The sequence below is a fragment of the Scedosporium apiospermum genome (assembly GCF_000732125.1).
Source record: "Scedosporium apiospermum strain IHEM 14462 chromosome Unknown SEQ_SAPIO_0044, whole genome shotgun sequence".
In the NCBI taxonomy this organism is placed as follows: domain Eukaryota; kingdom Fungi; phylum Ascomycota; class Sordariomycetes; order Microascales; family Microascaceae; genus Scedosporium; species Scedosporium apiospermum.
Genome location: NW_015971745.1, coordinates 1,248,620 through 1,376,178, shown reverse-complemented (window position 1 = coordinate 1,376,178; position 127,559 = coordinate 1,248,620). Strand labels below are relative to the sequence as shown.

The 127,559-nt window shown below is 50.6% G+C and overlaps 20 protein-coding genes and 16 pseudogenes across 20 annotated transcripts; 17 read left to right on the top strand and 19 right to left on the bottom strand.

Moving 5' to 3' along the window:
* Positions 1-622: 622 nt before the first annotated feature.
* SAPIO_CDS1214 lies at positions 623-2,647 on the top strand (annotated as a pseudogene; the record flags this gene model as incomplete).
* A 2,517-nt stretch (positions 2,648-5,164) lies between these two features.
* On the top strand, positions 5,165-6,186 carry SAPIO_CDS1213 (Uncharacterized protein; the record flags this gene model as incomplete). The annotated part of the gene is made up of 2 exons (XM_016784536.1): positions 5,165-5,543; positions 5,657-6,186. 2 exons carry the CDS (start codon positions 5,165-5,167, stop codon positions 6,184-6,186), a joined length of 909 nt encoding a protein of 302 aa, XP_016646091.1.
* A 739-nt stretch (positions 6,187-6,925) lies between these two features.
* On the top strand, positions 6,926-9,503 carry SAPIO_CDS1212 (uncharacterized protein; the record flags this gene model as incomplete). Its single annotated transcript, XM_016784535.1, has 6 exons — positions 6,926-7,061; positions 7,112-7,164; positions 7,226-7,351; positions 7,501-7,587; positions 8,051-8,564; positions 9,115-9,503. The coding sequence occupies 6 exons, from the start codon at positions 6,926-6,928 to the stop codon at positions 9,501-9,503; spliced, it is 1,305 nt and encodes a 434-aa protein (XP_016646090.1).
* A 6,069-nt stretch (positions 9,504-15,572) lies between these two features.
* Positions 15,573-17,664, bottom strand: SAPIO_CDS1211 (uncharacterized protein; the record flags this gene model as incomplete). The annotated part of the gene is made up of 8 exons (XM_016784534.1): positions 15,573-15,844; positions 15,911-16,229; positions 16,289-16,375; positions 16,446-16,734; positions 16,788-16,926; positions 17,056-17,213; positions 17,273-17,307; positions 17,383-17,664. The coding sequence occupies 8 exons, from the start codon at positions 17,662-17,664 to the stop codon at positions 15,573-15,575; spliced, it is 1,581 nt and encodes a 526-aa protein (XP_016646089.1).
* Positions 17,665-19,054: 1,390 nt separating this feature from the next.
* On the top strand, positions 19,055-19,948 carry SAPIO_CDS1210 (annotated as a pseudogene; the record flags this gene model as incomplete).
* Positions 19,949-21,111: 1,163 nt separating this feature from the next.
* Positions 21,112-23,370, top strand: SAPIO_CDS1209 (uncharacterized protein; the record flags this gene model as incomplete). Its single annotated transcript, XM_016784533.1, has 2 exons — positions 21,112-23,248; positions 23,306-23,370. 2 exons carry the CDS (start codon positions 21,112-21,114, stop codon positions 23,368-23,370), a joined length of 2,202 nt encoding a protein of 733 aa, XP_016646088.1.
* Positions 23,371-25,722: 2,352 nt separating this feature from the next.
* SAPIO_CDS1208 (Uncharacterized protein) lies at positions 25,723-27,163 on the bottom strand (the record flags this gene model as incomplete). The annotated part of the gene is made up of 4 exons (XM_016784532.1): positions 25,723-26,036; positions 26,106-26,554; positions 26,648-26,777; positions 26,863-27,163. The coding sequence occupies 4 exons, from the start codon at positions 27,161-27,163 to the stop codon at positions 25,723-25,725; spliced, it is 1,194 nt and encodes a 397-aa protein (XP_016646087.1).
* A 1,880-nt stretch (positions 27,164-29,043) lies between these two features.
* Positions 29,044-30,352, top strand: SAPIO_CDS1207 (Uncharacterized protein; the record flags this gene model as incomplete). The annotated part of the gene is made up of 5 exons (XM_016784531.1): positions 29,044-29,199; positions 29,259-29,625; positions 29,682-29,799; positions 29,855-29,919; positions 29,976-30,352. 5 exons carry the CDS (start codon positions 29,044-29,046, stop codon positions 30,350-30,352), a joined length of 1,083 nt encoding a protein of 360 aa, XP_016646086.1.
* A 1,964-nt stretch (positions 30,353-32,316) lies between these two features.
* Positions 32,317-34,026, bottom strand: SAPIO_CDS1206 (annotated as a pseudogene; the record flags this gene model as incomplete).
* Positions 34,027-35,792: 1,766 nt separating this feature from the next.
* SAPIO_CDS1205 lies at positions 35,793-36,539 on the bottom strand (annotated as a pseudogene; the record flags this gene model as incomplete).
* Positions 36,540-40,712: 4,173 nt separating this feature from the next.
* SAPIO_CDS1204 lies at positions 40,713-41,087 on the top strand (annotated as a pseudogene; the record flags this gene model as incomplete).
* Positions 41,088-41,179: 92 nt separating this feature from the next.
* Positions 41,180-42,034, bottom strand: SAPIO_CDS1203 (annotated as a pseudogene; the record flags this gene model as incomplete).
* Positions 42,035-44,363: 2,329 nt separating this feature from the next.
* Positions 44,364-45,863, top strand: SAPIO_CDS1202 (Uncharacterized protein; the record flags this gene model as incomplete). Its single annotated transcript, XM_016784530.1, has 2 exons — positions 44,364-44,586; positions 44,785-45,863. The coding sequence occupies 2 exons, from the start codon at positions 44,364-44,366 to the stop codon at positions 45,861-45,863; spliced, it is 1,302 nt and encodes a 433-aa protein (XP_016646085.1).
* A 734-nt stretch (positions 45,864-46,597) lies between these two features.
* Positions 46,598-48,571, bottom strand: SAPIO_CDS1201 (uncharacterized protein; the record flags this gene model as incomplete). Its single annotated transcript, XM_016784529.1, has 6 exons — positions 46,598-47,079; positions 47,175-47,685; positions 47,748-47,809; positions 47,883-48,212; positions 48,367-48,417; positions 48,478-48,571. The coding sequence occupies 6 exons, from the start codon at positions 48,569-48,571 to the stop codon at positions 46,598-46,600; spliced, it is 1,530 nt and encodes a 509-aa protein (XP_016646084.1).
* Positions 48,572-50,049: 1,478 nt separating this feature from the next.
* On the bottom strand, positions 50,050-51,249 carry SAPIO_CDS1200 (Uncharacterized protein; the record flags this gene model as incomplete). The annotated part of the gene is made up of 4 exons (XM_016784528.1): positions 50,050-50,087; positions 50,149-50,779; positions 50,845-51,036; positions 51,094-51,249. The coding sequence occupies 4 exons, from the start codon at positions 51,247-51,249 to the stop codon at positions 50,050-50,052; spliced, it is 1,017 nt and encodes a 338-aa protein (XP_016646083.1).
* Positions 51,250-56,959: 5,710 nt separating this feature from the next.
* Positions 56,960-61,101, bottom strand: SAPIO_CDS1199 (Carboxypeptidase B; the record flags this gene model as incomplete). Its single annotated transcript, XM_016784527.1, has 8 exons — positions 56,960-57,610; positions 57,680-57,869; positions 58,494-58,517; positions 59,427-59,733; positions 59,906-60,187; positions 60,270-60,381; positions 60,438-60,667; positions 60,774-61,101. The coding sequence occupies 8 exons, from the start codon at positions 61,099-61,101 to the stop codon at positions 56,960-56,962; spliced, it is 2,124 nt and encodes a 707-aa protein (XP_016646082.1).
* A 1,149-nt stretch (positions 61,102-62,250) lies between these two features.
* On the bottom strand, positions 62,251-67,988 carry SAPIO_CDS1198 (uncharacterized protein; the record flags this gene model as incomplete). Its single annotated transcript, XM_016784526.1, has 15 exons — positions 62,251-62,348; positions 62,662-63,106; positions 63,166-63,957; positions 64,507-64,618; positions 64,700-64,756; positions 65,381-65,441; positions 65,523-65,978; positions 66,043-66,539; positions 66,602-66,865; positions 66,947-67,071; positions 67,155-67,223; positions 67,292-67,361; positions 67,428-67,448; positions 67,531-67,789; positions 67,949-67,988. 15 exons carry the CDS (start codon positions 67,986-67,988, stop codon positions 62,251-62,253), a joined length of 3,366 nt encoding a protein of 1,121 aa, XP_016646081.1.
* Positions 67,989-69,540: 1,552 nt separating this feature from the next.
* Positions 69,541-70,435, top strand: SAPIO_CDS1197 (uncharacterized protein; the record flags this gene model as incomplete). The annotated part of the gene is made up of 2 exons (XM_016784525.1): positions 69,541-70,233; positions 70,292-70,435. 2 exons carry the CDS (start codon positions 69,541-69,543, stop codon positions 70,433-70,435), a joined length of 837 nt encoding a protein of 278 aa, XP_016646080.1.
* A 72-nt stretch (positions 70,436-70,507) lies between these two features.
* On the bottom strand, positions 70,508-71,926 carry SAPIO_CDS1196 (annotated as a pseudogene; the record flags this gene model as incomplete).
* A 714-nt stretch (positions 71,927-72,640) lies between these two features.
* SAPIO_CDS1195 lies at positions 72,641-73,309 on the bottom strand (annotated as a pseudogene; the record flags this gene model as incomplete).
* A 2,724-nt stretch (positions 73,310-76,033) lies between these two features.
* Positions 76,034-77,750, top strand: SAPIO_CDS1194 (uncharacterized protein; the record flags this gene model as incomplete). The annotated part of the gene is made up of 4 exons (XM_016784524.1): positions 76,034-76,358; positions 76,419-76,458; positions 76,527-76,736; positions 76,802-77,750. The coding sequence occupies 4 exons, from the start codon at positions 76,034-76,036 to the stop codon at positions 77,748-77,750; spliced, it is 1,524 nt and encodes a 507-aa protein (XP_016646079.1).
* A 674-nt stretch (positions 77,751-78,424) lies between these two features.
* SAPIO_CDS1193 (Uncharacterized protein) lies at positions 78,425-79,459 on the top strand (the record flags this gene model as incomplete). Its single annotated transcript, XM_016784523.1, has 3 exons — positions 78,425-78,829; positions 78,899-79,325; positions 79,395-79,459. The coding sequence occupies 3 exons, from the start codon at positions 78,425-78,427 to the stop codon at positions 79,457-79,459; spliced, it is 897 nt and encodes a 298-aa protein (XP_016646078.1).
* Positions 79,460-80,354: 895 nt separating this feature from the next.
* SAPIO_CDS1192 lies at positions 80,355-81,149 on the top strand (annotated as a pseudogene; the record flags this gene model as incomplete).
* Positions 81,150-81,389: 240 nt separating this feature from the next.
* On the bottom strand, positions 81,390-82,162 carry SAPIO_CDS1191 (uncharacterized protein; the record flags this gene model as incomplete). The annotated part of the gene is made up of 2 exons (XM_016784522.1): positions 81,390-81,575; positions 81,770-82,162. 2 exons carry the CDS (start codon positions 82,160-82,162, stop codon positions 81,390-81,392), a joined length of 579 nt encoding a protein of 192 aa, XP_016646077.1.
* A 768-nt stretch (positions 82,163-82,930) lies between these two features.
* SAPIO_CDS1190 lies at positions 82,931-84,559 on the bottom strand (annotated as a pseudogene; the record flags this gene model as incomplete).
* A 6,011-nt stretch (positions 84,560-90,570) lies between these two features.
* On the top strand, positions 90,571-91,788 carry SAPIO_CDS1189 (Uncharacterized protein; the record flags this gene model as incomplete). Its single annotated transcript, XM_016784521.1, has 3 exons — positions 90,571-90,831; positions 90,929-91,416; positions 91,476-91,788. 3 exons carry the CDS (start codon positions 90,571-90,573, stop codon positions 91,786-91,788), a joined length of 1,062 nt encoding a protein of 353 aa, XP_016646076.1.
* Positions 91,789-92,645: 857 nt separating this feature from the next.
* On the bottom strand, positions 92,646-95,582 carry SAPIO_CDS1188 (uncharacterized protein; the record flags this gene model as incomplete). Its single annotated transcript, XM_016784520.1, has 4 exons — positions 92,646-93,546; positions 93,621-94,080; positions 94,925-95,120; positions 95,187-95,582. 4 exons carry the CDS (start codon positions 95,580-95,582, stop codon positions 92,646-92,648), a joined length of 1,953 nt encoding a protein of 650 aa, XP_016646075.1.
* A 6,697-nt stretch (positions 95,583-102,279) lies between these two features.
* On the top strand, positions 102,280-107,912 carry SAPIO_CDS1187 (uncharacterized protein; the record flags this gene model as incomplete). The annotated part of the gene is made up of 8 exons (XM_016784519.1): positions 102,280-103,407; positions 103,494-104,270; positions 104,484-104,527; positions 104,579-104,901; positions 105,407-105,602; positions 105,692-106,306; positions 106,367-107,282; positions 107,733-107,912. 8 exons carry the CDS (start codon positions 102,280-102,282, stop codon positions 107,910-107,912), a joined length of 4,179 nt encoding a protein of 1,392 aa, XP_016646074.1.
* Positions 107,913-112,123: 4,211 nt separating this feature from the next.
* On the bottom strand, positions 112,124-113,698 carry SAPIO_CDS1186 (annotated as a pseudogene; the record flags this gene model as incomplete).
* A 1,045-nt stretch (positions 113,699-114,743) lies between these two features.
* On the bottom strand, positions 114,744-116,233 carry SAPIO_CDS1185 (uncharacterized protein; the record flags this gene model as incomplete). The annotated part of the gene is made up of 2 exons (XM_016784518.1): positions 114,744-115,538; positions 115,616-116,233. 2 exons carry the CDS (start codon positions 116,231-116,233, stop codon positions 114,744-114,746), a joined length of 1,413 nt encoding a protein of 470 aa, XP_016646073.1.
* An 818-nt stretch (positions 116,234-117,051) lies between these two features.
* On the top strand, positions 117,052-118,797 carry SAPIO_CDS1184 (annotated as a pseudogene; the record flags this gene model as incomplete).
* Positions 118,798-119,067: 270 nt separating this feature from the next.
* On the bottom strand, positions 119,068-120,252 carry SAPIO_CDS1183 (annotated as a pseudogene; the record flags this gene model as incomplete).
* Positions 120,253-120,709: 457 nt separating this feature from the next.
* On the top strand, positions 120,710-121,828 carry SAPIO_CDS1182 (annotated as a pseudogene; the record flags this gene model as incomplete).
* A 297-nt stretch (positions 121,829-122,125) lies between these two features.
* SAPIO_CDS1181 lies at positions 122,126-123,136 on the top strand (annotated as a pseudogene; the record flags this gene model as incomplete).
* A 91-nt stretch (positions 123,137-123,227) lies between these two features.
* On the bottom strand, positions 123,228-124,022 carry SAPIO_CDS1180 (annotated as a pseudogene; the record flags this gene model as incomplete).
* Positions 124,023-124,892: 870 nt separating this feature from the next.
* Positions 124,893-126,689, bottom strand: SAPIO_CDS1179 (SPFH domain/Band 7 family protein; the record flags this gene model as incomplete). Its single annotated transcript, XM_016784517.1, has 4 exons — positions 124,893-125,834; positions 125,896-126,021; positions 126,104-126,464; positions 126,568-126,689. The coding sequence occupies 4 exons, from the start codon at positions 126,687-126,689 to the stop codon at positions 124,893-124,895; spliced, it is 1,551 nt and encodes a 516-aa protein (XP_016646072.1).
* Positions 126,690-127,559: the final 870 nt, after the last annotated feature.

Sequence of the window (127,559 nt, the reverse complement as noted above, 5' to 3'; positions counted from 1 at the left end):
TATATATAATAAAAGTTTTATTATAAAATAAATAATATATTTATTTTTTTAAAAATTATTTTTAATTATAATATAGTTTTTTAAAATTAAAGATAAGTAAAATAAATAATATTTTTATATTATATAATTAAAAAAGTAATTAAAACTTTTTTAATTTAATTATAATATTTTTAATAATTATTTTTTCTATTATTTATTAAATAATTATAAATAATTATTTTATTATTTTTTTCTATTATATTTTATTACTTTAAGCTTATATAAAAGTTAGCTTATAATAATTATTATTATCTTTAATAATTACTTTTCTTATTAACTACTATAAGTAGCCGTCCTACTATTATCTTTCTACTATATCTTACTACTTTGGGCTTTCTAAAGGTCGGCCTATGACATTGCCTAGAGCTTACTCCGCCTTGTTAAACCCTGTTACGGCTGGAAGGCACTGATGGGTCTCTAACTTCACCGCTTTACCCCGCTTTACACTGCCACCGGTGGTAATGTTACTCCGAACTTATTTTTATTGTCACCTAGGCGTCGCTTGAGATCATATATCACGACAATCCAACCCGGAATTCTCGACGATGGCTATTCGAGTAGACGGTGGTGTCATTAGCCAACAATGTCTTCGCCTTCCCCGCCACCAATGCGGGAGGATCCTCCCCGGGCACAAAAATCCGATATGGAATCAGCCGAGGACAGCTGCATCTGCAACAATCTCGCAGAATTGAATTTTCTCGCGGAAATCAAAAATTCAATTCCCATAGATAAACTCAGGAGCGTGGCCGAGAAAACCACCTGCGACATCTGCCTCCTCTTACACGAGATGGCGGACGCCTTCGAAGTCGACGAGGAATCCACCATAACCATATACCCGCCGAAGGGTGTTAAGAAGACGTTGGGGGTGTGGTTTCTCGCAGACATGGACGAGGACGACGTGATGTTGTCCGTCTTTGTGCCTCCCGGCGTCGAGTCTCCCCATCCCCATATCCGGACGCTGGACCCAGTGGCACCTCATTCCGATTCCGAGGAGAGCCTACAGCTTGCGGCGCGCTGGTTGGACGATTGCACGAGCAAGCACGAGGGCTGCAAGAGTGATCCTGATGCCCCAATGCCCACGCGTGTAATCGACATCGGCTTGGACGGTAAGGATCCAGTTCTGGTGGAGACCAAGGGCACCACGGGCCGATATGCTGCCTTGAGCTACTGCTGGGGTAAAAAGGGCCAGCTCAAATCTACAAAGGAAACACTTCCCGGCTTCATGCAGGGCATACCCATGGAGGAACTTCCGCGGACAGCTAGAGATGCGATCAAGCTTTGCCGCCACCTCAAGATTCCCTACCTTTGGATCGACGCACTCTGCATCATCCAGGATGACGAAGACGACTGGATTCGCGAGTCCAGCCGCATGTGCGATGTCTACTCCTCATCGACCCTCACCATCGCCGCTGCCCGGTCCCGTGGCTCCAGAGGGGGCATTTTTGGTCCCCAATGGTTCGGCTCCTCAGAGCGCCAGAACACCTTTTCCTTTAGGGGCACACAAGTCTATGCCAGGATGAACCCCCTCGATGATCACCTCGGCAATCCGCTCGCCATCAATGTCTCGGGACAGGAGTCGGGACTGCAGGCGGAAAAGTCGTGGATGCTCCGCCCCGATGAGCTCCCCCTCGCGCGACGGGCGTGGACGGTCCAGGAGCGCGTCCTCTCGCGACGGGTCTTGTACTACACGGCCGACGAGCTCTGGTGGGAGTGCGATAGCTGCTGGGCATGCGAATGCGGCTGGGCGAACAGTTCGAAGGAGCGTGAAGACGATGAGGACGGGTCCGATGGATCCTTTGATCCTGTGCAGGACGCGAATCGCGGCTCCTTCAGCTGGCTTCGGGATCTCCGGCATGACGAGCACCTCAAACTCGAAAATGCCTACAAGAAGTGGTCCAGCATCGTGACACTCTTCAGTGCCGGGAACCTCACTTTCGCAAGCGACAAGCTGCCCGCGCTTTCCGGTCTCGCCCAGCAGTTCCAGAGAGCTCTTCGAGCCCGTTTTGACGTCTCTGATGACTACCTCGCGGGAATGTGGCGACAAGACCTCGGCCAGGAACTGCTCTGGATTATCGGGCCCTACGTCGGTCCCGCTCGCCCGGGTCCCCATCCGAGGGAGGTCGGCATTCCTACCTGGAGCTGGGCCTCTGTCAACGGTGTCATCAGCCACGCATGGGAAGAACAAGAAAACGGGCTGCATCCGCTCTTCCGAATTCTTACCGCGTCCGTGGAGCTTGCGACGTCTGATCATACCGGTGGGGTTCGCGGGGGAAAGCTGGTCGTCGAAAGTCGCGTAACCCACGGACACGCTCTGGCGGGTGTTCCGCACCCTGGACAAATCCTGGCCTCTCTCGAGCTGAAACCGTCAGGCTCCTCCAAGAGCTTCTACGCGGACTGCCCCGGCGAACTCGATGCAGAGGAGACTTACACTTGTATGGCTGCTGCCGGCGGGGGAACCGGCGGTTCGGAGTGGTTTATGGTCTTGAGGGCATCGCGGAGGGTGGAGGGCGCGTACGAGAGAGTTGGCCTTGGAGTAAACTTTCCGATGTGGGAGAGCGGGCCGGGTTTGTGGGACGATGCGCAGACGGAGACTATAACAATAGTTTGAGTAGGTACTTGGAGAGCACTCTTGCCACAAAGCTTACCAATATTTCGTGCTACGCGCCTTTTATTTCTCATCAAGTTGACAAACCAACCCCCCATGATGCGGGTGTAGCTCCTTCAACCTGTGGGGCTATCAAACACGTTCTCGGCTAAGGCGCTTTGCCGATCAGTCGTAAAATGCATGCGTCACAGACCTTTGCTGGCATCCGGGGATGCTCATGCAAAAGCTTGCGGTGCCGGGGTCCTCAAGCGTATCCTGTCCTACTCTTCGCCTTGGTGGTTGAGTTTATTGGTCGGGAGCAGTTCAGAATTGGGTAATCTTTTGTCATGACTTCACGCTCACAGCCGGGAACACCGAGGGTACTCCTATCTTGCGCGTTGGCTCAACTCGCGCAGCCTGAATACATTCCAATATCGGGCCCGCGGCGAGTGGAGTGAAGGGACACATGGGGGGCCGCAGCGCCCATCTCCCTCTCCCCCGATCGGGTGTTCCTGATTTGCACGTCCTTAATAGATTCGACGACAATACAGTCGCGCTAGGCCCCGACCATGCCGAACGAGTCACCCGATTTCGCGAAGAGCTCAGCCACTTTAAGATTGACCCGAGGGGGTACAAGTTATGTTTGCAGATGCGAAACGAATTGGACACGGGAGTGAAGCTTCCGGCGGCCTGCGAGCATGTTGTGTTCAGTCAGTGTGCCAAGTACAAGGATTGGAAGGAGACCAGGGTATGCTGATGATTGAGGCGACAGTACCAAAGACGACATTGCAGAGTGGGACCGGTTCATCCTGGTTGCAGAGGATGGGCTTGAGATAAAATCCAAATGTCTCTCGCCCCTGAAGATGGCGGCGTGCTACTGGGGACAAGATATTGTTCAGCACTACTAGCGAACCTAGAAGGGGAGGAAGTGACGGGCTTTAACCTGTCGATACTCGAACGATCCCAACAGGGAATGACTCCTAAGCGTGTCTGATCTTGACATCAATAAAATTCTATTGAATAAGGAGATTTAGACAGCCTTATAGTTCCTCCAAACTTCTGCTGCCCTCATACAAGCTTAGAGTGGCCTGAGAACTAGAGACTAGAGTTGCCCAGCTAAGATCTGCCTGAATCAAGGATCTCCCAGCTATCATCATTCTTTGCATCCCATAGCTTCTGCGTCTCTGCCCAAGCATACCAATAACTTTTTAGGGACTGTACCATTTTGACTAAATAAGTGGAGTATATCCACCGAAAACCTTTCGCAGATGGTATGGATGATAGAAAATAGCATATGCCTCCAGACCGCTTGTCGATTTTCGAGATCAGCGCCTTCTAACTGCATCCCGTAGTCCTACAGGTAGTTCTTATACAAGGGTTTATATACTTTATTCTTATAGGGGAGGAGTAAGTTGTAGGAGATCAAACCTAAGAAATACAAGGCCGCTTACTCAGGCTCTTGGGGTTTATGTAGATTAAGTATAGCTTGCATATAGAACCGGTTGCCTTCTGATACTAACTACTTGTAAACTGGTTCGCCTACCGAGCGGGATCTAACGCATTTGCAGAGGAATATTAAGATGTCGTTCTCAGGTTTCCGGATGACAATAGGAAACGCCTTTTTGACCATTTAGGCGTGCAGACTGCCCCTGTTCAAGTCGTGCGCTCGCTTATTCTCTAGAGATATCGTGGTAACCTTAATAGGATGCTGAAGAACAAAGGTTTTATGGCAGCACTCGACGCACTCCGTATCATTCCCGCACTCTTTGTAGGGTTCCGAATAGATCATCAATTTATGCCAATGAAGTGCTATCTCCACCACCTCGACACAAAGGGAGATAGGAGACCACCCAAACCAGGGTGAGAGATCAAGTGTTGAATTCACTCGTCGAGAACCAACGTTCAGGCTTGCATAGCCCCCTTTGTCATGCTCACAGCCTACAGACAATTTCATCGTTGGTCCCGAGTGTTCGCGTGCGTGATAGCCCTACAAATCGCCAGAACTGGGAAGGCTTGAATCTTTGTTTGCCCGCACATCACGCTATAGGGCTTGTTTTTAACTACGTAGGTTTGCAGTGTGCACTGTGGCTGGTGCGGAAGATTTGGAGCCGCGGCCAAATCTCTTCTCTTGGTTGCGACCCTTACATGCGACGGGTCTTGTTTGTAGGCCCCGTATCCAGCTGGTTGCATCACTCTAGCATCTCCAATATTAAATATACTCGCTTTCTTCTTTGGAATTTTTGGAGTTTTCGGGGGGCAAGTTCCTGGGGACTTTGCCCATGGCTGGACCTCGTGTTATAAACAAGTAGTAAAACAATGGATCAGCGGTGCACGTGCTATGCAGGTTGCACCGCACGTGGTTTAGATCACTGCACTACGGCATTTGTTATTGCCTAACTACTGAGGTGTCTAACCCTGCCGAAGCTATCTTGACAGCTTCATTCTCGTAATTATTATCCATGTTTCGATAAAAAAGCTAATTGGAACTTAATTAGCCCCGCAGGATCGCCCCATAGTCCCTTTCCATTTCTTCCTATCGCCATGGAACCCATCGCCGGCCCCGACGACATTGTCCACGTCCCCGCACCATGGGGTCTCAAGGGCACTGTCTACCAATTTGCGTGGTGGACCCCACGCACCCAGGCTGAGGACATGCCGGCCATGGCCTACTCGCCCCTCGAAGCCAACTCTGCCTTTGCATCCCCCGAAGGCAGCAAACCCCTCGGCGGGCTCAGCGTCGTGCAGATTATTCGGTATACGGAGTCGCCGGTTGGTCCGTATGATGAGCTGCTCTTTGTGCCGGGGTCTCATGAGAATGTTGTTGATGATGAGAAGACTGGGAAGCGGGTGACGAAGCGGAATGCCCGAGTTACGAGGATTTATGTGTCGCAGAAGTATACCTGCTGGAACGGCAGGACGAGTGAGTGTCCCTCTAAGTGTTGCTGTCGCCGCTCATTTCCAACATGCTTCAAATTACAATCGAACAATCCCCCAAGAATCTTTCATATATCCCATACTGACCTTAGCCTCCAGATTGGAACATCCCCAAGCACCTTGCCAAGTTTGAATGGCACACCGATCCTTCTACTTCTACCGCAACCGTCAAGGTCTATCCCCACGACACACCCAAAGCTTCCGGCCCGAGCAGCACCTACGACGCGACCGAGGCCACAGCCGCCACAGTGCCTTTTTTTCAAGCATCCTTCAAACCTGTCCCCTTCACTCCCAGCTTCCCCTTCTCCGCCGCCGTCTTCCGCTACCTCGGCCTCAACCCAACGCTCGTCCAACCGCCCCTCCCCGAAGGAAAAGACGCTTCCCAAAAGGAGCTCCCCGGTACGAGCAAGTGGTGCGCCATCGATCCCGTCCAGAGCTCATGGAAGACGAAGCTAGGCTGGTTCGACTTGCGGCAGCAAACGGATGGTAGGGGTCAAGTTATTGGTGGCGCGGAGGGGGAGAACTTTTGGCCTGGGCTTGGTCGGTGGCATTTGGGTATTCGGATGGAAAATGCGACGATTGATTTTGGGGAGGGGAGATATTGGGACCCGTCCAGGTCGACTATGTGATTTTGAAGCCGGAATTTGCAACCGTAACGGCTCGGAGGTCTGGAGCCTCGGTGTGAGGGGTCTTGTATTAAGGTGCTGCGGAGTGCGAGTTGGAGGAGTCGGTCTGGAATTGCCCCATCAATATGTAAGCGAGAATGGAAATTAAACCCGCGTATGTGGTAGGATGTCGGAAGCTGTCTGTTTTGTTCAATTCGATTTACCAGACGCGAAGTTCTCCAGTCCCGCGCTCCAAGTAATTTTTTTGGCTTTATTTCGTTTTTCTTATCGTGGTTACATCTTGTCGTTTCCTGTCCTCGGTTATAACACTGACTCACACATTCCAGGCTGTGCAATGAGGTTCTAACTTTCTGACCGCGAGCAATCGGATGCTGTCGTGAGTCTTTCAGCTCCTATTTGCTTGGCGGCGTTCAATCCTTCACTCTTGGCAATAGTTTCCGCCTCCTGCAAACGTCCAAGTGCAACCCTGGTAAGTGATGTGCTTCTGAGGAAGACGTTTGCTCCACTAAAACGGCTGGTTTCTTCCCCGCTCATATCCTTCCATAACATTCTGAATGACAAATTGAGTGAGACTACCCAGGTAGGCCCAAAGAAGAATCGCGCATATATTTCGCTCGCAAAAAACAAAGTGGATGGCGATCCATTGACCACGTCAACGGTACGAGCCAAGATGTCGAGGTGAGAGCAACGAGCATCGAAGGGCCACCGAAGCGAGTCACCACTATCCACGGGAGACGAACAAATGGCGCGGCTCTCATTCCCGCGCCTCATGGCTGCCTACTGCTGCCTCTGTCTCTGCTACTTTACATCCAGCCTGGACATGAACGCCGTAGCGACTGCCCCACCCAATATCGGCAATGCCCTGAAGGCCGGTCTGAGTATCACCTGGGCTGGAACTGCGCATCTGCTGGGCTAAACCTCATTTCAGCCCCTGTACGGGCGCCTCTCGGACATTGCCGGCCGCAAGCCAGTGCTCCTCACGTCCGTCGCCTTCGTCATCGGTGGCAACTTACTCTCCGGGTTCGCACGAAGCCTCCTTTAGCTCTACTTATCGCGCACTTTGAACGGTATCGGTGGCGGCGGTATCAGCTCGCTCGTGGGAATCATCATCGGCGACCTCGTCAGCTTGAAGGAACACGGCAAGTACCAAGGCTTGATTAGCTTCGCGGTTAGTATCGTATCGGCTTTTTGATTGGTCCCTTTTTCGCTGCAAGTCTTCTGGATGCCGGCTTTGACGGGTGGAGGTGGGAGTTTTGGGTCCCGGCGATGTTGGCTGCTGGATGTTGAGTGCTCCCCGTTTTCCTGCTCCCTCTGAAGTCTGTGGCTGGGAATTGGAAGGAAAAGGTGAAGAAGATTGATTGGCCTGGCGTCGAAGCTTCCGTCACGAGTATTGTGCTGTTACTGGTAAGACTCAAGTCTCAAAAAAAAATCCTGAACCTTGGGGAGGGTTGAGCTCACCTTTTGTAGATGCCGATCGCCTCTGGTGGCAGTGTCTGGCCGTGACGCAGCCCGTTAACCATCTCGATGATCATTACCGGCGGAATCTTTGTCATCATTTTCCTCTTTGTCGAGGGCTACTTTGCTAAGATTCCCATCATGCCGCTACGCCTATTGATCACATGCCATCCTCCTCTTCCGGGGTCTACTTCACGACTTTGTCTGGCAAGGAACTCAATATTTCATGGCCTTGTACCTCCAGACTGTCCGAGGGTACAGCCCCTTGAAGAACGCAGTTGACCATGTCGTTCTTTCTTGCCCAGAGTCTTGCCGGGGCATTCTCGGGGCCCATCATGTCCATGTCTGCACTGTAATTCGTCGATTTTTTATCCCGCGCCATGATGCATAACACCGCTGACATCTTGCACAGATACAGCATCGTTCTGCGATGCGGTTTCGTCCTGTGGACACTCGGCACGGCTTTGAGAATCATGTTTTCTCTCGACACATCGACGATGGTATACGCCATGTTCTCGCCATTGAAGGTGCCGGCGTAGGGCTTGTCTATCAACCCAGCCTCGCCGTTCTTCAAGCTCTCTCAAGAACAGAGGACCGCTCTGTCGCAACGTCAACACGGAGCTTGCTGCGTTCCCTTGGAGGTGTCGCTGGTGTTGCTGTTCCCACGGCCGTGCTTGACGCTGTGACTGCCGCCGCGCTCAAGGGCAAAGTCCCTTCGCAGATCCTGGCCGGTGTCTTCGATGGAAGCTGGCGGATTGGCGATATTGGCTCGCCGGAGATCGTGGCGGAGGTCTTGGCGGTTAGGATGCACGGATTCCGGGTGGTCTTCATGATCTTTGCGCCGCTTATGGCTGTATGCCTGCTTGCGAGCTCCTTCGCAGCCGATATTAAGCTTCATGGCGATGGTGATAAGAACGAAGAGAAGAGTGAGAAAGGGAGAAGAAACAAGAAGGCCCGGTGGCGGGTTGATTACTTACCCTTGCACGACCTGGGGATGGGCGAGAAAAGAATCGCTTTCGATGGCGGGGAAGGGCTCGTCTCGGGTTTTGTCAGGTATTGGTGACCAATGTAGTCAAAAAGGAGTTATATTGGTTAGGCCAGATTAGAATTTATACTAAATAAGATGCTTTAATTCCTATAGAAATTTAGTTAGGTCGGGTCACTGACCTAACTAAGAGTCGGCTCGTGTATATTCCCGGAGTGCTAGAGGACCGACGAATGAGTCGTCCTATAAGCTTGCGCGCCTTCTTAACGACATCAAGTCCACAATAGTCGATTCGGCTTGGCCGCCACTAGAAATTCTAGAATCTGAATATCAGCTATCGTCTATTTTTCACTCCTTGAATTGTCGTTTGCTCTGTTATTTTGTGAGCTATGGACCTCCCCGTTGGCCCCCCTGCCCCAACGACCCGGCACGGTGGCCGACCCGTATCGCCCTCCACGGTCGATAAAGCTCCCTTGTCCCATACGAGCCAGGCCACGCCCTATCCCTGCGCAAGCGCCTCGGCAGCGAGGAAAACGCCCACCACTGGACCTACATGTTCAGCCACGGCTTCTCTAGCCTCGAAGAATGCAAGGCGAGCATCCGGGAATCGAGCGAGGCCAAGGACGCCCATTTCTTCGTCGCGATGACGGGGCCCGCGTCGGACTCCGTAGCGGAACCAGCGGCCCTGTTTTCCTACCTTAACTCCATTGTGGCCTTGTGCCTCCATGGGAGGAAGGATAAAGTGGCAGAAGAGGTGGACCGACTTGAGGTTGACGCTGCTCTGGATAGCCCAGACAGCTTCGCTCATCGCAGCGGAGCCACAGGGCCCAGAGTGACCGACATTACTATAAAACAAAGTTACCCTTTTTCTTCCCGTTGAACGACACAGTGAGAATCGTTTACTTGACTAAAATATCGATGCCGCCGTACTTGGTAATATAATTACTAACAGTAGCCTTGACGCTCTCGCTAATAAATTAAATATATAAAAACTTTTTATATTTTATATAAGTATTTTCTTTTTAGCTCGTTCTAGATCTTCTTAGATTACTTTACTTTACTATAATCTTAGTTAATCTAGATTTTTTATAAATTATTATAAATATAAGTAATTTATATTTCTTACAATCTCTTCTATTACTCTATAGTTTACTCTTTTCTACTAGGCCCGACTACCTGGTCCTATTCTTCAGCTATATACAGCTATAATGATAGTAAGAATATTTATTTTATAGTCTTCTTATACGACTTAAGACCGGTAGTGTAGGGGTCCTAGGACTATACTATTAGACTGTAGGATATTATAGCGTGTATTGTTCTACGCCGCGTCAGGGCCACGACCCCTACGAGGCTACGTCGATGAAGCTGGTAGGGCTCGTACGCCGTAATGATCTCAAAGGTCGAAACTACGCCCACGCGCCAACAAGACTCATTAAGAAAGCCCCAAACAAGGCAAGTAGACAAGCGTAAACACGTGTTTTACCATAGAGGGTTTCCCAGCTTTCGTCACTAAGAAAATCTGGCGCGAGAAGCTCGACTAGGGACGCAAAGGTAAGTAAACCGGCTGAAATAGCGCTCAAGATCCCAACAAGGAGAAGTCCAGTCTTCGAGTCTGGCCTGTAAAGGGTGTGGGTGGCTAGGCCAATCGCCTGGCCAATTGGTGTTCTGTGTCCAAGGTACTGTTATTATCTAGACATAGTAATAGAGAGAACAGAGAAAGAGAACAGAGAGAGAGAACAGAGTACGCACGTGCATCCGTAGGCTAGAGCCATCAACCAAGGTTGGATAGCACCATCCCGCCAGGAAATATCGGCGATTCGAGATCCTAGAGCGAGGCCTTCAAAAAGCTCTGTGGCGGCCCGGTTAGTTACTACCTAATTATTTCGCTGATATGATCGTTGGACTTACGATGGAAGATAATGGCAATTAGGAGGACGATGAAGCTGTTCCCAGTGGAGACGCTGAGAGTCATTCCAATAAAAACACTATGAACGAGGATGCCGAGCTCAAGGAGGAGACATTGAAGGATCTCCCGGCGCTGCCGTTGCTCTGGAGTCATTACTTCTGTCGAACGAACGTTATGCAAACCTATATCAGGCTGATCCCTGAGTGGTGACTGAGCAGTAGTATTCACTGGGTCAGAAGCCTCGTGTTTACCACTCTTGATCCGAGCCTCTTCTTCAACTGGAACATGTCGGGCAGTCAATTGGTGATTGCTGGAGGCAGTCAGAGTTTGGGTTCGAGGAGTCCTGCAGGCTGGATGAAGAAGCATCTCGAGGACAACGATAAGGAAGACGGATGACATCGTGATCACCCCTGAGATAGCGGGGTAATCCCTAACCCAGAAGCGGCCAAGACACGGGTCGCTAAGATTGACGAAGGCCGGCGGAAGTAGATGGACGAATGCGGCACCGATAATGACGCCTGTCCCGAAGTGTCGTATGGTGAATAATACCGAACTTGGTATCTTCAACCCAGGAACCCTTGTCGCTAAAACGGGAAAACCAGCGGCCGCTGCTGATACAAATAGGATAATGAAAAGAGCACCAATATGTAGAGGCATGTCATAGTCGCTCATGTTAATCCGTCCTGCACCACAGTCTGACCTCCTGGAGAGTGGTATAAGTTCGGGTGTGTTAGAGAGGGGCTGCTGAAAGAAATGCGTAATAGAGTGAAAGATAAGTAAAAATAGATGCTTTCCGAACCACACAAGGGATACGACGGCAAGGGCGGAAGAAAGCCAGGCGATACTGGCCCGAAGCGATGAACGCCATGAAGATGGGATGTCGGTGGAACTAAGTGGACCAGATACATCATAGGATGGAAGATAAAATGAAAGTCCTAGAATACAGATTATTAGCAATTCGATTATAGATAAATATATTCGTCGGTTCTCAACGGACCTGTTCCAGACTTTATATGCCCCGTGAAAACGGTACAATTACCAAGCTCTTGGGATTGGGCCTCCTGGTTCTGGGGTTTCTCCTGCGGTGTGGCAGTAAACTCTTGAAGGCGTGCAGACCTCCCAATGCGACCCCAAACAGGTTTCCCTTCCAGGTTTGATAGAGATGAGCGGTTTACTCCCATCGAGGGGGTGCTTTGGTGCCGGTCCTGGGGTGGGAATAAGGATTTCTCAGTGGAGAGGGTGCTCATCGCTTTGGATGTTGATGTTGGTTTGGAGTGTTCAGATACTTTGGTCACGAGTAATCGAAGAGCTAGATGATAAGCTCTAAAGAGAAACGGGTATTCGGAATATAGGGAAGACCATGTTGAAGCATGGCCTCGTGTATTTCCCTCTTTTAAGCAGATTATCAGATAAGATAATCTTACCATCAAGAGCTGTAGAAGAGTGTCCCAGTCGTAGGCTGATAGTTTTGGAGGCTAGCTTCCCCACGACTAGATGTATGGTCACAACGTATGACTGCGGGTAGTAAATGATACGAGGTGGGGGTTGTATTGAATGATTTGCAGTAAACTTGGGCTTTATTGAGTGACTGAGCCTGTGACAAGATCAATAGAGCATGATGTTTTAAAGTCGGAATTGGTAGTCACTGTCTAGCCTTCGCTGCAGACTGGGATTGATAGGACAGAAAGTTTAAATAATTAATTGTGCAGGGCCACAAGAACAACCACTCCTCCAATATGCACGAGCTACTACGCACGGCCGGCGACGTTACCAGGAGTCTAAAAAAGTCAGGCTTCGTCGATGTCCCCCACGAGGTGAATCCAATAGCCTTCGCCCTCCTTAGACCAACACGCCTCTCGACCATCCTCTTCTCGCCGATACCCCGAGGATCTATAACTAAAAAGCCAACACGTCTGAAAATAAACTCTTTCACACTATACCGGTCTTTCCTCCTCCCACCTACCTAATTCGACATGATGAAAAGAGGATACTAAAGGAGGGACGACGGTGACAGTGATAGTTTTGGGGGTTTGGGGAAGTTAGCAGAGTACCACGCTCTGGGAGGTTCTGTCTACCCAACGAGACATTTTCCCGGGCAACGACCTACTTACCTTTAGTACATGTCCCTTTACTCTGCTCGCTCCGGGCCCGGTTTAAAGCACCCGAGAAGGCCATTATTAACATTGAGAGGCGCGATCACCTGGGCTCCCTCTGCGATGAGAAAAGACTTCCACCCTAACCTGTTCATCCGCCCTCGGCAAGTCGACCGCCTCAAGAGTTTGATGGCCGTGCTCAGAGATGCAGTTGGCACACCAATTCCTGAACCGGCCGCTCAATACGATTCCGCTCCCAAACAGCCCACCAACCAGTGTTGGGCCAATGCGCGATCCCGTATTTGGTATCGGCGTGGTCTGATTGCCTCCAGGGCCTGTCGGAAATTATTATGAGGCGGAAGAGTAACGTGGGAAGGTGTCAAAATTATCTAATAGTTTCCTGCCCGGAAAGTGGTGATTGAGCATTCGAAATTCATTGGGCTGATTGAAGATGGATTGATAAGATACCTGGCGGGGTTCTCTCTTGCTCCCCCGCCCCTTCGCAGCCTTAATCTATGAAGCAGTTTCTTCCCAAGCTTCGCATACCATGATAATTGCTAATAGCTATTTTCTCCGTGGGATCAATCTCCTTTACAGCCCGTGCCTTAACCGGAACGCCTGTAAGTATTACCTTTTACCTTACCTTTTCTTATAATTGCGAGTATCGAACTTAGAGCCGGGACATCTTTATAATGGGTCGATTATATGTATTGGAAGAGGGTCGATGAGAAAGGATAGCTAGCGCTACGTACTGACTATGTAGGGTGGTGAGAGGAGTGATGAGCTCTACCGAGGCACATCTGTATTAACTCGGACTGGGGAGCAGAGAACGACTTGGCGGAGCGGGGGTAAGGAATTGTAGCGTTCCTTAGCGCTAATAGTAGTTTATTACCCATTTCTATTCATTGTGTTATTTGCCGACCGCCCCCTAACTGACTGGCCTGGACGGTAGGAATTTTGGACTAAGTGCTATTAGACTTCCGGACTAAATATCTTTCGTCTTGCGTCTCTCTCCTTAAAATGTACTTGTTTTGATTTTATATAATATGATAACATTTTAGTTGGCTGGCCTCAACTCTCCTCTACTACTAATAAAGACGGATTCCTACCCTTCACTTTCTCGTTTACTACTCTATACTGAAGGTGAATCGGTCATGACGACGCATTTAGTGTCTATAGTAGGATCCCTATTATCTTTTCTTATTTTATTAGACTTAGAGAGTATAACTCTTTTTTTTTTTTTTTTTTTAAGTTGAATAAGTAATTGTTAATCCCGATACTCTATAAATAGAGGGATGGTCTATTAAATGAAAGGTAGCGTAGGGTAATCGAAGCTACCGGAAAATGGGTTAGTACAATTGCCAGGACAGAGCCGCGTGTCGATTTTAACATTTCTTTCTTTCCTTTTGTACTTTTTTTCTCCTCCTCCGCCCCGAAAAAAAAGGGAAAGAAGAAAAACTAGTTCTGTCATTATACTTCTAACGGTCTTGAAGTAGAGGAACTGCGGACAGGGACGGGTACACACATTCTTCCGAAGCATATCTAGCCGGATCGAAGCCTATTTCGTTGCTTCTACCCGCCCCGTCTCTTTCACTGGTTGATCCGTGGACCTGGCCACGCCTCCTGATGATGCACCCATTGGGAAGCCTCTCCTCCTGATATTTAAGTATCCGCGGTCGCACTTGAGTGGCCTCTTGAGTGCTACCACCCTCGGGCCATTCAAGGGGGACAGATACGCGGAGTGGTAAGGTTCAGCTTGCAAATTCCAGGGTTGATAAGGAATTTATAATGAACTGGAATTCCGGTCCGCCGTCCGGCGTTGTATTGAGAACCGGTTGTGTCAACTCAAGCCATAAATCAAGTTAAATGTTGCGATGCAGCGATCAGCTGGAGCAGTTGAAGCCAGGCATTCTGCCTTGGAGGCACGAAGGGGTTGGTACAGTGGTTAAGCTGACGAATGCGAAGTGCCACGGGCTTGGTCTTTAAAAAATTCGATCCGAGTCCAAAGATCTGTAAAGGTGAACCTTACATGCGCCCCTATCACGCTGACGGGGAGCTTCAGCTGGGGGGAGATCCAGGTTGACTGGGGACGTTAGGATTCGGGAGGTGGGGTCGTCACTGAGTTGTCAGGGCTGTTCATTTTCAGCGCCGCAATTAGATGACGTCGTATGAAACATTGCCAGAATCAGACTGTCCCAAGCACAATCCAGGCAATGCACCTTTTGGCACAGGGGGCACTGGCGGGTGATCAACACAGTACGAATACAGCTGGTATGCGATTTTTTTTTCCCGAGACCGAAATATAGATAGTCTATAACATCGAACGGTCACAGACGCAGGTAGTATTCAATTATGTTTCGGCTGAGGTTCGCGTTATAAGTATGCCTGCATTGATGGTGAGTCTACAGACTGACTTCGGAAGATCCACGGTCCGTGTGACGCTCCGTTGTGTCTTAATTTTCTAGGTGTCCAGTTTCTTCACTCGGGCAACTATCAAGCAATCATGAGTAAAAGCCTGTATGAGGATGAGTGGAAGGATCCCCGCCGGATTTAATATAATTTGATTACAAGAAGTATAACAATGTAGGCTTCGTGTCACCCTTATCGTATTATTCTAGTCTCTCTTCATGGTAGTGGCGACGCGGTCTAGGGCGCTGCGGCCTACTTTCAAGGTGCCGATGAGCATATTATTGATCTACAGTTGCTTGCCTTATAGATCCTTCGGAGTACAAGGTGAAACCAATGTCTACTTCAGGGCGTGCGGCAAATGCGCCTTAAAGCTAGCACCTCACTAGAACAAAGTTTATGAGTGTAAGAAATGATGGTAATGGTGTATAATGAAGGGGAAGGAAACCATCTTATTGGGGCTCCTTCTAATAAATGCCTCCTACTGTACCTAATGGAATTTGCGAGCTGCGTGACCCTAGGCGCACTTCCATTTTTGTACTAATTACAATGTGTACTTAAACAAGGGACTCTTGTCACCCATCTCCGTGAGAGCTACATCTCCGTGCTTTTCAACAACACCATCTGGCCCACCATTCTCCGCAACATAGCGCTCACGCTTTTTGTTAATAGCGGAAAGAATGAAAAGCATAGTTCCAGCAGCAATGATTCCAAGCCCAATAAAACCGATAGAAATGCCGTAACCCAGACGATAATGTGGCTTCTCCCGGGCGAGGTAGATGTTGGAACCGATAAGTCCACCTGTATTACCGAGTGCTGTTGGAGAGAAAAAAATTATTAGCTACCACTTCTCGACAGACTCAGGAAGGGCCTTCGACTCACATATTTGCAGAGACATGCCGATGGCCCGCTTGTAAGGCCCAGCGAGGTTATTTGCAAGCCATGAGATAACGCCCGGGAATGCGGGGAAGAATCCGCAGCAAGCAAGAAAACAGCCGGCATACGTCAACTTCGCAAGATTCTCACTATTAGAAGTGGCAATTGCTATAACGAAGCCGACAATAGAAAGTAGTAAAGAGCCCACGATAAAGTAGCCGCGGCGCTTAAACTTATCCGAGAAATGAGCAACTACAATCGTGAGAACGCAAGCGGTCACGTAAGGCGGGATGGTCATGAGCTGAGCGCGTCGGGCCGTGTATCCCTGGACAGAAAAGTAAAGAAATTAGAGACTTTCAATAATAAAGGCAACGGAGAACTTACAAGTGTCGAGATGATCGTCGGCAGACCAAAGACGAGCCCGTAGGTGGACACGGAGATACCCAAGTAAATCACAACGCTGAGGTAGACCTGCACCCAATCGTAAGCACTTCTGAGTACACAGGATCCATGGCTGAATAATTAATATATATATACTCACTTGCCAGTCGCGGAAGGCGTCCTTGGTATATTTCCGCTTAGGTCCATCTTCCAACGTCCCCATTCCCGCCCGGTTTCCATCATATGCCAGCTTCACCTTGAGGTACTGTTTCTCTTCTTCCGTCAACCACGACACAGAATCTGGGCCATTGTAGATGGTGAAGATGGCAGCGACACCGCCAAGTACGGTGAGGAGACCTTCGAGGATAAAGATCCATTGCCAGCCGGAAAGTCCGCCAATTCCATCCATCAATGTGATGGCGTAGGCAAGCAGACCGGAGAATGCACCCCTGAATCACCCGTTAGAACCAGGTGAGACGAGTTGAGAGGTGGTCCGACTTACGCGAGGGACGCCGTGGCATAGAAAAGTGCCGTCCTGTACATAGCTTCGTGTCTGGTATACCAGCTCGTAATGTAGTAGGCGCACGCAGGAAAGATGCCCGCCTCGGGGACTCCGAGGAAGAATCTGGCGGCTAGAAGCCCTGGATAATTTTTAACAATGCCCATCAAGGTCATTACAATTCCCCATGTGATAGCAATCGCGGGAACTACAAAGTTAGCTGGCGGTTTCTTTTTTTTTTTTTTTCAAGTCGGAAGAGACTAGCACTTACTCCAGACACGGGGAGAGAGATATTTCAATGCCATATTGGCCGGTACCTCGAAGACGATATAGGAAACAAAGAAGATTGTCAGGGCCACATTATATTGATCTCCTGCCATGCCCAGATCTTTTTCAAGACCAGCGAGTCTTGCGTTGCCAATGTTGCCCCTACTAGAGTTCAGCTATCCGGAGTCCGACACGCAGTTGTTATGTAGATCATAACCTACCGGTCCAGGTATGCAAGAAGGTACAAAACCGCAATCTGTGACAAAAAGAAAGAAAATTAGCATTGCCCAGGCTTGTGAAGGAAACAATAGATGTAGCTGGAAAAACTCACGATTGGAATGAGGTGCAAGTCCATTTTACGCATGAGTTTGTCATACTTTGGCCCGGTAAACTCTTGTAGCAACGCAGCGACGTCTGGTGGGAGGCCATCGTCATTCGAGACCGTCGACTTCTCGGTATGTGACATGGCGACCGCCTCAGTCTTAGATGGCGTCATAACGTCCGACATGTTTGAAGTAAAGAAATAACTGTTCTGGCGAACGGTAGTATTCTGAGCTTTGGGAGTCCCATCGCTCTCCACGGAAAGGAACAGATTATATACTTCGTTGGACATCAACCCAGTGGCAACAGTGCGGTTGCATTTGATGAGACTGGTCAAGGTCACCCTCCGGTGGAACGATGCCCTTGACTCCTTGTTCAAACCATGCCGAGGTACAAGGAGTCTAGTTTTACTCCATAGATTTCGGGTCTGACCCTCGTCCCTAGCTAGACGTCAAATCTACCCTGGATCTGGGGTTTTTAGCGCCGAAAAGTCTGGGGAAATGCGGGGAAGATTGTGGGGAAAGGGGTCACTAATTTCCGGATCCGAGAATGAACACATCAATGACTCCTGCCGAGTTCCACCGGAAGCAGGCTCTTCAGGCCAAGACGGACCCACAAGGGAAATATCCACGGTTGCTGGAGGACTATTAATTCAGTATTGTCAAGAGATATTTTGTCGGATCGCATTGAAAATGGTGAGAATATCCCTCTCCATCGTCTCGTGTCTTGCGGAGTTGCGGCCATCATCGCTTAAACGTCCCAGTCGACTCAAACATGAGTCCTTTCCATCCTCCCGCGTGGGCTCCTAGCATCACTGATGCCGATATTCCAGATGATCTATCTATATTCGAGTTTCTTTTCGATGATAAGTTTCGTCCTCGTAAATGCGAAGACTCTCCTAAACCCTTCGTCGACAGTGTTAGTGGTCAGGGATACGATATTCTAGAGACTAAGTCGCGGGTTGAGTCGCTTGCTGCAGGGCTGGCAAGTCAGCTTGGAATTAGAGCCGGATCGGGAGATGTCTGGCAGCGAGTAGTCTGTGTGTTTGCAGTCAATAATGTGAGAAAAAAAAGAACAACTCTTGATGGCGGACGTATACGTCATGCTAACTCGCCCAGATTCATACTCCCGTCCTTGCCTGGGCCATACATCGACTCGATGGCGTTATCGCGCCAGCCAATGCAGCTTTTCAAGTATCGGAGCTTGCAAACCAGCTCATAGACTCGGGAGCCTGTGGTTTATTTACTTGTCCTTCTCGCCTTGATACGGCTCTCGAGGCTGCCAAACAAGCTGGCATTCCCGAATCGAACGTCTTCTTGATACCCATACCCGGAGATGCAGCTGCCCCTCGGATAGATACCCGAAAGGTTCTCGATGTGGAGGATCTGGTCAATGCGGGACGACGACTTCCTCCTCTCCCACGTAAAAAGTGGCCAAAGGGCCAAGGGCGTCAACAAGTCGCCTACCTTTGCTACTCGTCGGGCACATCCGGGCCGCCGAAAGGCGTAATGATAAGCCACCGTAACGTCATTGCCAACATCATTCAAATGACGTGCTATGAATCTACCTTTCGATCCGAAAGCCATCGGGATGTTATCCTCGGAGTTCTACCACAGTCTCACATATACTCGATTGTTTTGATAACTCATGTGCCCGTCTTCCGTGGCGATACGGTCGTTACAATGGCCAAATTCGACCTCATGAGCTTCATTCGCGCCGTCAAGAAGTTCCGGATGACCCTGCTTTACGTGGTTCCTCCCATCCTCATCTCGCTGGCTAAGCAAGGCGCTTTGGCGAAGGATCCGACAATCTTTAACTTACCGTCGGTTCAAAGGATTTACTGCGGCGCTGCGCCTCTGACTGAAGAGCTCACTTCGCAGATTCGAAATCGCTATCCTAACGTGCTTTTGGGGCAAGGATACGGCATGACGGAAGCGCCCACCGTGATCGCTTCGCACCCCAAGGAAGTTTTCGACGGTTCCAGCGGGTGCATTATCCCCGGACTGGAAATGAAAATCATGGATTCGGATGGCAACGAGGTTAGAGAGCCGAACAAAGGGGGCGAGCTATTTGTAAAGGGCCCAAATATCGCGCTCGGTTATTACAAGAACGAGGAGGCCACCAAGGAAACGTTCGCAGACGGATGGCTCAGAACTGGGGACAAGGTCGAGGTACGGCTGCATCCAAAGACAAAGGATCCGCACCTCTTCATTGTAGACCGGTTGAAGGAGTTCATCAAGGTCTCCGGGTTTCAAGTTGCGCCCGCAGAACTCGAAGGACACTTGCTGGGCCACCCACTAGTGGAGGATTGTGCCGTCATTTCGGTACCCGACGAGCGATCTGGTGAAGTTCCAAAGGCTTTGGTAGTTTTGAGGAAAGATTCTAACGTCGACCACCAGACGGCTGAACAGGAGCTGAAGGACTGGGTTGCCCAACACAAGTCAAAGCAGAAGCATCTTAGAGGTGGAGTCGAATTCATCCCGGAGGTGCCGAAAAGCCCAAGCGGGAAGATTTTGAGGAGGTTCCTGAGAGACCGGGAGAAGTCTCGATTGTCGAAGAGGGCGGCTAGGCTCTGATAATGTTGCGCTACCTATTCCATGCCACCATGATAGAGATTTGCAGATCCCACTTCTCTTAAGACTAAATTAAATTATTCCAAGCTGAGATGAGAATCCGATCCATAAGCACGAACAAATGTGACAGTCTACTGGGTTTGCACCAGTAAGCCACTCTACGTCGAAAGGATATTCATGCCATGCTGCGCCTAAAATGATGAAAATTAAAAACTCCGTATGTAATCTTTTTGCCAATTCGTCCGATCCCGTGGAAAGCAGAGCGGCGTTGACGGCGTCATCGTCCATTAACATTTCCTAGACAGAACCTCCTCTCCTTCGCCGATCAAATAAGCTGGAGGAAATAGCACCCCAACTCGAAATGGCATCTCTAAGGCCAGCTCTGGGGTTAATCTGATGCAAGGTCCATTGTAGGATCAAATTCATCCTCGCATCCAGCACTTTCTCAGGCCAACCCCTATTAACTCCGCCGATCGACAGTAGGAATTTAGTAAGACCCAGCCGAGGCATCATAGAAAGCTGGGATCGAGGAAAGTTAATACGACGGAGATTGCTCCTGAATGAAACAGCGACTACACGCCGAACGTAGGCAATTGAACCTAGCGTTGAAGCGACATCCGAGTCCTTATTTTCAAGATGACGGGGAAGGTTGCTTGATTCCAGGTGGTCCACCTGCGTTCGTCCATGATCGTACCATGTCTTGGGGCTCTCGGGCTTCCACCGGAACAAACATCCGACCAGCTGGTACCGAGGTCGTGGACCAAGCCTAAACAGGCAGGCGGAGGTCCAGATGCGGGGATTGCGGGGATAACGTGGTAGCGCTAAGTTGCATCCAGAGTCAAACAGCTTCCGACTGATTATAATGCTGAGGTGCTCCCCTCGAGGTTCGCATCCGGTGGGACTTGCGGCACTTCCATTTCCACCCTAACATTAATTTGTCCATCACAACATCGCAGCCTCCGAGATGATCTCATTGCCTTCCGGTCCCGAACCATCACCATCGCTCCGCAGAGTCTCTGTGGCCTGCGCACGCTGCCGTAGGCAAAAGCTGAAGGTGGGTACACATCAATTGATCCACATATGAATTATTCCTATTGGGCGCCGACGATTCTCTCAGATGTCAGGGGCTAAATATTATCAAGTGCGATGCCACGAAGCCATGTACTATGTGCGTCCGGTCGGGCATGGAGTGTCGGCCTCGATCGGAGCCTGAATCCACCAGATCCTCGTCGAAGCGGCACAAAGCAAGCAATACCCCGGGCAGTTACGGTGGGGTTACCGCAAAGGTGGCCAGGCGCCGCCGAAATGTGTCTGCAAGTCCGGAGATAGTCGTGGGCCGGTCGGCGCGCTCCACTCACACGTCGCCGGAACGAGCCTCTCCACTGGGCCGGCAGATCACCAGCTCCATAGAGACCCAGCAATTCGGTGCCAACAGGTCCACGATATCTCTAGCTATGAACGTGTACGAGAATCTCGGGACGCAGGCACCTACGAAGGGCTCCACAATCCCGGGTGACGCCTCGCCAGCTTCACCCAGTGGCCCGACGTGGGAATTGCAATTAATGCAAATGCCCGCCCCATCGGTGATGGAAAGTTTGATTGAAGTGTACTTTGACAAGATACACTGGTTCATCTGGATATTTCACAAGCCAACCTTTATGAGGCAGGCTCGCGATATTCTATCGGCGGCCACTTGGCGACGGGAGGATATGAGTAAGATACTTGTTACCCTAACTGTCGCCGCGCTTGGTCTCAAGTGCGCGATCCAAAACACCTCGCCACAAGGCCAGCAGTTTCTCTCCTCAGTCTCGTCTGATCCGCAACGACTCATGGACCAGATGATTGGAGAGGTACGGGTTCATCTCATAGACCTTCTCGACGACAGCCGCTTGGAGACTGTCCAGGTTTGCGTGCTCCTTGGTGCATTCTACATCTTCCATGGTTCACCGAGTCTAGCCTGGGCTATGATTGGCCTATCTGTTAGAGCATCCTACGCTCTGGCATTGCACTGCGAGTTGGACTCCGATGATCAAGTCGACACGCAGGTCCGCCGCCGCTGCTGGAATCACATCACTGTTGCCGACACCTTTGCTTCTCAGATTTATGGGAGACCCGCATCTCTCGACGCCGCCTTTTCCAACTTGCTGCCGCTTGCAGATATAGACGATACTGCAATTGATGTTCTCTCCAACGAGTCCCAAACGGAGGATAGGGCTGGTGACGGGAAGGTGACCGCCTTGACATTTCACTGGCTCAAGTATAAGTTGTACGAGATCATCCGAAAGACCCTCTCCACCTTTAGGCTGCTGCAGCTACGGAATCCTATGACGGCGGAAGACTTGCAGTCCCTGCTAGATGCCGTCCAACGTGCTGATATGCACCTATCAGAGTGGCGAGGAGCGCTTCCGCGGCTGCTAGACAGTGACGATTTTCTAGATGAGGATCATCCACAACAATCATCCTTCCAGGAACGTTTTGAGGGCCAAGGGGGAAAGGACTCAGACTCGGCGCTGCGGCGTCTCAGGTTGCAAGCATTGTTGTTGCAAATCACCTACGACGCGGCCATCATACTCGCACATCGGCCGCTGTTAGAACACAGCCTTTCGGCAGAATATCGCCAAGGCATATCCAAGAGTTCCAGAGACCTAGTGTCGAGATCCTTTGATGTTTCTGTCAAGGCAGCGCTACGCATGTCTCGGACGCCTATTATGCAGTTCGAGCACGAATTCTGCTTGGCGTTTATCTTCATTCATCTTTTCACCGCCGGAGTTATACTCTGCATTCCGCCGACCAGTCATCCATACAGCAGCATTGCGCAGGAATCTAAAGCTGGCGTGTTTCGGATTATCCAAGCCGCCAAGGCACTCAGCCCGCGTAGCCAAGTTGCACGTCACGCCGAGCAGCTCCTCAGCGATCTCTTACAACTCAGTATGCACCGCGAGGTCGACATGGTCTTCAAAGAGGACCGCAAAATGGACCAAAGGCCTGCGTCAAATCAGTCCCCGGCCGAGCCTGCACGCATCACTATTAATGCGTGCGAGGTCAGATTGTCGTTGGCCGAGAACTACCACAATCCACCAGAGCGTGATATCAACCAGCAAGGCCAATACAGCGAGACCATTCTGTCAGTTCCGCCGACTTCGGAGACGCCCCTGCCGTCGCATCAACAAGACCCCGACTCAGGAGGCTTCAGAAATGAGTGGGTAGAGCCATATCCAGTCTTTAGCCTCATGAACGCTGTTGGCTCCGAGACTCAACCCCTCGATTTGCCGCTGGATGAAGCTTTCGGCGCTTTTGGCCAAGGTATGTACCCGAGTCTCGTCTTCTCTTCAAACTGCTCCATTGCTAACTTAATACTAGTCATGTTTAACCTAATGCCCGATGACCCCTTGAACAGTTGGGGTTGGGGGAAGGGATCTATCTAGTTTCAGCTTTCACTGTTAAAGGCAAAGACCCTCTCTCTAGCACGCTTTGCCATAAAAAGCAAATCCGACCTCCTCTCGCCAGGGATACCAGCGGCTTGGCCAGGGCAGCGCGTTCCGGGGGACCAATCTCGCGAAAGATCATAAGTAACTTTAAAGTAGCATTAATAACTAAGAAAAAGAATTTGACTTTGAGAGTTAACGATTGCCGAAGAGGCTGGACACGGTCATACTGGTAATAAGTTTGGCTTGCTTCATCGCTACGCAACAGACTTTCATTTCGACTGAATTTCCCCCCATTTTCAGTGCCTCACATTTTGTCTAGTCCTGGCGACGCCGGAATAATGGGGAAAATTTGAAGATAGCAATGTAAGAATGTTTTATAGGCCCTCATGAGGCTATCCACGCAACTGTGCGCGACGAGGACCTCTTCGCTAGAGGCTCTTCTCTTCTGCGACGACGTCGATCGAGAAGTCTTCTCCTCTTCAATCTACAGATGGGGGCTGCTCTCCATGTAGCTGTCCAATGCAATAATATACTAGCTGTATTTATGCTTCTCTAGGGGGAAAAGGAAGGCGTAATAGACCTACCTCGCCCCAATGTCCCTCGCCATAAGACTAGGTTATTCTGAGAAGATGCGACCAATTTAGGCCTGAACGCCACCGACAAACCGAGTCGATGCGATGTGATTATGCCTCCCAGAGACTGCGAGATGCGGTCACCCTTGGCTCCTCCTCGATTGGTGTGCTGGAGAGGTAGAAACCGAGGAGTTCGCTAGCAAGGGTTGGGATTTGAAGGAGCAGCGCTCTACCGTGCCGCCCAAAATTAGCTAGCCAACGCCGTGACAATGCTCCTAGATAGAAGTTAATATCTCTGGGACGTGCTAGAGAGGACCTTAGGCTTTGCATATAACTTCAAGATCATGATAGGCACAGGCATGACAGGCGATCCAGACCACGGGGTCGAATATATAAGCTAGCAGTGGCTTATAAAACTGCTTTTTGAGACTGGTATAGATCCAAGATACTCGATTTTTGATTGACCATTGATCTCTCAGGCGCTCTATGGGATCAAGCTCGCTGGGGCGTTGCAGGTTCTTCTCGAAACGGGCAAGTATATTATCCCAGCCGTAGATCCTACGCTTGCGATTAACTTCTGTCTTTCATTAGGCGTCGGTCCGAATACAAAGTTCTTGGTCTTTAAGCAAAGAAAGACCACCTTGCATTACCTCACTATGCCATTGATAATCCGACGCGGTGGCACACAAACTGCTCTCCATGAGACGGACATCCGACTCCTTGAGAAAGGCGCCTCAGTTACCATCACAGACGACAACAGAGAGACACCCCTACATACCGCCGCGTACGGCTACAGCTTTAAGCTGTTCCAACTCCTACTCTCTCGCACTGCGAGCCTTCTGCAGACGAGCGGCGTTGGTGAATCAGTTCTCCACTGCGCCGTAGCCTCGAAGAACATTAGGTGCTTCAGTTTCTTATTACAATCTTCCCGGACCGTCTCGATTTAAACAAGGCCGACTCGACCGGCTGGACCCCTCGTGGTGGGTCCGCTCGCGAGGACCGAGAATTCCCATGTCAGCTGGCCGAGGGAGTTCCCGTTGTCACGCGCCATGCGAGCTACGCAGCCCTGCTCACACACGGCGTCGATCCTAAGATCGTCACAGGTGAGGATTGGACGCTTTTTCATTGCTTGGATAGCTACTAGAAGACTAGAGACCGAAAGAGTAGCTGGGCTGTTGATTGAGCTAGGTGCCTCCGCAGGTGCTGAGGCACCAGCCGTGGTGCTAACCCGAAGAGCTCTCCTACCCATCACCAGCCTGGCGCATCAACTTCCATGGGGGTTTCGTCTCCAGGAACCGATGGAGAATTTCTCGGATGCATTCCAAGCCGAAGTCAATGCCACCTTCACGGGCTATTGATTGTGGTGTGAATGGTGGAGACTTCCAGCAAGATCAGTGGGACCTATTAGACCAGTGAGTCCGCAGGTCGGCTTTCGAAGACTGTGGCGTCCCTCCAGGGCCAGTCATCTGATCTGGATAGTCGTGAAGTTGTAGAAAGGTAGGGAATCGGCCTTGTAACGTTGCGAGAACTAAGTCTCTACTTACTGTTCTCTGGTTGGCGACTCTCTTTGCAGTCATTCTTCTCCCGGCACATGACTTGTTAGGATAAATATCATATTATTAATTAGAGCAGCGCTCTACTATATAGCTAATAGATAGTTTTGCTCCCGGTATTAGCTGTTTGAGCTTCCTCGTCTTCAAAGACGAAGCAGACACAGGTCTCGCTCAAGTAATAGCGTATCTATTGTGCTAAGGAGATTATCCTAGCGGCACACTACCTAAGCTATCTCAGCCTCGATTAGCATCTCGTACTCTTGCGGGTCAGGCCAGAAGTTAATTATCTTGAAACCGGCGCCAGTTAAGAGTTTTTCCCAGGCGCTCTTAGTGCGCTCAGCAGCTGAGAGCAGGCACATCATCTCTACATCCATAGTAGTCTGGCTGATGCTCGCGCCTTTCGGTGGCATCACGATGTCGTAAACGAAGAGCTTAGAATAACCCTTAACCATAGCCTCTCGGGTATTCTGCAACAACTGCGTGGCTTGGGAATCCGGCCAGTCGTGGAGGACTGCATGGATAAAGTATGCACGGCTCCCTGTGATACAGGTATTAGCTACATGGGGCTTCTTTCCCCGTCTCCGAGGGGATTAAAACTACTACTTACCCTTGACCGGCTGGGGTTCGAAGAAGTCGTGAACCATAGCCGTGATCTTCTCGTCAACCTTGGCCTTGGCAATGATCTCGGGAAGATCCTGCAGGACCAGCGCCCCAGCGGGCAGATCTGGCAGCACGTTAAGAACGTGGGAAATGTCAAGGCCAGTGTTTCCCCCTACGTCAACGACGAGTGGCGATCCGTCGCTAAGGTTGGCGCCATCGAGGAGCTTGCGAGGGTCGTAGAGTTTGGTCCACGGCGTCTTCCAAGCCGTCCAAGCTTCCATGTGGCCCGTAAAGGCTTCGTAGCACTCGGGGCTTTTTTGCAAGCGCCCGAAGAAGTTGAGGCCATCGGGGTCGCTCTCCGTATGGTTGTTGACATCTGCCGCTGCGGGTTCCTTATAGCCAATCTTGGCCAGGTATTTCGGTAGATTGTGCCCAGCCAGGATATATTGGTAGTTTCTGGTACGCAAAAGAGATTAGTCGGCGGCCTAGAGAGAGAGAGAAAGGAAAAAAAAAATGGTCCACAGGGGGGGTGGAGATGGTAGTCCCTACGCTGCTTCAAGTGACGCGCGAACTTTGGTGCTTTCATCCCCGATGGCATGTGAAAAGGGGGTCGGCTTGAACGTGTCTTCCGAAGTTTCTTCCACGACGTTGAAAGCGGCCAAGAGACGGAATAGTCGCCCTACAAAGTTTTGGCTGTGAGCCGAGAATCATCGCAATCACACAGCACAGGTTGCGGGTATCGCGTGGGGTTAAAGCAGACGTACGCAAGAGGTTTGGCTCGATATCATGTGTAACCAACTTCAGCAGATCATCAATGGACTTTTCACCACCCCCGGCACCTGTCCAGGCCTTCCAAAGACCAAGATCAATGCAGGTTTGCAAGGCGGCAAAGACAACAGGGTGCTCAAAGCAGAAACCCCAGGCCCGTTCATATGGTGACTCAACCCTGGCAAGCAGTCGCCGAGCCGCCGCACGAACACGGAGTCGTTCTACCTCGTCGCCGTTAAATGAGGCATGGCTGAAGTTGTCGAGGGCGGCAATTATATCCTTGGACTGGGATGCCATGTTATACCTGGTACTGAGGTCTAGTAATATGAAAAAGTCTTGGAACTAGGGCAAGAAACAACGGTCAACTAGAAAATGACGGTGTCCACTTCCTACATAATAAATAGTTTACTCTCCCACCTTCTTATACAATCATTCCTCCACGCCGCGCGGGAGCTCAGTGGAGGAAGCTAACCTAGCTACACATAATTGCAAGGGGTGTTAAAGCAGGGGCTTCGTCCTCACCAAGCCAGAAGGGTTGTTATTATCCTTTCGTGTTTCATTCATTTCTTCAAGGGTTACCGGACTCCGGTGTGAAAACTTTAGCTAGGGTCACATTGACATGCAGTAGTGCCTCGCCGAAAACAAGTACACTACGTGATGTAGACCCTCAGTGGAGACTCCTTGACTGGCTAGGGGTACCGGAAGAGTGCTACCGGTCCTAGAATAAACAGCAGTCGGGAGACTTCCGGAATATCCCTGTTAAACAGGGGAAGATGGCGAAGCGAGACCAGATTTGGGGGGGAAAAGGGGCTGGCAATGACAGAACGCCCGGGTCTGAAGGATAGAACATGCCCCCTTGCTCATAGGATTGAAGCGTTCTCCCCAGACCATGCTCGATCACCGCCCTTCGTTTTACTTGTTTTATCTCAACTTTCCCCGCGGCAGCAAACAAAAAGCCTTTACCAGTCAAGTGTACTCCCAACAGTGCCTTTCAAACTCGAAATATGGGGGGTAAACATCGTCAAGAATCCAAACCATAACATTCCACCCCACTGCCGAGCGGTTCGTCTCCTGTGACATCTCCGACAAGTATTGGGTTGTATCAAAGTTGAACGGTCGACCTGACTCTTTCAGTGTGCATGGACTAAGGAAAGGGAAGATATCTCAACAGCATAGCTGCTGTTGCATTGAAGAATCGCCGCCCTGAAGGCCCTTAGGCGAGGTAAAATGTACTCTGGCAAAAGTCTGGCAGTACTTCTGCTACCAGTGGAATTGGATCATACGACACAGCATCATTGACGATTCTGCAGATGCAGAAAGGTGGAATCTTTGCTAATTGGTCCCGCTGCCCTTGGGATTCGAGGGATTTATGCAGCCCATCCACTACCCAGGTTGCAAACGACCACGACCATTGAGGAAAAAGTTCTGCGTAGACTTGGTGTGTTTTAGCCACATGTGCCTGCAGTTCCGTGGGGCTGGATAGTGGGTCCAATAGCTGCTCGCGTCTCAACATCATGCTATTCATCCAACTAGTCGGGATGTGCCGCTCAGCTTTAATTTCAGATTCCCGCTTCCATTGGAATAGGGCCATATTCCAGCTTCTTTAGGTAGCTCCCGGTGACGGGTTGAGTTTTCATTTTTGATGCATGGTAGCTTGGCGCTACTTTCGAAGTATGGCGCAATGAAGAAATTTCTACTCGGTAGATGCTCACCATCCGAATCTGCAGGTCCCGGCCCTGGGCACTGGACGACGCGTTCTGTGGGGGCTGCTGCTGCTGCACCCACGAAGTAGTTTACGCACAGTATTAGCATGTCATGGTTTTAAGGGGTTAAGTTACATCTTCGCCCAGGATATTTGCAGGGGTTGTTTGTACCGAGACATCCGTATTTAACTAAAGCTGGACTAGTATCTCTTCCTTGTCGAGTGAGGTCAACCTCATAAATGTGGTGCGAGCTGAATGCTAGTTCCTTCATCCAGGAGGATTTGGGACCCTACCCCCGAGTAGTGTGATGTAGTTCTTGGCTCGCCACCGTTACAAAGTTGATAATGTCGGGAAGTCCAACTCTTTTGAGTCGAAGAGAAACGAACACTTTCCCGAGTCTTTCGCTTCCCCTGGAATTCGCTAGCAACACAGCGCCTGCCCTTCCCGAGAGCCCGATATCGTCAGCTTTTCCGCATGGGCCAGTACTATGGGGGCCTCGGGCCCATGACCAATGCGGTCTTGTGGGCGGAGGTCGCGATTTTCGCCATCTTTGTCGGCCTAAGACTCTATACGCGCATAGCAATTCTGAATGCTGCTGGCGCCGATGATTATCTCATTATAGTCGCGCTGGTAGGGACAACTCCACGCCATTTCATCTCAATTGTAAGGCGACTGACTTGGTTCTGCAGGTTCTTCAAATTCTTTACACCGTCTTCGTCACCGTGGCGACATCCTACGGTCTCGGACGACTTTTCGCTGACGTTGGCAATGCTGAAGTTTATTGGACCGCTCTCAAATATGAAATCTTCAGCCAGGTGGCCGGGCTCATGGTCATTGGTGTAGGGAAATGCGCCGTTGGCGTCTTTCTTCTCCGGATCGTACGAAATAAGATACAGACAGTTTTCATCTGGGCCTTCATGGCGGGGACCGTCTTCATCACCCTCTTCGCTAGCATCACCGTTGTCGTTCAGTGTATTCCAGTTCAGAAAACATGGAACCCCACTCTTCCTGGGACATGCTGGCTTGATTTCTCCAAGGTCGGCTTGACTGTTGGATGTAAGTGTGGTAAAGTGCAATATCCTACTCTAACAGCACTAATGGGTTTGTTGCAGCTTGGTTTGTCGTCGCCGACTTCTCCTTTGCTATTCTTCCTTGGTTTGTCATCTGGGATCTGAACATGAAACGCAAGGAGAAGATCACTGTTGCCCTAGGTCTCAGCCTCGGTGTTTTGTAAGTTGCTTCACTAACCTTCACGCCCCTACCTCCAAGCTAACGATGATTATAGCGCTGGGATCTGTGGGATTGTACGCACCGTGGCTCTGAACAGCTTAAACGCACAAGAGTATATCCGTATGCTATCGTCATTGACTCTCGGCTCGTGTTAGTGTTCCGGGTTAACCAGTTAGCAGATGATACCGTGCCCATGCTTATCTGGTCAGCTACCGAGAGTACCGTCACCATCATGTGCTCGTCAATTCCCGTTCTACGACCACTGTATGTTCGTATCCGGTATGGGAGCAAAGGCGACAGCTCTGGTACTGGTGGTAGCTCTTATAAGCTACCAATGTACGGCAACAATAGTACGCGGAAGTACGGTCTTGGGTCATCAGCGGGTATTGAAGGGAAAGCTTCCACAACTCGCCAGGCAGTCATAACCTACAATAACGCAAGCGACGAGAGCATACTACGAGATACAAAGGATCAGAATGGCATAGGTAGGGGGATCAAGAGAACGGACGAGATTTCAATTAGGTATACGCCAAACAGCGGGCAGGACCAGTAGAGGCTTTGACTTCGGTACCGTTGGATCGTGTTTATAAAACTCGGTTTGAGATGTAGGATGTGGTATGGAAATGCTGCAGTAATCTAGATTCTCTTAGTTTCCCGTCCTCTTCCCTTCCATACAATGCAAAATAGAAGCTCTACGTTCGATAAATAAAGGCCGGGAACTCGTCACTAGATCAAAAATAAAAGCCTGTTGTCTTACTGCCGGTCCGGAGAGCAGCTGATGGGGGTCCAGGCTTTGGTTATGACTTGCTTATCACAACCACAGAATTGGAAACAGTAAGGTAGTATTTAAGAAAGGCTCTGTTCACACGAAAGGTGACTGGGGTGAAGTTGTTGGAGCTGCGGCGGGAAGCTCTTCGAGTGCGCACAGACATTAACGGCGGCCTCTTCAACGAGGAAGGTTAGTGCCGGAAGAACCCGCAAGCCGCCCGGAAAATCCAGTACACCCGACGAGCTGTAATGGCACATATCACGCTAGTTGGTTTCGTCTTCTCCCGATCCCGCTTCTTGCTCTCGGGCCGTGCGTAGTCGGCTCATCGAAGTGCCGAGGTCAAAGATGTTAGCCTTGGACGACATTGAAGGGGTTACCACGAGTAATGCACTTGGTCGAGTCTTGAATGATAATCTTAGTCGAGCGCGTCGTGATCGAGACGCCAGGCTTGTAAGAGATAATATATTAATGATTCAACTACTTACGCTGATAAGTGGCCTTATTATGCTCTCCTTTCCGTCCGTCTTTCTCTGCTCACAGGAGAATAAATGAATTCGTTAATTACTACCGCTATATTCCGTCGGCAATTTCTACTCTTGAGCCTCGGTCCACACTTTGATGTATCGAGTTTAAGTGCAGGCGTAATAATACCATGATCTGGAATGTGAGTCGATTCGCACTACTTAGTCACTGCCTTCACCATCCAATTTCGGTGACTGGATGGGTTTCTTTCAAATCTGGGTCTTGGCCTGCTTGTGGCAGCGGACATTTATTACGCGGACTGGCTTGTCACCACAGCCACCGTCGCCTCTCTTCCAATGAAATACGGCCAATCATTTCCATGGTTGCAACGCAGCGGAGCGGTAGTGTTTGTGCTGATCGGCATTTTGTGGGACCTGCCCTACGACCCTGCGATCGGCAATTTCCTATTCAGCTCAGTTTCCCCTCTCCCGTTGGCGGAAATGGCTTGGGGGATGGTTTCAACACTCCGAAAGAGGAGCGCAAGGACTAGGTGCTCTGGGTGGGATTTGGAGCTTCAAGTTGGAATGTTAGGTACAGATGAGAGGGAATCAATGCCGCATCCCTCAGGGTTGAGTCGGTGTTCGGTAATTAGAGTTATTATAGTTATCCATTCCCAATTTGCGATGATCAAGTGACAGGAGATAGCCCTACTATCGAGAGGTGGGCAGTTACTACGATCTCACTGCGCAGAACACCATCATCATGCATGGAATGGTAGATTCAAGGATCCGGGTCCACACATGATGAGGACGTCCCTCGGCGTAGGATTCGTCTGCGTCGGTAACGCTTTCGTTACGAACGGTCCCCGATCTCGTTTCGCATAACCGTAACGGTTAGCAGACTTCAAAGGGAATCTCCGAAAGCCGTCGAGTTCCTGAAGCTGTTGGTCGGAAGGTGTTTGATGGATCACCGTCATATCGACCTTGTTCAGGATGTGATATCTCGCGCACTCGTAATACGCTCGTGCGGCAGGATTTAGCTGCCCGCTATTAAGTTTTAGAGGCATGGCGAAACTATCCAAACGATAAAGTATGTATAAATAATGAACAAATAACTTGGGGAGAAGACTATGCAGTGCTTAGTCGCTGACTCTAGAGAAGGGAGAAGGGAGAAAAGCGTGACTCTACGCAGAAGTTTGATGCTTATCAATGTCCGCCTCGGGCATGATATGGTATAAAGGATTTCTTTTATCCGCCCACCGCCTCTCCCCTGGTCCCAACGTCCGACTATCTCGACAGAGTTGATGAAAACCACTCGGGAATTCCAGGGTCATCTTCTTTCTCTTCGCCAGGAAGGGGAATGTTTTCCCACTTCAACGAACTATGGCCATAGGTTTTTCCCGCACGAGCATCGCGGTATTCGTCTAGGGGCCGGAATTGCTGTTGAGAATTCTCCCCATCCTCAACCGAACCCGCCTTGACCCAGCTCCAATAATCTGCATTCTTCTCCTCGGTTCCCTCATCCAGTCGCATTGCTTGAAACTCCCCGTAGTCCTCTTCATCGTCGCTCACCTCGCCAACGTCCTCGACCACGAAGTTTCCATCTGTCTTGGGACCATACCCGTAAGGAAACCATTTCCTTGCACGAGCCATGACCGCCTCCCTAGCCCGTTGGCGGTCGCCCGGCATCATTTCGGAAGCACCGGCCATGGTCGGATCCAGCTCAGAATATTGCCTCGAGGTGTTTCGTGCGGACGCTTGCCATTCTGAAGGGTCGGCGGGGATGTAATGAATCTTGTTGTTCTCGCCCCAATCCAAATGTATTACATAGACCGGCAAAATGCGGGCTGCGTCAAAGACGATATATTCCAAGTCCCTGTTCCCCATATGTGAATCAGCCCCTGGTATGGGAGACGTTTTATCCCAGAGTTCGTGGGCTCGCTCCACTCGGGCAAAACGGCCCATGAGCGTAGCACACACGATTAGTTTCAGACCGAAGTACTCCTCGGCCGATGTTGGTTCGCAATACCAGCCGGAATAATCGAGGGCGAATGCGGCATTGGGGGAGGAGTATATTCCTTGTCCGTAGGTCGCGCCTTGTTGAACCTGGTGGATTTGCGGATCCGACTTTTGTCTGTTGGAAGTTCCTGGGAGGGGTGTTCCAGGCTTCAAAAATCCGTAGCGTACAATAAGGGGGACATTGGATCGTCGGGTACCATGAAATGTCAGACGAGGCTTCAAGACATAATCAACGGCATCCGCGACCCGTTTTAGTGATAGGCCCGGTGGCAAGTACCTCCCTAAGGATCGGCGAGACATTTGGCTGAGTTTCGCATACATGGCATTCTTTGCTGCATAGAATCTGGTGGCCAGCTTCGTCCGCAGAACCTCTTCGATATGCAAAACACGCATATGTTCGGGTATATGTTTGACAATTTCTGCAGGAGAGCCAACAAGCTCGCGAGCAATTTCGCTAGATGATTTGATTTCACCCAGCCTTTTGAGCTGGATTATATCATCTATCGGCTCTGGCTTTGGACCCACAGAATGGTGCTTCTTTAGCCTCTCATTTTCGAGGTCGCGGTGCTGCTGGAGAAACTTGCGAGTAGCCGATACGAGCTGAACAATGAGCATGGTTCTTTCGAATATGCCATACGTATTGAGATCCTCCCTGGCCTCCCATATAGAGAGTGTATTGGTCTGCAACGCCTCGTCATAGACGTCAGACAATCGCGCACGCAGAGTATCACATGGGACGCGACCAAGTTGGATGTTCTCAATGGTGAAGAAACCTTCAGACTCTAGTAGAATAGGATAGAATGGCCCCGGGTTTATGTGCAATATAATTTCAGGGAACGAAAAGTAAACCGGTCCGTCCAGCGGGGAGGCAAGCCGACTCTCCTCAGAGAAGTCACCGGTCGAAACTAGAGTGTCGACCTCCTCATCCCTCAAGAAGGAGAGTTGAATCCTGTCATCGTCCGAGAATGCCGAGTCCATTGGAGGATAAGAGTAGTCGCTGAATTAATACCTGGAATCGACAGCTCATTCTTCAGAGGCCTGTCTTCTGCTTCGTTTTAACATGGTGCTATGCCGGGGAACAGTCCAGTCATCGGTCACGGGTGGCAAGCCGGCCTTGACATTAATATCTCCTGAATTAATGTGGCTGAGCTGCGGCTGGGCCAGTGCGGAGGGTCACGCTGGTGCCTAATCCTCGGTTGTGGTTGTGCCTCAACAAGCGATTTCAGAAACAAAGAGCTGATGATAGGATCATGTCTCATCCCAGAAAAGAATGGATGCAAACTAGAATGTTATTTTTATTTATTTATTCATTTATTTTTTAACAGAAAAGGAAGGAAAAAATGGCAGTGATTGCAGGACGTTGTCAACAGGCCGTCGAAAGAAGCGAGGTTCCCATGCAGTTAAAAGTATTTTCCATTTCAACAGCGAACGCTTCGAGGCAAATTATGGGCCGATCTATCCAACAGTCTTGACAGGTGATGAGCCGCAAGATTCTCCTGGAAACGTAAAGATCGCCAAAGCGCAAAGGATTTATGGTGTCTAATGTAGACAGTACAAACTTCCACGGAGACGTACATTGGTAAATACGGCGGTCCAAGAATGTAAACGTAGATTAAGCCGCCCATTACCATACCAAACCGGAAAGCAAACGAGTCGTAGGATGTATGGAGGGATGACGCCCAGTCTGGCCTGGCTACATGTATATGGCCTACGATGGATAAAACAAAACGAAAGCAATAACTAATGATATTGGATCCGAGCCCGACTAAAAACGAACAATAATCCCGTAAAATCTTAGGCGTATTAACCCTTCAGCCGCCTCTCAACAAATTGCCCTTAACCCAAGTCGATCTCAGTGGTTCAATAACATCCAGGTCGCTCCGCCACCTCCTTGCAGCCATCCTTACCCAATGTCCACGCATCACAGAGTAGATTGCAAGCTTGGCCCGGCTCGACAAACACACGCCCCTCTTGGGAAATCGGTGAGAACCATGGAAGCCTCATCTGTGGCTTATCCAACGGAGCCCTGAAACCGTGACGGCAAGCGCAATAGTGTTTTCCAATGCTAGCCGGGCTGCCACCTTCGACGGTGATGCAGCTTGCTGTCTGATCGCATAAGTTGAAGCGAGGATCTGGATTACAAGTCTGGATGCAGGTTATTTTCTTGCAATCTGTTCCGCAAGTTGCACTGCCGGCCGGTCCATCGTCGCATTCTTCGCCGGTCTCAACTCGCCCATTTCCACAGACTGGTTTCTTCTTGCAGTCTTCCGTGCAAGAGGTATCCGAGCTACAGCCGGGATCGCATTCTTCGCCGTTTGAAGGTGAAAGAATGCCGTCACCGCAGAAGCCTTTCCCGAAACACTGCTCGTGATAAATCTCACAGACCCGGGTAAGATCAAAAATTGTGGGCTTCGCCGTCCGTCCAACCCTTACATCGGCTGTTACACCGATAAGTGGTGGCTGGCTTGCGGTTTTGCCAAATGAGGTCTCAAAGTAATGCATAACCGAATTTGTGTCGTAAGGGCCTTCCCAGTTGTCAATGATGGGGTTGTTTCTTGGCTCGAAGGCGCATCCCCATCCCTCGCAGGGGATCGAGCAGACGGGGCTGACACCCTCTCGGTCCTCAATGCGAGAGCAATCCAGGGTGAAATAGTTGCTTCTATCTGGCCGCTGGTGCTCATGCCACAATCCAAGAGCTACAGCGCGTAAGTCTTTATGTCCAATAAGCAGTAGACCCGGAAAGCTCACTTACTGTGGCCAATTTCATGGACATAGGTGCCCAAAGAGACGCACCCAATCGACAAAACACTCGCCTGTTGAGAACTCGCCCGGCCTACTGGTGACCATGACACGCAACCGTCGATAAGACTGATAGTGAGGCGAGTGGGCGGCGTAAGAGCCGTTGGATCGTAGGAGTTGTCGGCCACCTCATGCATGTTTAGCCAAGGCAGCCGATCCCTCCAGATTTTGACGGCATCCCTGAAGGTCTGCTTCCTCTGTTCGGCACCCGCAGTTGACAAGAATGCCGAAGTGTCCGCATTGCTGAATGTGTATGGGATGTCGGCATTCGGCCAACGCGTGTTTGGTTGGCGCAGGGAGATTGCTCGCTTGCCCAGAGCGAACAATGAACCCTCACCGAAGAGCCCACTTCTGGCAATTATCGGGCCGCTATCTGACTGGTCGGGGACAATGTCTTGGAGGAGGTCGTCTTCAGTTCCATAGACGATATCGCCATCTATTATGGCCAGGCCATCAAAAACGACGTAAGAAACCCGCTGACGGACTGTTGTAAAGTTGTTTTCGGGACCACAGCCGGTATAGACTTGGTATTCTACCGTAACTGTCGTCAAATTGTAGTCGGGATTGGCGAAGGCCGTAGGGTCTTCGGCAACTGGATCACCAATGTCTGGGGAAGTCAAGTTTTGGGCAAGGGCCAGTGGAATAGAGAAGATGGCGAATCCGATCGCCGTAATCACTCTTAGAGCCCACATTTCGAATGTTAATGAGCTGACAAGATTTTTAGATTTCAGGAATAAGAAGACAGTCACTCGAACATTTGGGTCTCGGTGGAAGGAGAGGGCCATCTCTAGAGATATAAATAAGGGCCAAGAGCCAATCTTTCAACCCCAAATGTAATGGGTTGTTCAAGACAGTATGTTGTCGCTGGAGCCAACCATCTTTGCTCCGGATCAGTCACTCGGCTCACTGGCCCAGCCCAAGAGGTTCTAGTGTTGGCATGCGCTCCCCAGCCGCAGCACTTCGACCAACGATGTAGTACAAGCATGACATTGTAAACCAATTCACACCTGACGGAGTTCAGTGAATCGGGCGCTGTCAGTGCGCTCGTGAGACTGGCGAAACGCAATCTGACACGCACCTCCCTCGATTGGCTGGTTTTCGTCAGGCGACGTTCAGCTTGAGCTTGGCGCGGGAGTGGGCTCAAATGCATGAAGTGAAATGTCATGCATCTTTCTCATGGTAGGTCCTTTCTATTTGGCAGCGCCTCCGCCATCCTCGTATAAATATCAGGTTGAAATGGACGTGGTAGCTAGCCATTCGCCTCTGCGCTTTTCTTTTGAGACAGTTCAACACCTGTGTTTTTCCTGCTCCTTCATTCAATGAGCCGTTTCTATTAAAGCACTCTCTGGTCTCCACCAAGCATTCTCCGTCAGATAGACTGTCAACTACAATCAATATTTCCCTGTTCAATCTATCAAAATCCTCCCAAAATGCCCTCTCTATATCCGAAGATCCCTCTGTTGCTTAGCAGGACTGTCCTATTTCTCTCGTCCTGCACTGTTTCTGGCGTCATGTTCTATTTCATCGCCCACCTCAACAGGAAAGGCTATGCCTTGCCATGGATGTTTTATTTTGTATGGTTGATCCAAAGAAGAATCCCTTGACTCTCGCTAGGAATGTGAGGTGAGCTAACAGCATAATGTCATAGTTGCAAGGGTCGGCTTTAGCCACGATTGCCTGCTTGTTCGCTATGGGCATTTGGAACCGGTTCCGCAGCCATAGTCCAACCGTCAGCGCAGTAATTAATGCTACCCTCGCCACACTCTGGGCCGTCGGCTTTGGCTTGCTTGTCGATGCTATGAAGGAGACCATCACGATACCTTGCACAGTGGTACATTGGGGCGGCAGCCAGGGTATTTTGATTTGCAGCCTTTACAAGACTTTGTTCGTGGGCTCTGGGTTTGGCTTGTAAGTAACGGATTCAACGGTTCATAGATGAAGCTGACGTGAATAATCCATAGGATTGGCTCTATTGCCATGACAATCCTCGACATTTTGGCTGTGAAGAAGTTGAGGCGCCATGCAGCCAAATCAAATGACCGTCAAAGGCTTCTTCGGAAGAGTGATGGAGGAGAGACTGAGTACATGCCAGTCTGGACTGGACATTCTCAGACTCCTCCTGGTTTGGAACCTAGTAGAGATGAACGGATGTAAGCTCACGAAAAGGCCCGAAATACTAGATTGTCATGGACTCGTTTCCGGTACGATGGACTAGGGCGGACAGCAGTCAAGCAGTTGGATGAGTCTTGTACACAAGAGCGGACAAACTTGGTGAGGTCCGCTCAACAGGGTTGTGATCGAAGCGTGTAGATAACCGCCGTGGTAACCATGATCCACCAGTGCACCCTTGAATTATCAAGTCATTTTTTTTCCTCTTGTTTTTTTTTATTTCTTTTTTACCTTGGATAGCAAAAATGGTTTTCGCTTGGTAGGAGTGTACCAATAACCATACACAACCCGTCATATCCCCCACGTTCCGCTAATCGCACATGCTCACTCATCCTTGCTTTATCGCCAATGAACGAACGAGCCTCCCGAACAAGCCAAGCATTGTAACCTCGCTGAGTATGTACAAACCGAATCTCGCCGGAACGATGTTGGTCAATGCATGGACAAGACTATGGGCGATGCGGATTCCGACGTAGGTCCAAGCAAGTTTACTCTCCAGCGAAAAAGACACGTTTCGATGCGATGTCGCCTTGAGGAGAGCAAGCGAGAGGGCGACTGCATAAAACCGAGTAGGCGCTTCATGAAGGTGATTATAATTATCCGCTGTATATAAGTGATGACTTATTAGTTAATAGGCCTAACCGGCGGTGTTGAATAACGACGGGATTCAGTATTACCTTTCCACCTTACGATTGAAGGGATGTGTTTGTTCATTTCCTCTTTCGTAGTGGAAGGGGGCAGTGGCACCCCTTTCAAGGCAGGCAGGCGTGTCTTATACATCCAAGCCTCCATGAAAAACGACCACCCCACCAGAGCGGCAACAGGACGGATGAGAGGTGGTGCTTCCATGCTAAGTTGTCCTCTGAAGATGATGCGGGAAAAGGGCAATGGGGGTTGGGGTAGAGCGCAAGGAGTTCTTTGTGGTAAATGGAAGCGGAGAGCACTGTGTTTTCAATTGATCTTGGCGACTCCCTCTTTTATGGCTCGATTGGTCTGTGCGCATCTACGTAATTAATTCCGCGGGAGTCGGAGCAAATTGTGCCGGTGTATCGGAGTCGGCACCCACTGAACAATCCGCACATAAGCCGGCACAACCTGATGAATTGGTCGATCCTCTCTTCCTTTACCATCGCTTCCTTCCAGGTCGTCTGGAGCCTGGCGATGGTTCAAACCTGCCATGCCATGCCATGCGATCAAGTTGCTCATTTCTGTTATTTACCTGTCTCTAGCATCAAATTTCTTATTACCCAGTGTTTTTGTAATGTTCACTGAAGAAAGGGATTACGCTTTTAAATCAGCATCTTCGCGCCTCGCTGGGAAGAAACAACAGATGACAGAAGACGGAACTTCCGCCCTCCTTTCGGCTGTGCTTTAAATAGACCGTCTACGGATAGCATGGTAGGCCGATATGAGCTAGAATATCCTCTCTCTGATCACCATGCAGCATAATTACTGGACCGTTTGAGTTCAACGGCTACCACTATCTGTGGTATTGGCTGTGGTTGGGGGAACTCCTTTTGCATGGGATTGCCTCTTCATATCCAAAGGGTATAATTGAACGCAAGTAATAAAATATATCCGTGGTAACACTCGCCATCTTTGTGCTCGTTCCCCTGGGGAGGTACGCAATTTCAAATCCGAGAGGAAGGGTTCTTACTCCCAACTTCCAAACGAAAAACAACCGCGAGATCTCGCCGCCCTGTTTAGTTCTCACACATAGTCCCCAACTCTGAGGAAGACCATCGGCCCCCCCAGCAAGCGATCCAAATTCTCTCAACAAGCCGGAGTCCGATATGTACTATGGCTGACCCTCCTCACAGATCGCATCAAATATACGACCAGGCTATCCTTGGTATCGACCGTAATTCACATCTCGAAAGACATCCTTGAGAGACAACCCACATGTGCTCTGCACATTGCCGTGTAGGAAACAACTGCCCTGTTTTATTGGGTGCAAAATAAAAGACGATGGCTGCGGCCAGATAGCGGTCCTAGCGGCGCTCCCTGGGCGGTGTGACGATAGTGGCTTGCCCCAAAATTTCTCTTCTTTCTTTGAGATGCATCGTCCACCTTACAGACCACTGGCAGCTTTGGTAATGAAGTGGCGTGTGTGTCTAAAACGACAAATATTTCCTTCCCACCGCCCTCATTTCAGGGTGTTCGCGCTTTATTTGCAGGTGGTTCCTAAACTGCCATGAATGAACGCCCTGTCTGGCACTGGATTCGCATGGCCCGCTCCTTTGAATCTTCAAATGACCCATCACAGAGGTGCTGGCTAGTTACAAAAAAATAGACATTGCATGGTCCAAGAAGATCTAAATGAGGGTGGCGAGGCCGTGCTCCATTGCATTCTACCTTGCATCGTGTTTTCAAAGCTCAAGCGGTTGCGGACTTATATATCAGTCCCTCGTCCTGCTACGAACATGGCTGAGAGGGCGAGCCGATACGCACACACACATTCTCTCTCTTGTTTGCTCTCCTTTGCACCTACAATACACACAACCCCCCTACACTGCTGCCAAGTCGCCTGCCATTCTGCACTTGTCCATTTTAACACCGCCACATGCATGGCCCACGAAATCACCCGGATACGTCTGCACCGCTGCTGAACATAGTTATCCGCCATCCCTTCCTCATTCGCCTTTCAGCCCTTGTGAACCTCTCCATTCTCCGAAAACCCGACGACGAGAGCCACAATGACCGACCGACTGCCGGTATACATTGTTGAAGCGGCAGGTGGAAGCCCGAATCGATCCGAAATCTACGTTAAGTACAACAAGTGCAGCGGGTGCTATCTTATCCCAATTGGTAATGTCAAACATGGATACGCCACCATCCGTGTTAAAGAATCCTGGGGTCCGATTGCACCAGGTCTTGAGATGGAGATGGTGGCTTCGACGACACCAGAGAACTTTGACCTCCTGAAGGGCTTGTCCTACTCTGAGTGGTGGCGGTATATCAGAGATTCGCGCTGGAGAAGAGAGATCGAGGATACTCGAGCGTGGGGGAGGGAAATTGTTCGTTCCCTTCAGGCACAAGAAATCATGTTCGCCGCCCTGAGTCCCGCCTAAGGTAGTCCTGCTACTACCGACGACAGAACCGAGGCCGATCTGCACTCCATTTTCTAGGTTCAGGGTTTGATTCTATTGAGTGAGTTGGGGTACTACTTTGGCTCATAACGATCGCGATCGTCAAACACAGTGAGGCCGCAGTATTGCATCCATGAGTAGAAGCTCTCCATAACACATTCTTCAGCGACGTACTCCATGCCCTTGAAGATGTCCCTTAGCCACTCAGTCCAGTCATCTCTGAAAACAACATACTGCGAAGCATAGTAGTATTCCCAGTAGCTAGGGTACCAGCCTGCATAATTCCAGTCTGTAATGACGACGACGCCATCGTTGCGGATCCGATACATGTGTCGGATAGCGAGACAGTTGTTAGAAAATACGGGTGGATGGCCTTCTTGGAGTGTGGCGCGGAACTTATACCTAGCCCATTCTAGGTTATATGGGTTCTCTATAGGACTGTAGTCCTCTGCCACTCTAAGCATCATCTCGCACCATTCCTTCTCTGTCTGGTAGGATTTTCCTAGGCCAGGCGGGATAACTCTACCAATGTCCATCTCTTGCATCAGAAGAGGATCACGGATATCCTGTTTCCAGATGCCTCCATAATAGCCTGGCGAGGGAATGGCACGCATCTCCTGGAGATATCTCCGGATTTGCCTTGTAAAGGTCTCCTTTCCGACGATCGGAAGGGAGCCCCAGCATTCCCGTAAGTCACGGCCTTCGATATATTCTAAAATAAGCACTTTGAACCCGCGCTCCTCGAAGAGAGCGTAAACCGTCGGGACGGGGATGCTAGTGGACTCCCTGATAAATAGCATATTCTCTCCCTCCTGAAGGCTGAGAAAGTTTGTCCCATATTTAACGTAGAAATGCTTACGGATCCGAACCTGCTTGTATTGCGGAAAGGACGTTCCGATGAAGTGTTCACAATCCAGGATCTCGTCCATGGTGGGCAGTGGTGCAGGCAGGCTCTCCACCGGGGCGTAGTAAGGGAGTGAGTGCCGAGTTGCCATATTTTCGGAAAGGAGGTGCTTTTCTTCCAAGATATAGTTGAATAGAAGCTCTAAATAGATCGATGGAGGTTTTGATTTCTCTGTGAGAGAGGGTTTATTTATGATGGCGGCTTGAGAGAACTTGGAGGAACCCGGCCAGATATGCCACTTTTATAATCTGCCATGACTGGATATTAGAAAACGACTTGGTTGTCCTTGTCTTCCAGGTGGTGGCCAATGGAGGCAGATTTGTTCGTGTCATTCAATACGCATTGCAGGCAACTGGTTTTGTTCGAGCCCCCTTTGCACAGAGCTTAGCCCCATTTCTTGAATGCGTCGCCGTGGTTAAAGAAAGGGAATCGCCTAGAACCGCGGTTGGACAAAGCTTTGTCCCGATTGCCATGAAGCTGGATGAGATTAAAGGTGAGATCAAGCGCTTTATCGAATAATGGATAGCATTTCTCGAACCCTTCGTTGAGGTCGGCTCTTTGTGGTAGTATCCAAACTAGCGCTCTAACCCCGAGAAGACCAGGGAATGAGTGATTCTGGCGAACTCGCGTCCGGTCTTTGATCAATGGTATGACATGATGTGAAAGATGCGGCGGTCTTTGAACTCGTCGGACAAGGGTGCATAAGAGAAAGGCTTATTTAATCGCACGACACAGAGCGCCTTTGCCTTAAATGGCCGTGACGTGAAGGAAGAATGAAGGGAGGGAGAGGGTTCCATCCCCCAATTTGATATTTTGGTTTTTCGTCAATGATAGGGATTGGCTTGCCTTTGCACACTGAAGGCACAATGCCGATGACGCGGAGAACGAGTGAGACCGCCTCTCCCCGCCTTTGCTCGAATAACAAGTTACGGACCAGCCGAGCAGTGCCCCTTTACTTGAAGGCGCCCCGGATTCCGTGTATCCGCCGGCGGCTCGCGTTGAACGCGCGCACGGCTTCGGCGGAGGCTCCATACAGCTCACACTGGCAGTCGAACACGAAGAGCGAGGATGGCGAGGTCTTTCTCTCGCTTCTGGACAGTCCATCCTCAATATCTGCGCCGAGGGTAAGCGCGAGGTCACCGGGGAGAGAATCTTCCATCTAAAGGGCCAACAGTTGATTGTGATTTCTTAGCTTTCGGGCACGTTGCGTATGCCCACGAATTCTATGTTCAGCTGCCACAGCGAGAACTGGACGACAAGTGTGCTGTGATGGCCAGAGTTTGCTGAGGGGTTCGAGCGGAGATGAGCCGTCCAATCTTGGTACAACTCGCGTCTTCCTTTAGATGGCAGTTCATCCGCTGCAATCCGGAATCAGTCTTAGGTAATTTTGTTGAACGTGGAGGCACCCACTACGACCTCGGAGTACAGCAACGCCAAAACCTGCCGGCCGCCTCGCCCGTATGCTCATTCGGGAGGCTCGTTGCGCTATCGCATGACGCCACCAAGGACATGCCCTTGGAAAGCGCGGGGCAAGTCTCGGACGCGATAGACGTAGTTCATGTGCTGATGCAGGAGGGAAGGGGAACAGAGACGGCAATGAACTGCTGGAGCAGGAGTCATAAACATTTTCGTGGCTAGTTAAGAACCTTCTGAATTACGACAACCCATCCGTATCTTTGTACATCACTATCAATATATATTTAGGCGCGTATTTGTAAATACTCACAATATCCTCGCTTGCTATGAAAGAGTCGAGTCATTCCGGGGATGTCAGATGGACCTGCTACCGGTAATTGTATTGCTAAATTCAGAGTAAGGTAATATGCGGGTTAGTACTTGTTTGTTCAGCAGCAGAGTCAGGAGTCAGGACACGCGTGTGAATTGATCCTTTTCTCCAGTCTCGGATTGGACATGAAGCTGGCCTGTAAAGACTCCGAAGTTCGAGCTTGCGATCCCCATATGCTGGACGCATCAGCCGATTCCCGATGCGCCATCCGGCATGATGATGCGGGGCAAAGTCGACCCATGGAACGAAATCAATGGTTTTCAGGAAAGCGGGGTAACAAATCTTGTTCTTTTCACGGTCCATTGTTCTTGGTGTTAGTTAAATCTGTGAAATGTGGGGCGATGGGGGCCCGGAAATGCCGACATGGGATTGAGTCTTAAAGAATGCACATCACAGAAGATTTGCCTTCCTGTGGAATGGAACTAGTCCAGGTCTAAAACTCGAGATCTCACTACTCATTCGTCTTCTCAACGGTGATACAGAAGACACTCGACGGAGAGCTCGACCGAGACCCTGATCAAGAATCCGCGTTCCAAAAACAATTCAAGATCGTCGTCAAACACGGACAATGGCGCATTCGGCCGAAGCCGTTTTGGACAATCCGGCCGAGGGGGCTTATCGGCAGTTCCTCCCCGACCTAAGCAGCCCTCGCTTCACGACTATGCAGGCCCAAAATGCTCATGAATACGCCGCGGCGTTCAAAGAATCCGGGAATCCGCCATGGCTCCATGCTCTGTATCTTCACTGGAGGAAACTGCTGCAGGAACCGTTCCGGGGCATCACGACGGATGGTAGGTTTCCCGAGAGACTCTTCCAGCGACGAGCACCCGCCTTCCTGCAGCCCCAGATGCGGCAGTGTCATCTTCTTCTTTATAACAACCTAAGTTGATTTTATAAGGGGATCGAGGCCGTCAGATCCCAGTGCCTATCTATCGCCCAATGGCTCAATTAACACCCATTACCTCCGTATTGACGTCCCAACTCTATAGGTACCGTTCGACCTGGGTTATTCCAGTTCCAAGATGAGGGAATTCCAATTGAGAATATTGTCGATGCGGCGAACAATCTCATAAAACAACTTCAATCCAGCGGCCTCTCCCTCAAGCCATATCACATTGACAGTCCAGAATGGCGTACCTGGTCCAACCCCGAGTTCCTCTTGAGCCATAAAGGTATCCGTCTTGACGAACTCAACCACGAGCTTCGCGAGTCTGTCATGGCTATCCTTCGAGTCACCCTCTCCCCTGAGGGTTACGAGAAGGCTATTGGTGCGATGCGAATCAATGGCTATCTTGGCGAGCTCGTTAAAGCACCCAGTGTATGCAACGAATTCTCCTACAACTTCGTCCTCTTCGGTTCCCCGTCCACCAATCGTCCGTGGGGGTTCTCTTTTTATGGCCACCACCTGTGTTTAAACGTGTTCTTGTATCAGCGCCAAATTGTCATTTCACCATGGTTCACTGGAGCGGAACCGAATCTGATAGACGCCGGGCCTTACAAGGGGACGAGGATCTTGCTGGAGGAAGAGAAGCTTGGCCTGGAGCTGATGCAAACCCTCCCACCCCCACAGCAATCTGCGGCCCAGGTGTACGAGCTTCTCAACGACCCGAAAATGCCAAAGGGTCGGTGGAACCATGACGACCAGCGCCACCTTTGCGGCGCATATCGAGATAACCGTGTCGTTCCATACGAGGGAGTCCTTGTCGCAGACATGTCTCCAGAGAATCAAGACCTGGTAACGGCCATCCTTCACCAATATTTCCTCTACCTTCCGGCACGTGCGCGGGCGATCAGGATTGCCAACGCCGTTGAATGGTACAAAGAAACATACTTCTGCTGGATCGGGAGTTATGGCAATGATGACCCGTTTTATTATCGAATCCAGAGTCCCGTCATTATCATTGAGTTTGACCATCACTCTGGGGTGTTTTTAACCAACAAGGAACCCGCAAAGTTTCATATCCACACCTTGCTACGTACGCCGAATGGCGGTGATTATGGCATGGCTTTGCGTCCCTTGATCCCCGGCGTTGAGCAAAAGTTTATCTGGGAAGGAAGTGAAGAATGATGCTCGTTATTCTAGTGAAGCGGTGCATTTCAAGCCGACCGAGATGATCGAGACGATACCAAGTGACTTGTTTTGGGATGATGGGGTTGCCGGGGGCAGGGCGTGTGGGTGAGTTGCGGCTTAAGGTGTGCTGTGTTTTCACTAAATAGGTGGTTTTATTCAATAACTAGACTTAAGTGCCGCACATCAAAGGGATGATGCCGGAAGTAGACGGCTGCTTCCTACTTCCCCCTTCAAAACAGATTCAAAGATAGTCTGCCTTTAAGGTGTGTTTTGTAAATTGAATACTGTTCCGATTATTCGGAGAGATCCATAATTAGAACGAAAACGTCCAGCATAGGCCAGAGGTGGTTAGGGCAAGAACTCGAGACCGGAGAAATATGATGACATCCTAAGACATACGACAGGCTATGCTTAACTTTGGAGTGATTAGCTGCGACCTTCGGTCAATTGGGCAGTCGAGAAGAAGAGGAGTAACTGGACGGCCGCCCTCCTTCGAAGAGCAAGAAGAGCAAGAAGAGATAGCAGCCCCCAAAAATATAGAATGTCCGAACCTACATTACCCCAAGACTAAATCAGAATTGGATATAACTCGAGTAGCAGGTACACATGTCTCCTTGACACGATCCCCACCTCCTTGATCTATGCCATTGGGCCCAATCCCGTACCAATCGTCCCTTTGCCACCTCGACCACCTTCTCGTAAGTGCAGTTCTCGCCCCTTGTATTTGCCGATTATATGTCTCCCTCGAACTGGGAGAATACCTCCACCTGTGCCTTTTCATACTCTTTCATTATAGTATCCCGACGAGCTGGCGATCGCAGTTTGATCCTGCACGGGAAGTCGTTGGCGCACACAAGGAAGCCCTCACAGTAGCCAGTTCTCGGGTCTAGATCCGGCTCGATGGGGTTTCCTTGGGCATCCAGCCCCGGTAGGATGTCGAATGCCCAGATCAGTTTGGCAATACCTAGGAACAAGTTCCGCTCGGCGAGGTGGATTCCGGGGCAGATCCTGCGCCCAGCGCCGTAGCCGTAGTGATCTCGGGAATTGTAGTCTGATGCCGCCGCAAGCTCCGCCGCTAAGGCCGTCTGGCCCTTGAAGTGGTCGGGATCGAAGACTTCGGGGTTCTTGAAGCGGTTTTTGTCGTGGTGCATGCCCCATCCATTGATTATGATGCTAGTTCCCTTGGGGATGAACATGCCGTCAATCCAGTCATCTGTTTTTGTGTGTCAGCCGGGGTCTTTCAGGGGCATCTATCAGTGGGTCAAGGAATGAAACGAGAGGAAGCGGTAAAAGAAGGATGGAGTATACCTTCGGCGGCCTGGTGGGGAAATGCGGTCGGGGTAGCAGGTCTCCAACGCATAGCTTCCTTCACAGTTGCGGCGATGTAAGGCAGGTTCTTGTAGTCAGACCAAATTGGAGTCCTATCCTCTCCGACGACGGAATCCACTTCGGCCTGTGCCTTCTTGAGAACGTCACCCCACTTCGTCATCGCGTGTATAAAACCGATGATAATGGCGCTCGAAGTGTCGGAACCGCCCTCCATCAGCACACCACCGAGGAAAGAAAGTTGGTGTTGGTTTAGCTGAAGCTTTTCATTTTGGTCAAGGACGATATCCATAAACGACCCCTTCGAGCCGGACTTCCTTCTCCGTTCTTGGACGTGAACAGTCATTCGACCATAGAGCTTGTTCATTTCGGAGCTCACGTCCTTAGCCCTGGATACCCAGTTTCCGAAGAATCTTTGGGGGACGAGATGCAAGAACGGATAGATGTCCACAGGCGGAGTGTTTCCGGGTTCCATTACCTTGGACCAGCCTTCCTGTATCGACGGTAAGTATGGACAGCTAAGCATCAGGCGGGTAGTCTGTGTGCGAGACTTACCATCATCTCGTACAAGTGCGTCATGTGAGGCGTGTCGACCGATGGCGTTCGGACACCAAATACTTTCTCGTAGTTAGTTTCGATGAAAGGTCGGTCCGATACCTAGAACTTGACCATCTCTGTTCGGATACGCACCTAAACTCATGGTAATACTGTTGCTGTAGCGCTTTGGGTGGAGCATGTGCTGATCGGGTCGGACACAGAAATCGCGAAGCATCTGTACTGCCTCGGCATTTTGAACATTGATGTGCGACTTTTCCACCATGGACTCCATAAAGTACTGGTGGACGACTTTCCGGAGGGACCGCCAGAGCTGGCCATACTGCATAACCAGTAGGTGATCGCCGCCGGTAATGAGGTTGTGCGCAAGGTATGACTCTGGCCGGTTGCTATACTTGGAGCTCCTCTTATCGAGAAGTTCCTTGATGATGCGCCGATCGGTGATGACAACGGCAGTGCCAGTACCTATTTTGAGGGAGTAGAGGCCACCATATTTTTCAGCCCATTCTGTGAATCTAGATGCAACACGTATCAGTAGACAACTTCAAATGCCATTTTGCTTTTGGAAGAGGGCAAATATTAATTCTCTGCGATGGGAATACACACTTTAAATATGAACCTTTGGTGGGAATCTGATGGAGGTTCCCGATGATTGGAAGGGTTGGAGGCCCTACGATACGAGAAATTGTTAGACGAAGTCGGGAGGGTAATTTATGATCAGTGAGCGTACCGGGCGGGAGGTTCTTTTCTCTTCGGCCCTTGGTGCAGAGTAGGTACAGGGCCAAGACAACAACCGGGACTGCGATCACTGGTGCGGACAACATAATGGCGAAGCTTGCTGCGTAGATGCGTGCATGAGTTGGCAGAATGTTTGATTGAGGTTGGAAAGAATCAAGTGGTATTTATTCTATCCGAATGATAATCGCTCTCTCCATCACCCTCTCTCATGGATGAGATGATACTCTCTCTCGGAGAAGGTGAAATGGGAGCAGGGATAGTTACCCCAGGTTTCTCCAGATTTACCCCATACTCTTGGTGTGGACATGTGGGGGGCACAAGGATACCGAACAAATTTACCGAAAGAGGAAATGGCTGGACCGCTGCGGACCGACGCCATCTCCCCGGACCCAATTCGTGCCAACTTCGCACCAAAATTGCATGTCGCATCAGTCCGGAAGGCACAGAGGCATCGGCGAACACTGAGTTCTGGCAATACAAAGTACAGGAGGTAGGACTTCGCGATTATTTGTGTCGGGTGGCCCCTGTTGCTTCGATCGCCACCCTTCCTTACTGAACGCTCCCTGGTCTTGCTATCCATCTGAACTGTGGTGGTTCTGTTTGCCAGTCTGGACCGGATGGACTTCGATCCGTCTTTGGCGGGGTTCGTGCAGTCTTCGGGCGACTTCGTACTTCATTCTGTGGCGCACAGCCCAACTACTGATCTCTTCTCAGTCTGCTCCCACCTCACCCACCATATGATATTTGATGGCTAATCCCGAGCCTTCTATTGGGTCTGACCACACAGGAAGTTCCCACATTGTTGCAGACACATATCTACTTCCTCCCACGAGGATTTCACAAAAAGGGGGGAGGCGCACCAGTCCCAGAACGCCGGATTCTTAGCAGACCTTGCGAACTTACCAAGTGCAGCTTTGCAATATACTTCAACACCAGCAATTGTTGCCGATTGACACTAGTAATGGCCGCATAATCTTGAACCTTATCCCAATGGGCCAGTGGGTCATCGGCCACTACAGTCTTCGCCATGTGCAGACCAAGTCTGGCACTAGTTCCCGAGATAGTCCCATTTTCGACAGCGATATTCCACCCACAAAGCTTGAGCATCTTCCGCGATAAATTACAGGCCTTTAGACACAGTACACGCCCCCCTTCAGACACACTTATTCACGTTTACGGGCTCTGAACCCAAGCACCAAGCGGGACAAGCCAGGCAGTAATGCCTCAACTACTTCGTACATTGTATCTTGAAGAGTAGGCACTCCTACCCCACACCCCGCCTGGCATGGGACTCGGGTGCTGCTTAAATTGGGCCGAGCCTTCTGGGTTTCGAAAGCCGATCCGAGCCTCAGGAACACCCAATCGAAATTTCTTGGACTTCCCGACAGACGCGAAATCAGGGATATATAGTGAGAGAAAGACAATATCGAACATTTAAATTTCCCTAAAAATCTGAGGCAAAGAAGAGAAGATTAAGAACGGTACCATATCGGTTCCTACGTAGACCAGGATCCAATCTGCATACATTCATTCCGAGCCTGTGTAAGCGAGGATCCATCCAGAATTACATGACAGCCATGCCTCCAGGAAGCTCCGTCAACCCTGTGACAAGACGAATTAGTCATTGAATTTCCAGGCGGAACGGAGAGGGTATGCCACTCACAGCCATCGATATCTTCGTTCACCATACTCTCAACCTTGCACTTATTCTGCTCAGCAATGCTCTGAGACTTGAGCATAGGGGCAGAAACATAGGTATGGCCGTCCATGGCTCGCTGGAGGGAGTCATCCTTCCATCCGAAAACGTAGTCGGCGTGGGTGGAAAAGCCGGTTGGATCACCAGTCGACCACACGAACGGTTGACTACCATCTTCAGGCCACTCCGCTTGATTGTTGAACGAGCTAGTATCCCAAACTGTCTCCAACATCAATTGCGGCAATCGAACAGGGTGAGAATCGGGGCATTTGCCTCCTGACTCGAAAGTACCGGTTTCAGGATAGGAAACGTGATCCTGATGGTTAGGAGTGTCCAAATTTACACCATCCCAGCAGGTTGGGAAGCGGTGGTTAGCCATAATCCCGAGACGACAAGCCCTCTTGGGAAACTCGACAGTCTCCGGGGTGCGGCTGCCCTGGTTATCCATGCAGATGTAGGTCAGCTGCCGGTAAGCTTTAGCCTGCTCACGATCACGGAAGTTGGCGTCGCCCACAAGCATACGGAAACCAGGCTTGAAGGCGGTGACCTTTGACCTCTGGGCAGTGTCAAAGAGCGCATCCGACATGTAGTACACGACCTTGGAATGCTCTTGTCAGAAGGCTCCTGTGCCAGGACTAATGTTAACGTGGGTCAGAACCTTACCATGCCGCCCTGTGTGCCCTCCATGCCGGCCTGGGCAATCTGCGGAACTCTCTTAAAAGTACCATTCTTTGCCCGGAAAAAGAGCACAGCGGTCCAGTAGTTGGAGAAATCTTCGGTGAATTGGCAAGTTGTGCAGGTGGAGAGCGCGGCAAGATCGTGGGTCTCAGGGTCCATGGAGATATTGAAAGAATTCTAGGAACTGTTAGTCTCAAGCGAGGGAGTGAAACTGGAAATCGTTGAGGGCCTTACGCCGCCGATAATCTGGTGGAGATGAGGTGACGGGGCCTGGCCAGGATTGACCAAAGGATCCACACGCTGGACGGTAAGTTGCGAGCACCCGAATCGAAGCAGTGCGCTAGCTGGCGCCGAAAGGCCCAGGACAGGGACGAAGACGTTGAGCTTCATTGTTTCTTCCTCTTAACCCTCGATGCGAGGTAATTTTGTCGGTTGGGTGACTGGAATCGGGTCTTTCTGGCGATGATGGAACTGAATGTAATTCAAAGGGGAGCGTAGCAGTTTTGATTCAAAACCATGCCTCCGCCAGAGGGTGATACCGGGTCTGGGAAGATGTCGGGAGCCCGCAAGTGCCATCCCTGATGCCAATACACGATTAATATACAGATATATCTTCCGAGAGCTTGTCGAGCCTAGATTTTGATTACGGTTAATACCACCTTTTAACAGCACGGCAGTTGTAGACGACGCTTCAATACGATAATAATAGCGAGTAATATAATACAAATGCTCTGAATTCTGCTGTCCGCATATACTCGTGACGCGTCAACGGGTGAAAATAAAGTAGACTCACACAAACATAAGCACACACACCAGATATCTAGATCTTGCCCCAATCTCACCCGACCCGACTGGTGCGGCCGCTAGACTAAGGCGCGGCTGGTATTCCTCCTCGAGCAACGGTTCGGGCATCAATGAAACAAAGCACACGTTCATGCCCTCTGATGTGCCCAGACATCCAGTGTGGTTTTTCAGAGGTCAGCCGGGAAATCAACGAAGAAAAAAAAATCTAAATTCTCAGAGCCAGCTGAGTGAGATCCGCTCCCTGCCGTAAACATGTCGCGAGCATCAACATTTGCCTCCTCGGTGGCACATTCGATTGTGTGAGTCGGAGTCGAATCCTTGATTTGCAGGACCTGTGCCAACAAATTTGATTGATGTACGAAGTACTTCTCGACATTTATTTTAACTAGACCCCGCTTTTATCTAATATATCCCGGACCAGACGGGTCGGAACAATATGTTTGACAGGTTCGCTTGCAGATATCGTGCAGATAATTTGTGACGTCCTCGGTCGTCCTTCCGAAGGATGAGATGATTGGTGATGGTTTTCCCACGCACCTCAAGGTGTATATCAGTTCTTCTCTATGCTCAATATATACGGGACTGGTCGAGCGAGTGGGAGCCGAAACAGTGTTCACCTGGGTGTTTAATTTGAAAGCATGGTCCCAAGAATTCCAGTGCTTTCGCCTAATATCCCACCTTCCTCCATGCGTCCGGTTTAGGCATTTTGCTCTGGAGATGGTCCGCCAATCTCTTCATCGAACCTCGTCCCAGGAAACCATAAATTCTGACGACGGAATCACCACACTGCAAACTTCTGCCACTTTGCGCTCTTATCGACCAATTCGAACCAAGGCACCCCCACGATGAAGCTCTCATTCGGTCTCATCACCTTGTGGCTTGCCACGGCTTTCAGCCAGCAAATTGTCGAGTGCACTAAAGAGCTTGTGTCCGACGTCGACTGTGCCGATGTTATTAATCCGACGGCTTGCTACAATCAGTTCCGATTCAGAAACGCCCAGACGTTGCAGTGTATTGAAGGCACAGACAATGCGGATAGGGCCCGAAAGGTATGGAGACGTCCTTCAAGGTATACGTCTTGAAACCCGCCAACTAACAGCCGGTACAGGCTTGCAAGTGCTGCAGCTGTGTCGGAGAGCAGATGTGCACATGGGTGCAGCAAAACCGGTTGTGCACAGGTTAGCGGACGGTGCCGGGCACTTGACTTAAGAGAGGGTTCCGCTGGTTAGCCCTGATATGTGAGAAGACTCGGGTGTTATTATGCCAGAAGCAAGCTGTATGAACCATTGTCAGAATCCATGTATATACATAGTTGGGGCACAAGCACATCTACCACTGAATAAATCCTAATGGCCCTGCATGCACTCTAATAAGGTTCAACACTGTGTTATCACCAATAGGCCAGTCGTGACAGCGGTTAAGTGGAATCCGAGCATGCTAAGCGGCTTGAAATGACATCGGCATATTTCCGGCACTGACTGCGGTTTGCTGAGTTAGAAATGATTCACACAGCCTGGATAAACATTGGGATCTATTGGAGACACCCGTAATCTTAGAGACATTTTTCACTCTAGGGATTCTCCGTGTCGGAGAGAGGATTTCAGATGAGCTTCATCTTTTCGTGATCTCGTCAAGCTATCGAGAACAGCAAATACGAGATCAGTCGAGTGTGCGAGTGTCACTACATCAAATACTATATTTTCTCCTTCCCACATTCTCTCCTTCCCACTCATCTTTCTCCCTTCTCGGCCATTGCCTTCGGAATTGTGATGGCCCTGGGGGGTGAGGATACTATCTGGAAAGCGTGGATTGCCTGATCCAATATTACCCATATCGCCCTTAAACTGCAATATGACCAGTCAATTCAGCATTAGACTCTTCCATTTGACTACCTACTCCGTTTTATGCCACAGAGCCGTTACCTACTGGACCACGTGGCAAAAATTTGTCTTCCTGTCTTAGCAACTTGAATGTAGCTGTCAATCGTGGAATGCAAGAAAGCAATGGCTGAGTCAAGTGAATATAGACACCAAGACACCTAGGTCACCCTGACGGGAAGATTGGCGTTGGAAACCTGTCTCAGGCTACTATCATAGCGAGAGTTGATATTCCGGGTATCGATACATGGTATACCCTCTACCAGGACGATGGCAACTACACTACTCCTTTGAGACTATGACTGGCGCTTCGATCTCAAATCTTCCTCTGGATGGATTCTCATAGAGATTACATATGCACGGGAAGCCATCGATCTACGCATTTATGAACCGACCAGTTGTGGCATATGAATTACACCATTATCAATAGATCTTAGTTTATATTTCAGCTCTATAGTGCCCATTAATAGACCCTACTCGGGCGCTCCAAGATTCCCCTGAGAGACGGCACAACGCCCTTCATCTCCCACCATGACGAGCTCGGGTCAGTGGTTCGGCCTGCCTCCCTCTTCGAGGTCTTTCGCGGGTGGCAGGTCGGAATAATACAGAGAATATACAAAAATAGCAAGGTAAATGGATGGCCCCGCAACGACATGGATAAGATATCCAGCGATATATTGTGCTCTCTCCAAGTTGTTGCGTGAGGTTGTCTTTGGGGGTTGGCGGCCCGCGGAGAGGCGTGTTCTATCCTTCTACAATGGGTTGTAAGATCCTCGAGTATCGAAAGCTTCAGCACGCCTTAGTAGCCTAGGGCCCACGTTGGATTCGTATACGATACAATGCAATGTCGACAATGCATATGTGGGCTCAATTCAGCAGCATTCAATACCTGCCAGGGACTCTTGCAGCTGATCACCACAAAGGCAACTCGCCTCGGACCGATATCCCACATACGAATCTATATGGCGACCTCATGTTCCGATACGCAGGGGCTAGTAACCGAGATAATATAAGGCCCGCGCCAAATGGGATGGGGATGCAATCCTTTTTTCCTTTTCCAAAGTCTAGATAGCTGTATTTCTATTTCGTTGTGGCTAACCAGCTCTATGCAATCAAGTTTGTTCCTTGGTCTGTGACGCCATGTCTCGGAGTTGGTCAAGGCCAGATATGTTCCGGTTTTCTTTTCTTTTTCCACATTCTTCCACCCCTAGTGCTTTCTGGATGCATTACCGGGATTAAGGCCAATATTGAAAGGTTCTATTTGTTTCAGGCCACGGCAGCTGAGATCTTTAGTACATGGGGAATCGGAAAGACACTACCGCATATAGGGGAATTCCCGAGATCCAACCCAACCTTGCCGCTTGTCCATCTAGTGTGCCGGTGCTCCTATGACAGATCGGAATAGAAATTGCCCCCTTCTTTTTAAGTTCCTAGAGTATCCCGCGAGCTTTGTGAATCCCCCAAGACCTAGGAGATAAATCAACGTCCACGATGTCATGATGTTGCCATTATTGGCCGGTTTGCGCAGGCAGGCTGGGGATGACCGACTCCAGCTGAATTCGCCGATGGGTACATCGAATTCGTCGAGTATCCTTAACCTCCATAGTTGGGTCCTGGCCGCTTCCGGCTCTGGCTCATGTCGTCATTCGGTACAGTGAGTCGGGTATACCTTTCTTCGTGGGACGATGCAATGTGTGGGAAGCGACGTACGGCACCTTAAAAGTGTCAAAATATGTATGGCTGGAAGGGCCGAGTCTGGATATTAGAGGGCTTTGGGAAGCAAACTGACCCGGTGGATATATGAATCTAGTGTTCTTTTCCTCTTGACACCTGCCTTCTGTTGTTCTTTCGTTCTTGTGTTCTTCCCGGTCACTGTCTTTGTGCATCCCATTACACTACCTCATCGGAAGGCCAAGAATACTTTATTTATCTCCATCACTTGCCATCCTTCATTCGTGGTCATGGTTGTTACCTGCTCAACTTCAGGCACGGCAAAGGATCCCGCCATGTTGGATATGTAGATCAGGACCAACTCCCCAAGTTCAGATAAGACCAGCATATTCAGTATGGATGCAGAAGTCTCTTCGGCCAACTCACTCCAAATAGATGAAAGTCTTAGTGTTGTGGCTATCATCGGTGTTGGCTAATACGTGGGCGAGCCTCTAATAACGGTCTTTTCATCACGTTACCGAGTTATTGGCTATGACGTCTCGGAAGCAAGGATAGAGGACCTCAAGAAACGGCAATCGACGAAACAAGGCAGCGTTACTTTCACCTGCCGGGAGGCCGACTTAAAAGAGGCCACCCACTTTCTAATATCCGTCCCCACCCCTCCTACTTCCTGACCGAAGTATCAACTTGTCTCATGTGCGCAGTGCACTAGACACGGTTATCCGTCATGCTCGCCCCAGGTCCAGTATCGTAATCGAGAGTTTGATAGCCGTTGGCATGACGCGAGAACTGCTCAGACCGTTGGCCTTGTCACATGAGCATTTCGTGGGCATGTCACCAGAGGTATGATGAACTCTCACTAAACAATATCCATCGCGCTTGAAACGAAGCTACTAACTTGTATCACTTGTTTGAAAGAGAGCTGATCCTGGCCGAGTCAGTCCGCCTCCCCGATTGATCTCAAAGATTGTATCAGGTCTTGACGACCTAATGCCCGGTTCTCTCGAGCAAATGGCGCGACTCTACAGCCGTGTCTTTGAAACTGTCATCAAGGTTACGAAACCCGAGGTTGCAGAAATGACAAAGCTATACGAGAACTGCCAGCGCATGAATTCCCATTAATCCTCTCTACCTCTTATCAAACTGCGATTTCCCATTGCTCAAAGCTGCCACGGACATGATGTCTCAAGGACCTGCGTAAGTAGCTCACAGACTTATGCAATCGCTCAGGGAGGAAAGGGTTGTCTTCACGGAGCCATACAACTTTCGACGTCGAGTGCTCATCGTGGGCAGGGGTTTCAAGCCAGGACAATCACACGTCACAAACTCTCCTGGGCTAAGCCTAGCCTCGGTGCTGGCCGAGTCTGGCAAGGTCGATGTTATGTTTGTAGATCCGCTTGTGGGTCAGGCTGCCGTGCCGGGAATTCCACGCCTCGACGAGCGTTATTGGACCTTCCATGTCCTGGATGCCTTTGATTGAATTGTCGTGGCGACTCGACAACCAGGTTTAGATCTTCTATCGCAATTGCGGCACCCCCATGTCCAGAACTGGTGCAAGCCAATTTGCTAAGGACCTAGGCCTAGAGGGGAGGATAGTAGGAGTGTTGGCGATGAGGGGCAGCGATCGACTGTTTGTGCGACACGACTGACTTTTCATTAAGATAATGACCTTGGCTTAAATTTATATTATATTGGATGGGAATCATCAGCTTCTTCTGCAACTAATAGGTCCGAGTTAGAATCTCGATTTAGATGTACAAGTCCATCCAGGAAGAATGCCAATACCCCGCCCATACAACCGCCATCCATGATAAGAACCCAAGCGGCCTCGAAATCGTGGATCCTGCATTGCCATCCCCGGTTTTCTCGTCTGTGGGTGTAGTTGCGGTGAAGAAATGCGCCGCGGCGTCCGGGTCGTCCAAAACCGAAGGTACATGACATAAAGTATCAGGGTCATTGGCATCCCGGCACCGCCGCTCCCACTCGGTCTGGCGATCGGCATCGGAGGAGTTAAAGTAGGCTTTGAAGTATCGGATGGCGACGGTGGCATCCTGTTCAGGGGGCCCTCCTGACCATTTTGGATTCCCGCTGCTCCAATGGGAAAGCAAAATATGCCCCGAGGATGTTGGTACAGCGGGACCGTCCATGGTTGCTATGTTGACTCCTTCGGCGTAGAAGTTTACTGAACCAGGAATGAAATCGAAACGGTACTCATGGTAGTCTTCGGTAGGATCAAATGGAAGGTTTACGCGAGCCCACGTCCCAGCTTTGACGGCGTCAAACCCTGCGGCTACGCTTTCTTTCGAGTGTAGCACAAGGTTAACCGGAAATGTATTGGTTTCGAAGTTGAACTCCTTCGAGAGGAATTCCATGTCGATTTCTTGAGAGTCGTTGAAGTACTATTGCTCGTCTTAGCATTTCCATATGGACGGCCTGCGGAGGGGCCGATTTAGTCTTTTCAGTCATACCCAATAAAAAGCGGTGCAGGTACCCAAAGAGCGTGTCAACTTGATACTGGCTCGAAACGTGCCATGGTAGATGTCGCCTCTTTTCGTAGCGATTTCACCGACAGGAACCATGCCATCGACAGTATTGGCTTTGACAACAAGCTGCAATCCATGGCCCGAGCTATCGCCGTCATCACTCTCACCTGGGGGACTATTATGTGAAGGCGGGTTAATCAAGACATTGTCTCTCGAAAACATCTCCCCAAATTCTCCACGGGCTCTTTCTCGAGTCTTGTTGAACACCTGGACTGCCCAGTCATCAGTGCCGTCCAAGGACAGGAGACGAAGAAAGTCAGTTTCAACCACGTCAGTGAAGATCGGGGAGTCTCCTCGGCCCCGGGACTCAGTGGTAAATCCGCATTCGCAGATGGCTAAGACAACGACAATGTGAGAAAAGAGGGTAAGGCATAGCCGGAAAATCATCTTGCCAAAAGATGCTGTTTACGTATGCCTCGTTCGGTCGACGGACTGAGGAACGATTATGGTGGTTGCCAGACTCACCAACGGTGTCTTCGCCCCGACTCGGAGAAAAATTGCAATGTTTACATGAAGCGCATTGTCCATTGGAATAAACGCTCGAGATCCTCCGCTTTGGTGAGGCGCTGCAGGAGTTGAAGGATTATTGCCAAGCAACGCACGGTCTAGGCATCGCCCATGATCGGGCCTTGCCAGCAGTGTCAGGATAAAAAGCACAGAGTAGTCTCGGTGGCTGGCCGTAATCAGACATCCTTGGGGCTCATGTTTCAAGGGTCAATAAATGCGCCAGGAAGCCTACGGCCTGCCTGGCTCGACCTTGTGACTAAGCTTCAGTACTATTAGCTCATGTTACCTTTGTTTTTACCTTGCTTTCAGGCCACACGGTACGAGGTTGCCGAGTCCCCATCGACTAAAAGCAGCCTCTGAGGTCTACTCTCCCACAGACGCCCTCACAGCAGAATAGCGTCTTAAATCGGAGTCATGAAAACTGATGTAATATTTCAAGTGAACGTCATGGTCCCTTTGTCAAAAGCTACGGGAATATGTTGTGAAAAACTTCTTCCACCTCACTCGCAGGCTCCTCACTGTCTTTGATAGAACTAGAACCTCGACTGCAAAGAGCTGAACAGTCCTGTCGCTAAACGACGAGGAAGTTAAACCTGTTCTTCTTAACCATGATGAATAACTCCTCAGTAAATTTTGTTTCCTTTGATTCTCATTGATTTTCTCATGTAATATCTTACTCAGCTTTTCCGGACTTTACGTACGCTTCGTCCTGGACAAGGGACCCATTGCTTGTTATAGGGTTGTTGAGTGGCATTGCTGCTGTTCCCATGCAGCAACAAGGATTATAGGACTTTCGCAATCATGATACGCAGCCGCATTCTCCTGCCAGCAAGGTAGGGGGTTGGCTGTCAAATAAATGAGCTCCAGAGAACCCCATCTGAGCGAATGCAAGCTGGAACTCTCTAACTTCACAGATTTCGGATGCACTCATCCCAACAATGCCGTGAACGATTTACTCATGAGAATATCAAAAAAAAAAAAAAAAAAAAAAAAAAAAAAAAACTTATAATATCAATCTGTTAATGTCTACTTTGCTGCCACGAAGCTTCTCATGTTTGGCACAGTAATTGCCCTCATTCGTCCTTCGGAACCCACCGCCTAAGAGTGATCAATCTATTCTACACTAAGGCAAGCGATGCCCTGGTGTCAATATTGGGACGCTTACTAAATATTTGCTAGCATTGCAATAACACCTGCCCAAGTTTCCTTCACCGTGGGCTGGATCTGGGATGCCGGTAGAGCAAATCCAGATCGTCCCGTGTCTCGAAGCTCGATTGTGTAGCTGTAGGTCGAGTTACCGACGCCATGCACATAGTCGACGCTGTCACCCGTAGTAGCATACAAGGCCCGGCATGAGTTTCCGATGGTATATGACGTGCCATATACATTGCTAATAGCCGTGCGACCTTTTGAGGCAAGAGAATTGTGGGCGGCGTCATCAGGTGCGACAAAGGAGCAGTCATATCCGAAGGCTGGATGTTTGGTTAGCCTGGTCTCTCAAGTAACACACATGCAAGATTGGAAAGGACTGATCCCAAGACGCCATACACCCCATAAATAGGACAGAGATGTGCGTATGACTGGGCAGGGCAAAGTTTGAAGGGCGTAAAAGGCCTGGGAAACAGAAATGCAGGGATGGCTTACGCCAGAGAATGTACTGCCCGTAGGAATGGAAATCAATATAAAACTTAATTCCTTTCCCATCGCGCAAGCTGTCGACATGCCGCATGAGAGCGCGTGCTTCAGGAGAATCTCCTGGAGCCTGACCCTTGTAGGTCTCTGAGCAGGGGCTCGTCGAAGCGCCACCCGGAATCTCCCACTTGTACGACCAGTTGCGGTTGATATCGCGCCCAACACAAGAGCTGGAACTCACTGTTTGGCGATTCTTGCGCCAGTACCGGTCATTGGTCTGTGTGTATACGAAACCTGCAATCACCCCGAGTGAGCGAACAGGAATTCTCAAGACCTCAAATTGGTACGCTCTCCAGGAAACCATGGGTCAACTTACCATCTGGGTTGACGATGGGCAGAATGTAGAAGTCGTAATTGTCAACCAAAGCTCGGACGGCCGGCGTATTGCTATACAGAGTCAAGAGCTGCCATGCCATGTACTCGGCCGTCTGCTTGCGTATTAACGTTATGTGGCTCTGTGGAATTCAAGACAGCTAACACATACCATCGTGCTAATCCATTCTCGTGCATGTACGGTGCCGTGGAAAAGCACCGCAGGCTTGCTGCCTTTTCCACCGCTTCCCCATATATGAATTCCCGAGATTGCGCGATTTTGCACTGAGTTTCCGATGTTTATAAGCTCAGACTGCTGGGGAAATCCTCCCTGCAAGTCCTTAAGAAACTGCAAGTGGTCCGCGTAGGTGTGATAACCGGTGAACCAGGACTCCGATGGGACTGAAGAACAGCATTAGCACTCACTGGTTGTCCAAGGTCAAAGTATCGCACCCAAAAGGGAGAAAAGGGCCAAAAGTAAAGAGAGAAAGAAAGAGATAGCACGAACCGGCATATGTTCGAATAGGTTCTCCCTCTTCTGCAAGAGCAGCTCCGACGTCGTGAACGACAACCTCGGCGTCAACACGCTGCTCCACAGATGCAACTTTCTCCGGAGACACTACAATATCAAGGTAGTCTCCGTGCCCAAAGTTGACGACATGGGTTAGGAGCCCGGCAAGGTCCTTCTCGACATCGAAATGGCTATGGCCGTGTGGAATCTTGACACGGAGGCCCTTGAAGCCAGTGTAATCGACCTTCGCGCCTGCATCTGCTCTTGGAACTGCCGAAGCAAGGGCGAAGGGGAGAAATACCGCCGACCAGGCAAGTGACTTCATTATTCGGGATATTCACGCAAAACAAAGTACACGATTCTGGGAGACCTTGAGAGAAGGATGACCCTAAGAAATGTCCTCGATTAAAAGTGATTTCACGCTCATTAAATATCTAGAGACCTGAAGTATCGTACGCGTAGACCAAAGCCGTATTCCAAACCTATGATGCATACAGAGAGAGGCGGCCCAGGCAAAACCAGGAAGGTCTGACCACTTCACATCTCAGGTCGCCTTGCAGGGAACCATCACAGCTCGTCACTTGCGGCGGAGGTCACTAATTGTAGTAGGTGGGATTGTAATGACACCTTACGCCATAGCGTCAACCCATCGGGTGACCAGTCCGCCAGCAAAAGGACTCATGCGAAACAAAGGAAAGGAAAAAGATAAAGGAAGGAAAAAAAGTTCCAGGGCAGCAAAGAGAGTCAAGTTGGCATTGTTTCGAGTCTCCTCCCCACCTAACGGAAACGGAAGGTGACTGGCTGACAGAGTCGCAACCCGAGGAACTTTAGGATGTTAGGATCGGCGCGGGATGCCAAAGAACTGCCACCCCAGGTTTGTCAGATGAAGAATCTCTCGTCATATGTCTCGTTTAAAATATAGCTAGAGAATGCTACCTAATCGCCTCAGGAGCTGCGAGTAGAACTCCGGTACTGGTAGGCCTGACATTTCCTGTCAGCTTTACCGAGGTCGTCATAGTGGAATAATTCCGACGAGAAAACAACATTGAACAAATGAAGCGCACAATCACCACATTTCCTCGTTTCCTCACCAAACGGGATCAGGTGACAACAATGGTAGGCTTTTGTTGAGTGCATTATCTGTAGTCTTAATAGACTGTGTGCGGGGTTCAACAACCGTCGCTGTTTCATCACCACTTTATGCCCGCGTCTTTTTTGACGAAAGCCAAGATGGCAAGCTATGGGAAAGATGCCGGGCCTTCGCCCTTCGATACATACCAGACGTCGCTGACTGCTAGATACTGTATGCAGCGAGGAGATGTCGCAACGCTCACATCGCTCACGGTTACGCAAGCTTTGGTTACTCCGGGTAGGGCCTTTTGGGGGGGGGGGCTTGGTATTGAGAGTATTACTCCAGACGGTGTTGAGCATATGGCGCAGCATCTTGAAGTAACCGATGAGAACTTCAAGGTTTTTAGGATCGAGGAAAAGAAGCATCGCGCTTGGTGGAGACGATGAGGCGGATGCGTCCGTCATCGTGCTCACCCCGCCTCCTACGACTGCGCGATGGTTCTGCGTTTTTCAATCATTGTGATTATGCATCGAGATGTCAACATGCATATGGATATTGGTGCTCTCACTAGTGGTATCCTAAGTGCAAGAGTTCTCTCTGTCTATTGAGAACTACTGATACATATTCTAACACCCGGACCTTAAAAAGAGCCGTGAATGGAAAACTTGACGTAACTGACATCTGCCATTGCAACCCTTTACCTTCATCGGTTTCCGTCGAGTTGTTGGGGCCAATTTGAAGGCAATGTCCCTGTGCATTTCAATCCCATTGTGTCTTGGTTCTTAATATTAGCACAAAGATATTTAAGGTCACCAGTTCCACTCAAAGGACGAATGTTGATATCCTCGAAATGGAAGTTGTCGCAGGGGGAAGACCTGCTGCAGTACATTCCTGCGCCAATATTGTACCGCGCTGTGCCGGTGATATTCTGCCAGGTTACATCAGTAATGGGAATTCTGCTGTTATCACAGTTTTGACCGGTGTAAATACAAGGTGAGACGTAGATGGGTTGGTTAATGTCGTCAAAGGCGATGTTCCGGAAGGTCACATTTCGGACGTAGCCAGTTCCCGGATAAGTCTTGATCCATGCCGCGTTCGAGGAGTGATGGCAGTACACATTCTCGAAGACGACATTCTCGACGTATTCCGGCGTAGAAGGCGGATTGCCCATGCTACCGACAACCATGCATCCAGACTCGTAACAGGTCATGTTGTCAGCATGGATGTTGCTCGAGTTGCCCTTCACGGATATACAATCCTTCAATAGATAGTCAGCGATCAATAAGCGACAAAAGGACATTGCCCACGTATACGTACATCTCCCGCTGTAACCACCCAGTTCCGCAAAAACACATCTTTGGAATTCCAAGTATTCGTACCATCAGTGTTAACCGTCGACCACTGAGTTGCTGACGTGGAGTTCATGTCAATATTGGTCATGGTGACATTGCTCGAGTGAGCAATGAATGTATTCCAGAATTGGCTCTGCCGCCAGGTTATCCCATCAATCCACACATCATTGGCGTTCCAGAGCGTCAAACTGATTGGACGTCCGTTCTGGTTGCCCTGGTTCCGATTTTGGTCGTACCAAATCTGCCCGTTACCAAAAAACAACGCCTTTCCATGGCCCAACATGGTTATGTTAGTGCCTCCCATTCTCCACGCCGTTGACCGACCAGCATAGGTTACAGAGATCGAATTTGACAACCAGTACTGGATGTTGTCACCGCTCCATTCCAGACGTCCGTAGATGTCGATCCAAACGTTGCGGAGATTGCTTGTATCCATGATTTGACGGATCATGTAGTCCCCTTCCTCAAGGATAATGTGGCCATCCTGTCCACATTCTTTGAAAGCCTGGAGTATGGCGGGCGTGTCATCGTCAGCGCTTGGTTGTTGTGCGCCGCCGCCGCCGCCGCCGCCGAAGCCGGGGAACTGGGGCGCACGCTTCTCGGGAATGCCAAGCGCTGGGTCAGAACGAGGGTACCGACCCTGTGGCTCAAAATGAATATCGACAACTTCAGGAAGAGAGCGTCCTGAGTGCGTATCTTGCGACCATTGCCGTTTCTTTAAGGCAGATTTCGGCGTGACGGTACACGTGTTACCGTCCTTGACCATGTCAGCCAATGCGGCTCCCCAGAGGAGCCCGAAGAGTGGAAACTTTCCTAGGAGTCTCATGACGATGTCTCTCATCAAACAGTGATAAAGGATTGGATATGCCAAGGAGAAAGGGGGTAAGGAGTCCACTATTCTGTCTCGGCGTTCGAAAATTACAGCGTGGGCCGCCTTCCATTTATTATCCCCAAACAAAAATTCCCGAGTTAATGACTTCCTCTGATACTCACAAGATGATATCATTAGTGGAAAGATCTCCTTTGTACCGAAATCTAACAGCATCCGTGAGTGGGTAATCCTAGTGGCTGAGACTGGGTGATTGGTCGATTTCCTCTTCCCCCGAGCCGGCGAGCATCCCCATACCATTTATCAATTACCCGTCGCAGGATCCAATCTATGTTTTCACCCGAGGTTGGTGACTTTGAGCGAACATGATATTAATATTACAGACTGTGTCGGGGGTTCTTGTATAAAAAGCGGGGTGCAAGACTCTTCCCCAGAATATTTAGCCGGCGATTAGAAAATAAAGACATATTGTCTTACCAGATTCTGACTGATGCCGGGACGCTTTGTTCTCCCAATGCACCCTCGTTGGGCGATCGTTGCTGTGGAAAGCACCACCTTGGTCTCATGCCAATCCTCATCTATTAAGACGCTAAAACGCTTTGGTTTCGTAAACAGTATCTTCATCTTCCGAGTATGTATCTTCAGCCTGGGCTCGGGTGGGACAACTAACCTGGGAGTCACGTCCTGATGGCCCAACTTTTTCCAAACGTTGACCTTGACGGCGATTCTAGATATTTGGATCCCAGGCTTTCAGAGGCTATGGTGGAGGCCTTCCTGCGACGTGAATAGTATGCTGAGAACCTTTCTGAATCCTCTTGTAGTTCCAGCATTGTCGACGTTTGAGGACTATGGACGGTCGTTATGGGAGCTGAGGAAGTGGCATCGCACCCACTCCCAGGTCACCGTCGACTCCCTAATTACCGTCTACTACTAAAGCTAATATCACCGGCCATGCGCTACCTATGTCTCACCGCCTTACTTGGACCGAGCGAGAACGGCATCGTGGTGGCCCGGTATACGAGCGAGACTGCTGAGGGATGGGAGCCTAGGAGGGCAGCCAAACGATACGATCATTTTACCTCTGTCCATGTCGACACTTCGCCACTACCTGGGAGTATGGCGAAGTAGAAATTCTTGGGTTGGCCTTGTAATGGAGATGCTCGCTCATCAAATTAGCACAGGTTAACAGCAGTATCTCTTGCCATGTTCACGTCAGTCCAAACACACGAAGACTTAACAATGGACTTTCTATGACATGTACGAAGCCGAGTTTACAAAGCTATTAATCGAAGTTGTCTCACGTCTCTTCTCTCCATAGTAATCTCTCCTACTATACCGTTACTTTACATACGGTCTAAAACTGTACCTTAGACAGTTGGCTGTGATATACCCTCCAGTTCCTCCATTCACACCTGTATAACAACTACATTAGCACCATTCTCTCTTTCTACTCTGGGCAATCACCCTCTCCTGGCAAATGGGAAGGGACTTACAGCGTTTGTAGTTGTTGAAGAGTAAATCTTTGCACAATTGCGCGCCTCCAGTTGGATCTCTGATATTTGTCTTCTCTCCAGGCGCGGGATTCGGGCAGTCGTTGTCCCAACTCACCTCGAAAAGCAGATTCGATTGAACATTTCCAACATCTTCGTTAGGCCAATCGAAGGGAGTGCCCCCGCCGCCGCTGGAGTAGGCGACTTTTGTAATCGGCTTGTCCCCTGGGCCCATCGTGGCTTGGTGGTCAATGACGTCGCAGAAGACCCCTGCCACCCTCTCAACGTCCTTCTCATGTACGTCCTCATGCCGGCCAAATTCGTCAGTTTCGTAACATTTCCGGGGCCAAACGGTTGGATGGCTCCCTGGGATGTTAATGACGACTTCATAAGTTCCACAGCCAATGTCATGCTTAGACCTGTCAACCATGATGTTCGACTGGCCTCCAATGTGGCCACCTGCGAATCAAGTCAGTAACAAAAACATTTCCATCTGGGCGTGGCCCGGTGGCAGAAAACTTACATCCACTGTTCGCAATTCCCATGAGCGCATCGGTGCACGACTCAGGACACCTCCCAGCACCCTCCTTGGGAGTCCACTTGAGCTGGATGGTATAGTCTTTGTACGCATTCGGCCCTACCGCTGATGGCGGTGGAGTCCGCGCGGAAATCCGAAGACTCCGTTTCTGCCCCGAATTGACCCTGGTCCCTTCCTTGTCCACAGTCCAGTCTACTGATTTGCGGGTATCCTTGCTGACCTCGGCGCAGAACGAATTGTAGACACTGTTTCGAAAGATATTTTCAGGAAAGCCGCTCACGACACCGTTCATGTCACATTCTGGAGGCGAGCTCTTCTCCAATGGACCTTGGGGGTCCGGATTGGCACATGAGGTGAACTTGTAGTGGAGGGGGATCTCCGGGAACCCATTCTTGACCGCATTCACACTCGTCATTTCAGTGATGATGAGGTTAGCGATTATCTGGTGAAGGAGGACTTGTGGATGGAAAACACGGCCGTATCTGTGAACAGCAGTCTTGGTCAGCTTTGCTCGCTCAAGGAAAACTTATTTATTCCGTCTTACCCATCGGGGAGAATGTTTGGAATTTCGATATCCGACAGCTGGGCGTTGTTCACGACCCCAGCCTGCGCGACAGCGGGCGTATCATCCGGCTGAATAGCGCCCTCATGGACGAATGTCGCATCTGGATCAAGAAGAAGAGTAATTTGCGCCATGATGTCTAAGTCGCCACCAAATGTTCCCTGTAGCTCGCTGCCGGGACTCCGCTTCCAAGGTGTGGTGCCAAATGGATCGAAGGTATTTAGCTCGTAAAACATGAGACCAGGTCTGTAATGTTTTTTTTTTTGGTGTCAGGCCTATTCTCCTGTTCTGGGTAGTTTGAAATGAGATCCACAATCTCACACTCACCTTGTGTTGCTCGTCTTGGTGGACTCGTCCACACCCGTTTCGCAGTATCGGCCGTGGAACCTACCTACGTAAGAGTCATAGTCCACGAACTTTACTCTTGGGCCAGCTCTTTTCGCAGCATCAGACTGAAGGAGGGTTAGTTTGCGGGGTTCCCCGATACTATGAAGGACTGGGAAGCTCGAACAAGTTTGGAGTTGACGGCGTCTACAAGCTCATTCATCCTCTTGCGGCGGGCCTGGGTCAATTTCTCCACAGGCCGGAGCATATCGGTCAATTTCTGAGGCGTGGAAAATGTACCATTAGCATTATATACATATATGCTCATATATAAAGACTGGCACTCACAAATATCCAAGTACTCCAGGTGACCTGATCGCACTCCGGGGACATATCCTCCGACCAAAATTTGGCATAGCTTGTTTTCGGCCTGCTGTTAGCACCCAATACTCCTATTGAGCGGGGGAGCAGGTGATGTGCTTACCCGGTGTGGTAGATGATCCCACTAGAGAGTTGCCATGTTAGTCTCTCGAGCGATCCTAAAGTGCAGTGAAATAAAACTATGAAGCGGGGCAGGTGGCACTTACTCTGAAGAGAGCTTCTTCTTTGCCTCTTCCAAGACACGGTCTATCTTGCTGCTAAACTCGGGGCTATCAATGATGGACTGCGTATGCTCAAGTTGTTTCTCGCAGCCACGCCCCATGGCGTCCCAATCCCACTTGGAGGCCCACGCCCAATCTTTGTCGAGGGCTGCTAACTTGGCGGTAGAGGCTTGTGCCTGGTTGGCGACAGCCCATTGATAGATACACTGATTCAAGATGTTGGTAAGTTGGACATCATTGCCGCCTAGCATAGAAATGTCAGCACCACCTCCATTGTATAATGTTCGCTTGGTATTTGGAATTCGTGCCTATTGACAGCAAAATCACGTCCTGATTTTGCTTGAGTTGAGGAATTTGTTTCTGGAGGACGTCATCGGCTAAGGCGCCGGAACAAGACAGAAACTGAAAGTCTCTGCTGGCTGGGTTGCCGAGACTTGGATCATTGTTGATCAAGTACGGATAGGCGTGATCGTACCGGCTGCAAGACCAATCTATATGCGCAAGAGCCAACATTAGTCTAGAATTATCTCCGAAACATAGGTTGCCGTCAGTAACTAACCACTTTGAGGATCGAAAATGCCGCCAATTGTGCTTCCAAGTCTGTTTCCCGCGCCAATACCAGCGGAGTATGAGTCCCCAATTGCCCCCAGCTTCCGAATGAACGAAAGGTCTCCAGGGTCGAATTCATTGTCCTCAGTTTCCTGTCTCGGGAAAATGCCGCCAGCAAGCGAAGAAGGCAGGGAGGGAATGCAAACCGCTGGCCAGAAGACGGAACAGAGAGCCACGTAACGAATAAGTAAATTCCACATGTTATATATTCAAAGTAGGTTGTATAAAGTTATGTCAATGAATCAGGAAAGGTTTGCTGATTTAATAGATGGCAATTGGTGATGAGACGTCACTACATTCTCCTCCACGGACAGAGGTGAAGGCCGTGGTTATATAGCGTGAACCATTAAGGGCACTCGTGCAACAAGGCCCCGCTGAATTTACCCAAAGCCACGAGAATCCTTCCTTCCTTTCAATACATAGACGGTTGGAAGAAAGAAAAAAATAGAACTCGGTAGGAGGAAGGAAAACGTGCCGGCGTGAACCAACACCCTCATCACACATCGGACTGATCTCGAAGCCACCACCATCGCACCCACAGAAATCCTTTGGCTGAACGCCTTTGGGACCAACAGACTCTCTGATACTACATTCCGTTTAAATTAGGATCAAAAAGAGGTCCATTAATAGCTAACTGCAGGCTCAGTTTCAGATTTGGCTGTTGGGCCCCCAACTATTGCTCCAGGCACTTAAATGTAACCTCAACCACTAACAACCGCCGGCGCCCCCAAATGCGACCATTCGTATTTTAGAAGCGGTTGCTCAGAACTCGTCCCATTATTGCAGAAGCCCCTAAGGCGGCTGGGGAGTCTTAGACACACAACCACTCTAACCCTCCCACGAAGTGATAGAAGAGTTGGTTCTAAGCGCAGAGAAAATTATAATTTTAGAATATTTGCGTGTTTATCGACCAGAAGGATCCGGAATCTCGCGTTTCCAAAAGTGCCGCTCGTGTCGGGCGTCTGCAGCTTCGCCTCTCTGGGGGCGCCTCGGGCTAAAAATGAAGACCGAAGGAGGGCATTGCTGCGGTGTTATGTTATCTGGGAAACTTCCATAGACTCTGGATATTGGAGACTTTAGAATGTAGACGGTATATCGGGGAAGCCATGGTTCTTCCATTTAACGAAGCCATTTCCCAGTCGACCGAGTGTTGTCCCAGACCACTACTGTCTCTCCAAGCCGACATTTCTTTCCACTCTGCACTTCTTGGTCAGTTTCCCGACTGCTCTGTCAACTTATTCCAGAGAAAAATCCTAGTAAGCATGAAGCCCCCCCCCCCCCCCCCCCCCCCTTTTTTTTTTTCCTCTCCCCCAGGCGACTGAAACTCGCAATAAACTGCTAACCATCTAAGTTGATAGAGTTCACTCGGATATTCCCAAAATCAGGATGACTATCTTGCATTTCATAGTCGCCCCATGGCGACTCCTTCTACTACTTAGTGCGTTCATCATCTTAGTCGACTCGGTTAATCTCAAGGAAAAGCTCAAGCCAAACGGGAAGCTCGGTGTGACGCTCGACTATTCTTTTGCAATCTCCTGGCCAGAGCGAATACCGGCGAACGCACCTATTAAACGTAACCTCCTATTCAGCAGTCATTTGAAATTCTCCGATTTGGTCTTGACCATCACAGACGGGCAGCTCTTCAAGATTACGCTTGATGCATATGACGAGATGGTCGTTGAGGCAAACCGGTATAGCGTCGGAAAGAGGCAGATACCAGGTACTATGACAGCCTTGGCTTTCGACAAGGAGATAATCCTGGTTTCATCGCAAAAGGGGCAATCCTTTACCTACGAATCTTCGCACCCCTCGCCCGTTCTTGAGACACTCCAACTTTGTGAGGCCACCTGGAAAGAAGACCGGGGGATAGCTGACGACGAATCGAAGCCACACCGAAATAATGGGCAGTGTGGCGAGCCCATGGCCGCTCATCTCTATTACCATAGCCGCGATATTGAGGTCCCTTTATCAGAGCAGAGGGCGAGAGTGGTGACGGTGGGGCCTAGAGTGGACAAGCAAGATGGTCTCTTCAAAGTCGGCTATATAGGGCCCTGTGGAGAGGAGGAGGGCGGGAGAGGGGTGAGTATGAATCAATACCCCCGGTGAAGCCACTGTCGTTCACGCTGACCTTTTTAAGGGACCGAATTGGGGATGCGGTTTGTTCGTAGAAAAGATGGGGATGGTCACCCTTGATGGGGCTATTGCTGCGGAATCCTATGACTTGGACTCGCTTGCAGGAGGGCCATCGATTGGCCAGACCGAATTGTGCGGGACATTGTAAAAGGAGCAGGAAGCACAAGCCGAACTCTCGGGGTGTACTTAGGGTCGAGAAGAAGCCGGGAAGAGTGTGAGATCAGTATGAAGCAGGGTTGCTGAGAGAATACAAATCCTTCTCTATCTTGTTAATGACAAGCCCGAGTCCAGCGACGGCACATACATCTGCAAGTTGCCTTCGCATCTTTGGACCCCATTCCTCATCTATGACCCTCAGCTCGAGTCGAAGGGTTTGGAACTGTGGCGTGTAGGCTGTATAATTTCTTAGCCACGATATTATTGCTTCTAAAAGCATAATCGCGCCGGTGTCAGACCATTCATACTCCTCGACCAAGTACAAATCATCAGAGATGGTTAAGACCTCGAGGTTTTTTGGTAGGGAGCGTTCCAGCGGCCATGCCCCAGCCTTTGTGAACCCAATGAGGAAAGGCACAGGCGCTTCAAACGTCCTTAGAGCCTCGTACTCGGCGATGGGACTCAATGATCCTCTCGTTGAAAGAATCGGAAAGTCGAGGCCATGATAGCTGACAGAGGCGAAGATAGCGAACTCCTCGAGGGTATCTCGGACATGGCCAATTGCAGCGGCGATCTTATGAAGATCGATAACACGACCACCAAATTTTTCTGGGCGCTCGGGATGATAGAACCAATCCCAGTGGAGTCTCCTGAGATTGGGGGTTGCCGAAAGGAGTTCGCCAAGATGATCTTCTCGAATAGACGTACCTTTTAGCTCCAATGACGCGAGTAGCGATGCTGTAGGGCGCTGGTTGAGGGGCCACACGAACACAGTCGGGTTCTCAATGCACACCGACATCTTCCGAACTGAGGGTAGATAGAATAACGGCAATAGATCTTCTGTATTTCTCATCTCCATAGGTCGGCTCAGGTTCATATCCATCCGAAAAGACACTTCTTGGATGTCTCCAAAGGTTGGGAGCCATCGATCACCAGTTGCCGTATCACAGAGCGCTGATCTCAATACTTTGCCAATAATACGGGTCTCTTCTGCGAAATGGGTGGTGATATGTAGCTGTTTCAAATTCGAAAGCACCGACAGTAGGAGCGCGACAAACGGATCGATTGACCCATTGCAAAGCTCAGTTATCCAAAGACTCGCGTAGTCAATCTTATCTTGGAACCCCTCGATAAAGGTGATTAGCTCAGCAAGGTCGGCACCAGCGACGGGAATAGCAGAGCGACGACCTGTCCAGCGAACAACGGGCTGCCCGCCTAAGTCAAGGTACTGGACATGGGCGGCAAGTTCAGGTCTTGACAGTATACTTCGTAGGAGAGGGATGATTGGTGAGATTTGCGGGGTGGACGCATCCTCTGGGTCTAGCCAGATGAGGCGAATGTGCGAATAGAGGTTGGGCTCTGCGAGAGTGCGCAGAGTCTTACAGACGAGGCAGAGAGAATAGAGATCGGGGGATGACAGTTGCTGCAAAAACAGGGGAAATATATCTGCCGGACAGGCGAGAAGAGGCGGTAGTGATGACATCGCGGCGCCATTAAGGGTTGGTGCTGGATGGAGTGGGGTTGAGGAGTTAGGGAACTTGGAGCATCGGAGAGTTACTAATGAGTATGAAGTATTTCGTACCGGACAGTTGCACCGACTCCGCAGGGCTGGCAGTCCCAGCTGCGTGCCTGCCTGCCACCTGCCCTGGAGCTGTTGCCGAACCTCGAACCAGTTCGCACCATTCGTTTTCTTCCCCAGGAAATTCCCTTCCTGTTCAACAACGTTTGCTCCCATCTTTGACACAGGGTGTCAATTATTACATAATGTGTGAGGACTCGTTCGGATTTGATCATGGTTAGGCGCTGATGTTCGTACCGAGGCAGAAGTGGTAATTTTGATCCTTCCCAGCCTTATTAACTTTATCTAACCAGACAACAATCCTCCCCCTCCAGGCCCTGGCAGATCTGTTGACTAGTTAGCATTGATAACTTCAACAAATGGCAATCCATCAAGGATCGCAAACATCTGGACTCTTGCGCTGACCGTTCTTTCCATGATTCCATTTACAAGATTGGCCTCGTCCGGAGAGTTGAGTCGCCAGCACGTCAACTTGTACGATCTACAAAAGCTTAGAGGAACACCTTGACTCACGCAAACAGTAAATCATGCTGGGCTACTGTCCGTGCGGGCCGTGACACACAATATCAGCACGTGTCCCGTCCATCCCGTCCATCGCCTGCCCTCCTTTTTTATTCGTCAAATTAGTCCGAAGAACTGGAGTGTCAACTCTTCGTTGACCGGTGCAGTGTGCCCAACGCCCTGCCCGAAGAATCCCATAAGATTGGAGCCGTCCCCGTAGATTACTTGCCTATACTGAGGCGATGGCACCCCGGTCACGTTCTGAGTGTTGGTCTCGCCGAGGACTGCAGACCATTGTTTGAGGGCCTCGATCGCGCACTGAGGGCGGACGAGGGTATCTGCATTTCCATGCCATATCTGCATTCGGGGCCGACGCCCATCATAGCCAGGGTAGGAATTGTGAACAAACGAGGCCCACTCCTCCAGACTGTGGGTGAGGCCTTGGGCACATATTTGGTTAGGTGACATTGGTGTAGCCGAGGGAGCCCCTGCGAAACAGGCATGCGCAGTCCCCGAATAAGACGACCCGGCCTCGAAGACATCTGGATAGGACCCTACCAGGACGTTTGTCATCATGGCACCGGAGGATGAGCCCATAACGTAAACTCTCTCCGAGTCGCCGCCATATGTCTCCAGCACATGATTGACCATGTTAGCGATGGCGAGGGCATCCCCGCCTTGTCCATGGGTGAGACTACCAGCACTCTGTACATCCCAGCAGTTGTTCATGTTCGGAGTTCCCGGGTAGATCAGGATGAATCCAAGCTGATCCGCGTAGGATGGCATTTTAGTGGGCCGATACCACGAAGTTGCACTCCCGCCACATGGGTGAAGCTATCATTAATGAAAGTGCTAGCTGTTTCACTCTGCTCTGCACCCTTAACTTGCGATCACAAGTCACGTCACCGAAGGGCTGAGCACGCATTGAACCAACGACTTGCATAGGCCTTACATTGACAATAACAGGCGGCGAACTGGAAACCTTTTCGGGGACATATTCGTACATTTGGATTTTTGTTGGGTTCTCGCCAAATTGTGTTACTTGTCGCAGCTCTGCGCCCGATGTAAGAGATGCGGCGCAGAGGGCCGTGAGAAGGAAATGTAGCCCCATGTTTTTCAACGCATACACCGATCACTGGATCACTCTCTGAGTTGAAATCGTCGACAGAACGCTACGTCGGGTTTTGGAGGATTACCGATAACGAGAGAACCGGGCCTCTTTGTAGTTGGAATTTCGGAGTATTCCCCAAATGAGCCGCAGCCATAACCGGAAAGAGGATATTTTATCTTGGCAAAATCCACGAACCGAACTCATCTCCATTACCATTCAAATGTGAGTAGGCTCATTTGCACCCCGGAACACCATCAAGCTTCCAAAGCTTCTTTGCTAGCTAATGCATGTTAAACTAGTGTCACATTTATTTGATCACCCGGGTTTCATTCGCTATCACCAGAGTGTCGACGCAACTCAATGCAGGAATTGGTGACTTGTAGACACATTACCCGAAACGAGTTCTCGGGACAACGGTATGGGAATAATATACTCACGCATTTTACCCTTAAATCTAATTATAAACCCCGCCGGATTCAGGAATCCAACAGTACTTCAGTTGCCGCCATGCAATGCCGGCGACGAGGCGAGGCCAAACCGGCATTCGAACGCAGCATTCAAGCTCATGATGCCTCACGGAAGGCTTCATTGCTTCCCGGGCTCTCACCAGAATAATATGAAGAGAGAATCCGCGTAGATTAACACAACGCTCTGTGATGATGGAGTATTGTTGTGCTCAATCCGTATCTTTCTAGCCTGTAGCCCTCCACCTCCGGAATTTCCTCCATACTCCATTTCCAAGACGAAAATAGGCTAACCAGTCTTGTGTTCACCGAAGACGCCTGGAAATATCAAAATTTCACGCGATATCGATCACCCTGGGGTTCAAAAGTTGAATGGATTCCGCGTCGGGCGCTGGGTCCTGGAACCCATATGGCCAACCAATTGCGCCGCGCGCTTTCTAGGGCCTCAAGTCCAATACTTCACTAAAAGGTCCAGTCCAGCCTTCGACAACCTGTTTGGTAGGGATGGTCACAATCCCCAAGGACATTAGGAGAAATGGTATTCTAAACCTATACACCACTCGGGCGATTTGTCACGTCATATTGGAGCTCGAGGGTCACCACGTCCGTCAAAGAGCCGAGGTAAAGTTTAACTCCAAGGTACCACTGACATAGCTGCACAGCACCTAACTCCATCTCATAATAACCTATACATAAAAGCCCAAGGTTGTGGTCAACAGGGAAAGCCCTGAATTTTATATAGCTCTCACGGCAGGCTCCCGGGTAACGGCTGAAGGAAGACCAACTCCCGTCTTCGAAAGGATTCAACTGATCATTAGTAGTGTTGGATTTGTTACAATAGTGGAGGATGTGCCACTCTACCCCATAGTTACCATTTCAAATCTTGTAATCTAAAGTCACGGCGGTAGAATAGAGTAGCTTACTAGAAAATTAGATGCCTTTCACGTAAAATTATCATGCATCATCGCCTTATATTAGATATAAATTACTAGTTCTAGTTAAACTGGGCGAAACCTAGTTAATATAGTCACCTCCCTGAGCCCCATTCGCCCTTCAATCAACATCAACTCCGACAGCTACCTTGTGGGCGAGTAGACTTGAACTAAAAAGAGAAAGAAATACGAGAGATAAAAAGATATGACTAGCAAAAAAGAACATACAACACCAGGGATTCGCTGGTCGTCACCGACCCAACTACTGATCTGGCGCTTCGTAGCTTATGTATAGGGGAGCGGACGGGACCCTCAGTTCTCTACGAGCTATGGTCGTATGTACCGGCATTGCGTCTGTGTCCTCTCTATAAAGGGCAGGCTTCCACACAGCTTGGCACACAAGGAGCTCGAGAGTTCCATGTGAACGAGGTGAATTTGATCAGTGCACAACACCAATCCGAGGTAGGCATTACAATTATTGTAATTAGAACCGAACAGAATAATATTAATGCTTCTATCTATATAAGATATTCATCGACGTAGCCTCGTTGATGTTCATCGTCCCGTCTCACGCTGCTCGATTTCTAAACCAATCAATTGGTGTCAGATGTTAGTTTACATCAAACTCCAATGTGATTGATAAGATTGTGAAGAACGGGAGGACCTGGCTAAAGATCTGCGCGCCCGAAATGCGTGGGGGTGGCGCTGACATACTCCACTCTACAATTGTAACAGACCAGACCCATCCAAACAAGACAAATCAGCGTGGGGTGCCAATCTGTCTGTCTTAATTTGTGGCTCGCTGAATGAAGACGGAGTGAATAAGGAATTTGCTGGATTTTATCACGTTGCTTCCAAATTTTCCATCTTTCTCCCCATTATTTTCGAGTTTCCGCATCCGACGCAACACCACCACAGTCTGGGGCATGCCACCACCTCGTATTTGATCGATCTAATAAGATCTTGAGGTTGCAGTGGTTCTGCGCTTGTTTAGGCATCATTGATGACTCTTGACTCCTCCCCCGCCGACCAGTCTCGGCCCCTACTCGGGGAGAGACAGTCAGATAGCACCGCTAATGCGGACCATCGCCACCCGATTCCTCCGAGGCCTTCAGTCACAATCCTAGTCACGGGTCTCGTCTTTGTCCTGACAGCAGGCATCGCGCTTCCGGCGCTGCCGATCTTACGCATTTTGGAGGACCTGATTTGTCGCAAGTACTTGGGTATCTCGGACGGCGCGATCGACGAGCAGCAATGCAAAGGGTCGGACATCCAGTCGAAGCTGTCTTACGTGATGGCGATTCAGTCGATGCTTGAGGCTCTTCCAGGTGCGGTGGATTCTGAAAGCATCGATGGGATAGAGAATCCATAATGACATTTGTTTTTAGGTCTATTTTTAGCCTTGCCATACGGTATCCTTGCCGATCGGTAAGTCCAAACTCGGCTACACTCTTCCCTACATCCTCCGAATCTTCAGGCTTACTCACGCCTCATAGAATAGGGCGCCGACCAGTTCTTGGCCTATCAGTTTTTGGAATGTCTCTTGCCTTAGCCTGGATGTTGCTGATCCTTCGCTCCCCTCAGCTGTTTCCGGATGTTCGGCTCATATGGACTTCCACAGCATTCCACGCCATCGGAGGTGGCCTCAATGTCCTGATGGCTATGATATACTCGATGATAGCTGATACTGAGGCCTCAGAAAAACTGTAGGTCTATCCTCTCTGGAGAGCCTACTCTAAACCCAGCTTCCTAACCTAATTTACGATTGCAGCGCCGGTAGTTTCTTTATGAGTATAGTTGCGAGCCTTATCGCCGAGTTGCTTTCCATCGCTGTGGCATCGAGGCTCATGAGGACCTCACCATGGATTCCATGTGTGATGGGTCTGGGCTTGTTCATCGCTGGCGGCATTTGTGTCACGTTCCTTCCCGAAACCCTCAAACAGGCAACAGGCCCGGAGAGTGCCATTTCTAAGTCGGATGGGGACATCTCCATTACATCTTTCCTCAAGTCCCGACTGTCTCAGTCCACCCGCGAACTTGCCGAGAGCGCTGCAGTCCTCCACTGTTATCCAGTCGTGGCACTGCTTATAACGTTTCTGTTAACGGGGTTCGTCGCGAGGGCTTTATCATTCGGGGCCCAGTACTTGAGCAAGAGTCTTGGCTGGTCTCTAGCGGACGCCGGCATGCTCATGTCCTTGCAGGTGGTCATGAACATTGCCCTTTATGTTGCCATTTTGCCAGGGTGTTCCAGGCTCCTTCAGTCCCCCAGCATGCCGTTTAAGCTTGAGCCCGTTACGAGGGACTTTTTCCTTGCCCGGATGTCATTTGTCTTTCTCTTCATCGGCTCGATCCTACTTGCCTGGCCATCCTCTAAGACCGTTATTCTAGGTCTCGTGGTCTTCACTTGTGGGCTGGGGTTCTCAACCCTCTGCCGAGTCGTCATAACATCCATGATCGAACCTCGTCAAACGGGCAGGCTCTATACGCTAATAAGCGTTCTCGATTCGGGAAGCAGACTTGCCGCCGGCCCAGTACTGGCTTGGCTCTTTAAGACGGGACTAGACTTGGGTGACGCTTGGGTGGGCTTGCCATATCTTGGTGTTGCGTTCCTCTGTTTTCTGGCTATGGGCCTGGCCTTTTCTGTCCAGCACAGCGATCTCCTTACACACAGGCACAACGATGCGACCCAAATTCTCGACTCTCCTGAAGATACAGCATAAGATGGACAAATTGCGGGGCTCTATTACGATCTATTGAACTCTTGCGACACGAGTCTCTGCAAGATTTGCAAAAGCCTTAGTGGTGATGCTAACTCTCGCTTTGCTGGTGCTTACGCCGCAAATTATGCCGACGATTACTCGTTCTTCAAGTTCGCTGTGGTCAATATCCATCATTATCCTCGAGCAATATAAATATTCTCCATGGTATGGGAAACTTGTACATAATATTGACCTAACTTCTAACATCTGGTAAAGGAACATCACTATCGGTTACACTGAGTAGAAATTTGAAATTTTGAGTTAAAAAGAAACGTTATTGACATCCAAGCATCCAAGCATTTAGTTACATACTGCGTGCAACATACAATCCCCGGTAATGTTGTGACAGTCGGGTCATCCCACAGCTCGGCCCAATCAGAAGTTTTATCGAACGACCTGGCTCCCTGCCAGCTTTACACCTAACATGCCTATCCGTTATGGCAATGGCAGAGAACACGATCAAGTCTTACGGACAGAAATCTGTTCAGAAGGAAGATCCCAAGTCTATTATATAAAGGAAAGAAAACACTTCTACCTTGGCACTTTACATTCAGATCCACTGCCAATCACCAAAACCTAATCTCACATTCCCAATCGCAATCCACCAATCAACTCTCAACGCAAATCCAACCACCATGCCCTTCTTCAACAGCTCGATCGATTCCACTCGTCTCTTCTATCGGGACTATGTCCCCGATGGAAAGGGTTTCAAAATGCAGGCCGGCAGGGCTTCCAAATTGACCCTTGTTTTCCTCCATGGCTGGCCCATGTCGTCAAAAATGTTTGAGCACCTGATTGTACCCCTTTGCGAAACCTACCAGTTTCGATGCATTGCACCTGATCGTCGAGGTTTCGGTTCCAGCGATTGGACAGACGCCTCGAAGGGTAAAACGACGGACTGGAGCACATTTGCTGGAGATGTGGCGCAACTCCTCGAGACACTCGCGGTCGGCGATTTCGTCTTTGTCGCGGCTAGTATGGGTTGCACAGAGAGTGTCCTAGCATACCACTCCAGTCAATACATCTCCCAGCACTGCAAGGTTAGCCTCTTGGGCGCACATGTCATAACTGGATCGATAACTTGGCCGGAAATTAACCAACATTTATAGGGTTTCGTCTGGATCGGCCTCGCCATGCCGTTTCCTCTTCAAACCCCCGAACACCCTTTGTCTCCAACTCAGGAGTTGTGGGACTCGATTCTACAGGGCTTGAGAGATAATCGTCCGGCATTTGTCACCGAATCATTGCCCGGGGTTTTCGCCATGCACGCAGGGAACCAGGTGCACCCTAAGACACTCGAGTACTATGAGCAGATTGTATCAGAGGCCCATGGTGTTGCCATCGAAAAGACGGTTGCAATCTTCACACAAGCCTCCGACAAGCAGTTAACTAAGCTCGCAGAATCTGCCGAGATGATCCCTATCCTAGCGCTACACGGCGACTCGGACCAAGGCATGCCCCTTGAAGCCGGCGCCACTATTGTCAAGGAAATGCTTCCTTGGGCGGACTTGAGAGTGTACAAAAATGCGGGCCACGGTATGTCCAAATCAAGCCTTCTCCCTTTCGCAATTCCTCCAGACTCTTCATGCTAACGACTCCTTGCAGGTTTATACTTAACTCACGCCCAACAAGTAATCGACGATCTGGTCAAATTCGTTGACGGCATTTGAGACTTGAATAGTGGCATTGTCAAAATCCTACGTTGACCTGTAAAGATTCAGAATACAATCTTATTTAATATTCTCATAAATTTCGTCCTAAATCTTATGATAGCCAAGACTTAAGAGATTTGATTTCGGTCATTTCTACCCTATACGAAGGGGAGAAATTGTATTAATACTACCACACTCTCGATCCCGCTTATAAGCGTTAGCGCCTTGTACCTCCTTTAGAAGTGAAAGATTATCACCACACCTCCGTGAGTAGAGCATGCCCCTTCAGTTGCTGGACGAGCCTCGGTCCACGGACTCACACTCGTGGTAAGGCAGATAAAAAAAAAAAAAAAAAATCCTTTTGCCGTCGCTTCTCGCAACCAGCAAGCAAAGGGGGGGGTAAGAGACTTCGATGACTCAGATTTTCGCATCTAGCTAATGGCTAATCTCACTGCAAGACTGTCGCTAATTTGCCTGGAAGTTATTGGTATCCCGGCGGCAGCTCTACTCCATCTGGTCACTGTATTATGCTAATGGGGGCGAGATGGAATGCTGGCCATGTTCTCCGTGCATCTCTGCAGGCACTAGTAACGGAGATGGAAGATGTCTCCAGGTCCGTAAAAGATCCTCTCGAACTGCATCGTATGAGCTCAAAGTCTTTCCAATTTTCCAAGATTTCCCCCCACCGCCAACTATTCATATTGAACTCAAAATGGCTGAGCCTTAGGTATAATAGGTGTTGACGGTGGTTGCTTCCATTGTCGTTATCCGTTGATTACCCGAGGGTACATGGGAAATTCATGGTGTGCAGGCAGCTTCCTCGGTATGACTCAGTGCTACAATAAAAGGCTGGAACTGGAATGGCGCTGAAGCGACATCCTTCTTGGTCCACTAAATCTTACTTGATAATAAAATGGCGAGAAATATTTCCCGAAACGCGACCTACCTTCAGCGGCTCTTCGGTCTCGCTGGCCAGACCGCCGTCGTGACGGGCGGTAGTGCCGGCATCGGGCGGGAGATAGCCTCAAGCCTGGGACAAGCCGGAGCCCGCGTCATCCTTATTGCACGGAATCCCCAACCGCTCGACGACACCGTCACGTCTCTTTCAGCCCTCGGAGTCCAAGCCCACTCGTTACCTACCGACTTGGGTGACCGGGCATCTATCGACAAGGCAGTCTCCACAATTCTCTCAACGTATGGAGTCCCCGATATTTTGGTCAACGCAGCGGGAATCAACATCCGGCCGGCCATGGATGCGCTGACCCAAGCGGACTGGGACACCACGCTTGCAGTTAATCTCACAGCACCGTTCATTCTCGGCCAAGCATTCGGTCCGCGCATGGCAGAACGCGGTTCCGGTAGAATAATCAACATTGCGAGCCAGCAGGCCTTCCGAGCTTATGGCAACAGCGGGGCGTATGGAGCTTCAAAGGCTGGAGTGGTGGGCCTGACTCGCTCGCAGGCTGAAGCTTGGTCCAGTCGTGGCGTCCTCTGCAATGCCATTGCCCCGGGTGTCGTGAGTACGCAAATGACCGCGAGTGTCTTTGCGTCGCCTGAATTGGCTCAGAGGCATGCCGATAGGACGATGATCGGGCGGAACGGAGAGGCGGAGGACTTTGCTGGCATGGTAGTATGTCTGGCTGGGAAGGCAGGTGAAGCCATTACTGGACAGACAATCTTTATTGACGGGGGCTACTCGGCAACCTAAGCTAAAAGACACCCGAATCTGGGCGAAAAGGGGACAATTTCACAAAGCAAAACGACTATTTATTTTCGAGATTTGTACTCGTCCATGTACGTACAGTTCCAGGATGCCTGGCGAAGTAAGAATGTGTTTGTAACAGCTTGCCATTAATAGCTGTGTATCAAGCATCATTCGTTGGTATTCCATTGCGCTTCATTTCATGCACAAGTCAAGGTAGAACCTGGAGGTGAGAAGATACCGCTCCTAGTTAATATCACCGGCTCGAACAATAGTTCCAAAGCCATCTCCAATTTCGGCAAGCGCAACCTTGACAAGCTGCTCTGCGTCCACTCCAGGGATGTTCCTGTCGCCGACTGCATCCTCCGCAACCAAAATGTCATAACCCAGACGCGCACCGTCACGAGCAGTCGTTGAAACACAGACGTGAGCCTTCGGGGAAATGGCGGGTTAGCTATTGGTTTAGCGACCCCTCGGCCCGGCTGACCATAGAATCTCGCCCTAGTGCCCCAATTCTGGGCGATATGAAGCGGGGATGGCGGGGGTCTGCGGGGTTGCGGGGTGATGCAAGTGCGTTATGCTGCTAGATCCTCGGATCTAGCAATGGGGAGGGAAATGCGACTCACCATGTAGCCGGCGAGCACCAACTTCTTGCTACCAATCGATTCAAGATGTTGCTGCAGGTCCGTGTCCGCAAAGGAGCTGGGATACAGCTTGTGAATGACTTTTTCGCCGTCTGCAGGCTTCAACTCATCAAACTCCTCGGCCAGCCTCGTTCCGGGCGTGAACACTGGTGCTCCGGCAGGCGTATCGTGGACGACATGGACTACGTTTCCATTCGCGGCTCGGTATTTCTGGAGAAGCGATTCGATGACTTTCCGTGAGGTCTGCACGTTCGCTACCGCGAGTTTGCCCTCGGCGTATTCGTTCTGGGCGTCAATGATGACGAGGGTGCTGTCCTTCGTCGATGCTGTCGAGGGAGGGACGCCAACAATCTGACGGAACGATGGGGCGGCCATTGTAACAGTATTTTATATGCCTAAACTTGATAAAACGGAGGAGGACTGGTGTAAATACAGGAGTGAATATTGAGATCAATTTTAAACGTTGGTTCGCCCGGCGAGAACCTAATGACCTGAGTGCCTGAGACTGGCACGCTAGATTTTATAGACTATTAGAAGCATCCCCGCTTATAAATCAAAGAGCGTATTAAAAATCAGTCACAACCCGGATTTTTAATTCACGTCGGGGACTATCCCGGGGGTCATAAACGACATTCGGGGACCATCCCGGGGGTCATGAACGACATTCGGGGGCCGCGGGTGCCTTGCATGGAGATGGAGGGTCCTTCGCTTGCTTGAGGATGACCAACGAGGCAGGCTTACCCATTACTAGAGGCTCGATGAAGAGTGAGATGGGTCCAATCACAGTCAGTGATTTTAGCACTGTCATCACTTTCCCCAGGGGTGGTCTGCTCCGACATCGGTCGAACCAGCTTCAAACTCATGCCAAGGCGTGGCGCACTTCACACTGACTTGGCATGAAGAAACCAGATTTGGGAATAAAATGACATTAATGTACTGATCCAGTGGTGATATTCAAACCACACCTTTCCTGGAGCCTCACCACAGATAGATGCTTGACGTTCGAGGGAACAATCTAAGCATAAGAGGCTAGATGGTGATTCAGTATCGATCCAACCGTCTCATACATGAATAGTTATCATGGTAAATATCAACATGCGTGTTGTTCTGGATATGCCGCATCGCCGTCCATTCTAGGTGTGGTCACTTCTCTCCATTGAAAACCAGCTTCCCTCTATACCACGTCTGTACAACCTTGGCACTCAACAGCTTCTCCACATCCCATTCCATATCAATGACCGCCAGATTTGCCGTCTTTCCAACCTCAAGCTTTCCGGTCCATTCATCCGAGAAGGTACTGTATGCCGAACCTTCAGTGAGAGCTGTTAGTGCAGCGGCAAGACTCAGTGCAAAGTGCGGGTTCACAATCTCCTCGGAGTCCGGCTCTCTGGCAGACCTTCGCGTAGTCGCGGTGTAGAGGTTAGGGAACGGGTCGTAAGGCGAGGTGGGAGCATCAGAACCCAAAGCCAGAACAGCTCCCTCCCGAGCAAATTCGGAGTACGCAAAGGCACGAGAGCAGCGGGCAGAACCGATCAGAGATGGCCAGGCCCTGATAATCGCGGGATCAGCGTGCACGGCTTGGACCGATGCAGTGATTCCCAGCTGGCCTAATCGACGAGCGTCCCGCGGCGACGCCAACTCTATATGTTCCATTCGGTGGCGGGCCGCGGGAGTGGCGTAAGGCTCAAGGGCGTCAAGGGCGGTTGTGATCGCCAAGTCACCAATGGCGTGAAGAGCACATTGCAAGCCGGCCTTTGCAGCTCGCTCTACCACGGGCTTCAAGGCCTCAGGCGGCCAAAGCATGTCATACGTGGCTCCGGTAGAGTAAGGAACAGTGAGAGCAGCCGTGCAGGCATCGACGGTACCGTCGCAGATGATCTTGATACCAGCGATACGACAGTCGGGGCTAGTCTCGGCGTTGTATTTCTTGTGCAGTTCAATGACTCTCTCGACTTGAGCCACTGCTTCCTCTTCGGTTTTCGAAGGCCGGATAAGCCAATACGCAACCACATGTAGCGGAAGGCCCTCTTTTTCCTTGAATGCTAGTAGTGCCTCCCATGTGTTGTCTTCCATGGCCATTTCGACAAGACCAGTGTATCCGTGAGACAGGTAAGAGTTCATTGCTGCCTTGATAGCGTTGATGCTCTCCTCTTGGCTCGAGACCTTGGCGAGATGCGGCCAAATGTAGAGGAAAACGCAAGCCTCTGACACAACTCCGGTGATGTTTCCATCCTGGTCGCGGTGAATGATGCCACCTTGAGGCGGAGTAGAGTCGTTGTTGATACCTAGCTCCTCCAGGGCCGCCGAGTTGCACCAGGCAGAGTGAAGATCCTTGGAATCAACAATAATGGGCCTAGGATCCAATCCATCTAGCATCTTATACGTCGCCTGGTCCCCAGTCATGAATGGCATCCACCCGCGACACAGGATTCGACTCAGATTAGGGTTTGCGGCGGCATACTCCTTGATCTTGGCGCGGATGTCCTCTAGATTCCGGCAATCATCCAAGGCCAATTTCTTAAGGGCTTGGCCTAGGACAAGGAGATGCATGTGGCCGTCGATAAAGCCAGGGAGCACAAAGCGACCTTCAAGATCCTGTCGGGTGGCGTCGGCTGCGATCTCGGCGACCCTCGGATCATTTTCTGAGCCAGCATGCACGATACGGCCAGTCTCGTTGTCGATCGCTAGACACTTCGCAAAGCTATGCTTGGGTGATATGATTCCATCTGTCTGGAATACGCGGGCGTTGTGCAAGATAGTGTATTTTGCCATGGCGATGAGAGTCGATGAATCGGTTCGTTGATGGTTGTGTTTAAGTTGGTCTGACTTTACCCCACCAAGATCCATTCCAAGGTCAGCGGCTTTTGATCTATGCCTTGTAGGCCGACTCAAGGCGCTCGCACCCCACCCTCGGGCGAGAAACGGCGCCCAAGACTCTTGTCTAGACACAACTGGATGGCCTTAATATTGATTATCTCTCTCGGGGCCCCGTGAATGAGACTTATCTCTTGCTTATGCTTTCTTCATTTATCCATACGACCGTATGAATCAATACACTAATAAGTAGAGATAGATAAGTTTTAACCATCCATTTACGAGTAATGGTAACTGGGATAGCACTGGGATAGCAATGGGGCTAACGGGAAGGTCGGGACTCAAAATGGAAGCCCAAGCTGAGCAGATCGGGTTCGCTTTTGGTGCCCAATCGCGAGGTATCGTCCATGATCACGGACGAGTCCATAAACTATACCAGTCATCTAACCATAGCATAATATCACCGCCGTATGATATGTCGAACCCACTATCAGGCAAAAACTGCATTGGCACCAGTCGCCTGAAAAGACGTGGACGGCTGTCATGACGATGCTGTGGAGTGGGAATTTCCCACCCTCCGGAATCCGATCCGATGTTGGTTACCCTACGCAAAGCCTACTTTCAGAGCCAATTTCAATCTGTTCATTGGCAGGTTGACCGGAAATGGCCAGTGGAGATAGATATCGGGGTGCCGTGGATGAGAGGGATCGACGAGCTCCCTAACCTGGGAGACATTGGCGTCTTGCATATGCGACAGCGGCAACTTGCATCCACCATGAACCGCCCATGTGGGGAGGGAGCACATGACGGTAGTGTGGTAAACATTTTGCCCACCTTTCCCACCCTCTTCTCATCCGTGGAGCAGAATTGACAAATTTCCAAGTTGACCTGATCGACCAGGGACGAACTGGTTACAAGATTACTGTGACGCGATGGAAGGCGCAATGGGCGAATGGCCGATATTGTAAAATAGTAAGATATGATATTGTGATGTTCTTCCTAAGTTCTACTTGAAATGGTGGCAGCAGGCGGCATTCCTTTTATGTGGCACCCTAGTTCCTGTAACAATTACAAGACTAGACTAGGACTATATTTTACTCAGTACTTCTACTCCTTGCGTATCCGAGAAGATAACACTCCTGTCTACTCCGAGTACCTAGGTTACCTGACGACAAGCGATCTGTACCCCGATTTCAAGCCAATTGGTTTCCGGGTTTACTTTCAGGAGGTCCTAGATGGTAACGCGAGAAGACTATACAGTAAGTATTGGAAAGTGTTTCGAGGTACTTCCAGAAGACCATATGATACCGCGGTAACTTGCGGCGGTTTACGGCCTCAAGTTTCAGTATATTTATCTATTCTCCTTCGGAAATTGCCTTCTTTCTTTTTCGTACTATATAATATCACTAATGCTATGCGGAATATATTCTCTATCGGTGTTGATGAGATCAAACCCATCAGTCCCACTTTCACGAAGGCAGATATAGCTGCAGTCATGTCTTTAAACTCCTTGCACACACTGATTCACTAGAGGAGCTATTAAAATTTCTGTCCATAGAAAACCACATGTTTCGACACTTATCCATTCAAGGAAAGTCATCTTTTAGGAAAGCACTTTGGGGGACGCTAGTAGGGATTCAGGCAATAGGCCGTACCTGTCCCCCTCAGGATCTCGGCGAAATTTACGACTTTGAGCCTCGCGAACACTGCTCAAGACTTCATACTTCGTCCGCCGCTGACTTATAAAGAGTGTACCTGTGCGGCCTTCCAGACAGCGGGGTTTGGGTGCATAGGTGCCACGTGGGCGCCTGCTCTATGCTATGGCGCATTGCTTTATATGTCGAGATATGTATGTAGCTGACCTTGGATAATGGGATTTACATGCTCTTGGTATTGCACCTGCCCCTACAAAGTAAACACAATGACCATGAAACTTGCCCATAAGACAACCAGCCTTGAAGAGCGACAGAATGCAAGAAACGCTTGATCTCGCCCCAACGTTTAACAGCGGAGACGGACTCCATCAAAGATTCTAGGCATTGTAGTTCTCGGCTAAATATGGAATGGTGCGGCAATCCTTCTCGTTCAAGGGGCGTGCCAAGAATTGCCCAGGGATGATGCCGGGCACGATTTGAAGACTTTGGTATCAACACCGCGAAGATACTAGCGCGCCGATGGCACGCAAAAGCCCATCCACAATGCATTACGGAAGCCCTGGGGCATAGCTCGCCCTTGGTATTTCCTTAACCCATATTGTATGAGCCCGCCACCGGCCGGTGGACCCCATCTGAAGCATTCTCGGCCATTTGATGGAGCTGTCAAACTATCGCCTAGGCACGCAAGATCAAGATAATAACCCTGCTTCGTGCAGTGGTCAAATATACTATACATATGCGAGTGCTACCTTGAGTAAGGGGAAGAGTTACTTCGCGGGAATCTGGGGATGGAAAAGATCGGATTGATATCCACAGCTGAATGTTGGAGCTCGATTCAATTTTCATGTCCACATACTTCGAATCCACAATCTGCATTGTGATAACCTATTCCTAGGGTGCCAACTTTCAACACCACGATATCCTGGCTTACGTCTCCCATGCTCTTCCGAGAGTTATCAGTGATGCGAAGGGTTGAACAACCATCCTCAGGTGCTGGAACACAGGGACAACTAGTATACGCCTCCGAGGCATCCTGGATAAAGTGCTACTCTGTAGATCTCGCATGCCTTTAAATTATGCGACACTCCTACAGAAGAGCAACAGGCTACGAAGGGATTACGTTCGGAACACGCTCACTATCAAACTTAGATCCTAATATCCACGCATGATTTTCTCTCAGCGTAAATCTGAACGGACCTCAAGGGCCGAGTGGTAACTCTTCTCGGCCGTAGTGCACAGGGCGACCCCAGTTCTCGGACAAAAACATCCATGATGCGTCGCAGAGATCTCAGGGGTTAGTGTTTATTGTGGGGCAGGGCTCCTGTGATCAAGTAACCTGGGGCTCCAGTCCCCAGCTGAGTTCAACACATGGACGAAGTCAGTCGGAGCGATTACTCCTTCTGAGTCTTGGCTTGGCCTGTCCGCCAGCCTAGACTTGGTAGGTGGTTTGCTGGCGACGGGGAACTAAGGCCCCCACTAATTGCGCCAGAGCCCGCTCTCTGCTACTTCTTGAAAGTAGACACAGGGAAATAGCATCAGGGCTTGGCTAGATATACAGCTAACAAAACTAGTTACTACGGGAGGAGACTCGTGTGCATCAATTAATATGTGAGATTAGTGACCATCGCCTGATTCCGATTAGAAGCACTACTTCGTAGGCAGAGCGCGATACCCAACGACGAAGGTGTGGTGCAGAACACTGGGCATGAACTGACTAGCCTGTCTGAGCAGGTGGAGGATTCCATGTTCTGGCACACAAAGTGGGACCGAATCCTCTCGAAGATTAGGTAGATTAGGCTTAAAAAATTCGGCCCTGCTTGCTTTGCAAACTACGAGAACATTAGAGGCTTGGACGAACACGCCATTCCAGTGAAACGCAGGCTACTGGTGCAACGAGTCGTTGTCTCGGATTCTGAAAAGGGAGAAGTGAGACTATTTGAAAACAGGATTAACCGTTTTGGGGGGCAGGGCCGGGTTCATGTCAAAGTGAGGGCGCCGAGAAGACTCGATTTCTAGATAGTCCACTTTTAGCACCAGGCCGGTTGCCGGCACTTTTTTTCCTCTCTTAATTCCAGAGCACTAGGAGCAGTATCAATCTCGGAGAAATTAATTATGTTCGGCGTCCTTACCTAAGTTACTAGTATCGTCCATCTTCTCGAAAGAGCAAGGTCAAAGACAATGGCGAAGACTAGGAAACTTCATCGAACCTCATTGGGCCGATGAGAGGGGAATCTAAAGAAAAACAACAAAAAAAAAAAAAAAAAAAAAAAAAAAAAAAAGAAAAGAAAAGAAAAGAAAAGAAAAGAAAAGAAAGAGAGAAAGAAAAAAAGAAGGAAGGAGAGAAAAAAATATTGCCCTCTGAGGGGATCGAACCCTCGACCTCTGGATCTCCCGGTAGTGTCCCTTCCGGGTCATGTTTATGAGACCAGCGCTCCACCGACTGAGCTAAGAAGACGAACCAACTTGCATCAATGTTGGAGCCTGCCTGACGCAGCACAATATTTGTACTTTGTTGCACAACTAATGAGTCTGTCAGACCTCGGGCTTTAGGAATTCTAGCCCACCCTCTGAGAACTGGGCAATGAGCCAGGCTTGGGAAAAGCTCTTTGATTTGCACTACATCCTGCATGAAAGAGATGCATCTCGGTGTGTACACGGCTAATGACCAGCGAATCAACCAGCCCATAGTGGCGTGGTACTCGGTGTGACATCGGAGCCGATTCATTTGAACGCGGGAAACGGCTGGCTAGACTCTTGGCTGAACGCTCGAACCCCCTAATAATGTCATTCCTGGTTCTCGGAGACGACCCAGGCCAGGGGCGTGGGAGGGGCCCAGAGAGGGTACATCCACATCGGGCAGGACATCGGGCAGGACATCGGGCAGGACGAAGCATTCCAAAGACAATTCGCACTTCCCGACGGATTGGACGAATGAAGTAGGATTCATCACTTCTCCCGCACGTTTAAACATTAGAGGAGTACGAAGCAATGCAACGATCACGTCGCAGATAAAATGTTACACTGTCAGTGAATCTTCATCAATTCTTTGCTGTGCAGAGGCGGGAAGTATCCGCACCTCTCCAACGTGCGGTGTGGAGGCGTCCATTTCCATACTTCCCAGTATGAAGTGACATCGGATACATCACCATCTGGGAGATAGGCTAATGCTGCCACAGCGGAAAGAGCTTAGCAAGCCGGAAACTTGAACCTGCCGTCTCTGTACGAAATATTCCAATATACTTCGTACTCGGCAATGCCATTGATGTCAGTTCTTTCGAATAGCATCCACAGATGGAACAATCTGTGGGTCCATTTGAAGATGCCGGTTTTCCCCCTGGCGAAAACGGACGTCTGTCGGCTGATCTTGACGGATATTGAACAAGAGTCCGACGCTTTGACATTGACCCTGGCGAGGGAGCGGAAATCGTGCCCCGTTCTCCGTATACCTCCCGCATACCTTGGTTGCTTAATGAACAATGCAGCCAATTGCATAGGATAACACTGAGCACTGGCAACTAACAAGCGAGTCCCAGACTCCCTGCTGGTGGAGGAGGCATGTCTGAAGATGCTGGCTATTCCGAATCGGGCGATAAATATGTGGAGTGGGCGACGGTTTGCGGACTCGATTCCATTTAAGGGGGGGAAAGCGGCTCAGAAATCACATCGGATTGGTTCTGAGGGCTGGCTCTTGTTCTTGAAGTGTTACATATATTGGTTGATCATATATGGAAAAAATCACTAGCAGCACCCCGAGAAATTGGTTCCCATGTTGCATTCGCCAATTCCGATGAATTCCAATGAGACCCGCCTCCAGTGTTTCCCGGAACGTCCAACTCGACCAAAATCCTACCATGTGAAGGTGGCGTTGACCGATCGTCATGGGCCCCCCGGATTACCACCCCTGTGTGCCTGTGCGGCATTACCCCGATGCACCTTGATCACTTCGGCTGGCAAACGTGCCGCTTGGACTGGGACCAACATCGTTGAAATTGGCGGGGCGGCAGAAGGATGAAGTTTCCTCAAGCGAAAAATCTCTTCATGTACAAGTAGGCCTGCTCCCGCTTGTTAACTCTAGATTGGAAAGGGGTTCTGGCCCCCAGAATCGGAAGGCTTGATAACCCCATTCTTAGCCTTCAACATGACTTTAGCTTGACCCTTGAACGTCTCCGTGAGCTGCTAGCTCTGTTTACATCATCTCTCGAGGAAGTATCCTTAAGTTTCCTCTTCCGGCCGTCTCGATCAAACGGGGCCGCTCTGCTATGCCTTGTTCGCCGCACTCTCGCGAGTTGATAGATACGGAGCAATCGGGGAACAATGTCGAGCGACGCAGCAAATCCCGTCTACTTTGAGCTAGGCTGGTCGATTCTCAGCACCATCTGTCTCGCCAATGTTCTCTTCGGCTTGCTCGTCGTTGGTATCACCAATTTCACGCAGGTGTCCAGCGTGCCTCTCGTCACTTCAGCCGCCGGCGCAATCGCGAACGGGCTCTGTTATTATGCGTTTTACGATTATGAAAATAGATATTCACTCCCCGCTAAAGCTGCCGCATCGGCCGTCGCGGATATTGCATGGATGGTAAGCTTCTTCGACCGCGATGATGATGATGAGGAGGATAATAATTATTGATAATGATGGCTGGGAATGAATTTCTAACAGACCAATTCGTCAACAGATACAAGAGGCCGGTTTATCTTTTTACAGTTTCATGATCCTCCAGCGCGTCCTCCGAAATAACCAATGGCGTGTCTTCATGATCCTTTTCTGGACAATGATCGTCGGCATCGTCGGCATTCGCATCGTCATCGCCATCACCCGTGTCCGACTGATTCTTAGTGAAGGCGATGCCCTACAAAGTCTCGTCAACCACCTCCACATCGGCTACTTTGTTCTCATCGCCCTACTCGAATGTCTCAGCGCCTACTTCCTGCTCACCATATTCGCCAAAGCCAGGCGCTCTTCGTTCCAGGCAGCCATCAAGACCAACTTATTCCAGTACCTAATGAGGAGCACGGAAGTCCGCCTAGCCCTTTTGGCCGTTCTAGGTATTATGCGAGCCATTACCTACTCCTTCCAGGCAAGCGCCCAGAGCGCTACGAACGTAGCTAGCCAGGTCGACCGATTTGCGTACACAATGGAGTGCATGTTTCCTGTCATCATGTTGTACGTTGTCTTTCCACGTAATCAGACGGGGGTATTAGGGTCTAACTTGTCTGTTTTAGTATCGATATCTTAGCTTCCAAGCTCGTCCGCAACGAACATGAATCGTCATCCCGAAGCCGCGGAATGGGTGCCAGATCCCAGCCTCGACAGTTCACCATGACCAGGAAGGACGAGCACGGCGAGCACGTCATAGAAGTTCAAGGCGGCGTACATGGCACCCGCCGAGATAACCGAGCGAGCTCGCAAGAGCGGATTATTGAGGAAGGGTCATCGCAAGAAACGTCGGCGGACATCGACCTTGAAATGATGGATCCTCAGAGAGTTGGCATCAGCAAGACGGTAGAGTTTAAGGTTTACAATGGCGAGAGATAAGAACTGGAAGTCAACCGCAAGGATGTAATTATAATTAACGAACTCTCACGAAACCGTGCTGTTACATAGACTATAATTTCTTCACCGCTCAAGCTAAACAGGGTGAGGGCCAAAGTCCGTTATGACTTGGCCACCAGTGTCCATATACCAGCCGTCTCGATGCCTAATCGAAAAGTCCTCCATCGACACATAGCTAAAGCAGAAACGGCCCGTCTCCGAGGATTGGCACATGGGGATGGGGAGCGAGGCTCGGCGGCGAACTCCGTGAGCGGCATCATTGTCCCGGCTCGCTCCATCGACCGAATGGAGCAGGTGAATCTAGAGGAGGGGAAAGGCCCAAGAACTGCTGCCTCTGTGGTCTGCAAACCGTCACCAGCGTAGAGCCTTCAAAGACAGCCACAGAGGCGGTCGTAGGAGTGCTAGTGGGCTTAGACATGAGTGAACTCGAAGTCCAGTACGCCAAAAATAATCTCAAACATTCGGCCTACCAGGAGTCTTGAAATGCGGAAAATAAATAGAGAAAACACTCCGAGAGGGCGAGTGAGAAATGCCAGGCTCCCTTGTAGTAGAAGTTTACTTCAAGGAAGACGATAATAAGAAGGGGAAGGGGGCCAAAAAAAGGCATAAACACCCTCCCGGTTTCGAATCATCAACATCTCCAAAGATCTATGGTCTAACCTATTTAGCCAGCCAGCGGGACGAGACCGGAATGAACCCCATGAATGGGAATGGGAGCCGGACTCCTATATCGTAATTACATTTTCCTTTCGGTTGCAATTACTCATGGGAAGAAAATGTTACGTATGGACGACAGCAGCGTCCCACAGAGACTGCCTTCGGCTTGCCATAATTTCGCCTCAAGAGCCACTCATGCAGTCACCCTCCTCCAGAAAGCTCCAAACAATGTATCTGTCTGTATACGCCGCAAGCATATATCCATGATCGTGGAGAATTTGTAAGTATGGATCGGGATCAAGTGGTATGAAGCCAGTCGATATCTCATAAGTGGCAGGTGAGGGCACCTGTTTCCACTCGCCATTGACTGTATTGGCAACATAGCTGCGAATGAAGATGTCGCCATCTTCTGCCGTCCTGTGCGGCGAGTATCTTTGGCCCTCCCACAAAAACCTGGGAAAGATCGAGGGGGCTGTACAATCGAAGCACTTGGAATAGCCCTGCGTGCTAATCTCCCTCGTGATGGTGTTGAAGAAAACGGTGAAATCCATCGTCTGGTCAGCCATGTTGACTCCCGCGGTTTGCCGGTCAGGTTCGTGATGGGCGAACAGTCCAGCGTACCATAGTCCGTTCTCACCCGCCTCCACGAAGTTGCTGTTGGTCAGGGAACCTAGGTGGTCTACACGATAGGATAGACGGTGTAATTCGTGCTTGGCGATTGATGGGAGGATACGGTGGACTGTCACAAGCACTTCCCCTTGGAACTCGACTATTTCAACTGGGACGTCGAAGTACATCGATCGGGGCTGCTTGAAAGTAACATAAAATGTATCCTTAGACGTTGGATTAAGTAGCACCGCGGACTCTGTATGGCGAAGGTCCATGGCGGGCATCTTCTCTGCGATCATCTGGCCGACATCGATGTGACGTACTACGTTCAGTCGGCGGCCGTCGTGCTCCAGAACATACAGCTCCCCGGCCCGTGTCAGAATTGCCAGCCGGTCGCCTTCAGCTTGCCATGTCTCCATATCAGCAGGCATGGAGAAGGTAGACCAGGTATTAGTCGTGAGATGGAAGGCTGAACTAGCAAGAACGCCAATGTTAGCAGAGGTAGGGAAAAGGGAAAGGAAAAGGTCATGGTTTGGGGTTGGGCATACATCTTCAACTCTCTCGCGTAGATTAGAACCACGAGGTGCTGACTGATTAACAGCTGGGGAGGGGTACCCTGGCCTTGGAGTACACTACGACCTTTGTTGACTTCCAGAACTTTCCGTTTTCGCGTCCTGAGATCGTCGACGACCAAGATTCGGGGGCCGGCGTGCCAGACGATCCTCCCATTCGAAAAGCCGGAAAAGACCTTAGGTTCATTCCCGACAAGGGTCGGATAACGCCCCTCCGGGTGAAATCCGGGATCAAGTTTGAAATATGATTCTGTCTCGTACTGGAGGGCAATTTCGAGTTTGCGCTTGTAGTGGCCATGCTGCCGAAGATAGTGCATGCGACTAGCTCGGCGGAAACCCGCAAGGTTAAATGGTTTGGAAGTCAGAGGGAAGAAGCGCGCAGAGAGGCACTCGACTATCACGGGGCTCGTCCAGATCTGGTGCCAACTCCTTGAGACTAGAAAGCAGGAATATACGTCTTCCAGGGTTAGGAGCCCGGCGACCATTCCTACCAACTCGACAGGGAGGTCTTCAAGCCTGCATCCTCGTAACTGGACCCTCGCATGCCTTGCTTCCCAAGGAGATAAAGTACGAATCAGCCGAGTGAGGCTAGAGAGTCTAAGCTGCGGGTCATGGATGCTCTGGAAATGCTGGGCAAGAGCTGACACAGGATCAGTGGTGGCATCCTGCGGCGTCTCCATGAGGATTGGCGGAAAGAGTACTTCGTATTATCCTGACACCGACACAGTAGTCTGATGGAGATGACGATGAACTGATACAATTTGAGCGATTATCACTGCATTTTTTAAAGGTGCCTAAGGAGGCTGTTAACATGAAGTCGAGGAAGGGGCATTTCTACCTGGATATTTCTGGTCAAGGTTCTGATGTGCTCTCTCGTCTCATGGACAGGTCATGTCACGTGAAGGAGTTGGCGTGATCCCATCCCCTCCATTGCAACAGTCTACCTTTGTAATATCCATCACCGTCTCTGTGAAAATAATGAGAACGGTCAAAAAAGAAATTTCTTGATACGCAAAAAGATCATTTAACTATAGGACTACCTTTCCTAACCGCATCCTGCTTCTAGTGCCGTTACACACAAATCAATTCACCTATTGATATCTAGAGCATGACCGTGGCTCCAAACCCCAGAAGAATCCCGGCGACTGAGATCATGACATGACCACTACCAGCTGTCACTACAGGGGGCTGTGAAGTCGACGCCGCCGGCTTCGTGGTATGGCTGCTGTGCCCACTTGTCTGAGTACTGTCACTGTGATCATGGCTGTGGGTAGGCTGACCTGAAGATGGTCCGGAAGCGGAAGCTCGGCCAGTAATAGTGTCTGGGGAGGATGAAGTGCCCGATCCGTCGTCGGTAGGCTTGGGCTCTTCAGGCTTCACCCCCTCAATGATCGGATCGATAACTACACCGGGGCTGTTGATGCAGCTTGAATCTGGAGAAGCTGGGCCTCCCGAAACGAATCGGACGGCGGCGCACTGCGGTGAGATCGCTCCATGATTAGCGCTGTAGGAAGTATTGGCTACTGTCAATTGTTACGATACCTGATGAAGTTCACCATCAACAGCATGTTGAATGACTTGAACGACCGCATCCTCTCCGATCCAATTCGGATTTCCGGGGACAACTTCAAAGCAGACGGAGCCGACACCGTCCTGCTTAAACGGCAGAACAAGAGGAGTGAATTCGACCTCGTCATTCCCGACAAGGCCGGCATTAATCTCCCAGGTCACGTCATTGTGAGTTGACAAGACAGATATCCACTGCCCGTCAACCGGCCAGTCAGTGACGCCCTTGGAGCGATCTTTGGCGTCGAAGCCACCGCAGGGCCCTTCGATCTCCTTGGCATCGTCAAAGCCGATGCTAGTCGGGGCTTGGAGGACAAAATGACCGTGGGCCAGAGCTCCGAGGCCCAATACTATAGAAGCGGTGGGCCTCATCTTAACGATTCAGTGGAGGTAGTGGCTGGCCAAGCTGTTGACCGACAGAATGTTACTACCGCAAACTTCAGGAGAGATCGATTAGATTTGGGAGGCTGAGAGAGGGTTGGGTGAGTGATGGGGGAATACACGAGAGTGTCAATGAGAGAGCGAACCGAGGGTGGTTGGAGGGGTTTAGAGGGAATGGTGGTAGATATATCTACGACAGGCTCAACATCCCACTATCTGGCCGTCTCACGCGTCTTAAGGACACAAAGGACCCGGAAAGGTGAGAAAGTGGAGGATCGCGGCGCGGAGGAGAGTGGGTATTACCTCTTTTGGCAGCTTTGGAGATGGTGTTAATTTCTGTGCCGGGTCCTGTGCCGGGCCGACTTGAGCAAGTTTTCCGGCGTTATTGTGCGTTGAATGCCCCCAAAATCACCACCCTTCCAGACGGTTCCTATACACCCATAGTGACCTATCGGCTGCCCCTAATAGTGTGTACGATCGTACCAGCCCGCCCATCCGGAGGTTTGTGTGTTGGATGAAGGATCAAGAACAAGCTCATATTGCCTCAGGGATCAAAATGATCGATTTTGATGGCATTCCGCTCAGAGATTCTAAGTTGGCTGGCTCTCTCTCTCTAGGCTTCATCATGATTGGTACCATTCTCGCCATGTACTTCGGTCTTCTTCTATTTCTCTATGTTAGCCATCGTTCCTTGGCTGGCCCCCTTGACGTCAACACGATGGGGAGCTTAGACTGATGATGAGATTGCAAATGAATGGATGGATGATCGGATGTAACTTTTTTTTAATTTCTCTGCCAACTAACACAATATCAAGACGTGAGTAAATACCAGTAGCAACAAGTGAAGTTCGGTAATCTTCAGTTACTCATCCAGCTCAAAACCCCTTCGCCGATCTAAAGGAAAAACACAAGTCCAAAAACCATCGCGATAAAGCTCGTAATTTTCAGGGCGACTAGGCCGCTAGCTGGTCCTTCTTGACCCCCGCCCTGCGTCGGGGCATTACCACTATCGCCGGCGCCAGATGTCGAATTTATATCTGCAACCGGAGTGATAAGCGTAGCCCCATCAGGCAGAGATTCGAAATGTGCATCGGACACCGAGCTATTCTTGCAAATAGAAGGTCGGGCATCAGTTGGTCCGTCCACGTACTTAACAGAAAGGCACTACATTACGTTTAGCGCATGCGAATGTTAGTAGGAATTCCCCCTTCCAGTCAGCTAACAAACATCAGGCGTCTTACCTGGAAAAGTTGTCCATCCGTTGCTTTCTGAGATATTTGTACCACTCCTTCTTCTCCCACCCAATCAGCTGGACCTAGAAGTTGGGGCAGGCAGAAACTCCCGTAACCAGTCTGCCTTATGGGAGGGACCAAGTAAAGCGCGTTGTTCGTGTCGTTCAAAAGATATGCTCGGAACTCCCACAAGGACTCGGGGTGCGTAGAGAGAAGCGCTATGGAGAGTCCCCTGACTGAGAACTCTATCAACGGATCGCGCTTGGTAATGTCAAACCCGCCACAAGGTGGAGTGCCCTCCTCGATGTCACTATATCCGATAGATTCCGGATACTGGACGATGAAGTGGGCGCTCCCACGGGCAGCGAGGAGGATTGAGAGGGAAAGGCTTACAGGCTTCATCTCTGTGAGATGATTGTCTGGAGGTTGGTATGTAGACACGAGAGCTGAATAATGGACAGAGTTCACGTATCAGAGAGCGCCGGGCTGGTCGACTGGCGTCTTCTTTTTCTACGCCGAGCAGTGAGGAACAGTAATATCAAGGCTTCGGTCACGGTTGGAAGTTGTCCGGGTCCCTTAATTCATGTATCCCCCCTTTTACGATCACCATCACCTTGAGGGTGGTCGGGTGGGACAAAACTTGCTCAAATCAAAGCGGTAGGGTATTAAATCATATACCGATGGCCGAATGTCGAGGTGGTTAGTTACACGGGACAGAAAGCGTCAACAAGGCCTCCGGGGCATGATAACGACGACGCGACGGGAGTATGCTAAATCGACATGTCATTCTACCCAGTACCCATTTAGCTCGTTTACTTCCCCATCTCGCACATTGGAGAGCCGATGGGGCGTCGATTCGTGGCAGGGCGACGTATGAAATGAAGGGAGCAGCACAATGGCCTACTTTATGGTGCTATTCTGGATATGGGGGGTACCGATCGATGTGGGCTGAGCGTGACTTAATTACAAGCCGAGATTTAACTATATTGCAAGGTGAGGATAATTATCTCAGGCTCTCATCTTGTTGTAGCGAGAGGCTCGAGTCCGTTATCGGGTCACCTTGGATTATACGATTATACACGACGCTTCAGTCCAGAAGAAAATTAGAGCCCGTAGTTCACAGCATAGCCACAGAAAAGACCGTGGCGTCGGTACATGCAGCGCCCAGGTGGAACCTGTGAACGCAAACGTGGCTCTTGTATGATGAACTGGGCTGAGTGGCTTGATTGGGACCACCATGATTCATGGACTGGGACCCTGGCCCGTCTCATTGTGTGCCGAAGACAAGGGCCGGATGTACTCACTGCAAGGGACCAAGGTTCAAGCTGGCTGGGCGAACGCGGAGAAGGTTGCATTGGTGGTCTGGGAGACAGTTCCACTCCCAGGTACGAATGCGGATGCTGGTTGCCTAAACTGAGCAGGGGCGTAGATGAAGATGACGTCGATGGTGGTGAGGATGATTCACGGGGCAGGGTCGCGTCCTCGGTTTGGCGGATCGAATGGGCCGAGTAGGTTTCTTTCTTTTTAGTCCTTTCCTTTTTTTTTAGCCTACCCCGTGAAGGTCCCCATGGCAAACTAGAAGTGTTAGATAACCTGCAGGATCGACTACTTAATTATTTATCCAGACCGGATTACCCAGGAGTCTGGGGGTTACAAAACCGGCTGAGGCTCCTCTGAGAAAGTGTGGCCGTCAATAGTAAAATGGGGAGCCCTAGAGCAGGATTGAACTCTCAGGCAATATCGTCGTGTATTGAAACGATGGCAGTTTGGACCTGCAGAGACATTCGGGTTCCTGCGATCAAGAGGACCCAAACCACCACGGGCCCCTTCAATTTTCCATTTCTCATAATAACACAAATTGAAGGCAGAAACAATGGTATTCCAAACGAGTGAGTTGGAGTTGGAAAGCAATTTGGATGCGAGATATTGGCGCATCTCGGAGAGCCAGGCGGGATAGATATTAGCCCAGACCCCAGAAGACGCCTATTCAGGCCAAAAGTTCTGCCGATATCACGTCACATCAATAACAAAATGTCGCCTAATTGCGGTTGCCGCAGCCGCCTCACCGAGTCATATATTGATCTCTGTCGTATCAGACAGAACTTGCTCAAATTTGCGCCGTCCTTCTGGATCGAGAGTCTCTTCGGCCCTACACACTCTTGCCCCCTTTCTTTCCCGCTCTTCTCTTCTTTCCTCCCGCCCCAGTCACACACATACACACACGTCACAGTCTCCTCTCTCTCTCTCTCGCTTGCCAATGGGCCGCTCTCGATCAACTTCCATCCTGCTACAACATACAATAGCCAAATGGCAAAATGTCTAAAAGTGTCTGCGTGCGCAGTTCAGTCTTGAGGTGGAAGGAGGAGCCTTATAGAATTCCATCTCCCTCAATAGAGGCGCAGGATTCTCGTGCTGTAAATCCCTCCAGAACTCTCGTCAGTGAGGGAGAGGCAATCTAATTGAGCACTGGGCCATGCTAGGCAGCGTTATGGAGTTAACTCTCAACTCACATGAAGTTTTGCGACTTCCAAATCGACGATGCAGTTTTTTTTCTTTTTTTGAAAGAAAAATTGATAATAAATAAACGGAGCAGGCTGCTCCATCTACGTTTGAAGGGCGTAGTGATTACTCGGTAGGCTTAGGAGGTCCGGACAGAGCGTCAGGTTCCAGCGGACTAAAAGAATATTACATCAAGGCAAGGGGCCACTAGGAAGAAATGGAGCAAATAATGTAAATACTATATCCGCAGCAGGTAGCTAGAGAGAACATGGCAAGAAGCCACTGCTTTCTTGTCTGAGTCAAACATTACCAAGCAGGTATCCCTATAGATACTACGAGAATCCTATCAGATACAATGGGCGCAACGTCAGAGCAGAGTGGCCCTGGATGACGAGACTTGGAATAAAGGAAGCATCTCAAGCTCGATCGAGTCTCTCGGTTCTTGGACTGAACTAGAGTTAAGAGTGCGCGCTCACAAGGTGAAGTGGTAGAATTAGATATTCAGAGTACGGAATTGATAAGGAATTAAAATAACTATACGATGTAACAACGCAAAGAAGAAGGATGTCACGGGTCGACCTTTACGCAGGCCTGAAAGCGGTAAGACGCGGCAGAAACAGAATGGCAGGACAGCTGCAAGCAGCCGCTGGACAGACATCAAGAAGCGATCAGAGGCAGAAAAGGGATGATTGGTGGCAATCACCCCAATTATCGCACCGATCACCAAACGATCGGTTCCGATCGTTCAAGAAAGAGCTCTGATCACCCGAGAGAGCTTAGAAGGGAAATGTCTATATAAGCTACGAGTTCCACCATATATCTAGTTTGTCTTTCTAGACTCTCCAGTAGTCAGTTCAAGTAACAACTACACCCTACACTTGTATACACACAACTGCACCCAAACGTCTTACAAACTTGCTTGACTGCCTCGCTTGCCTTATTAAACAGGCCGCACGACCCTACACCAAGCCCGTTGATCCAACCGTAGGATCGTAACAGGGGGTCTAAAAGAAAAGAGGGATGGGCCAAATGAGGGGGGCGGGAAGTGGGGTGTTTAACTTATCTAATTAGCTTGGAGAATAAACTGGTGCAGAATCATGTACATGTTGAAAGAGCGAACCAACCGCAGTGGTGTCAGACCCAGATTTTGGACTGGACATGGGACAAATTGAGGCCCGTTGGACTGTGTATCGATTGGGAAATTGATAAACCACAGCCCATGTCGCGACCCAACCAGGGGTTCCTATCTGAACTGCTTTCCGACTTGGCATCTTAGCACAGATTCTGACAACCGTAAATATACGGAGTAGAAGTACTGAGGTATGTATAGTATATCCGAGTATATAAGCACAAACACTGGACGTTTAACGCCGCGTTACATCTTTCCCCACATCACAATGCTTCAAGCTTCGCCTTGCTTTACGCCGTCTTAGAAAGGTTGGAATTTTGCTGCGTTATACTCGGTGAAACCATCGCCATGAATTTCCTAGCTACGTACAGCCCCATATGGACGTACCTCACCCTGCTCTATACCGTTGGCCTTTCTAAAGCCCAAAGCTCCACTTCACCTACTATATACACGATAACCACAGTTAATGCTTTCACGTTGCCCCCCATGCCAACATCTCCGGGCGCTCAGATATGGGGTACCGAAATCAGTGAGAGTGACGGCACCACTGAGATCGTGCTTGCCTGCGATTCATCTTTAGAGACAGCTCCATCCGAGCCGTGTGGAGACTTTGTGGGAGCCACACTCACAACTACATATCGTTGGGCTAGGTTAGAAGTGTAAGTGTTATGCGTGCGCCCGGGATTGTTGTTTCCCCTACTGATTCCGTGATAGGAATAACACCACCTACTCGTGTACCCAGACTATTGGAGGTAGGGCCAGTCCTGCAAAGGCAACGTGCGCAGTCAAAGTCGGCAACGGGTCAGCAATCTGGACATCTGCGACCAGAGGCGGATTGTCCAGATTGAGGACTAAGATTTATGTAGTTGTTACTACCACCGCGGAACCAACTTCGGTATGGAGAAGGGTCCATTTTTGCGACGATAGAACTGAGGTGGGGTCTGAAGATGAGTGCTCGTTTGGAATTATTGTGCGGCCAGTAGCCATTAAGAGCCTGGCCGCAGTTCTGCTCGTGACGATGCTCTTATTATAGGGGTCTACAGGAGATACTCGTCCTGTTGCATAGCGCATGCCGTGTGAAGCTACAGCACGTGCAAACACGGAGCCAAGCTTGGCCGATACTCTCATTCAACGGCATTGTCAAGGCGTTTTCCACCAGGGAGGTTCGCTAGACGAGCACCAAATCTTTTCTGTATCGTCTTCCCTGTATCAGAGACAAAATTGGTTCTAGACTGATTTACGCCGAAGGAGGCCGAGATTCGATGGTTCAAGGGCCGGAGGGCACGGGGCGGACCGCCAAATTAACATGTACGGCATTGGAAACCTCGTGAATACCATTGCCAGAGTGGAGAGGGATAGCTAATATCCGTAACTGAGTAGGCCGTGATCAGAATCCACGTGGATTCTGGCCGCAATCTACTTCTCGACAACCGGCCATTTGTAGCGTCAGAGTAAGCTGGTCTCTCTCTCTCTCTCTCTCTCTCTCCTTTTTTTTTAAATAATAGATAAAAAGAATTAAATAATTTACTCTTATTGAGAATTGAAACTTAATGTCATGGTCTATATGCTGCTCAAAAATCCAGTTGACTGCTCATGATGGAAGATAGCAAGGATCACTGTAGTTCCCTCGCCACAACACCATGTTGGTTCTCATGAAGTGGCTGAAACTCGTCGGCGCTTAAACGCCAGGATTTTCCCCTGATCCATGCGGCCGCAATTTCCTAACCCCGCAGTTCCTTTGCCAGCAAGAAAACAAAAAGTAGGAGTAAGAGAAGAGTATACCGAAGCTAGAAAACGCCCCCCGAGAGAAGACAAAAGAGAGAAGAAAATGGCAACCAGGGAGGAGGCAGAGGAGCAGGTTCGAGAGATCGCTGAAGAGGTCGGATACATCGACCAGGAGGTCATGGACAGGGTTGGTGCTCGCCTCCCCGAAGATCGACGAAAGATTGAGAGGGGCATGAAAGCCCTTGCGAGTCTCGCGGGCCATTCCATCAAGACGTTTGTATCCCCTACTTTTATTCCCGGGATCTCATGCTCGTCGATTCTCTTAGTTCACAAGCTTATGTTTCCTTTGTTTGACTATTACAGACTCGCCAAAAATATCTACGGCAGCGATGCCCGTTTCGTCTTTGAACTTCTGCAAAATGCAGACGACAATCGTTTCACTCGCGCCACAGCCAAAGGCGATATGCCTTATGTTTCTTTCGCAATTCATCCCAGTCGGATCGTCGTTAAGTGCAATGAAGACGGCTTCTCCTTCGAAGACCTTAAGGCTATCTGCGTCGTTGGCAAAAGTACGAAGTCGACATCCTATGGATACATCGGCGCAAAGGGGATTGGCTTCAAGTCCGTCTTCATAGCCGCTTGGAAAGTTTACATCCAGTCAGGCCACTACTCATTTTATTTCCAACACGAGAAGTCTGATGATGGTCTGGGGATGGTCACGCCAATATGGCAAGCCGCGGACCCGGAGGAGGTCGATGGGTCCTTCACTCAAATGACTTTGCACCTCCATGAGAAGGGCAGCCCAGATGAAATTAAGCATCTTCGAGAGACCGTTTTCAAACAACTGAATGATCTTCAACAGACTTGTCTACTGTTTCTCAGGAAATTGAAGAGAATAAGTGTCGCATTTTATGACGAATCCGGAGAGCTAGAAACTTCAAAGTCCTTTTTCGTTGACAGCGCTGATCAACATCGAAGAATCCTCCAGACTGTATCAGGCGTGGATGAGGAAGAGACAGTGGAGCAGGCGTACTATCACGTCACGACGCATACTGTCACTGGACTCGCCAAGAGCGACAATCGAGAAATCCCAGAAGGTGCACATCCAGAGCATGGGCCGTGGAATACCGCAGAAGTTATCCTTGCATTCCCTCTGACAAGTGAGGACGTTCCAATAAAAAAATCTCAGCACATCTTCGCCTTTTTACCCATCAGGGAGGGAGACTTTTCGGTAAGTGTTTAAAAAAAGAAATGCGACGGATTCTTCTTTTCTTCTTCTTCCTCGTCCAAGCACTGCTAATAGGTCAAATGCTCTAGTTTATCATCCAGTCGGATTTCGATACTAGCGCGAGCAGGCAAGACATCTCCACCACCTCCAGAAGAAACAACGGTTTACTGGACGGGATCGCGGATGCATTCGTTAAGGCGGTAGTTCAATTTTGCCAACTCCCGAATCTGCGCTACACTTGGCCTACATTCTTACCACGCAAGGAAGACATATCAAGCTCTTTCTGGTCTGGCCTTCGAGACCGAGTCGAGTCCCGCCTCAATGAGACACCTTGTATAGTCACGCGGCATAGTGGCGTCCTTAGAAGAATCGATAGCGTTCTGAGACTCACAAGAGACGCAGAAGACATGCAAGGGAACTATCTACTCGATGACCGGGCCGAGGACCCATTTATCTCAAAACATTACACCGCTTCCGTGCAGGTGCTGGCTGAATACGGGCTGGCTCGTCTCTATTCAGGCGAGTTTCTTCGACACCTCGAATCCGACCTCAAAAGCGACTCCTCGAGGACAAAGTCGCCCTCGATGACCCAGGACTGGCATTCGAGGCTGGCTTCTCTCCTGTGCAGGCTTTCGGGAAACAAGTACTCGAAAACAACATCTGATATTAAGAAACTGCCGCTCCTACCTCTCGTAACAGGGGAATGGGTATCTGCCGAGAGAGGCCAGAGTTACTGGCCGACCACACATTCGATCCCTATTCCGCCACATATCGATTTGCAGGTCCTTGACCAGACAGCACTAGACGTACCACAAAGAAAGGCGCTGTTTGAGGGTTTGGGTGTCAAGGAGGCGACGCGTGATGACGTGCGTGCTGCGATACTGAGATCTTACACATCCTCTCCATTATCTATACCACTCGATGCCTCCAAGGCTCACCTACACTTCCTCTACACTACCCATGGAACAAGCGTAGCATCTTATCACCTTCAAGCATTTCCTAATTTACACGTCTATTGCGGCAAAAATTCCATGATGAAACCGAGACAGACCGACATCTACTTAATGTCTGGCCATCAGTACAGCCCTGACACTCTTCTGGCCAAGAACGAGGAAGCACCGGGGTATGAAGTCCTATTTCTCCATTCAACATACTCTGAGGATATCCCAAACAGGCCGGCGCTGTCACATCCTACCTGGAAGGAGTGGCTCTGCGACACCATCGGCATCCGAGAACGGATGCGTCTCCTCAATACTACCGGCGATGGATTTTCGAACATGTTTCTCTACGTTTGGACGCAACACCCAGGAAAAGCTTTGGGTCTTCTGGAGTACCTCTGGGAATACGAAGGACCACAGGTTAAACGGAAGCCTGGACTTCTGCAGACTCTTAAAAGCGAGCTTCCCGCGAATGCGCTGTGTGGTATGACCGATTGCGACAAGAATCTATCGCTTGAACAGACATACCTTCCATACCCGCACCTCCTGAGGCAGTGTGGTAAGCACTTTGTCGAAGACAGGCCTTTCCCATTTCTCGAGCTTGAGGGCTTGGTGTCTATGAAAGAACTTGGTAGGAAATGGATCTTTCTCCATGACTCTCTTGGCGTACGGGTGTCTGATGACCTCGAATTCTTGCTTGATATGCTCTCTTGGACCTCATTCTATAAACAAAACCGTATCTCGAATAAGGAGTTTCTAAAAGTGTGCGGTCTTTATGCCGCCATTCATGAGAGATATGTTGGGATGGCGAATGAGGTAAGACGCGATTGGATAATGAGGTACGTAGTTCTTTACACGACATACCCCGTCAGACCCAGATAACACAATAACACTGGCGCCTCATATATACAGGTCAAAAATTTCCAGCGAATCTCTTGTTTTAGACCCTCCAGGGGCGGATGGTCTCTGCTCCTGGTTGCGGCCATCGGATTGTCGGTGGGAAGGCCCAAGAGTAGATCACAGCATGATGAGGTGTCTTAAAAGGTCTTTCGCGGATGCTCCAGGTGTCTCGTCAGCTCAGCTAGGGGTTCTTGAACGTTTCTTCCAGGATACACTGGCCATCGAAGACGCGTCCTGGAAAGATGTTGTCGAAGATTTAAAGTCGTTGGGGAACAAGCGGCTCACGCTCTCTAGCCCTTCCAAGGCCCTTTATGAATATTTAGACAAAATGGATTTTGGATCTTCGATTCCCGAGTTCCGGTAGGTTCCCATTGACCTGTGTTTCCTCACCTTTCAGGTAACAATCCGTCTTGGGCACTTTTTAACATCCACTGCTTTCTTCATAACAGAAAAACCTTCGAAGACAATGCCTTAATCTTCGCTACGTACCGTGGCACACCCGGCTGGTGGAAGTCATCGGAGTGCCTGTGGTCAAACACTGCAGACATCGGCAGAAAAGTTCCTCTTAGTGAGCAGTACGCCGACTTGAGGAGCTTCTTCGTCGACAAACTCGGGGTCAAGACGGTCACGCTTAGGATAATACACGACGAACTGTTGCAAGTTAACTCAATGACTCCGGTCGGCGACGCCAAGAACCTACTCCTCTCCTTTGGCGCTCTCCTTCAATCGGCCAGGGACCCCGAACTCGCACCGGGTGCACTTTTGAAAGCGCCCGTCTTTCCGGTGAAACTCCCAACAGGAGATACCGGTCTCGAAACATCCGAGGCTAGCTTTGTCATCGTCGACAGAAAGTCCCTAGCGGCACGCTTCAACGGCAGAATCAAGGTTGTCGACTTCACCTTGGAGGAGGTATGGCAACTGAAGAGTTTCTTTACTTGGATGGGTATGGAGGACCGATACATCTCCGCTTCTGTCGAGGAAGTCACACGTGTTTCGAGTGAGAATAGCCGGGCTATTTCCAGTCCGGGTCGCGATCTAAAACACAAAGCCTATTACATACTACGGTAAGCGGTGTTAAGGATTCATAAAATTAAGACCACCCTGCTAATGATGGTTCTTCTCAGAATCGCCGCCACCTTTAAGAGTCCACGTTACTGCAGTGATCAACCACCTGAATTGTACAAACTCCTCCAGCAAACCGAGGTCATCGAGACAGACGGCATCGCTTCGGTCCTCAGGATTGCTCAGGATGGTGAAACTATCGAAGTCGAAGAATCGCGATGCGACTTGCACATCAATGAAACGGATATTGGACTCGAGATCTACGTCCCCAGAAGCAAGGCCTCCCAGGAGTATGTTTACTCACTGCCTCTCCCCAGTCGCCTAGCTGACTGGCTGATGCGAGAGCGGGATGGCGGTGTGAGTTCAAGTCCGCCGAAAGCAATGGTGATTGCTCTCAGTGCTACATTGAACTGTAGTAGTACTTCAGCGTTGGATCGAGTGCTTGACTATCAAGGTATACTGCAAGTGTCTATTCGCAACGAGGATATGATCATTGAGGAAGCCCTCACACTCGATGAGGAAGCCGATGACGAAGATGGTATGTCGTCGAGGGCAATGCTCACTCCCGGATCATGGACCAGTGGAGGAAATACTGAAGTTCCAGACGCCGAAGACGATCCTCTGCAGATTACTTCATCTAGGCTAGTGCAAACGGCCAACCGACGGGCCAACATGTCTTTCTTCGCGGGCTCATCCACAGTGGGAGCCCCACGGCTCTCACCCGCGTCCCATATTCCCGAACCGTCACCTTCCGGTGAAGATCGGCGATACCTTGCACTCCTCAATCGCGTCATCAGCGCTGCCAGACAAGCTACGTTCCCATCACAGGGAGCGTTCAACATGTCTTCGCTTCTCGGTGCCCTTTCCGCAGGTGGTGGTGACATCGCGAGATTTGATGGCCTTGAGGTGATGAATAGGTTCCAATCTAGTAGTCAGCATGAGCGCGATAAGAAGGTCGGGGCAGCCGGTGAGCTATACGTAAGTTGCGGATCACTCCCAAGCTCTAAGCAAGCATCTATGAGGACTTTTTCCTAGTCTGACTTGGGGCGGATGTGGTTTTAGGTATTTGAACTACTCTCTGGCCTCCAGCCCGCGTTAACTGGTTGGAGCCGGGCAAACTGGCGGAGCACAATTCGAGAATATGTCACCATCCATCCAGATTATGCCGATATGCCCTCCTGGTCCGGAATGGAGACGGCGGATATTATGTATTGGGATACAGCCGGCGACTTTACGTCCCTTCTCATCGATAGAGGGTACCTAGATGAGGAGGAATGGGGAAATGCGCGGCCTCGGTACTTTATTGAAGTAAAGACCACAACGGGTGCTTGTGAAACTCCATTCTATATAAGCAAGCATCAATATCAACGGGTAAGCTGCGCCCGAATTCCATGTTAAGAAAATCTACCACTGACGCCTATACTCCAGATGAGGGATACTCATAACTCGGGCGGAAAGTCTGATGTGTATCTCATTTTCCGCGTGTTTAGAATTGGTAGGGATAGGGTGGGCGTGTGTGTCTACCTCGATCCAGAACAGGCGAAGATTGATGGGCGACTTTTGTTCACAGGAGAGCAGTGGTCTGTTACTCCTGGCCCAGGGGCATAGGTTTCTTCTACTCGGAAATGGTACGGTTCTCTGAAGACAAGTTGAAACTTGCTACTATTATTAAATATATCAGAGTACGGGCTTGCCAAGTTAGTTGCTTTTATACTGCGTTGTGACCTAAAAAAAGCAGCTATCTCAATAGGTAGCTAACAGTTGAGATCTTGTGTCTGTAGTTGTGAGGGTTTCCTTGTTAGTAAATATGCAGCATGATTGAGTCTCTGTGTGTTGAGTGCAGGAATCCGTGAAATCGGTCATACATTACTCTACCATAGAAGCGGTTCAAGAACATATAACATGGCTCACCTCCAGAAGCACATCTCATATCCTATCTTAGGCACTTACACTTCAATTGATACATTATGGCTGGACCAGCTCGTTTTTATTTTTTAAAAAATATTTCCTTGCGAAGACTTCTTCACCCTCGACTACAGCAATGCTGTATAGGTGAACGGAGAGGAATGTGAAGAGCGTCAAATCCGTAAGTTATACAAGCGTTCCCCATAGCAAGAGCGCCAGAAATCTCGCAAGCCGGCAACCAAGAAGCCAAGTAATCAAGGTTCTCTAGCAGCAGACCAAAAAATCAGCTCAGAGACACACCTGAAGTCTACAACATCATTCTACACCCAGGGAACTATAAACCCTTTCGGTGAGGACCGGTACTCTTTCCAGAGCATCAAGAAGAGGGACGGGTTGAGAAAACATTACATAGGATCAAAGAAGAAGACAAAAGGGACATGGCCAGTACATAATTATTGTATAATGTCAATAGGCTAATATAGATGTCCAAAGGCACCCAATGGAACGGTACAGGGGAAACCGGCGTTGGAAGAAAAGTCCTTGGAATGAGTCTATTACCTCTCAAGGACATCTAACCTTGATAGCTCTGAGGGGTGTGGCGATGAGCCCCCATCACAACTCTGCCGTTGATGGCGGCCGGCGAGAGGGAAAGAGGGACAGCCCTAGGGCTTTACCTCTCTCTGAGGGACCTACGGAGCACATGGTAATCAAGATACTAGTGTGCTGATGGACATGACGTTTCTGAGGGGGATGTGCCTTTATTCCCTTCCTCTGGGTAGATGTGGAGTCAATGATATGGTCTTGGGTAAACAGGTCGGGTTGGAGACCGCTCACTGTGCGGCTCGCAAGAGGGATTGGCAATACTCGCTGCTGTGTTAATTTTGCTCCTGTACCTCTGCGCCCCATGGAGTGGAGACGCTTAGGGTGACCGGAGGGTGGTAGAGCTGCTTATCGAGATTGGATGTCAGTGGCCAGCCGCTGTCGTTTCTGCGTGCTCCATTCCAGATACTAAGCAAAGCCTGGGCCATGGTAGAACGTGGAGTAGATAGAACAGGTCGCGGGACGGACCGGAGACCTTGACCTGAGCTGGTAAAGTCTCTTTCTCGGGAGCATGTATTGGAGGAGCCGGAGTATGGCGGGAAGAAGTCTATGGGTCCGTTGACAAAGTTCCTCTCCGCATGAATTGCGGAGGCAAGGCTAGAAGGAATCGTGGGATATAAGTAGCGTGTGGCTTATATCGGCATGGGGGTAGTGTTCTTTGCTCTCATGGAGCATGAGAGCAAATGGATAGTTAAAGACTTTGTCTCAGTGCCCACAGGCATTAGGCCGCAAGAGATAGTGACGGTGATTATTTATGGTTTCAGAGTCAAAGGTTCTCTCGCAGACAGTACAGTAGACCATGCCCTTCTGTCTCTCTTCATCAAACAGCCTCGTACAAGACCTTGGTGAACGCTCAGGGAAAAACTTGGCTTTTGTTTGTCATCTTAAACCGCAGCCCTCAATTCGGCAATTTTTCAAGATTCTCGCATGGCAGTTTTGGTCGGAGGGGATCGTTGTTCAGTGCATCGTACGTTTTCTGCAAGATCACTCTGCACGCCCGGGTAAAGCCTTCTTTATGGATCCTCACGACTCATCGCGACCCATCATTTCCAAGAGAAGTATCTCTTGTTCCGGTTTCCAGTTTACCATTGAGGACTTGGGCTCCTGTAGAGTCGTCGCCTCTTGACCTTGCATTGCTGGGGTTCCACTACTGCGTTGGAGCGTCGACACTTCGATCGGTGAACGGCGCTGCTACCTTGGCTGGGCTGCTGAGAATTCTGTGCCACTTGTTGATGCTGCTCATGGCGCTCTAAGTTCGAGACACGGTCTGTTTTGACGCGAATTTGCGGGGTGGTAGAAGTATCTCGGGGTTCTGCATTTCCTGATAGGTCGAGTAAGGATACTTTCTGGGTTGCAGAATTTGAAGCAGACTGGGTGGGGGAGTGAAGGGATGGAGGAGTTTGACAGTCTGAGCCGGTGGGGACTCCCTCTGGGTATTGTGGCACTGAAAATGGAAAGATGTCCTAATGCTGCCTGGGCGGTTTCAAGGAGAGCCTTCCACTGGTCTGTGTTGATTGTACTGCTTGCTGGAGGGATTGGCAATGCTGGGTGGTGCGGGGACGGCTATTCTGCGGTTGCAATTATCGTGGCGCTTGCTATGGGGAATTGGCGGTGCTTGCTGCTATGGACATCGGCGAGACCAGGAAGAAGGGAGAAGGGTGGGATGTGCTGGCAGGCTGGAGGAGCCCTGCTCCCATGGAATGGCAGGCTTGGAGTCCCTGCCACCTGCGGGGTTTGCTTGCTGCCGCGGTATCTGCTGTGGCGGCTCCAGGTATTGCTAAAGAGCTGCAGTTTGCTCCTCTAGCCGGCCTTCTGTGTTGAGGGCATCACTTGCTGGAGAGATTGGTGGTGCTGGGTCATATGGCAATGGCTCTTCCAGATTGGCGTCATTTCTAGTGTCGCCTACGACGAGGCGGTCGACATGCCGGTTGGCATCAACAACTGTAAAATGATCTTGCGGCTTGCCTGGGAGCACCCTCCTCTGATGGCGTTGGATGGCTTGTCGTTTGGTGTAGGTCTTGTTCAAACCGCGACAGCGTTTATGCAGGCATTTAAAGCGGTCAGGGGCCCCTTGCGTCTGGTGTACAGTGATCTCGTGTTTCTAAAGGTTGTAACTGCTGGACAAGATGCCGCCGCACGCCTTGCAGGCAAAGGGAGGACCCCCAAGTATCTTAGGGACACTCCGTAGGTTATATTTGAGACCTTTTCTACGATATTACTTACGCTTGCCTTAGCCTTGGTAGTCCTCATGTATACAGAGAAAGGGCTTGCCGGAGCGTCGGCGTTTTGATCGCGGAGCCTAGACAACTTCAAAAGAAGCTTGTGGCCACCTCGGTGCGCGCTACGCTGGTGGCGCTGGAGCTCTGTTTTTCTGGGGTAGGTCTTAACCAAACCGTGACAGCGTTCATGCAGGCATTTAAAGCTTTTTTCGTGGCCTCGGCGCTCATGCTTCTGACAGCTTCGTATCATAGAAAAGGCCTTCTTGATACAGCCTTACGGACGGACTCAGTAAGTTCGGTGCTTCCGCAGAGAGTACCGGGGATACACCCCCTGTAGAACCAGATAAGGTGTCAGCCAGGTAGGTTATAATATCTAGGGGACCAGTATTGTAGGATTTACCCGCGGAGAGTGTGATACTCTGCGCCCTACATTCCGCACCATTCGGCCATGATTCCCAAGTTTAGGCCATTTCAATACCGCCGCGTGAGAGCTGTAATTCTTGGAGAGTAGACGAAATGAAGATGCCAACGGAGACGTCCCATCCATGTGACGTGGCCGTTACTACGACGCCCGGCAAAGGGCTTAAGTAGCTTTGTAGATGGTAGCTGTACAGTCCTATTAATAAGAAACGAATCCTTTGAGCATGGGCCTCGACGGGATTATAATATATCCAGGTTGGGTGGGTCCCCAAACGGCCCCGAGAGAAAAGCGCGGTAGCGGACACCAGAGCAATGGGAGACACGCTGTATCTCGGTAGCATGCTGATCGAACAAGGCTGATGCGCCTATGCTGTCGCTGTCCAGCACGGCTGTTAAGCTGTCGCAATGGTGAATGGGTCAGACTGCATGCTTCTCTTAGCACCGTGAACTTGCAAAGGATAACTATATAGGATACATGTAAACGCAGCTGGGCGCAGTAATGGCTGTACAAGACCTCTTATAATCAAGTGACGCAGGCCGCAACGCTTGGAGCATCTTTTGTTGTCATATAGCTCAGTTGTGAGTCAAAAGGTGACAAAGTAACAACACAAAAAGGAAAGAAAAAAAGAACATAAAAGAACAAAACCAGAGGTCTGCTAGGAGATGGCTGATCACTCAGCGGCCGCCTCTGCCCCTCTTAGACTTCGAACTTGCGCCTAGCTCAGTCGATTCCTTCCTGGCGTGCTTCCCCCGTCCGCTGCTGGATTCTCCCCCGCCCCCTGGCAACCGTGCCGCGTGGTCTTGGGTCGACGCTTTTGCTACCACCCACTCACCACCGCGGATGTAACCCCACTCGTTGTTCCTTCTATCATAGAGAAGCTGGTCCTCCCTGATTGAACGACGGCTGCCATCGGTGTCATGGTAAAAAGGCCCGTGGGCGTCGGAAGATATGACACTGCGCCTCACATATTTTTTATTGCCTTGGACGTGATATGGGTCAGACATATGGGGCAGTCTCTCATCATCGTCACTGCTATCGTCATCAGCATCATCACTGTCACCATCATCGGTATTGTGATGACCCTCGGGCCGGCCGTCGGCTCGCGACCGCTGCCGAGTGCTCTGCATCAGGGACCCGGGATCGACCTCAGAGAGCCGGTATCGGTCGGAGTTGTCTTCCATTCGCTTATGGAAATCATCAAACGACCAGGAATCGAGTTTCGAGAATTCTTCGCTGATTTGTCCATCTCCATATGCGGCCATCAATGCCAAGAAAAAGAGGGCCAATCGAACGGTTAGTTTGCCCTCACCCTCGGCATGCCAGGGGATAACCATGTATCTCAAGTGGACTGGGTCACCCAGATCATCATTCTCATATGGCTTCGAGGAAAACGTCTGTCCCTGGGCGGTAGTAGACAAGGTCAGCGCGCTGACCCGAGTTCTGACGGACTCTATTGAGCCGACGGTTATTGAACTTCTGACAGTCTCCACTGAGCCACCGCGGTGGTGTTGGACAGTGGGGCCAGCAGCGGCAGCAGCGGCAGCGGCCGCCACGCGGGCACGAGTCGAAGTGGCAGCGATACCTGAACCAATAGGATCTCTGCGGAATTCGATGACGACGAGATCTTCATCGGTGATTACGAAACCGTATCGAGATCGGGCCTTGTCGCAATAGCCACCCACTTGTTGAACTGGTAGTGAATGATGTTCCTCCAGATCATCATCGGCGTCGGTTTCCATGGCGTCTGCGGACCACTTGGATGATATCTTGCTATCTCCAGGCATGAAGTTATAGAAGTAGCGGAGATTGTCGAGGAAGTCATCACTGACCAAGCCCCAGTCGGCTCGTGCTTTAGCATCTTTCTCGTAGACGCATATTGCGCCGCGACGGATCTGCCAAACTGGGAATGGCCTTCTATGCTGCGTGGACAGAAAGTTGGCCGCGGCGTCAAGAGCACCGTTAACGGATGGGATTGTCACTCTGCTCAACACTTGATGCTCGAAAGTGTCCTCATCAAAGATTTTGGATTCCCTCGGGGAGAGGGTACAAGGAGTTGGAATGGGGTGTCGGGACTCCAGGATATGGCGGAACTTGTTGTAGAGATTGCGGTAATTGAACTCGGTCCATTTCGTCGTGCTCACGACATGTACAGCTTCGGATATTTTTGTGACTGTCCCGTCTCGCAAGCCGGAGTGATCAATAGTTGGGTTGGGCTGGGTAAGTGACGAAAGAATGGAAGTATCAGCCATCATGGGAGGAGCCAGGGAATGGAGAAACTGAAGATAATATTGGAACCGGGAAAATCTATTTGGGTGATTCTTGAACCGTGGATGACTCTCGGAGGGGATAAAGTCAATTGACTTCGAGGGAGAGTTGAACAAGATCCGAAATGCAGAGCTCGAGGTCTTAGGGGGACTGATATATGCAAAATGGACAGAGTCCCATCAGATTGGACCCCTCCCATGCAAAGCCAAATGTGCGTTGGTTCTAGTGCCCAACTGGTGTACGTTTTGGTGACTCTATTTTTAATATTGATCGCGACGTCTTCTTGCCCTCCCACATGCGGGCGAAGGGAAAGGGTCGTTTCACGAACCGCCTAGGTCCACACGAGTCGACATGACCATATCCGTCGCTATGGGCTGGGGCTGGTTTGGCTTGTTCACGCGAAGGAACGCACACCTTCTAAATTTATCCCAGACGGCTTCTCTGGCCATGATCGTCTGCAGTGCAGGTCTCGCGTGAGCGAGTGAACGAAATGGCTTGGTTGCGTATGACGCGCCCAGGTTCGATTAACTCGGGGCTCCATCTGGTCGCTTCAAATCGCGACCTCTATGAGTCTAGACTCTAGGGACGTATTTGGCTGCTGGCCCGGTCAGTGAATTGGCGAAGGCTACTGGCTCATGTGAGAATCGAGTGGGCAGAATCAGGGGCTACAACGGTTTGTTCATAAGAGCCGCCGCATGGTGTCACACTTTTCGAGCCCCACCTAAGCTGAGCCAATCGCTGCATCGCCCGTGCTACGGTCCAACCATTATCATACGCCAGCCGCCGTCCATGTAGACAGAGTCCAGTCAGGACCACAGAGAGTCTAACATTAGCACAAGTCCCCAAGCCAGTGGATCCAACGCTCCGAGATGGGGAGGGGGAAACGACACATTCGGGCTAAGATGTGACAGATCTACAGAGGTACCAGCCAACTAGCCAGATTGGTCACGGTCAAGTGTTACTCGCCCTGTTGTCATCAGGCTATGCCTCGGCAAACGTCCCTGTCCCAGGATTGTCCCCCCCCGCGTACTATTCCCTATTGCCATTCTGAACACTATCGTCATTGTCTTCTCCATCACCGTAATCCTTCTCCCCACGATCTTTTTCCTCCGCCCCCTTTTCCTCCGCCCCCTTTCCCTTCGCTTCTTCGTCCACCTTCTCCTTGGCTTCCTCACCTGCTTTTTTCCTACCAGTGTCAAGGCCTCGGACCTCCCGTAACCGCCCAAAGAAGTTCAGCGATGTTGAATGGGTGGGTGGACCGTGCCAATCTGGGCGGGACCGGAACGGTGATGCCAGGTCCCCGAAATCTACCAACCTCTCGCCTCGCCAATTGTTCGGCTTCCGATACCAGTAGGTGAAGCCCGCGTAGTAGAAGAAATCGATATTTTCTTGCATGACGTAGAACTCAAGATCCCGGGGGCTTCGTTGAACGTAATCGTAGACCAAGGCGAAGTAGTGCGACGTTTCCTCGTAATACGGTGGATTGGCAATGCTGCGGGCATGATGGAAATCGGGCGGAAGCGAATCACGGGGGATTGTCAACCAGCCATGGCAACGGACAATGGTGTCAGCAGGCGGCATTGGCACAGCGTCCTCGAAGGCACATTTTGGGTGCGTCCGACCCCCCTCGCTAAAGCACCGCATGTTATGCCGCATGTCATCGCCGTTCATGATTTTGCGCTTCACCATGATCGGCTCTTCGGCGTGATCTAGTTGCCATCGTATCTTTTCAATCCTGGCTACTGTCTGGCATTCGTTGACGAGTGGCCAGTGTCGGTTGGTGTTGTGTTTGCTCTGAGCTAAGCTCGATCGACTATTCCAAAACTACAGGCACGAAGAGCACCAAGTTAATATATACTGTTCTTCGAAGTTAGAGGCAGCTCCCAGAGTATTCAACTTACGATCTTAAGCGCGAAATGTGGCGGGCCGGGGCCGAACCAGACCCTATAGACGACCCCTTCGAGACCCTCACCGAGACGCTTCCGAAAATTAATTCTTTGGTCATGCTGAGGGAACTTGCGGAGGAGCGGCGCAACGAAATCCTCATACTTCAAAGGCGGCGGGGAATCGTCTAGCGGCAGGTCGGAGAGGAATGGATTACCACGAAAGTCTCGAATATCCAGTGCCCCATCTGGTCGGGTGCTTGGCGGGGTCTCGAGTGCGGGAACTATCTTCTGCGGCGGTGGAGGCTGAGGATAGCGACGGATTTGGCGAGAAAAATGGTTCCGGGGTCGAGCAGCCTCGGAGGACCCTGGCTGCGCGGTAGAATCGCCCATTTGTGGGATCTCTGAAGAGTCTAAGTAAAGGTCCGGAGGGATGTAGGATCCTGGCGGCGGTGATAGAGGACGGAAAGGCGGTATAGGGCTTCTAGTTTGGTGTCGGGGCTGGGGAGATGAAGGTGGAGGATATGTCGTTGTTTGTGCCATTACCACATCGTCGTCCTCTACTTCATCCGCATATTCAGCAGGCAGAACCTGGTATTGGGGCGGCGATGACGGGGTACTGTGTTCCTGCGACATTATGGAAAAAGAAAACGGGCAAGAAAAATAAGCGAACTATCGAAGGTTGAGGACGATGGTTAAGCCGTGAGGTCATCCAGTGAATGCGAACTGGGCCCTCAAAGCCAAGTCGGGGGTTTTTAGACAAAGCACGTATTGAGCGAGGCGTCCACCAATGTCGTGTTACACAAGAAAGGAGTCGCTTTCACGAATCAACTTATCAATACGGTGACTCCTAGAGTAACAAACAAATCGATTGAGGATCCTAGTGTTTCGCGTTTTTAACTTCGGAGATTCTGAAGCTCATCATTGTTCTTCCCTTCCATTTGGAGTTCGGGATCAATGTTGAAAGGATCGGAATATCTGATTCAGCCATTGGTCTCGCTGAGTGGGACCTGAGGAGCCTGGACTGAACCAGCAGACCTTCGTCCAGTCGTTGGATCCACGTTACTGAAAGAGACAATGAATCTTAAGATCGCACCATGGCTCGATCAGTGTTTATGCGTCTGGTGCTTATTAATCCGAAATCACACAGTGTGGAAAAGGTCTATGCGTTGATCTAGGTTACTCTCTACCACGTGACTTCAGAGTCCAGGGTCCACTGTTTGTTCCAGACTTCGGAAGCTAAGTTGACGAGCTATTGCGTCACCAAACACAGAGCCAAAGTGAGCTCAACAACGTTGAATTGAGGGAAGTTCGACAATCCCCAAATCAAAATCCAGACTATATTATCCCCGCTTCCAAATAAGTATGGGAACTTTGAGGATAGATTCTCGTCTATAAAACCAACCATTCCCGGGGAGCTCTTCGCAGTTCTTCGCGGGTCGAACGCCGCCATCATGTCCCAACCCTCTCCGCACCATCGCACCGGGCGACCCTTCGATGACTCGATGTCGACGTCCTCCGCCGCTCGATCCTCTTCCATCTCCAGCACTTCATCGGACCGTCGCAGCCCCATCCGAACCAGAAAGACCGTTGCCCGAACCATTGCCTTTATTTCCGCCGTCGTCTCCGCCCTCTGCGCCGGCTCCATCACCGTCTTCTCACTCTACGGCCACATCTTCCAAGAACGTCTCCATTACACCCAGCTCCAAGTCAACGGCGTGGCCATCGGTAGCTCTATCGCCCTATACCTCCCCGTCCCGATCCTGGGCTACGTCTGCGACCGTTTCGGTACGAAGCCCCTCTCCGGCTTCGCCGCCGTCCTCTTCGGCATTGGATACGGTCTAGCCGCGACAATATATCGTAAGATCGATTCACGGAATGCTCGAAATTCAGATCCCTTACCGCCGGACGGCTCCCCGAGCGACTGGACGTACCCGTTAATGGTATCATCCTTCGTGCTCATCGGCGTTGCTACCTGTGCAATGTACCTCACCGCCGTGGCCACGTGTGCCAAGAACTTCGGAAAGGGCCGACATAGGGGCCTCGCCCTTGCGATGCCCATCGCCGGCTTTGGGCTTAGCGGAATGTGGCTCTCCCAGGTCGGCAGTCGCGTGTTCTACGAACAGAGGCCGGATGGCTCGCGGGGCGACGTTGACGTGTTTCGGTTCTTCGTCTTTCTCGCTTGTTTGCTCGTGGCTGTCGGCGTTGTGGGTGCGTTCACGTTGAGAGTCGTCGATGAGCAGGATATCATCGACGAAGCAATTGAAGAGCTGGAGACTAGCGGTTTCCTCGAGGGCGGACCGTTGTTGGGGAGTCGATCAAGTGCGGGATACGGATCGATCCATGCCGCGGCGGACCGCGAAGATGAGGCTACCAATCTTCTCAGCCCGGCGAAGGACCTCGAGGATGACGTGCAGTGGAAAAAGAACTGGGTGCTTAATGCAGAGACATCACGGTTCCTTTCCGATACCACCATGTGGTGCTTCGCCCTCGGATTTCTCCTCATGGTTGGGCCAGGCGAAGCCTTCATCAACAACCTCGGCACCGTCATCGGCACCCTTTACCCGCCAAAGTCGAGCCTCACGGTTACCCCGACTTCCCCCGCGACGCACGTATCCATCCTGGGCATAACCAGCACTGTGGCCCGTCTTCTCACGGGATCACTAACTGACCTTCTCGCCCCGACCCCGCAGACCCAATACGTCCAGGTGACGCCAGGTCGACCATCCCCCCGCCACTTCACTGTCTCCCGCGTGGCCTTCCTTTTGGCCTTTGGCCTCATCCTTTCCGGCGGTCTCCTAGCCCTCGCATCGGGCTTCATCCAGAACCACGGCGAGCGCTTCTGGATCGTCTCCTCGCTTATTGGCGCCGGATACGGCGCTGTGTTCAGTCTTACGCCGATCATTATCACGGTTATTTGGGGCGTGGAGAACTTTGCTACGAACTGGGGCATCGTCGCCATGTTTCCGGCGCTGGGATCGACTTTTTGGGGGATCGTGTACTCGGCGGTGTATCAGGAGGGGGCGAAGAATCCCCCGTCGCTTGGGGGCGAGGTTGTGGATGACATCTTTTGCTACGGTCACCAGTGCTATGCGGCGACGTTCTGGGCTATGACCATTAGTGTGTGGGTAGCCTGCCTGCTAGTGTTATGGGCTTGGAAGGGGAGGAATGGGTGGGTGGAGCGGGGCGTGGTAATCTGAGGTCTGGTTTCCGGAACTTACAGAACTTGATGCCAACACTTGGCCAGCTTTCATTTACAAAGAAGTAGAATAGAAATCTTGCAGCTTATAATAAATTGATTGAATAATTCATAAACACTTGTAGTATGCAGTTGCCTTCCGACGCCAAACACCTGACCTCCAGCCGTGTAGCATGCTTCTCCGCCCCAACACAATGCAAGCCAAACCATGCTCGAGGCGACTTCTATTACAGCCATGACCCTTCCTCCCCGACTCATCGTCTCCTCAATGCTAGACTCCTCCCTGGCCCTGCTCACCCTGACACTCCACTACCTTCCGCCACTCCCTAAGCTCGTTCACTCGCTCACTACACCAAGGGTACGTCGGCTCCTCCACCCACCACGGCATCCCCTCCCTCGGCCGATCACTCACGTACTTCTTCAACGACCCACCGTCAAACAAATGATTTTTCACTCCCGCCAGCAACACCACGGCCCCGACGCGCGGTTTGAACCCCTCAGCATCCAGAAACACAGTCAGGTGCACCAACTTGGCTGTGCTCTGGTCAGCTAGGCGTGCGGTCCGTTGTCGATACGGTGGAAACGTAGAGGGTTCGACTGGGGAGAGCGAGGAAATCACAGCCACGACGTTCATGGACCAGTTTTGTTTGTACGGGAGGTTGGGAATTGAGGAGAGAGTAGTGAGCTTGAGGGGGATTAGGGGGTTGGTCCAGTTGCGGGCGAGGGGGACGGGATCCGAAGGGATCGTTGGGAGTTGCCTGGGCCGGGGTGGGGGAGGGGTGTCAGGGATGGGGAGTTCTTCGAAGCCGTCGTCCGATGACGAGGAGGTGTCGAAGTACTTCTCTAGGTCTTCGATGGTGTTATCCGCCGGGGCAGGCGTACGTCTCGCCTCTAGGTTGGGAGGGACTCTCGCTTGCAAAGGAGACGGGGGTTCAACAGACGGCTTTTGGGCCGCTCGTTTGGGTTTCCCTCGCTCCTCAGCATGAGACTTTGACACGCGTGGCTTGGAGTAAACACGAGCATACTCCTCATGCCATCCCACCACCGTGAAGTCCTCAACAGTCAAGTAAACCATGGCGCCTTTTCTCCGCCTCTTCTTCCCTTTTACATTCTCGACTGCGCCGTCTTGGAGATGTGACTCCTCCGATTCTTCCACCACTGCCTCTTGGCAAAATCCAAAATCGTGCAGACGCAAAAACGACCCAACAATAACCTCGCCGACGTCAACAAAGCGATGCATGTCAACGGTGAGAAGCGCCTGGATACAAAGCTCGCCATCCCCGAGTAGGAGGCGAATTGCGCGCCATCTCCCGCTGCGTGTGGGGCGGAGCTCGTCGATGCCCTCAACAAGGAAGAGAGAATTGGGAACACAGTATCGCGTGCGGATTACGTCGGCGATTAGGGGTCGGAGGACCAGGGGATCATGATCATCGTCAAGGGGGTCGTTGATGGACATGGGGGGGATTGTGGCTGTCGGCTGCAGGGGAGGAGACAGTGACGATGATGAATGAGGACACGGTGTGCGAGGAAAGGTGGCACGCGACGCGTTTAGAGGCACATCTTGCTCTCACTGTGTATCCAAGGTTTGTCGCAATGAACAGACGCTTTTCTGTGATCTGGAGTTGAGACACTCGAAAATGAAGGCGAAGAAAAAAGAACAAAAGACAATGAACTCCGCAAGGACACAAAGTCAATCAGATGCCAAAATCATACTCGGTCAATTAATCTTCCCGACAACATCAGAGGCAGGCCCGTGGAATGAAACAATTAATTCAGAGATTTGGCGGGGTAAATTCCAGACCTCAACCCCGCTAGCCATGAATTGAATTTGAACTCCAATTTCACTGATCAGTCCCTTTAGCATTGATCATCGATCGCTCTTCCACCCCCGGCATCTGACAACACCACCCAAAATGGACTCGCCCTACGCCAAAGAAATCCAAATCGCCATCTCGGCCCTCCAACAGGCTGCCCTCCTCAGCCAATCCGTCATCTCCTCCCCCGACAAGGGCGTTGTCCAGAAGACTGATCTGAGTCCCGTAACCGTCGCGGACTTCGCGATCCAGGGGCTTCTCTCAGCGACGTTCCACCATCACTTTCCCGAGGACGGACTCGTAGGAGAAGAGTCCGCCGATGAGCTGCGGGAGAATGAGAGGCTACTGGAGGAGGTGTGGGGCTTGCTCGAAGGCGTTGCAGACCGCGCCGGCCAACACGACGAAACGTCTCGTCTATGGAGAACGCCAGAGTCCAAGGAGAGGGCTTGCGATTTGATTGATAAGTGCGGCGCAGGAGCCCCAGGGAAAGGAAGGGTCTGGGTGTTCGATCCCATCGACGGCACGAAGACGTACATTCAGGGAGAGCTCTATGCTATCAACGTTGCCCTCCTTGAAGACGGCAAGCAAGTCCTGGGCATCGTCGGCCTACCGAACCTCTCATCCGATGCCGCTTCTGCCATCTCCGACAAGGACATTGATTCCTCGGGACGGGGAACCGTTCTTTTTGGAGCCAAGGGCCACGGCGCATACCTTCTTCCGCTCCACAACTCGTCTCCTGAATCTCAATCCCGACGACTCGGCCCACGCCAATCCACCACCGCCACCTCCCCTAGTGACCTGCGCTTCGTTACTTGCACAACCGTGGATTCCGGTGACAGGCAACTCCACAGCACCATCGCTTCCTCCCTCGGCGCCTCATTCCCAGGTTGCGATTTACTCCCCTGGGTCGTCCGCTGGGCGTCTCTCGCCATGGGTCTCGGCGATGCGACGTCTTGGGTGTACACCAAGATGTCGCGGCGCGGGAAAGTTTGGGATCATGCGGGCGCCATGCTCCTCTTTGAAGAGGCGGGAGGAAAGATTACCGACGTGTATGGCAAGGACATCGATCTAAGCACTGGGCGGATGATGAATGGGAACTTTGGCTTCGTGGCGGCCGTTGAGGGACTACATGCGGAAGTTTTGAAGAAAACGCATGAGGCTCTTAGGGAGTTTGGGAGGAATGACGTGCTGGAGGAACTGGAAAAGGCATCAGCGTGAAATAAAATAGATTCTTGCAGCATGATAGATAACGAGTATTCTGTAGATAGAACTCGCACTACACCGCATCATCCAATGTAACGTTTCCCAGGAGCCTGCTGCATATCGCATAGCGCCGGGCGATCGTCATTGACTCATCTCCTCTCGACCTTCTGCATTCGTTCTGGTCGTCTAGCCACCTCACCCCATCTCTTCGACAGCTTTCTTATCACGAAACTACTTCGTAGTTATTCCCCTCCACCTCACTTCCCTTCAATTTATTTCTACAAGGAGAGAAGAATTGCTCCAGATCTCGCCATGTCCCAGCCAACGGTCCTCGTCACCGGCAGCGCCGGCCATCTCGGCTGTGCTCTCATGCTCTCGCTCCCAAGTCTCGGGTATCAGCCCTTTGGAATTGACATCCTCCCCTCCGAGACTACCACCCGCGTCGGCTCCATCACGGACCGCGCCCTCATTGCATCCATCTTCACCGAAAATCCTTCAATCAAGCACGTCATCCACGCGGCAACTCTTCACAAACCTCATGTCGAATCTCATTCCAAGCAGGATTTCATCGACACTAATATCTCGGGGACCTTGACTCTCTTGGAAGAGGCGAGTCGTCTCGGTTCGCGTACCGAATCTTTCGTTTTTGTCAGTACGACGTCGACATTTGGCATGGCCCTTAGCCCCGGCAAGGACAAGCCTGCAGTTTGGATTGACGAGTCCGTCGTGCCTATCCCGAAGAATATTTACGGGGTTACAAAGGTCGCCGCGGAGGACATGTGCCACTTGATTCATAGGCAAACGGGCATGCCTGTCCTCGTGCTCCGGACAAGTCGGTTCTTCCCGGAGGCTGATGACGATGAGGATAGGAGGAATGCCCTCGGCGATGAGAACTTGAAGGTGTTGGAGTTGTGTTATCGTAGGGCTGATATTGCCGATGTTGTCTCGGCTTGCGTGTGTGCCACGAAGAAGGCGAGCGAGCTGCGCTGGGGCAAGTATATCATCAGCGCCCCTAGTCCCTTTAAAAATGACGAAGAGACGTTGGCGCTGTTGAACAAGGATGCGCACGAGGTCATTGAATCCTTTTTGCCGGGCTCCGTGGCCACGTTCGAGAAGCTTGGCTGGGGATGGCTTCAGAGGATAGATAGAGTATACGATTCGTCCAAAGCTGTTCGAGAACTGGGATGGGAGCCTCGTCACACCTTTGAAAGGGCGGTAGAGCAGGTATCCAAGGGAGAGGAATGGCGGAGTGACCTCACATTCAAGGTCGGAAAGAAGGGCTACCATAAAGTGTCTACCGGAGTCTATACTATCCGTGAATAATCCCTCTAATCGTGAATTGTACCCGTCAAAGTCTATCATAAGGGAGAAGGAAAAAGAAAAGAAAAGTGACAATGTCTGCATCTGAAACGCTTCAGCTAATCACGCCCACCTTCTTTCCCAGCGCAATAATCTCCGTCGCGACAGCCTCCACATCATGTGTCTTGATCGGAACTCTATGCTCCCCATCCCATTCAATCAACGTAGTCGTTCCCTCCTCGCAATACAAGTTCAGCAGAATCCTGTGCTCCTTCAATCCTGGGTCCCTGAGGCCGTGTACATGCAGCGTCGGGATCCCAAAAACATGATCCCCCTTGTTCTCCGCCGGCCAATCCTTAAACCCCGAGCTCAAGGTCGCCGCATCAGCAATGCCCGGCACCATATCTATCCTCGCATCCATCGCGACCACAGGTGCCCTCCCAGCCAACAAGACACCAAACTTGAAATCCCACGACCCGGACGCATCCGGTCCAAACTTCCCAAACAGCTTCTGCTGCGTATACAGCAAACCCGCACTAACCTTCGCCCCCTGACTGAACCCCAAAATCCCCACCCACGGCCCCGTCGCCCCGCGCAGATCATCCTCCTCCATCGCCAAATCAAGCTGGTACCGGATCTGCCCCGTGGCCGTCTCGGGGTCTATCTCGGGGTGCTCGGGCTGCCAGCGGAGCCAGCGGCGGAAGGGCCCGTGGTCGCCATAGACCTTGATGATGGTGGGGTGGGGCGGGCAGATGAAGGGGGCGTCGACGAAGACGAGGCGAAAGGTGTCTTTGAGGCGGGAGATGAGGCTGCGGCATTGGAGCTCGAAGATTTCGGCGTTGACGCCGCCGCCGTGGAGGCAGAGGATGCGGGGGAGTTGAAGTCTTGGGTCGGGCGCTGCCGAGGCCATTGTTTTGCTCGAGCCTTGAGGCGGGGTTTGCGTGGCGCGGGGAAGTTGAGTGAGGGTTCTGCGATGTCGACGCGGATGAGAGAAAAGGATGAGGAATAACCCAAGCAAAAAAAAAGGTAGAAAAGAGGAATCTCTGAATTGGAAGCGATCAAATCGGTGGTTGACCTGGCTTATCGTGTCATTCAAAGCTATTTTTAGACTGTAAGACACAGCTTCGCTGACGGCGAAGGGTTGGGAAGGGTTGTTTCGGAGATCCGATCGAGAAGCATGAAATTTGTTCCTAAGCTGCGCCTTTGGGCTGAACTGGATTCAAATTGTTCCCTTTGTTTTGCTACAAGCAACCTCGATTGAATTGGAATTCTGAGACAGCAGGTGCGAAGCGCTAGTTTGGAGTTGGCAGCCACATTTTCAAGGGTCCAAAGTGGGTATTTCTACTTCAAAGGCAGACGGGATTCGAGCATTTTCATTGTTGGTATTGATGAACTGAACTTGAACTATCGCGAAATGGAAAAACCAAGAACAGAAAAGAAAAAAAGAAAAAGCAAAGAAAACAACCCCCCAAGAATTAGTTAAAGCCTCAACAGACGCCGACAAAGGAAAATGAAAGACTTGCGGGAGCCAGGTATCATGACATGGTTTCAAACTGAAGGGATTCCCCAATCCCTGAATAGCGACATCAGACAGAAGAGAAGTCATAAAAGACAAGAAAAGAAGGGGAAAAAAAAAAGAGAAAAGCAAAAGATAGGCTGACACATAAGTGCCATTTCTTAGGAGGCTCCAAGTCGATTGGACTTGGACGACTCCGGGTGTATTTCCCGACTTGCGATCAAGGTCGCCCAGTCAGTTAGTTGGTCACTCGGCTCCAAAATCTTAGCTGCCGTTGACGGGCTTTCCCTGAGCGCGGGCAACCTCGCCGGTCGTGGCAGCGAGCTTGCCAAACTGCCACTCGGGAAGAGTGATGCCCGTCTGCTCATTAATAGTAGTCATCAACGGCGGCAACATCTGGTAAACATTGCGCATAGTGTCGATGCCACCGTTGCCAGAACCCTCACCCTGGCTCCCCGTGTTCCAGACGCTAATCTTGGGCTGCATGCCCTGGACGGCCTGGGCATTGGCCTTGGCGAGGGCCACGTACGTGCCCTTCTCGATCATCATGTACTGGAGCAGACCAGCAGGGCCACCGAAGGCATTCGCAAGCTTGCCGTAGGCGTCGGCCATGGCGCTGATACCCTCGGCCTCCTTGAGCTTCTTGGTAAGCTCGGCCTCGGCGAGCTGCTGAGCGGCATAGTTCCTAGCCTCGGCGTCCACGCGGGTACTGTACGCCTCAGCATCGGTATGCTTGGTGATCCTGCTGAAGTCGGCGTCGGCGGTGGCCTTGGCGTCCGTGGTCGTCTTGTACGCCGACGCATCGGTCAAGTGCTGCGACTTCTCGAACGCGGCCTTAGCCTCGGCGACGACCTCGTACGCCTTGGCATCCGCCGCCTGCTGCTTCGCCTCACGGGCAATCGAGGCCTTGACGACGTCGGTGGCCCTGAGCCTCTCGATCTCGGCCGCCGCCCTCTTCACCTCGACCTGCTTCTTGAGATCCTCATCCGTCGACTCGATCTGCCTCTGCGCCTCGATGCGCGCGATGTCGACGTCCCTGGTGAGTTCGGCTTGCCTAGTGTTGAGGCGAGCTTCGGCCGCGGCCCTCTCGATGTCGCGCTCCGTCTTTTGAACTGCTGTTGTGGCGTTGATCTTGGCGATTTCTCGCTCTTGCATACCTCGCCTCTCTGCCTCGCCGACATTACCACGCAGTTGCGCTTCGGCGACCTGAAACTTAGGGTTAGCTTGCTCTCAATTCTCGCCTCTCTCTGATTATTCAGGCACGTACATCAATTCTGGCCTGGTTGGTCGCGCCCTCGTGGGCCTTGCGACTCAGGGACTCGAAGTATATCGAGTTGGGTGCGTCGACCAACTCCTTGAGATTTGCGTTGAAGATGTAAACACCGAATTTATTCTGTTTTCGCGTGTTAGTAATGAAGTTATCCCTTAGATTCACGAAAAGACCAATAGATCGATCGGCCATCGTCTCAACTCACCAATTCCGTCTGGATATTCTTGTGGACACGCCTCTTAAACAGTTCCCTCTCGCTGAAGATTTCCTCAATGGTCATGCTCGATACGAGCACTCGCACCTCACCCTCAACGATACTCTTGATCTTCTGCTCGAGGTAGCTATGCGTCGACTGCTTGCTGTCGCGGCTCTCGGCGAGGAGGATGGCGTATCGCATGAGGGCCTCGGCAGGGTCGACCCTGGGGGCCTCGAGGTCGTCGGGGTGCGTCACTTCATCGCTCAACATGGGGACGTGGGGACCGACGGTGAAGACAACGGGAAGGAGGAATTGGAGCTTCTCCTTAGTCATGGCCTGTAGGTTCATCGCGTAGTCCTGAGGTTGGACGCTAGAGAGTAGAAGGGGGCCTTGTTAGTTTGTCCATCTCATGTCGCAATTGACGAAATGCAGCAAGAACTAGTCGCGCAAAAAAAGAGAGCTCGAAAACGTACCTGAATCGCATGCATTTCTGGAAGGGCCAGACCCAGGCGGCTTTGGTGATCTTGACCTCATTCCGGACGCCCATACCGGTGATGGCCAGGTACTCATCGGGGGCGGCGATCTTGTACGACATTTTGGCGGTTTGAAGAAGGGACTAATTAATTGGAAATTTCAAGAGAAAAGAAATTGGACGAAGGATAGTCGTCCTCGCTGTCAGTGTTGGTTCAGTATTTGCTTTGATCGTATTCTCTAAATCGGTTGCTTCGATTTGCGACACCGCTGAGGAAACCAAAACGGAATGCGTAGATTGGGGGTACCCGAAGAAAAATGTCTTGCAGGATACAAATCACAGACGGAGATGTGAAAGATTCAGAGGAAAGCTTCCAACTGGGGGAGCTACACATGCATCTACCTATTTATATATCCAAAGGATTGAGCCTCAATTGGAAGGACGAGACTTGACTTTGATACGACACAGCCTGGTCATCGGTATGATCTTTGGGCTTCGTTCAGATCGCCAAGCCAAGAGCTAGCATGACCTAGTCCGGAGCTATGGTACATTCTTCGTACAGCGTTTGAGGGGGCGAAGCAATGCTGCTCGCTCGGTCAACGGCGGCGTACTTGAGTGACAACCGACAAGGGAGGTAAACACGGTCCCCAGGAAATTACATCATAGAACTAGATCTTTACCGGTGCCCTCCGCCCCATGTCTGGGGCATTTTCGACCCTTGCTTCGAAGTTTACTGGGGCCAAACGGCTGTCCTCATCTTATTTCTTCCAGCGCTGCGCAAGGCATAGCCTACAAGTAGTACAACCTAGCTCCAGAGCTGAGGTCTCGGCTGCTTCTGGAAGACTGGAAGCTCCAAATTAGCTCGGGGGGCGGAGGCGTCATGCGGGAAAAACAGAGACAAGGTCCCACTACTATTTCCAGGGACATCGGCTAACGCTGAGGAGCGAGGGAGCGAGACGCCAGGCGGGTATGCTTTAGCGGCTGGCCAGCAAG